At 42.5% G+C, this 144179-nt stretch overlaps 1 protein-coding gene across 1 annotated transcript; it reads right to left on the minus strand.

The window, feature by feature from the left end:
• Positions 1-8172: 8172 nt before the first annotated feature.
• Positions 8173-112477, minus strand: kcnh8 (potassium voltage-gated channel, subfamily H (eag-related), member 8). Its single transcript, XM_055656487.1, has 8 exons — positions 111827-112477; positions 99258-99507; positions 68870-69084; positions 56667-56708; positions 55510-55865; positions 33513-33619; positions 29482-29561; positions 8173-9882 (listed from the first exon to the last, which is right to left on the minus strand). Exons 1-8 carry the CDS (start codon positions 112082-112084, stop codon positions 9175-9177), a joined length of 2016 nt encoding a protein of 671 aa, XP_055512462.1. The 5' UTR covers positions 112085-112477; the 3' UTR covers positions 8173-9174.
• Positions 112478-144179: the final 31702 nt, after the last annotated feature.

The raw sequence follows: 144179 nt of genomic DNA on the forward strand, positions 1-144179 counted from the left end.
ATGAAATCTGTCCATCCAGATTGGCAGTTTATGGCTTAATGTCGAGGCTGGGTTCAAAGCCAAAGAAACTGATGATACAAAGGTGGGTGGTTTTGCAGATAGTGAAGATGGTTATGAAAGATTGCAGCAGGATCTGGATCGATTGGCCAGGTGGTGGAGGAATGGTTGATGGAATTTAATACATAGAAGTGTGAGGTGTTGCATTTTGGGACTTCGAACAAGGGCAGGACCTACACAGTGAATGGTAGGCATCTGGAGATTGTTGTAGAGCAGAGGGGTCTAGACATGCAGGCGCATGGTTCCTTGAAGGTCAAGTCAAAGGTAGATAAGGTGGTTAAAAAGGCTTTTGGCACATTGGCCTTCATTAGTCAGAGTATTGAGTATAGAAGTTGGGAGGTCATGTTGCAGTTGTATAAGATGTTGGTGAGACCGCATTTTGAGTATTGTGTTCAGTTCTGGGCACCATGTTATAGGAAAGATATTGTCAAGCTTGAAAGGATTCAGAGAAGGTTTATTTGGATGTGTCCAGAGGGTGTGAGCTGCAGGGAGAGGTTGAGTAGGCTGGGTCTCTATTCCTTGGAGGGCAGGAGGGTGAGGGATGATCTTATGGAGGTATATAAAATCACGAGAGGAATAGATTGGGTAGATGCACTGACTCTCTTGCCCAGAGTTGGGGAATCAAGGACCAGAGGACGTAGGTTCAAGGTGGAGAGGAAAAGATTTAATAGGAATCTGAGGGTAACTTTTTCACACACAGAGTGGTGGGTGTATGGAACAAGCTGCCGGAGGAGGTAATTGAGACTGGGACAATCCCAAAGTTTAAGAAACAGTTAGACAGGAACATGGATAGGACAAGTTTGGAGGGATGTGGACTAAGTGCAGGCAGGTGGGACTAGTGTAGTTGGGAAATGCTGGCCGGTGTGGGCAAGTTGGGCTGAAGGACCTGTTTCTACGTTGTATCACTCTAGAACTCTAAACTAACGTTGGATTAGAAAGTTGGCTCAACTTTCCTTTTTGGCTGGAATACCAAAGGCCGTGTGCATACAACCTCTTCAGAAGGTGGATCATCTGATGCACTGTATTTAGTACAATGAGGGTTGAAGGTTTTCTGAAAAAGCAAGATAGCCAAACTACTGCAACCGAAACGTAAGTGATAATAAATAATTTGCAGCTGTTTGCAAATCTGTTAATGGGAGAATGTTTGTACATTTTTACCAAGAGGCAATGGTGTGCAGTTGGAAGTTTGATCCAACTGTCCCCTATACGTTTATCTGCCTTATGGGACTGTTCCACTTAGGCGACTTTTCAGGAGACTATGCAGTCGCCACATGTTCGCGGGTGATTGCCAGGGAGTCGCCTTCATGGTTGTGAGGAGTTCCCGCATTCTGGGAATTCCTCATTATGGTTGCTGTGAATTTTTCAACATGTTGAAAAATTAGTGGTGACTAGAATGAAGTTGCCATGGAGAGTAGCGAGAATTCTCGTGCCGTAGATGCGTCGCCAGGAGGTCCTAATGGGTTGCCAGGAGGTCGAAGGTTCTTGGAGGTTCTCAGAGGTTGTAACGGTGACCGGTGAATTTCATTGGCTCATTGGGAAAAAAAAAGTAAGCAGTAGTTTTCAGAACCAAGGATAACTGATCGGTAATGTTAATGTCCGCCGAGCTTCACAGCCGTGTATCTGTGGTTTCTTAAAAGTTGGCTCCACTCCTTCTCCTCCCTCTCCTTCCCCTATTTAAAGGATTTATGGTACACTGTGCTTTAGCCGTCTTTTTACAGTGCCAAGCTTCCTGTTCATCGCGGGAGAAGTCTGTTTCACCTTGGCTTTGCACCGTGTGAATTTTTTAGCGCTGCCCCCGCTTGCCCTGTCCCCCACCTGCATAACGGGCTGGTGAAGGAAGCGATGTGTTTACGTGTGTGTTTTCCACTCTGACAGTCACCGTTCCAGTTGCTAGTTTTTCAGGCGACTGCAGGCAACTTGACAGTCGCCAGCAGTCCGCTGAAAAATCGCCTAAATGGGACAGGCCCATTACATTGGAACTTAGATAGGAATTTAGGGGACTAGAGGCAGGAAATACACAAAACTGCAATTGCTGGAATCTTGAGCAAAACACTAAGTTCTGGAAGAACTCAATGGGACAGGCAGCATCTGTGGAGGGAATGGTTTCTGGAGCCAGCTTTCAATAGGTTTGCAGCTGTAAAGAAACAGAAGATGCTGGAAACTCTCAGCATGCCAGACAGCATCTGTGAAAAGAGCAATAGATAAGGTGAATGCAGATACTTTTACCTCAATCAAGAACCAGAGGACATGGGTGTAACGTGAGTGGGGAAAGATTTAATAGGAACCTGAGGGGCAACCTTTTCTCACAGATGGTGGTGGATGTATGGAATGAGCTCCCAGAGGAGGTAGATGAGGCAGATAGGACAACATTTAAAAGACATATGGGCCAAATATGCACAGGTGGGACTAGTGTAGATGGGGCATCTTGGTCATCATGGGCCAGTTGGTCGAAGGGCCTGTTTCCATGCTATGGACTCAGGTACTATAACAATATTCTATCCATTCAAGCACTTGACGAGATGAGATCCAGAGCCTCAGGGACAATGAGCACCACGTATCACTCAAATGAATCCATCCACACATTGAACACACATCGTAGGTACCAAAATGTCTGCACTTTTGAATAAGTCACCAATTACTTTGGCATTGACCTTCCATGATACACATGATTCGCAATAAAGTACTTGACAGAAAAAGCACAAAGTGCTGGAGGAGTTCAACAGGTTAGGCAGCATCTCTGGAAGATATTCATTGGTAACATTTTGGGTCAGGACCTTTCTTCAAACACAAGAAGGATCCCCACCCAAAACGTCACCTCCAGAGTTACTGAGTTATTCCAGCACTTTGTGTTCTCTTTGTAAACCAGCATCTGCAGTTCCTTGTTGCTAACTGAAACCTAAACTTAAACCTGACTTTGTGTGAACACTACATTGGATGTTTCAGTCTGCTGCTATTTAGTGAACCTCTAAATCCCTGACCCCTGGGATGTATGAGCACAGCCTGGTTGTGTAAAGCTTGAAGAGGGATGTGTCCTTTGTTGCAGCTCTTTACTGACACCGCTGCCTCTGCTCCTCCTCACTTGTAAAGTTTAAGTAACCAGGTGCCTTTCCAACCACCCTGCACTTGGGTGAGTGAACTTATGCACGTTCTGGCTGATGCGATTGCAAACTCTTTGAAGGATTCAGATCTGCAAAGGAATTGTTGACAGCAACCTTTGACTGCGACTGAAAGCACAAAGGCTTGAGAGATGAAAGATGCAGAACTGTGTCCTTGGCTGCTTGCCACAAAACTAATAGTAATGTGCGGACATTGTGCAATCGTTCTTTGTGTCAGCTTCTTTGAAGTGAATGAAAACATATTTTCGAAGCAGAGTTTAACTTGGTGGCATTACTAAGTTCGCCCAATAGTGCAAGGAGGAATTTACCTCCTACGTTTAGTTTAGAGAGACAGCGTGGAAACTGGCCCTTCAATTGACCGAGTTCACCCCTTCACACCAGTTCTATATTATCCTACCTCCACATCCACTCCCTACATCTTTGTGGCAATGTAAGGGCCTGTCCCACTTGGGTGTAATTTACGTGACATCATTTATGCGTCACGACGCATGACGCGTGCATTGTGCCACACACGTGATGCGGCATGGTGCGTGGTGACGTAGGCAGTGATGCGCGGTCGCGCACGGTGCCCCAGGATTTTGGGATGTACAAAATCTCCGCGCGCCATCTGCATGACATGCAAATTACACTCAAGTGGGACAGGCCCTTTACTCCAGCATTTTGTGTCTACCTTCTACTATATGTTAGCATAGCTTCCAATTGGAAGTATCCTGTCCAACTTCACGCTGACTCTTTACCTGCAAATGATTGCAAATGGCATTTAGTCTGGATGAAATTGTCTTTGGGTTGCATAAACAGGGGAAGAAAACAAAACTACATGATCCAATTTCCACTTACTCTGATTAACATTTTCTTTCCTTTAAATTGCACATACTGGGAGATTTCTAAAAGATGTTCCATTTGTTTTATACCTTTGGGTAAAGAAAAGAACCCCAAGAGGCTGAAGATGAAAGCCAAGCACACCAGGATGATTTTGATGAACAGAAACAAACAATTCTCCAAATGATTACTGAAGTGCAAACCTGCAGCGACTTAAAGAACCTGTCGACTTACTCTTGAACGACAGTATATCTCTCTATGTTGACAGCTGTTGAGAAACTCTGTAGACCCGTACACTGTTGTTTCTATCAATGCGCGGCCCATTGGGAATAGCAGCAGGGGACATTATTGCAGCATTCAGATCTAATTTAAAAATAGCTGCCAGCATGTATGCAGTGTTGCTAGCATCTGACTTCACTTCTGGCAGAGAGTCTTCAATGGTTTTGTTCGGGGAGATGATACAACCTCACATTCTAGTAACCAGTTTTCCTGTTTTGGCTACCTGAAACTATTGCACTGTTCACAGGTTTACTGGTAGGCTGCACATTGTACACAGGCATTACCTAGTAGGGCTCATCATTCACCTTGAGTAACCAGGTCCCTCATTTGTGTCTTGTGCAGGGGAACTGATGTGTGATAATACCTTGTTGTGAGCCAAACCTCAGTGTTCAAATCTGCTGTTTCAGCTCCTGAATAAATGTGGACAATGATTAATCATTCGGAAATCCCAGCAATAATGTACCCACTAAATCAGGCACGGTGCCAATCTGTACGTCCGTCCTTGCTAGAGTCACCAATGGTGTATTTAATCTGGTTGGCTGCGTCTTCCTCCTGATGCAGCACACGACTGTGTCATACTTGTACCTGAAGGGATGGGAAAACCACACGTTAGTTAAGAATAAGGGTTAGGCCATTTAGAACTGAGATAAGGAAAATCCTTTTCACACAGAGTTGTGAAATTGTGGAATTCTCTGCCTCAGAAGGCAGTGGAGGCCGAATCACTAGATGCATTCAAAAGAGAGTTAGATAGAGATCTTAGGGCTAGCGGAATCAAGGGGTATGCGGTGAAGACAGGAACAGGATACTGATTGTGGATGATCAGCCATGATCACATTGAATGGCTCGAAGGGCTGAATGGCCTACCCCTGCACACATTGTCTGTGTATCTATGTATCTATGTTAGTTCCTAGAAAGAAGGTAGAATACTGGGGCAGTGACCGAGGAAAACAGTTGCAGATTGCAATGTTCAACATCTTGAGAGAGGTAAATATTGATCTGTGCCAGCATTCCAGAACTCGACACGTATCCCTGATGTTTGCACATTTTACTCCACTGAGGAAAGAATGTTTCAATTGGCTAGGATTCCTCCAGTCAATGTTTCCTTCATCAGATGGCCTCTGATTTCAAGAAGGGATTGTGTCAGAGATGCCTTTTAAATTATGTTGAGGTTGTGTTTACCATGGACAAATACTACACATTACGTGGAAAACATTTGAGTGAAGGGCCTGGCTGGTAAGAGTAGAGAACCAAGGCTCAGCAGACATACAGACTCTGGTCAAGGAAAAGGAGGCTATTGTCAAGTGTAGATGGCTGAGATCAAGTGAATCACTTGAGGACTTTTAGGTGCTGGAGTTCACTTATGGAGGAAATCAGGAGGGCAAAAAGGGGAAAAGAGATATCGGGCATGAGGTAGCTTTGGTTGAGAAGTATATTAAAGGTAAAAGTGTGGCTAGAGAGAGAATAGGACATCTTAAAGATCAACAAGGTCATTTATGTTTGGAGCCACAGGAGATGGGTGAGATGTTAAATTAATATATTTTGTCTGTGTTTACAGTGCAGAATGACATGTTTGCCAGGGAACTTAGAGAGGTTAATAGAGTTCACATTATAGAAGAGGAGGTGTGGGATGTCTTAAAAAACATTAAGGTAGTTATATCACTGGAGCCTGATCAAATGTATCCTTGGACTTTGTGAGAAGTTAGGGAGGAAGTGAGGTGTGATGCAATGATTGGAGGTAAGTGAATTCAGGAACATGAGAACAGCTGGAGGCAAGTCAACTCCACGAGATATTCTACCATTCAATTAGTTCACGGCTGATCTCCATTTAAATCACCTTAGTTCAAATCCCACAATAACGTCTATCCTTCTCACGCTTGACATTATAATTGACCCACTGACACTGTTTTGGGGAGAGGATTCCAGATTTACATTTCCCCTCAATTGAAGATGTTTTAGTCGGCATCACTGTCCCTTTCTGTATCTTATAGCAGCGGAATTAATTTCCATCCAGCAATGGTATCAACTCCTTCAATCGTTATAATTCACTCTATTAATCCCACCTCAATCTTATAACTAATGTCAAGCCTTGTTTATGTAATGTGTCCACACAATTAAACCCTTTTTGTCCTAGTATCCTTCGAGTAACCCTGCACCACACCACCTTCAATGCCAATTGAGATGCAATAGTTAAAGCTGAACAAATGGTGCCTAACTGGTGCTTTATATCATGGTTTCAAAACATTTATCCATTTGTAGAGTCATGGAGTGATACAACATGGTCATAGAATCATACAGCTCTTCTCCAAGGGTCACCAGCTTTGTTGTGGAGCAGAAGCATCTGTGTGCCTAAGATTCTACAATCCCCGTCATTCCATCTTCCTGCCGCTCCTGTTTGACAGAAAGTATAGAAAGCACACATCACCAGACTCAGGAACAGCATCTTCCCCTCTGTTATCAGGGTCCTTCCGTAAGCGAGACTACTGTCCAATTCACCTCCATCCCATTGCTGCAATACTGAGAACTATATTCTGCTCTCTCTATCTTCCTCTTTGCTCTCTGTTGTACTTGAGTTTGACGATTTATGTTTAGTACCTGTATATCTGAACTGTTTGGATAGCATGTAAAACACAACTTTTTGCTGTACCTCATGACACATGACAATAAGACACCTAAACCTAAAACTATGCACCTGTGAGGGTCACATATGATGGGTCGGTCAACGGGGGAGGCTCCCTCACAGACGGCTGCGGGGGGTTGAGGTCCCGACCACGGGGGGAGATGGAGGAGGACTGGCCAAATTTTGTGCCTTGCACCACAGTGATGAATGCTGTGGTGGATGTTTGTGTTAAATTTTTATTGTGTGTTCTTTATCATTGTACCGCTGCTGCCAAATTCATTTCACTTGTGACGAATATGACGAATAAAACCGTATTGCCGTAAATGACTCGCCTTAGTGAGAATCATACTCCATTTTGAGTGATCACTGATGATGACAGCACCGAAACAGGCCCTTGGATCCAATTGATGCAGTTGCTCAAAATGGCCGTTTAAACTGTGATGCCCACATGCTTCAAAACCGTTCATATCCATGTACCTATCCAAGTGTACTTCAGACTTACTGAGTTAAAAGCTGACCTTACATTGGTTTTTATAAAAGTTTTTGTCCCTGTCAGCTAGTTGTTTGTGCTTTCAGTAGCTGGTTTATTAAATGTCTCCAGCTCCTTGATTGAGAAAATATTCTGATCCATGATTTTGCAATCCAAAGCAGGTAATAATTAGAAAATAGTGGAAGGGCAGTATGGCTAATGTGGATATGTTTATTGCAGATATGAAAAGAGATTAATTAAGGTACACAATAATTAAAGAATACAGTATACACTGGTTTGTCAACTCAGGTGAGGTTGTGCAGGTAGTAAGTAACACAGGTAAAATTGACAAGCTGTCTGAATATAATAATGAGTTTCCAGCAACAATTTCACATAATTTCTTCCCAAATGCTTGCAGTGCATGCCCTGTACCTGACCATGCTTTTGCAGGTATGATCGAATTTATTGGGTCGTTTTTTAGCTGTCGAACAATTGTGGTCTCTAAATTGTCAACTTGGTACTTTTCCCAGTCAGGAGCTATCAATCTGGTTGAACATGGCGACCTTGGATGAAAGAGACAGTGAATGCAATCCGAGGCTAGTACTCCCACATGAATCTCTTCTGCTGAATGGGACTCTGGCGGGCTGCTGACAAAGCAACTGGGGCTGTGTTAATGATCCATTTAGAAATATCTTCTACTGGCACACTATCCAAAAGTACAAACCATTTGTACGAGACCTCGCAAGAAGTTATCATGTTATTTTTTATTAAATTGTAAATTCAAAAGAACATGAAATAACTTTAAAGTTGGAGAGCTTTTCTATATTATTGCACCTATTTCTGGGATTACATGGTGTGTTTCTGACATTCCCTACAACGATTTATTGAAATATAAATAATAAATAAGTATCATTCTCAATTAGTTTTAGTTATTATAATTGATCACCGCAGATACATTCATATTTGATAGCATGCAGTCCATTCTACATAATCTAATTGTATTTATTGTTTTAACTACAGTGCCTTAGATAATCTTTTTTACTCAATTATTTCTGAGCTAACATCATAAATAGGATTTCTGTAATGCATTGAATTTCGCTTCAAGCTTTGCCACAAAAAGTTTGCCATTATAAACATCTGACATAAATACAGTTTTCATACCAAATGTATAAAAATAGTCTTTTTTTTGATAAATAATTGAACAAATTGATTTACATGATACAATGTGTGGCAGCTAACCTTCTGCCACCAGCTGCAGTTGGCTGATTGTCTCGGAGACAGCATGCAGTGATAATTGTCCCAGTGCCGCAGCAGCACAGAGAAATGAACCAGCAGGATAGCCGACCTCCCAGAGTAAACCATCCAATTCATATCCATCTGGGATGTTTCAGTAGAGAATTTAAACAAAACCCTTTGCTTTGTGGAAGGATTACCTCTGCCACAAAAAGCCATTTGTATTCCTTTGCCCTTGATTTCCAGCTGTCCTTTGGCAGCAAGGGTCTCGGATCAGCCAAGGGGCTTGCAGGCCAGGCACGTAAATGAGGTTTGTGCTCGTAAAGTCAGAGATTCATAAGCATGCTCCTGAAAACAGTTCGCTCGCAGTTTCTCCAGTGAAGATTGATCTGTTATATATTTATCAGTTTATTTCACATAAAGTTTCATTCCTGGCATTGCCCTGAAGTTATATTGTGCGACTTTTACCTCTGCAACATCAGCGGAATGCAGAGGGAGAAAGCACTAACGCAACAGTACTATAATTATAAGTGGCAATTGAAGGTCATGTTTTTCAGTACCTGCTCATCAATGCAAAGTTATCTTTACACGTCAATTGCGCTGTCATCCTTGAATGTGTGCCTACCTGTCACAATTTCTGCCTGTGAAGTTGATATATTAGATAGCGAGATACCTATCATCCCCTCGAGTTCCCAGGATTCTGGTGAGTTTCCAAGGTCTGATGAACTGACTGGGCCCAGGTTGGAGGCACTGCTTTCTTGGGACGGACAAGGAAACACCAGTGGGTTTGATCTATCTGGAGATGAACTCGCCGAAGATGATAGGGTTACTGAAATGGACTGAAGGGGTGTTAGCGTGGCATCAGAAAACGGAGATACACCTCTTACTGCTGGCAGGTAATCGACCTGGGGAGAGTTGCACTGGTGAGAATGGGCTGATGTAGACAAGATGTGGTGATGGTCATCTTCCATTGTTCTGTGCAAAGGTATTCCTTGTCCTTGAATATTGTAACACTGGTTACCTGGATCCAAAGACCACCTGGCTGATGTGGTCATGCTCTGTGATGGGTTGGCCATGGTGCAGGGTGCTGTCCCTCTCTGCATATGGAAACAAGGTTGATGTGACATCCAATCCTGTCTTGTTTTCAAGTTATCCATTGTAGAAGCCAACTGAGCTCCATGAGCAGGCCACAAAGGTGTGTTGTTTTGTGCTGCCACGAGGCCTTCCAAAAGATGCATGACATTGTGTAGGCCCTTGCCTAATTGGGACACTTCTTGAGTCAGGTTACTCATCTGTTAAAAAGTAAGTGAAACACCACATTACTATATTAACCCACAGAATGTCAATCAAATTGGAAAAAAATATAAATTATTTCGTGATTTTTCTTGTTAGTGCGTGCGTTTGCAACTTCAGTTCCCAGTCTCTGCTCTTCTTGACAAACTTGACCAAGGTTTCTGTATTCTGCTGAGGAAATAAACACCCTTGGGGCTAATTAGATGTGCACATTAAGAATGTTGCAGATTTTACTTATCTGCAACCTATCTCTCCGCTGTGCTAAGTGAAATCTGTACTACCTTTGGATGAATTTTTTTTTTTTGTGAAGTTCGATACAAAATGCTGGAGTAAGTGGGTCAGATAGCATCTGTCAAGGGAATGAACAAGTGGCATTTCGGGTCAGGACCCTTATTCAGACTGGAAGCCATGTGGGACAAGATAGCAGTGGAGGCAAATGCCGAGTTAACACTTTTTCTTTGTTTATGATATGTTATCTATAAGTATTGCGTTTACAGGCCCATTGCGCTGCGGCTAGTAAGAATTTTGTTGTTCCCTTATCCCTCATCATATGACAATTAAACACCCTTGACACTTGACTGTAGTAGCTAAACTGGGTCAGAACATAGTTGAATAGCAGCAGGAACACAGAGAGGGAGCAGTGAGAGTGGGTCTCACAGAATCCCCATCGGAGAGAACTTCAAAATGGGCATACTTTGACGAGATTTCCAGTGTTATAGTAAAATGGCGACACAAGGATTTATGGCCGCTGGAATCTTGAGCAAAGGTGTTAGAGGAATTCAGTGGGTCAGGCAGCATCTGTGGAGGGAATAGACACAGATTATCAAGTGGCGACCGTGCTACAGGCCAGACAACGTCACCTGCCCATTCCCTCCCCAGATACTGCCTGGCCAGCTGCGTTCCTCCATCACTTTGTGTTTTGTTCATGATTCCAGCATCTGCAACTTCTTGCATCTCTAATTTTGATGTGATGCAGGGGTTTTCTTCGATGGATTTAACTGAACATGACTGAAAATGTTCATGTAAATAGGAAAACAGCAGGGATGAGGCCAGATCTGCTTCAAGTATACATTACTTTCACAGGTTTTAATGAGAAAAGGGTTATCAAGGGATTATAGACTAAAGGCAGATAAATGGAACCACAATCTGGATGAGCGATATGCAGCACAGTGGTGCAGTGGTAGAGCTGCTGCCTCACAGCCCCAGAGACCCGAATTCGATGAGGACTATGGGTGCTGTCTGTGCAGAGTTTGTACGTTCTCCCTGTGACCGTGTGGATTTTCCCTGGGTGATCCGGATTTCTCCCACATTCAAAGAGGTGCAGGTTTGTAGGTTCATTGGTTTCTGTAATTTGACCCTAGTGTGAGGGATGCAAAAGATGGATAACATAGAACTCGTGTGCGAGTGATCAATGGTCGGCATGGACACGGTCGGCCTGGTTTCCACGTCGTATCTCTAAACTAAACTAAGGTGGACAAATTTATTTACTAATGCAAATAAGACCAGCTAAATCAATCCACAACCAGTAGTGCTGGGAAACTAGTTGAGAAAGTCAAATAACTCAGTCTGAAGAAGGATCTTGAGCCAAAACGTCACCCATTTCTTTTCTCCAGAGATGCTGTTTGTCCCGCTGAGTTACTCCAAGTTTTTGTGCCTATCTTCGAGTTTCATTGTAGCTGGATTAGCTCTTTGAGGGAGTTATCCAAATACTTGTTCCCCATCACCCTTCAAATTTCTCCGTTTCAAGAAAGTGCAACGTTTTTTTTTTAAAGGTTTTGATGATTGATTGATTGATTGATTGATTGATTGATTGATTAAGTCTTCCAGTAGATCATAACCATTTGAACCATAACATCTGCAAGACCAACATGCAAATCAATTGAAAGCTCAGCTTCACTATCCAACTATATTGTTGATACCCCTCCATCTTCTTGATCAGGCCTGGAAGATTTATCGACCTTCATGTCTTATGGCATCCACAACCTCCTTGACTGTAATAAAGACTGTCCAGACTTCACCATTAACTTTCCAAAGTTCTCAAGTCTTCATGTCTTTCTCCACAGTAAATATTTATTAGGAAAGATATTCATAGATTACCATGACCATCTGCGACGCCACACAAAGATGAGCACATTGGTTTCTCTCTAGTTACCTTAGTTACAGTATATTTGCGACCTAGAGCACACTACATATTATTGTCTGTTCACTAGTGAAGGAAATACTATAGCTCCCTGAGCCAAACTTTGTAAGTTTCTCTCTACGAAAGAGCTGGGCTCCAGACTCAATTCTTCCTTTAAGGGTCTGTCCCACTTGGCGATTTTTTTGGTGACTGCTGGCATCACTGACTGACATATCAGGGTCGGCGAAAGATTTAGCACATTTCAAAATCCAGCGGCGACAAAAAAATGTTGCAACACTTGAGGAAACACCGCGCTTCAATACGTCGTCGCGTCATGGCGCATCACGCTCCGTCACCACCGCGTCACACCGCAACTTTTTCGGTGACCCGATATGTTAGTTAATGATGCCGACAGTCGCCCAAAAAAAAAATCGCCAGGTGGGACAGGCCCTTAAGTTACTAGCTCCCCTCATGGCCTAAAGGGCTGTCCCACTGTACGAGGTAATTCAAGAGTTCTCTCAAGTTTCCCCTGATTCGAACTCGGAGAATTATGGTAATAGCCACTCGTAGGTACTCGGGGCTCTCGTGGAAATTTTTCAACATGTTGAAAAAACTTCACGAGCTTACCGCGTTTCCCGAGTACCTGCCATTAGCGTTACGAGCCGCTAAGAGATGTCCTGAGCTCCGACGTACCCGCTACGTACATTCTACGTACTTACCATGAGTTTGATTTTTTTTTAAACTCGGGAGAGCTCTTGGGTAAACTCGTATCGTGGGACAGGCCCTTAAGTGAGCTTATCTTGTCTATAAGACCTATCTTGTACACCCTTGACCTATTCCAATTACTGATCTCCATTTGTTTTTGCTGCTCGTTGCATTAATCATTACCTGTTTAGAAATGCATGCAATGATACCTATGTGTCAGTCATACATAAAAAATGTATTGTGCATGTTTTGAATTATTCACACCCATTCCTTCTTAAAATTGGATGGGGCACTTTAATCGTGCAATTTAGTTTAGTTGATGATACAGCGTGGAAACAGGCAGTAAGGCAGCAACTCTACCATTGCGCCATTGTGCCGCCCATATGTGGCTGATATTAACTCCTCTACAAAAGACATTGGAGCAGAAGTTGCAGCCATCAACCTTCATTTTCACGTGCAGCAAGTCAACTTGGTGAAAGTCATAGGGACATTGTTTTAGTTAGCCCTCACTTCCCACATTCATATTTATTTACTGATCTTTTCAATACAGGAATGCACATTCAAACAACTGTATCAAAGTGCCCGAGGAGCAGAATGTCACACAGCATCTGAGTAGGGAATGGACAGGTGACATATTGGGAAAGGACCCTCTTCATATACCTAATGTATCTAGGTGCTGCGATCTGTGGATTCCACAACATGTAAATTGGAAGTCAGGAGTGTGCACATTTTGTGCACCGACAACTATCAGAAAAAGCTCAAATTATATTTTAAGATATAGTTCATCATTCCCTTTCTGCAAGCAATGCTACACCAGATCAGCAGATTTATGTGATGAATGATGATGACAGTTTAACTAATCAAACGAATGACATGATGTAGATAAGAAAATGAATGGATTTATTTCCACAGAAATCATAAAATCTAGTGGCATTGATAAAGCTACCTGCTAGGTTGGATTTTTCTGTGCAGAGAGCGGTACGATTAGGAGATTAGTTTAATTTAGCATCATGTTCGGCATGGATATTGTGAGCCACAGGGCTTGTTTCTGTGCGATTCGATGTTCTATGATTGTCTATTTCTGCTTTTTTTCCCATAAATTAACATAACGTTTTAGTTGTGATTGGCACTTTTTTAAACACAGGAGGAGAGTCCTCCGTTAAGTGCAGGCAGATGAGATGATTTGATCTTGGTATTATATATGGCAGAGGCAACATGGGCTGAAAGGCTTGTTCCTGTGCTGTCCTGTTCTCTTTTCTAATCACCCTGATGCCTGGGATTTTAATGGGTCAGATAATGCTGGGCCAGGATTGCCATCCATGGGTCCCCTCACACATGAGCTTACCTCAGCCAGATACAGAGGGCCAACCCTGGTGGCCTCCTGCATCCCAGTGTTGGATGCCAGTTACAAACGGTTGCCAGGACTGTTGATTTAGTACAATGCCCTACCCATTGAATGCTAAAGCTGGAGGCTTTAAAGCAGCCATCCCACTCCCTTTGAAACCAATGAACCCTGTACTCGGTTTGACCTGATACGCCACCTCATTGCTGGACATGTATGGCTTGTGTGTATAATTATGATAATCATTATAAATTTGTATAGTAATGGCAGAACAACAGCAGCTTATCAGAACCATAATCTACCAGGCACAAGCTTTGAATGGCCAGCCACCTGCAGAAGCTAGCCTGGTGTTTTTGCCTGCGTGCAGGGAGGGAGGGATGGAGGGAGGGTGGGGGATGGATGGACAATATCACACCAAGCAGCAAACTAAACCATTCTGTGTGTTCAGAAGCTGTGGCAGAGATTGTCATGGAGCAAGTGAGGACTGGTTATAAACTACCCTTTCCTTTAGATGGGTGACAGGTGCCTGGTCCAATTATCGAGCAGTTGAGAAGACTGGGCAAGTAGATTGCAGAGGAATTATTCTTCCTATCCATCTCGAGTGCAAGAAAAAACAATAACTTCCCAGTGATTGCTAACATAAGACTTCTCTGCTTTTTTTCATACTTCACCGGGCACCTGTCCTTAGCACTGCACTAACTTATCCTTTTCTTCTGCTTTTTAATAAGCCTCTCTAACAAGTACACCACTACTGCTATATTTTTTTGCTCATCCACTTAACTCCTGCCTGACAAATGAATCCTCCTGGCCCCCATTTGCTGCTTGTTTACTGCCCTAAATTGCCTCAATTCACACCACAAGTGACTGGTGTCATTGTACACCAGTCACTGAAAGTAACCATGCAGGTAAAGCAGGCAGTACAGAAAGCTCATGACATGTTGGCCTTCATAACAAGAGGATTGAATATAGGAGTAAAGAGGTCCTTCTGCAGTTGTATAGGGCTCTGGTGAGACCACATCTGGTGTGCAGTTTTGTCCTCTTAATTTGAGGAAGGACAAACTTCCTATTGAGGCAGTTCACGAGATTGATCCCTGGGATGGCGGGACTGTCATATGAGGAAAAATTGGAAACACTGGGCTTGTATTCACTGGAATTTAGAAGGATGAGAGGGATTCTTATAGAAACATAAAAATAATAAAATAACTGGACAAGCTAAATGCAGGAAAAATGTTCCTAATGATGGGGGAGTCCAGAACTAAGAGCCACAGTCTAAGAATAAAGGGAGGCCATTTAAAACTGAGATGAGAAAAAACGTTTTCACCCGGATTTGTGAATTTGTGGAATTCTTTGCCACAGAAGCCAGTATATGCCAATTCATTGGATGAATTTTAAAGAGAGTTAAATAGAGCTCTAGGGGCTAGTTGAATCAAGGGATGTGGGGAAAAGGCAAGCACAGGTTACCGATTGTGGATGATCAGCCATGATCACAATGAATGGTGGTGCAGGCTCGAAGGGCCAAATGGCCTCCTGCTGCACCTATTTTCTATGTCTCTAAGCATATTGGGGTATTGTCTGTGCACCTATACTAGCAATAAATGATGATCCATAGAGATGCACCCTCACTGCATCACACAACAAAATCAAAATTATATCTTGGGCACTGCCTGTAATTAGTTATTGCAGTTTGCACAGGATGGTTTGCAAGTGAGCTGGAACAAGTATATATTATATGTGCAGGAAGGAACTGCAGATGTTGGTTTGAACCGAAGATAGACACAACATTCTGTAGTAACTCAGCGAGACAGGCAGCATCTCTGGAGAGAAGGAATGGGTGATGTTTCGGGCCGAGACCATATATACTTGAGTCATACAGTGTGGAAAGAGGCCCTTCAGGCCAACTTGTCCATGTCGATCAACATACCCCATCTACATTAGTCCCATCTGCACACATTTGGACCATGTCTCTCTAAACCTATCGTATCCATGTACTTGCCCAAAAGATATAGAAAAGCAGCAATTCATTGAAGAAAGCAATGTAACAGGATTTAGTGATCCAAGTTTTAAAGAAAAAAATATATTCCAAATCCCATTCAGTGCTGAACACAAGTTACTGCAATATATCAAAGTTAATGGGCAATAACATGTATGGTTCAGGTACTTGATGCCAGCATTGTAAAGTCAAGCAGATCGTCAGTGGATGTTACAGATGATTCCCTTTTGCCAGAAACTGTGGTTCCTGTCACATGCATCGGTCTGCATACTAATTATTGAGCTATTATGCTGTCGACTCTGTTATCTTCTCTGAAGTTTTAAAATATGTCATCCCAGATAAACGACTCTCTGACCGAGCTGTTCCTGGGTCTGCATCCATTAATGAAAGGCTTGGGAATACTCAAATTTTTAACAGTGTTGATTTCCTCATCCTTTCATCACACCTTCACTTTTGCATTGATTTCCCTAATCATCCTGGCCTTACCTATATTATTGCATCTTGTGAGAAAGTAATCCCAGGAATATCACGGAAAATGCGTAATATATAAACATATATTTAATCTGTCACCATTCTCTGAATTTAAATCAAGCAGAATGTAGGAGATTTATAATAAAACTAGACTAAGTGGGACTTTCTGGAGCGCTAGTATGGGTGTTGTGGGCTGAAGGGACTGGTTTCCAGAGGGCTAGTATGGACATTGTGGGCTGAATGGATTCTTGGGCTGGCGGCTCAGTCACTCAAGCCTGTTGTGCTGGCAGCTCACTCACTCACGGCTGGTGGGCTGGCAGTTGACTCATATCTATTCCTTGAAATTCCATTTCAAGCAGGGTGCAAGGCCACCAAATTCAAGTGCAGTTTTTTTACCACTTCAAACAGAGCGCAAGGCCACCGAATTCAAGTTCAGTTTCATACCACTTCAAGCAGGATGCAAGGCTACTAATGACAGCAAGTCGTGATCTCTCCCTCCTCCATCTTGCAGAGACTGAGCCATGCCCAAACTTCTGGGTTTTATAGTCCCTCCACCCTCCCACCAGAAGGGGCGTGGCCTTCATGGTGTGATTGACAGGAGACAGAATCTCAACATTTTTAAAACACTAATAACTTTTATTTTTCCATCAATGGTAAAAATCCTCAGCACCTGATGAGCGGAGGGGGATTATGAGTAGGGTGGCCAAAAATCACAGCCGTACGCCATAGCATTTTTTCTAAAATCAATATAAAGCGCAAACAGGAAGTGATCAAGATTAGACTTTTATTTAGAAGGCAAGGCAATTTTAATTAGGCAAGGCAACTTTAATTAGGCAAGGGAACTTTAATTAGGCAAGTCAACTTTAATTAAGCAACACAGCTTTAGCATTTCCTAACCAAAGGCAACACAGCTTTAGCATTTCCAAACCAAAGGCACAACAGCTTTAGCATTTCCAAACCCAAGGCAACACAACTTTAGCATTTCCAAACTATATTTTCAAACCACATTAAGGGCACTGACAGGCCAATAAAACCACTCACAGTTTAGTAAACATGTGTTCAGTGTTATTCACAGCTCAGACTGACCCTCTCGCTCCCCCATCTTGCAGAGACTGACTGAGGTGCTCAACACTTCCGGGTTTTATAGTCCCTCCAGAAGGGGCGTGGCCTTCAGGAGAGAGAATCTCAACATTTTTTAAACACTAATAACTCTTTTATTTTTCATCAATGGGAAAAATCATCTTGTCCTGCGCAGCGGAGGGGGATTCTGAGTTAGATGGCCAAAAATCACAGCCGTAAGTGGCAGCGTTTCTTTATAAAATCAATATACAGAACACCAGGAAGTGGTCAAGATCAGACTTTTAGTAATATAGATGAAAGCTCATGTCCATTCAGTGTCCCAGCTTGTCCATGGTGGACTGGGTTAGTGGAGCTTAAAGTGATAAGTTCCTGTACGAGCACTCTGATACCTTGTGTACTTCAACCAATTTGTAATATTTATGTAATCAAAACAGGTTATTCATTTATGATGTAAGGTTATTCCCTTACCATACACTGTATATAGCTTGATTGTAATCATGTATTGTCTTTCTGCTGACTGGATAGCATGCAACAAAAGCCTTTCACTTTACCTCGGTACACGTGATAATAAACTAAACTGAACTGAAAACGAACTGAACCGACCTGAGTACTCAACTGGTTCTTGCAATGAAAAGTGAAATAACATAAGAAAGCATTTTATCAGAATGCATCACAGCATGGGTTGGGAACTGCTCCATCCAAGACCGTAAGATATTGCAGAGATTTGTGGATGTAACCCAGACCATCACGCAAACCAAGCTCCCTTCCATTGACTCCATCTACACTTCATGCTTCGGCACAGTCACTAGCATAATCAAGGACCAATCTCACTCATTCTTCTACCCTCTCCCATCAGGCAAGAGGTACAGAAGTTTGAAAATGCATACCTCAAATTCAGGGGCGTTTTTTTATCAGGCAACTGAACTGTCTTCTCACCCGCTTGGGTACTGTCCTGATCTCCCGTCTATCTCATTGTAGAACTTTGAACTATTTTTAATCGGACTTTATCTTGCACTAAATATTGTATCCTTTGTCTGTACACTGTGGACGGCTTGATTGCAATTATGTAAAGTATTTTCTTTGACTGGATAGCTCGCAACAAAAAGCTATTCACTGTACCTCGGTACGTGTCATTATAATATATTGAACAAAACTAAATAATAAACTAAACTAAACTTAATATTTGTACTTTTACATTTTATCCCTTAATTAACCAACTTGTTACAAAGCACAAGAGCTCAGATCTTTCATAACATACCACGAAAGCAAATACAATTCGAGAGAATTCACAAAAAGAAGTCCAAAAAATACAACTTGGAAATTTTCATGTGACTTTGTAAATCCTTTGGAAATGTGCCCTTTGGTTTCCATCTGTTCTGCATACAGCTGAGCACGGAGACCTGCAGAGCTACTGCTGCTTCAGATAATTTTCCAAATTTATTCAACAACCTAAACTACACAACAATCATCCTTCACAGTTTTGCTTTTCAGTTGGGAGAAGGACCGCTGTGTGGCAGTGTGATCTATGAAGAGGATGCTTTGAGAATGCAGGGTGACTTGGACAGGTTGGGTGAGTGGGCAGATGCATGGCAGATGCAGTATAATGTGGATAAATGTCAGGTTATCCACTTTGATGGCAAGAACAGGGAAGCAAATTATTATCTGAATGGTATCAGGTTAGGAAAAAGGAAAGTGCAACAAGATCTGGATATCCTTGTACATCAGTCACGGAAAGTAAGCATGCAGGTACGGCAGGCAGTGAAGAAAGTTAATGGCATGTTGGCCTTCATAACGAAAGGAGTTAAGCATAGAAGCAAAGAGGTCCTTCTGCAGATGCACAGGGCCATGGTGAGACCACACCTGGAGTATTGAGTGCAGTTTTGGTCTCCTAATTTGAGGAAGGATATTCTTCCTGTTGAGGGAGTGCAGGGTAGGTTCACAAGGTTAATTCCCAGGATTGTGGGACTGTCATTTGATGAAAGAATGTAACGACTGGTCTTGTTTTCACTGGGATTTAGAAGGATGAGAGGATTCTTAAAGAAACATGTAAAATTATTAAGGGATTGGACATGCTAGATGCAGGAAACATGTTCCCGATGTTGGGGGAGTCCAGAACCAGGGCCCACAGTTTAAGAATAAGTGGCAGGCCATTTAGAACTGAGATGAGGAAATGTTCTCACCCCGAGAGTTGTGAATTTGTGGAATTCTCTGCCTCAGAAGGCAGTGGAGGCCGATTCACTGGATGCATTCTAAAGAGAGTTAGATAGCGGGACTCAAGGGATATGGGAAGATGGCAGGAAGGGGGTACTGATTGTGGATAATCAGCCATGAACACATTGAGTAGTAGGAATTATCAAGGTGAAATTCCAGCCGCTTTGAAGAATGGATACAGCTGAATGCATCCGTTTATCTACAAGTCTTGGCGTGAAGAGACAGAGCTCATTTCTCATCCGCTTCTGTCGTCAGGTTTTTGGATGAATCCGAGACTAATGGTACTTTGCCTCAAACTGTTGGACTTTGGTAGAGGGCAAATTTCAGGATTGATGGCAATCAGATCAACATAACATAACTCCTAAAATTTAAGATTTTCCATTTAACTAATTAAACCTTCGAAGGATCCATATTTAAACCTGTCCTGACTCCAAAATCAAAATATGAAAAATTTCAGACTATCTTGGCACTTAAAGGATTAAGATGGAAGTCTAATATTGACCTTTTGTTGGAGTTAACCTAAAAGCAAAGTAGCAGTATTGCTCAAACTGCCACATTAATCACACAATGTTTTGTTCTCACAGTGCTTATTTATTAAATAATTAATATCGTACATTTATCGAATTACCAGTTATACAATGTCACATACAGACAGTTTTGCCCTGTAAGGACATTCTCCAACTATGATGCTTGAACATAAGGGCAAATGAACCACAAAGCTATCCTACTAATACATTTAACGTCTCCAACTTACTCAGCAATTGATAGTATAAGGAGCTCTGAGAATAGAATCCATCACATGGACAATTACATGGAAATACAAGAGACCACAGGTGCTGGAATCTGGAGCAAAAAGCTGCTGGGGGAACTCAATGGGTCAAGCTGAATCTGTGGAGGGAAATGGACAGATGATATTTCAGGTCGGAACCCTTCTTCGGATTTGAGAGCATTTCCATCCACAGATGCTGCCTGGCCTTATGAGATCCTCCGTCACTTTTTTTTAAACACACAATTGCATTGTGATCATAAAAATTGTCCACCCTGGATATTGTCATGCTCGAGCATTATGAATAAAGATCAGTGCATCTGCTTTGTAAATTATTCATGTAAAATCTAGACAGTTCGGATGTTGGGTACAAGTTATGCTGCTCTCTAGCTAATGATTTTATGGAGAACCATCAACCAGTTGCATTGTCTGGGTCACAATACTTCTGACTACCATTATTGGGCATTGTGACGCTGACTTCAGCATTACGTAAAAGTGGAAATCAGATGTGTCGGTATTACTGTTGAGTAACGGAAACTATAGGGGCATGAGGTAGCAGCTGGCTAAAGTTGATTGGAAAGGGACCGTACCAAGAATGACTGTGGAGCAGCAATGGCAATAGTATCTTGGAATAATTTGGAAGACGCAAGATCTTTTCATCCCAAAGAGGACGAAATATTCTAAGTGAAGAATGAGGTGACCGTGGTTGACAAAGGAAGTCCAGGAAGTCAAAGAAAGCATAAAAGTAAAGGAGAAGGCATATGATATTAAAAAAGGTTAGTAGGAAGCCAGAGGATTTGGAAGCTTTTAAAAACCAACAGAAGGCAAATACAAAGTAAGCTGTGGAGTAATATAAAAAAGGATACCAAACGTTTATGTAGATATATAACGAGTAAGCAAGAGTGGACATTGGACCGCTGGGGGATTATGCTGGAGAAGTGATAATGGGGAATGAGAAATCCATTTTTTGCATCCGTCTTCACAGTGGAAGACATCAGCAACATGCCAGGAATTCAAGAGAGTGAGGTATGAAGGTGGGTAAGACTCCGGGACCTGATGGATTACACGCCAAGATTTTGAAAAAGGTAGCTATAGTGATTGTGCCGGCATTAGTGGTGATCTTTTAAGAACCAATAGAATTAGGAATGGTTCCAGAGGACTGGAAAATTGCAAATATTACTCCACTGTTCAAGAAAGAAGCCAGGAAAAAGGGCATTACTATGGTGCGGTTAGACTGACATCAGTGGTTGATAAGATTTTAGAGTCCATAATTAAGGATGAGATTTCCGAGTACAGAAGCACATGAAAGCGGAAAATATGCTGAAATCAGCTTGGATTTGTGAAGGGGGGGGGGGGGATCTTGCCTGATGAATCTGTTGTAGTTTTTGAGGAGATGGATGGACAGGATGGACAAAGTAGAGTTGATGATGTTGTTTACTTGGATTTTCAGAAGATATTTGATAAGATGCCACATGCAAGGCTGCTAAACAAGATGGGAGCCCATGCTATTAGATACTAGCATGGATAGAAGATTGGCTGATTGGCAGAAGTCAAAGAGTGGGAATGAAAGGAGCTTTTTCTGGTTGGCTGCCAGTGACTAGTGATGTTCCGCAGGGGTCAGTGTTAGGTCAGCGACTTTTCATGTTATATATTAATGATTTGTATGATGGAATTGATGGCTTTGTACCAAGTTTATGGATGTTACAAAGTTACAAAGGCCAAGTAGTGTAGAGGAAACAAGGAGTCTGAAGAAGGTTGGGTGAGTGGGCTACGAAGTGGCAGGTGTAATACAGCAAAGCAAAGTTTGGGGTCATGCACTTTGGTGGTAGGAATAAAGGTATAGACTATTTTCTAAATGGGGTAGGATTTATAAATCTACAGTGCAAAGGTACTTGGAAATGCTGGTACAGGATTCCCAAAAGGTTAGTTTGCTTGTTGCATCAGTAGTGATGAAGCCAAGTACAATGTTAGCATTCATTTCGAGAGGACTAGAATATTAAAACTGGGATGCATTGCTAGGCCTTCGTAGTGCACTGGTCAGATTGCGTTTGGAGTATTGTGAGCAGTTTTGGGCCCTATACCTGAGGAAGGGTGTGCTGGCATTGGAAGGGGCCCAGAGGAGGTTTATGAGAATAATCCCAGGGATGATTGGATAAACATATAATGATCATTTGATGGCTCTGGACTGGAGTTTAGAAGAATGAGTGAGGAACTCATTGAAACTTACCGTATAATGAAAGGCCTAGGTAGAATGGATGTGCAGAGGATGTTTCCACTAGTGGGAGCATCGAGGACCAGAGGGCGCAGCCTCAGAATAAAAGGACGTAGCTTTAGAAAGGAGATGAGGAGAAATTTCTTTGGCAAGAGGGTGATGAATCTTTGGAATGGATTGCCTCAGATGGCTGTGGAGGCCATTTTTAAAGCAGAGATTGATAGATACAAGATTGGAAAGCATGTCAAACATTACTGGGAGAAAGCAGGTGAATGGGATGAGAGGGATAGATAGATCAACCATGATTGAATGACAGAGCTGAACCCATAGGCTGAATGGCCTAACTCTGCTCCTATGTCTTATGAACATGAACTGAGGAACGAGCTGGAGGTCATGGCGTTGGTGAATCCGATCTCCTGATTCTCTTGGACTCAGCACAGAGTCCAGGGGCAGAACTCGGTCATGCTAAACCGAGCATTTGGATGCAACTCACACTCACCTCCTCAACTTTATGGCAGCCATGGCTGGCATATAAGCATGACCTTAATAATACATTAAATCATGAAAAAAAACCTAAAACAACCCAATTTGCCTATCTGAAATCGCCTTAAATGCCACTATCTTATCTGTCTCCATCACTACCCCAGCACTCCTATCTTTACTAAAGATTCTGACCATCTAGCTCATCTTGTGCTCTTATTGCCACATTTTCTTAATAGTTTACGGTTATAAAAGTGCCTTTTATTATTCTTCATACTGATTATGAGTTATATCATACACTTTTATTAATCCTTCTAATCTCCTTACTATTTCTCTTCTGGGGACAGAATATTTAACTTGGGCAGTTGCCTAGAGGGGAAACATTGTACGAACTGTCATACACATTGACCAAGCATTCATATCCCTAATCCCATAGATTCTTTGAGTCAATATATTTTTTGTTATTAAAAACGCACGCAACAGTGTTGGCTGCTGTACATTAATGTCGTTTTCAACCGTTTAAAGATGCTGGTATGTGTTCATTTGCAAAGAAAAAACACTGCTTTTAGTGTTTGCCATTTAAAGTAAGGGTGGTGATATTATAACTGGGAAAACAATTATTTCCACATTTGAAAAAGCCAAGAAAAAGTACTGCAGTGCAGGCTACAGTTTAATCACAGATGTAAAATCACTCAAGAACATTTCCAAAAAAAAAACTGGGCTGCTTGCTAATTTCTAGCACTGTCATGCTTCTTTTTAAATGTGCTTGTTGTATACCACAGAGTTACACATGATTTGACTTAATTGGAGTTTTGATTCCACGGGTAGTTTCATTATCAAATGTCACCTTCACAATAAAATCTACTGAGGGATTTGAAATTACATTTTGCCATTGAAGCTTTTATTGAAGAAACGTATAGTTTCCTAGCTCTATCACTTCTATTCTGTAGTTTTATTCCCCTTGTTGACAATTACACAAATGTATTTTTAATGTAACTAAATCAAATGCAAGGTTGAGCTCTGAATGTTATCTGTTGTTCTGTGGTACCTATTTTTTGGTCTCTGCTAAACGTATCAATGATCATTGTTCTAGTCCAGCTGCCTTCTTGAACAAACATTCGTCCCTGTTCATTGTAGATAACAAAAAGAAATATGACTTTGCGTGTGAAATTTATAGTGGCGCCAGTCACTGCTAAGGTAGACTTGCACACAGTTCAGCAAATCTGTGTGACATGTTGACGCTAATGAAAAGGCAAAGTTGTGAAGTGAGCAGCCTGTTAGTTTAATAGGACACTGCTGGAGTAGCATCTGTTAGAGTTACAGAAAATAGAGCAGGGATACAATTGAAGAACTGAACATATGTTTCGTAGTTTTATTACAGAATTGTTATTGAGTTGAATTTTGATGTGTAGGAGCGCAAGGGTTTGATTATAGGTGTGAAGTTAAAAACTGACAATGCCTTTAGGCAACTGGCTCCGGTCTTTGCATTTGACTCGAGTGTGTTAGCTTGCACTGGCACAGACACTGCAGGGCAGGTGTGTTGGCAGTTGCCATGCGTTAATTCCTCAATTAGAGTGATAATGCAACACATGTTTTGACTTTAACACAATGTCAATGGGATTCCAAGCTTCCGAAACTCATCAATGAAATTAAGTGGTAATTTGGGGCTTGAGCAGGCCATTAAATACACAATGCTCAATGCTGCTTTCTTATCTGCCAGCAGGAAAGTATATAATTATGATCTTTAACCAAAGGTTTGCGCTTCAGATTTTGAAGGTACTTTAACCAGGTTGTTTGTTAACCATAGGGGCAACTGCCTCTTCAGATTCAGATTCAGATTCAGATTCAATTTTAATTGTCATTGTCAGTGTACAGTACAGAGACAACGAAATGCATTAGAGACAACAAAATGCATTTGCTTCAGGAATTTGCTTCCTACTCTTCAATGTGCACCTGGTGTCTAACCACAAAAAGATGTTCATGCAGGTGTTAGCTCGAGAAACTAGGTTAGCAGCATTTTCTCCCTGCAGCAGTCCAAGTCCCAAATCATTGGTAATCTAGCTAACAAAATTCCCACTGCAATTCTGGCCCATGACAACAAATAGAATGATCCATGGCAGCACCTATTACCACCTACCATATATATCAACAGGTCACTAGCATCCTGAAGTTGTACTTCCAGTGTTGAGACAGATTATGGAGGCATCCGTTAGTCATCGAGTCATACGGCATGGAAACAGACCCATTGGCTAACATGCCCACGCTGACCAACATGCTCCATCTACAAGAATCCCACCTGCTTACCTTTGGACCATATCCTTCTAAACCTATCCCGTCCATGCACCTGCCCAAATGTTTTGTAAATGTTATGATGGCCTGCCTCAACAATCTCTTCTGGCACCTCATTCCTTATGTCTACCGCTCTTTCTGTAAGAAAGTTGCTTGTGTTCCTATTAAATCTTTCCTCCCTCATGTTCTCTGGTTCTTGATTCCCCTACTCTAGGTAAAAGACTCTGCATTTACCCATTCTATTCCTCTCATGATCTTTTACATCTCTATAAGATTGGTTTATATCAAATTTTCCCTGGACTCATCATCTGTCATATTGATTGACTTCCACGACACATCTTTTATGAAAGGATAAAGATCTTTCCTACTTAGTTGGGGAAAGATAGTTAAAAGTGACAAAAAGCTTCATGAACAGCCACCCACTTGCCAATAACCTATTCAACAATGGTCCAGTTTGTTTTTTGTCATGTCCACTTGGTTTAAGGATAGGGACCCACAGTCCCGTTTATACCAACTGCCCTCTCCGTGGGAAGGGTCAAGAACTTCAAATTCCTGGGCGTGCATATTTCCGAAGATCTTTCCTGGTCCCAGCACACTGGCACAATTATAAAGAAAGAACATCAGCGCCTCTACTACCAGAGAAGATTACGGAGAGTAGGTATGTCAAAGAGGACTCTCTCGAACTTCTACAGGTGTACATTAGAGAGCATGCTGACTGGTTCCATCGTGGCTTGATTTGGCAACTTGAGCGTCCAGGAGCGGAAAAGAATGCAGAAAGTTGTAAACACTGCCCAGTCCATCATCGGCTCTGACCTCCCCACCATTGAAAGGATCTATCGCAGTCGCTGCCTCAAAAAGGCTGTCAACATCATCAAGTACCCACACCATCCTGGCCAAACACTCATCTCTCTGCTGCCATCAGGTAGAAGGTACAGGAGCCCGAAATCTGGTACGTCAAGGTTCAGGAACTACTTCTTCCCCACAGCCATCAGACTATTAAACTCGCCATCAAACAAACTCTGAACTATAACAGCCTATTGCACTTTATCTGTTTATTTAGAAACAAAGAAGAAACATAGAAATTAGGTGCAGGAGTAGGCCATTCGGCCCTTCGAGCCTGCACCGCCATTCAATATGATCATGGCTGATCATCTAACTCAGTATCCCGTACCTGCCTTCTCTCCATACCCCCTGATCCCCTTAGCCACAAAGGGAGACATCTAACTCCCTCTTAAATATAGCCAATGAACTGGCCTCAACTACCCTCTGTGGCAGAGAGTTCCAGAGATTCACCACTCTCTGTGTGAAAAAAAGTTCTTCTCATCTCGGGCTTTTAAAGGATTTCCCCTTTATCCTTAAGCTGTGACCCCTTGTCCTGGACTTCCCTAACATCGGGAACAATCTTCCTGCATTTATGTGTATATATATGGTCTATGCTATATAGACACACTGAACTGTTCTGTATTTATGCTTACAATATTCTGTTGAGCTGCACAAAGCAAGAATTTCATTGTCCTATCTGGGACACATGACAATAAAACTCTCCTGACTCTTGACTTACTGCAGCCTTCATCCAAATGTCATTCAAATATATGAATTCCAGAGATTAGGTGAGATAATCTGGCACTTGACATCAAGGTGCCCTGGTGAAACTGAACTCAATAGGCATCAAGGAGGAAACACTACAGTGGTTGGATTCCAACCTTGCAGAAAGGAAGCAGAGTTAATCATTGCAACTCCTGGACAATACTGCAGCAGTTCCTAAGGCTCAACGTCTTTGTAATTAAAAGATCAGAATTGGAGATGTTCACTGACCACTGTGCAATATTTAATTCCATGCAGAACTCCAGCAAATGAAAGAATCCATGCCAGCTCAGAGCAAGACTGAGACAACATTCTGGCATTAACTCTTAAGATGTGAATCATGTCTGAACTGCACAAAGGTGAGGCGATGGGCATCTCCATGAGCCAGAGTCTATCCATTTAGCCTTGAGGGTGGTCTTACCATTATTAGTTTTCCTTCATTAACACCCTCGGTTTTGGGGGAGTCACTTTTGACGGGAAGCATAACTGGACCAGCCATGAGACACCATGGCCACAAGAGCAGATTAACGGCATGGTGGCCTATAGTTAGCGTCCCATTTCTAGATATTACTTCCCACCATCCACAAATCATGTTGGATTGTGAAGGAACATTGAATGCATGTAGCTTCAACAACATTCCTGAAGCATGGTACCATCCAGGACAAGGCATCCTACTTCTGAAACGTTGCCTATTTCCTTCGCTCCATAGATGCTGCTGCACCTGCTGAGTTTCTCCAGCATTTTTGTGAACCTACTTCCTTGGCACCTTGTCTGATTTATTAGGGAAACAATTCACAAAACCACAACCTCTGTCACCAAGAAGGACAAGAACACTAGGAGCATTGGAATACAGAGGCCTGAAAGATCACATTTATATCATCATTTCTGCCTCTCATTCATTGCTGTTGAGTCCAAATCCTGGAATTACCATTCCAACAGCATAATTCAAGTTCCATTACCAGAAGAACTGTAGTGGTTTAAAAAGAAGATGGCTTCTGTCAGCCTTCTCAAAGTATGGGCCTTAACCATTAGCCTGCAGCACTGATATCTTATAAAATGAATAAAAGTGTTGTTTATAGTTTCTTGCATTTTGTTTTATTGTAATTTTGCAATATAAATACCATACCAACATGAAATTATTCATGCAGATAAACCATCACCCGCTGCAGATAAACAGCATTTATGGAACATGCTAGAAAACGGGCAACCTGGGGAATGGTAGAAATCGAGTAAAGATATTGTAGAAACAAGGATGCTAGTTTACAAAATAAGACACAAAGTGCTGGAGGCGCAGCACAGTGGCGCAGCAGTAGAGTTGCGCTCTTACAGCGCCAGAGACACGGGTTTGATCCTGACTACGGGTGTTGTCCGTACGGAGTTTGCCGTTCTCCCTGTGACTGAGTGGGTTTCCTACGAGTGCACGGTGTCCTCCCACATTCCTAAGACGTGCGTGTTTGTAAGTTATTTGGGTTCTGTAAATTGTCCCTAGTGAAGAACTAGTGTATGGGGTGATTGTTGGCCGAAGCGGACTCGGTAGGCTGAAGGGCCTGTTTCCACGCTGTATCTCTAAACGAAATTAAACAAAATTAAACTCAACAGATCAGGCAGCATCTTTGGACATGTAAGGTTTCGAGTCCGACCCATCTTCAGACTGCCCAATTCAAAACGTCACCCATCCATGTTCTCCAGAGATGCTGCTTGATCCGCTGAGTTTCTCCAGTACTTTGAGAAGACAGTAGAGGAATGGATAGATTAGGAAGCAGAGGAGCTTAGCTTCGATCGGGAAAATGTACGTCTTTTTATTAAAAAAAACAAGTCCGAATAAGAGATCTCTTGTGGGGAAGATAGTTAAAAGCACTTGTTTACCTCTGCTTTTGCATGCGTGAAAAAAGTTCATAGAGGATATCCAAGTATATGATGCATGCAGTCTGATGCTACGAAACATGTCCAGGCACCTTTATATATTAGCACTTCATGCACAGGAGGATCGGGAAGCAAAATCCTGAAATTTTGGGAAGTATCTGACTGCGTTCAACTAATGATTTTATAATCAAATACCATTAGGTGGCACCTGTTGGACAACTTCATTTTGGCATCCATGTTTCTACTGAGACAGAATCTCTGTTTCCTTTTGAGTATATAAAAAGAGGCACTGTTTAGTCATCTCAAGGATTTGGAAATACGCCTGCAATAGTTTCAACATATAACAAACACCTTGAACATACAGAATTATTTAAACTCAGAAACAATCTGTGTGCTTTAGTCAATCCATGAGGATTTTGTTTTGCTATTTTTTGTTGAAACGTGCTTTCTCTTTTCCAGGTTGAATTGAAAAATAATTATTCATACCTCATCATTTAGCTGTTTGATTTGTTGTTTTGTCTCTTCAGCTTTCGTGGCCAGCATTGCAGGAGTAACTTGATCAAAATCTGTAAACATCAAACAATAATTTAAAAAACTTTTGTAATTAATCAAATGGCATTAGATACCGAGGAGTAAATTAAAGGCAGGGATTTGAATTACTTGAAAATACCAACATATTCAAATAGGATTTTAACCCACAGTATGGAGTGAATAAGCAGCTAAGGTATCTGAGTGACTTAAGGGGCTGTCCCACTGCGGCGACCTAATCTGTGTGTTTAGAAGAGTTTGCCCTCGACTCAAACTCGCAGCATGGTCGACACGTGTCCTAGGAGGTCCTATGAGGTAACTGGAACTGTCCTTCATGCGCGAGGGAAGTTCCCGCATACTCGCGGCCTCAGTTTGGTCGAGGAACATTTTTCAACATTTTGAAATACTTTCCGCGAGTAAAAATTGGTCGGCATGGTTCTTTTGAACTCGTAGTGCAGTGGAGTTGGGGTCGCTATGTAGTTAAAGGTAGTCGAGGGCAGCCGTAGGCAATCTCCTTCGCTGACCGGGCATTTTAATTGGCTCATTGGAGTTTTCAGGACCAAGGAAAACCTACCGGTAATGTTAAATGCCCGCTAAGCTTTATTAAAAGTTGTCTGGCTTTTTAAAAGTGTCTCCAATCCTTCACCCCCCCTTTTCCCCCCTTCTCCCCCTTCTCTCCCCTTCCCTCCCCTTCTCTTCCCCTCTCTCCCATTCTTTCACCCCCCCCCTTCCCCTCCGCGCTCTCTAAAGGACTTACCGTACTGTACCCAATCATCTGAATCCTGTTCCCCTTAAGGTTTCCCTTTGTGTTGCTAAACCAAATGAGCTGATATTTCAATTTTTACTTAGAAAATAGATGTACAAACTGGAATTGTCCTCTTTGCAGCAACTCTGCTGCATGTGGGTTCAAAAGTGGAATTTCTACAACATCCCATTTCTATCATATGGTGAAGGGTGGCACAGTGGTACAGCTGGTGGAGCTGTTTCCTCACAGCAACGGATAACTGGGTTCAATACTGAACTCGGGTGTTGTCAGTGTGGAGTTTACATGTTTTTCCTGTGACTACAAATAATTCCTCTGGGAGCTCCGTTTACTCCCACATCCTAAAGATGTGTGGGTTTGTAGTTGAATTGGCCCCTATAAATTGTCACTTGTGTGTAGTGGGTAGTTGCAAAATTGGGACAACATAGAACTAGTGTGCAGTGCTGGAGAAACTCAGTGGGTCAGGCAGTATCTCTGAAAAAGAGGCCTGACCCAAAAACATCATCTATCCATATTCTCCAGAGATGTTGCCTGAAGTACTCTAGTACTTTGTGACTCTTTATGGGACTAGTGTGAACATGTGATTGATCGTTGGAATGGACTCAGTGGGACAAAGGGCCTGTTTCCATGCTGTATCTTTAAACCAATCAAACCTTCAGCTGTGTAATGTAAAACTCTTGTTTATGTAACATCCACAGAAGGGTAAAGCTGCTCCCATTGGCAGGAAATAGTGGGAATCAATTTCCTGGGTAAATGCACATACTCTTTTACCCAGAGCAGGGGGGTTAAGAACCAGAGGACATAGGTTTAAGGTGCAGGGGGAAAGATTTAATAGGAACTTGAGATTTTTTTACACAAATGGGTGGAAGGTACATGGAACGAGCTGCCGGAGGAGGCAATTCAGGCAGGTAAGATCATAATATTTAAAAAAACATTTGGAGAGGCACATGGTTAGTATAAGTTTAGAGGGATATGGCCAGTACCTTGGCTTCGGCAGCCCGGCGAGAACGGCCTGGAACATCGGGCCTCCGTAAAGGCAACTGTGGAGGCCTCAATAGGCCCGACTATGGGTGGACATGGGATGGGGACTGGACATTGTGCCTTCACTCATAATGGGAACCATTGTGGGGGGATGTTTTTATGTTTAAATTTCTTTATTACTGTTATGTCTGTATTCTTTCTTTATGTGCTGCATTGGCAAGAAGCATTTCACTACACTTAGGTGTATGTGACCAATAAAATAACCTTTGAACCTTTGAACCTTTGAAATGCTGACAGTTGGGACGTGCTGTTGGGGCACGTTGGTTGGCGTGGGCATGTTGGATTGATGGGCCTGTTTCCATTCTGTATGACTCAATTCTGAACCTGTCTGTGTTCAATGATGGATTATTCTATAAACGTACAGACACAGATAAGATCACAATCTAGTTGTTCGCCACTCAGGAAGTCTTACACTATCTGCTTCATTGGCTAGTCGAGAGTTGTACCATTCATCTCCAAACAGCAGCGGAACATGTTTAGTGTTTATGGGGTCAGACCCTACCAAACAACACAGGGAAGGGAAGAAAGCTGGTGAAAGATCAGCAACACCAAAGACTAAAATAAACAAATGCTTCTCAGCCGCCAGCTAAAACACACGAATGAGACAGAAACTAAAACACAGAAACTGCCTTTCTATTCTAAAATTTTGCCCCTTTTTGGCATGATTTTTTTACTTAGTCCATTTCCATTGTTGGCATCAAATGAAAGGGAAGGAATGGAGAGTAAATAAATAATATAAAATAAAAAATGGCACAGTGGTAGAGTTTCTGCCTTACAGCGTTTGAGACCCAGGTTTGATCCTAACTATGGGTACTTGGCTGTACGGAGTTTGTACGTTCTCCCTGTGACCTGCGTGGGTTTTCTCTGGGATCTCTAGTTTCCTCCCACACTCCAAAAATGTACAGATTTGTAGGTTAATTGGCTTCATATAATTGTAAATTGTAGCAATGTTCCAAAATTTTGAGATTTAAAAAATCAAGTCTGCAATTTATCAGATAAAGCATAAAAGAAGTTTAATTTGACACTTAATTCACTTTCATATCTTCAGTATTAAAAAAGGTGTGGCCATTTTCATACTGAAATTAGCATCTTGTTCCCTACTGCTTTTCCATTGACTTAACTCAAAAGCTGTGACCGAGGACAGTCAAAAGCCCATAACTTTCTTAAAAATTAAGAAAACTGAATGACATTTTCAGTTATTATAGATTGAAGCATTCTGAAACAAATATGAAACAATCTTACTTGGATAACCTGAAATTAAAACATATAGTTAGTTAGTTACCTAATTGTAGCTAATTGCAAAATTCAATTACTAGATCTAAACATCTATCCATTTCTTAAGAAAAGGTTTCTTTTTTAAATAGCCTAAGTGTCCAATTAACATTCGCACAAGAATTCACAATATAACATGATTTTTATATCTCATTGTCATGAATTTATAGACCAAATGGAAGGAATTTAATGTTTAATTCCCGTAAATTAATGGCCATTTAAATCATCTTGCGAGTGGGTTTTTGTGGTACATGATTGATTGGAATGTTGCGGATGCAGTGAATTTGAACCCCATATCAGCAGGAAAAACTCTGCCGGTTCGTATGAGGCCAAAATCAAATTTTCGCTAATAAAATTTGGATTAAAGTCATCCTAAGAAGCAACTTTGTATGTAAAATAAACGACTTACATTATGCTTTGTCCCCTATGTGAGATCCGTCCCATTGTAGGCGTTGAGGGCGTTTGAAGTAGCATTTTTAGTTTACTCCAGCGATTAAATTGTCCCTCGATTTAAAAAAAAAACTTTCGAGAACGGAAGTTGGAACGATTTTACTGCATCAGCTAGCATCCCGTGAAAATATATCTCGGACAGGTAGGAGAAAACAACATTTTAATCCCGCCCCCCCCTCCCCCCCCCAAGGCGCCAAAGTCGCGCACACGGCCAGTGGCAGAACTGCAGCGCCGCTGAAGGTAAGTATTGTAACATCGCTATAAATTGCACCTAATGTGTGTAGGATAGTGTTAATGTGCTATGATTGCTGGTCGGTACAGACTCAGTGGGCTGAAGAGCCTGCATCTGTGCTGTATCTCTAAACTAAACTAAATTCTTCATGCATTTTTGTTTTATAATATTTATTATAACATTGATTGAACATCGCACTTTCTCTGTTTATGTATCTATAGCATTCATTACCTCTTGCTGTCGAAAGACTGAATGATTCTTGCCCCATATTTTCAGTGCAGAATTCAAACCTTTCATTCATTTTTGAACTTTTCTCATCTTCAATGCCATCAACAATTCTATAGAAATGAAAAACTCAATTGTATTAATAAGCAATGATAAAAAAGAATGATCCATTTCATTTGTGAAAAGTGCTGTTTAAAGATGTAGTTTCAATGTATATCGGTAGCAAAATGCAGTGATTTAACAGCTCCATTTCACTAAACTAAACTGCTAAACTAAACTATGATGACATTTTCGTGTTGAATGAACCAAGAAAATCAATTCAAATTTTCATTGGTGTTCAGGTCAAAGTCAAATCATAATTAAGTGGCTAAGTTATTTCTTCCCATCAAGCTCTTGAACACTACAGAACACTAACTTATAAACTATGGACTTTCTTTGGTGGCATTAAGGACTTTGGGCTTTTTTTGCACTAGTATTGGGGTTATTAATTTATCAATTTTTTATCCACACATTTTATCTATAAATACTATATATTATCTAATGATTTCATTGTTCTGTTGACAGTACATATGACAATTAAATACTCTTGACATGGTATACACAACATGAATTCAGTCTACTCAGTATTGCTAGTCAAGGAGAAATAATTTGATCTTTGGTATCTTTCGAATGGTATGTTAGCATTCATAGCAAAATAATTTGAGTATAGGAGCAGGGAGGTTCAACTGCAGTTGTACAGGGTCTTGGTGAGACCACACCTGGAGATTTGCGTACAATTTTGGTCTCCTAATCTGAGGAAGGACATTCTTGCTAGAATTTAGAAGATTGAGGGGGGATCATAGAAACTTTCAAAATTCTTAAGGGGTTGGGCAGGCTAGATGCAGGAAGATTGTTCCCGATGCTGGGGAAGTCCAGAACAAGGTCACAGTTTAAGGATAAAGGGGAAATCTTTTAGGACTGAGACGAGAAAAACATTTTTTATACAGAGTGGTGAAAGTCTGGAATTCTCTGCAACAGAATGTAATTGAGGCCAGTTCATTGGCTATATTTAAGAGGGAGTTAGATGTTGCCCTTGTGGCTAAAGGGATCAGTGGGTATGGAGAGAAAGCAGGTACAGGATACTGAGTTGAATGATCAGCCATGATCATATTGAATGACGGTGCAGGCTCGAAGGGCCAAATGGCCTACTCCTGCACCTGTTTTCTATGTTTCTATTTTTCATTAACTTTTACAGTGTCTGGTGGAGGTTCATACTGCTTTGGGTGAAATTGTATGGTGTGTGACTTATTTCTTGAGTGCAAGAAATATTATTTAAACACAAGAGATTGCAGATGTTGGAATATTGAACAAAGCAGAAAGGGTTGGAGGAAGCCACTGGGTCAGGCAGCATCTCGGTACTATTATTAGATGAGGAAATACTTTTTCACCCAGAGAGTTGTGGATCTGTGGAATTCTCTGCCACAGAAGACAGTGGGGAGCAATTCACTGGATATTTTCACGAGAGAGTTAGATTTACAGTAGCTCTTAGGGTTAATGGAATCAAGGTATATGGGGAAAAAGCAGGAATGCGGTACCGATTTTGGATGATCAGCCATGATCATATTGAATAGTGGTGCTGGCTCAAAGGGCTGAATGGCCTACTCCTGCACCTATTTTCTATGTTTCTATGTTTCTATTATCTCGATAATATTTATACAGAACTAAACAGCATTGTCAGTCTTTACCTTAAATATTGTATGGTAGGCTACATGTCGCTGTGCCAGGCAGTGGATAATATTCAGACTATTAATAGACTGCATGTCCCTGCCTGTAACAATGCTGATTCACTGAAGTCATTTGAATGGGCAGTTGGATAATACAGGCATGGTTTCACGCTGCCAAACAGTGACATGTTTTGCACCGATTCCTGCCATTGTTCACTCCAAAATCCTTCTTCAGAATGAGCAATCTTTCTGCATTATCTGGTTTTCCAGCATTTTTATCATTGAGGAAACGTTGCTGTAAACTGTAGCTCAGTGTAATATCTGGTCAAAGCATTCATGAGTTTATAGAAAGAAAATAAATGTCTTGCATATAGTGGCGTTCTTCTCTCGCTGAATGGATCCCTTCTCTGCTTTTAACAGTTGAACCCATAATGACACAGGAGGAGGCACAGTTTCTCATTATAGAGCATAGAACAGTATAGCACATGTCCCTTTGCAAAAGCCCACAATGTCTGTATCGAACATGATGCCGTCAAACAAAGCTCCTCTGCTTGAACATGATCTTTATCCCTACAATCCCTGCATATCGTGCATCATGCAGGCGGCACAGTGGCACAGCGGTAGAGTTGCTGCCTTACAGCACTTGTAGTGCCAGTGAACCTGATTCGATCCTGACTACGGATGCTGTCTGTATGGAGTTTGTACATTCTCCCCGTGACCACGTGGGTGTTCTCCAAGATCATCGGTTTCCTCCCACACTCCAAGATGTACAGGTTTGTAGGTTAATTGGCTTGTGTTTGTATAGTTGGTATAAGTGTAAATTGTCCCTAGTGTGTGTAGGCTGTGTCAATGTCTGGGGATCGCTAGTCGGTGCAGACTCAGTTGGCCGAAGGACCTGTTTCAGCGCTGTATCTCTAAACTAAACTAAACGAAACTAAACTAAACTAAACTAAACTAAACTAAACTAATCACTTTGCCTATCTAAAAGCCTCCATCATGTTTGCCTCCACACCCACCCTTGGCAGTGTGTTCCAGGCACCCACCACCCTCTGTGTAAAAAGTTTACCCCCGTCATCTCTTTTAAACTTTGCCCCTCTTACCTTAAAGCTTTGTCTGTTAGTCTCTGATATTTCCACACTGGGAAATAAGTTCTGACTGTCAACCCTATCTATGCCTCTGATAACTTTATTTAGTTCTATCAGGTTTCTCTTCAACCCATGACGTTTGAGAGTAAACAATTGGTGTTTGTCCAACTTCTTATAGCTCATACCCTCTCTGCATTTTGGTAAACATCTTCTGCACCCACTAACATAAAACACTTTATAAGGTTATAAAAACAGAAAATCAGAAAAACAAAATATTGGGAAAATTCAAGAGATCAGGCACTATCTTTAGAGTCATTGATTCATAAAAGGCTATGACTTTGTGACTCCATCATTACTGCCTGACCTGCTAAGCTTCCCCCCACATTTTCTGTTTTGATTTCAGATTTCCAGCATCAGCATTTTATTTCTGATTTTCATTTTAATTTAATTTAATTTTATTCTGAAATAGACTTAAACTTCTAGATTTATCTCGGCATGAAAAATCTTTGTCCAGCATTAATACTAATAAACATCTGTGTTGACAAAAAGCATCAATTGTTAACAAGGAAATACACAAAATGCTGGAGTAACTTGCTGGGTCAGGCAGTATCTCTGGAGAGCATGGATAGGTAACGTTTCATGTCGGGACCCTTCCAGAAGTCCGGGTCTGAGTTCAGAGTCAGAAAAAGGGTCCCAACACGATCTATCACCTATCTTGACCTCACTATCTCCATTGCAGGTGATAGACTGAGTTCAGAGTCTCCTGAAAAAGGGTCCCAACACAATCTATCACCTATCCATGTTCTCCTGGGATATTGCCTGATCAGCTGAGTTACTCCAGCATTTTGTATATTGCAAACCAGCATCTACAGTTCCTTGTTTCTCTATCAATAGTTATCAACCCATGTGTCCAGTAGACTCCGCTCCATATTATTCATTGAAATGCTTATGACAATGTAAGCTCATTCTTCATTCAAACCTATCCTGTTAATAGAGTGCATTGCCGTAAGGATTTAATTAGCATGTCCTAGCAGGGAAGATCTCCCAGGGTTTTTTTCTCTTTAAATAAGTAGAGATCATTAAAGTAATGAAAGGAATTATAAGGTGGAGTGGAGAGAAAGTTCTCATTCACAAGGAGTTAGAAGCTAAGGGTGATAAATATAAAATGTCTTGAATTTAATTGAATGAACATTAAATTTCACCTTTAGCACAAATATTGCTTCTTCGTGTAAATAGCAATTGTGAAATTGATCTTAAGATGTGCCATGCATGTTTGTGAATCTGCAAGTTGTTCAGGGTGGATTTATTTTCCAGAAATGGGTTCTAAATAGGCTTTAAATTCACCTGCACTTGTTTAATGCTACTTCACAAGAGCTCAGATATACCCCAGCTATAGGCAATATATTTTCAGGTATTGTTAACTTGTTGTGTTTTGGCTTTTACCTGTTTGTAAAGGAATCATTGTTTCTGAAGGAACCATTTACATTTAATGTGCAAGTTCACTCAGGATTTACAGCATTCCCATAATCATTTTTCCAGGCAAAGTTGGGGATAAAATCCCAGCAGGATCCAGTGACGTTCCATTTGCCAGCTGAGTGTGAGGAAGACCACTCTGCATTGTGTTGAAGAACTACTGCACTGTCAGCAATAGTCTTTCAGGTGGGGAGCTGTTACGCCTCATGGGTATGTGGGGAATGGAGTGATATGGCATATATGCATGCCTATTAGAGTTGGTCTTGGCATCGTGTTAGGCGTTCTATCTCTTGACATTCTTTTGAAGGCGATCAGTCTTGATCTTGTCTCGTATTTTCTCCTCAGCCCCCCCCCATCTGGCCGACATATCATCAGAATTTGTGGACTCTTGTGTGCAAACTGGTTGCAGCATTTTGTGTTCTCCAGAGATGCTGCCTGATCCGCTGAGCTACTCCAGCACTTTGTATCTTTGATGGTTGGTGATAGGTGGAATAAGGTGAGGAGTTGGAGTCAGGTGAGAGAGGTAGAGAGAGATGCTGGAAGGCAATGTGAATGCGTCACCCTTTTCCGACAGGCAGTTAAGAATGTGAAACTTGCAGTGTTGACATGTGAACAGATACACGTTAGGTGAAGATTATGGATGTACTGATCACAAAAAAACATGATCAAGAAATTTAGTCTATCCTAAGTTACTGACTGTATTTTGGTATCTTGTTTCAATTTAGGGGCATTTAGAAAGCTGCTTTTTGTTTCATGCAGTCTAAATTAAAATGTGTCGTAAAGCAGAGCTTAGTTCAGTTTCTGTTCAGAGGTGGTGAATCTCTGGAATACTCTGTCCAGAGGACATGATTGTTTATTGGCATAATTTAGAACACTGATTGATAGATTTCTATCAATTAAAGATATAAAGGGATATGGGGATAGTGCAGGAAAATACCTTTGCAAGAGGATTCAGCCATGACCTTGCTGAATGGCAGGGGAAGATCACAGGGCTCGATAGGTTTTAGTTTTGTTTAGAGATACAGCGCGGAAACAGGCCCTTCGGCCCACTGGGTCCGCGCCGACCAGCGACCCCCACATATTAACACTATGCTACAGTGCACTCACAGGGAAAATGTTTACATTTACCAAGCCAATTAACCTACAAACCTGTACGCATTTGGAGTGTGGAAGGAAACCGAAGATCTCAGAGAAAACACATGCAGGTCACGGAGAGAACGTACAAACTCCATACAGACAGCACCGGTAGTCGGGATCAATTCCTGGTCTCCGACACTGCATTCGCTGTAAGGCAGCAACTCTACCGCTGCGCCACCGTTCATCCTGCTTCTGTCTTGTATGTTCTCTCTACTGCATGTCTAAGACTTAATATTTTAGGTTATCTCCTCCTGCACCCGTTCATTGATTTTGTCAAGGAAGCAAGAACATGGGGAGTGATGAAAAAAAAAAAAGAATGAACTGAGAAAACAACTCCATAAATTTCCAACATTTTAATGAGTTAGAGTTATTGTCATTGTCATACACCATGGAATCTGGTCCTTCGGCTCAACTTGAACATGTTGACGAAGAATGCCCCATCTACACTTGTCCCACCGACTTGCAATTGGCCCATATCCCTCAAAACCTATCCTATCCATGTACCTGCCCAATTACTCATTTACTTGTTTTATAATACATGCATCAGCCACCTCTTCTGGAAGCTTGTTGCATATATCTACCACCCTCTGTGTGAACATGTTGCTCCTCTGGTTCCTATTAAATCTTTCCGCTCTCACCTTGAACTTACATCCCCTGGTTTTGGATTTCCCTACTCCAGGTAAACGACTCTGTGTATTCACCCTATTAGTTCCCCTCATGATTTTATACAGCTCTAAAAGATCACCCCTCATCCTCCTATACCCCAAGGAATACAATCCTAACCTGTCCAACCCCTCCCTATAACTCCGACCTTAATGACCTGATAAACTCCTTGTAAATCATCTCTGTGCTCTTTCCACTTTTACAACATCTTCCCTACAGCAGGGTGACCAAAACTGTACACAATGCTCCAGATGCGTACATATGTTCACCAATGTCTCGTAAAACTGGAATTTAACATCTCACCTTCTATGCTCAATACCCTGACTGATGAAGGCTGATGTACTGAAGCCTGCTTGGCCACCCAACCTACCTGTGACACCATTTTCAAAGAACTATGTACCTGCATTCCTAGATCCCTCTGCTCTCCAACATTCCCCCAGGACTCTGCCATTTACTGAGAAGGTCCTGCTCAGGTTTGACTTCCCAAAATGCAACACCACACATTTATCTACATTAAATTCCATTAAAGGTAAAGATTTTGTGTCCATTTTAAGGATTGGATCTCTTTAAAAATATACATAAAGCTTCACAATTTGTGTTTGCACAAGGAGGTTGATGGTTTATTAATGTGATAATTAATGTTTTAATTATTTATTTAGTGTTTTTACAGCTGCTTGGTCTCAAAATATTCAGAGATGTCTGGTGAAAGAACAGCAACATTGGTATTCTGAGTATAATTGAAGGATCCTGACTAGAAACGTTACCTAAACAATGTTGTTCACAGATGTTGCCTGTTCCCAGTGTTTCCACTTTGAAGGAAATTACCTGAAATTCGGGAAATTCTGGTTGTCTTTGGGTAATTTTAGGGAAATTGAATAATTTCGGGAAATTTCCGCATCCGGCCCGCGAAGGGGTGTGAAGGTAATACAGCAATGCTGGTTTGGTGCTCAAAGGTTTAAACAGAGTGCTGTCAGTTTAACGCATGGGAATTTAAGCAAAGAGATGCAGCACTATGTGTTCTAAATATACCGCTACCGGCTGCAGCGCTATGGGCTTTAAACATAGCGTTATGGCCACAGCGCTATGGGTCACGGACTGTTCGGGAAAATTCTCGTATAACAATGAGTCTTTCTCAGTGGAAGTTGAGCTTTTGATTATTTTTCAGGCAATGGTAGAATTCTAGATACGCCTACTGGTGAAAAGTTACCACTGGCGGTGGGATTGCAGTTACATTGGGATTGGCTTTGATCTTACAGATGGTGGGTGAGCTCAAGGGGCAGAGTGGGAAGGAGAGAGGGAGAGGAGGGCGAGGAGGGAGAGGAGGGAGAGGGGAGGGAGAGTGGGAGAGAGGGAGTGAGAGAGGGAGAGAGGGAGGGAGAGAGAGAGGGAGGTAGGGAGGGAGGGAAGGAGAGGGAGAGGGAGAGAGAGAGGGAGAGGGAGAGAGGAGAGGGAGGGAGAGAGGGAGAGAGAGGGAGGGAGGGAGGGAGAGAGGGGGAGAGAGAGAGAGGGAGGGGGAGGGAGGGAGGGGGAGAGGGAGGGAGGGAGAGAGGGAGAGGAGAGAGAATTTGAGACAAGGAGATAGAGAGAGAGGGAGAGGGAGGGAGGGGGAGGGAGGGAAGGAAGGAGGGAGAGAGGGAGGGAGAGAGGGAACAAGGGAGGGAGGGATGAATAGAGAGAGAGGGAGGAAGCGAGCGAGAGAGGGAGAGTGGGAGGGAGAGAGAGCAGTGACTGAGACACATGAGAGCAGGTTGAAAAAACGAAGACAACGAAGGCTGTTGGTGGCAACAAAAGCTGCCTTGCATAACACTGTACAAGTGAGTAACAGAAGCAGGCAGATACGGTGTAGTTAAATAGATCTGTTTTGCCTTGTTCTTCTTTGTGTTGGTAACGTGAGCCCGCAAAAAAAATCCAACAAATAACACGGAGGAAGCATTTTTGAAAATTTCATCAAATTCCATGAAATTTGGGATTCTATTTAAGGGGATTTGTTTTGAGATGTGGAAGCACTGGTTGTCCTGCTGAGTTACTCCAGCACTTTGTGTCTTAATATGTTGTAATTTGTTGGTTTTACTCATAAACACATGCTCCTTCGTGCTGTGACCCCCATTCTTCTCATTGTTTCCAAAATAAAATTGGGGGAAACAAGAACCATGGTTCCCCATGGCCAGTTCAATTCCAATTAACGTTGTGAATTATTTGAAATTTCTAAGTCCAATTATAGAATTCCCATATTGAACAAAAATTCAAATTTTGATTTTTGTATTTGCACTTTGGGAAATTATTTGCAAACATTTGGGGCCACACATCTTCCTCAACAAGCATGCTTTTTTTCCCATAGTTTAATAATAATGTTTGCTTTTGCTGCTGATGCTCTAATCAATTCTGGGTCGTCACAGTATAATTTATGTTAGTTTAAAAAAATGTCATAACAAAGTGTTAAAGTATAATTTTATTAAAATATCTATCACAATTTACAGCTTAAAGTACTGCCTGTGTAGATAGCCCTACACGAGGGGTAATTATTTTCTACTGACAACACTTCTGTTTAAGTGTTTTTGTATTTTCAGGTAGATATCTCCATACAGTGAAAAATCCACCTCTGAGGCAAAGCCACAGTGGAATGATGTGGAACCAGACGAGGTGCTTCATGAAATTCTTATGGGAATGCATGACAAACAGCAGGTCATTACCTCACAAACTGGTAACAAATAGGCCTAGTGAATGGTGACTACTGCTCTCACCTTGTTCAGCAGAGGAAGTCTAACGGAACAAGATTGTCTGCATTCAATAGAAGATCCTGCAAATTATTTATTTAACCAGATAACATATAACCATATCACAATTACAGCACGGAAACAGGCCATCTCGGCCCTACAAGTCCGTGCCGACACAACTTTTTTTCCCTTAGTCCCACCTGCCTGCACTCATACCATAACCCTCCATTCCCTTCTCATCCATATGCCTATCCAATTTATTTTTAAATGATACCAACGAACCTGCCTCCACCACTTCCACTGGAAGCTCATTCCACACATTTATTTATTCATTTACTGAGAGATCTTGGAAAGACCAGTTTTATTGCCCACCCAAATTGTCCTTGACAACATGTCAGTGAGCTGTCTACATTATTTCGATCAAGTAAGGCTAAATAAAACAGCAAAATATTTCTAAATCGGGATGTTGTATCTACTGTACTACATGGAGGGGGGGGGGGGATCTTCAGATGATGGTGTTCTCTTGGAGATTGAACCCTTTGACTTTCTTTGTAGTAGAGGTTGCATGCTTGGGAGGTGCTGTCAGGGTAGCTTAATGAGGTAAGTGTAGTGCACTTTGTATGTGGTACACCCCACAGCCAACATTGACTGATGGTTAGGGGAATTAAAGTTGAGCAAGATATTTGCAGAAATGCCTAATGGCAGGAGGCGAAGAATGTGGGTCGAGGGGTGTTTTTGTAACTGGGCAACCAGTGGGGTTCCACAGGGCTCCATATCAGGTACCTTACTTTTTGGAAAAATAAAGACAAATTTAGGTGAATGGCTGAAATGTGTGGATGGTTACATAAAATAGCAATGTGTTTGACTGAGCAGGAAGGTTTTAGACAGCACAATATCAATGCTCTGCTCAGAACAGTGGAAAACAGAACTTAATCCATAGAATTGTGAGCTAATGCATTAAGAAGATGGTGCAAAAACAAAGAGAATACCTAATAATTGGGAATGTAGAAAGCAGTGTGGAAGAAGAAAGTACCTTAGATTGTTTAGCAACAAATCCTTAAAAGTAAGGTGATTAAAAACATGTAGATTGTCTTCTTTGTGAGAGAAAATAATATCTTGTGGATAAGAGCTGGAACACAATGCAACATCAATTGGATAACAACTTGACTACTGTACAATTCTGGTTTCCATGTTACAGTGATTACCCTGGAGAAGGTGCAGTGATTCATAAGGATATTTGCAGGAGTGGAAGTAGTTTGGCTTGGAGAAGAGATTGAGATTGTTCTCTTTAAACCAGATGAGATTGTGGGAGGATATAATTGAGGAGTAAAAATTATGACTGGCCGAGACTGAGTAAATAAAAAGGTCTATTATAATTAGCAGAGACATTAAACACCAGAGGGTGTAGATTTAGTAATTTGTAGAATGATTAGAGGCTAGTTGAGGAATGTATGTTTTCACCAAGACAATGGCAGTGGTATGCTTGGGGAATTGGTAGAGGCAGAACTGCCCTTGAGAAACTGCTTGAAACTGTGCCATGAAAAGATCAACAATGACATTGAATGCCAGAGCATGTGCAAGGGTCTAGGGAGCATTTTTTGCTTGTAATAATTCAAGTTCTGCATATAATTTTTAGTGCAATTATAGCTTGATGCTAGAGGCAAGAGGCAGGATTTTTTTTATTGTGTTGGCTTTTTATGTTTGATGGGCATGCAACAATAATGCAAGCTTCATCTCTGTAACCTCTTTCAGATTTATTAACTGGAAGTAATTTAATCTTCTGTAACTGCGAGAGAATGACAGCGGTCGGTACAACTCTAGTCACATCACGGTGAAGGAGCATGTATGTGGCCTGGACATTGAACTGATGGCTGTGGGTCTCCGCTTATGCTGTGTGCCCTAACATGCCGCTGTGGTGGCTGTTTATGTTTAATCTTTATGTAGTTTTGTATCTTGTTGCTTTTTTGGTATGACTTTATGCTAAATCAAAGTTCACTGTACCTCGGTGCACGTGACAATAAAGGACCATTGAAGCATTGAACTTCATATAAGGTTGCGAGTTTGAAGTGATTTTAAATTAAGCAATATTTTATCTCCATGTTTGAGTATCATCATTAATTCCATGTGTCTGAATCCAGAAACCTGTTGCAGTGACCTGTGATTAAATCCCTATGTATTACGCATGACTGCCTGGATAGTTATATATTGTGACATTGGGTGGCAACAGAAAGTTTAAATGGGAATTATTTTTGCAGTTATTATTAGTTTAGTCTCCAATACAAAAAAAAATGGAAGAGTTGTGAATAGTGAGGAAGGTTGTCAAAGGATAAAAGGAGGATATAGATCAATTGGAAATTTAGGTGGAAAAATAGATGGAGTTTTATCCAGACAAGTGTGAGGTGTTGTATTTTAGGTCAAATGCAAGAGGAAATTATACAGTAAATACAGAGATGGAAACCGCTGTCAAAACTTTTAGGGCAGGCCTGTACGAAGCTTTTCAAAAAGGGGGGTGGCATGACAGGATTACAAAAAACTTAATGTGAAATAATGTGTGCGCTGCACACATCACGAGCGTAAAGCGTGAAGTCCCTCGATGCCGGGGTCCAGGACCCGCTTAAGGGCCCTGAAGCTCAGGGGTTTTAGATGCTCTCTGATCCATTCTGAGCCTTGTTTTGGAGCATTTTTGCACCAAATATATGACCAATATTTCAGAAATTAACAGGAATCTGAGGTAGCTTTTTCACACAAAGGGTGCTGGGTGTATGTAACGAGCTGCCAAAGGAGGTAGTTAAGGCTGGGACTATCCTAATGTTTAAGAGACATTTGGGCATGCACATGGATAGGACAGATATAGATGGATATGGGCCAAACGCGTGTGAGTGGGACTAGTGGAGATGGGACATGTTGGTCAGTGTGGGCAAGTTGGGCTGAAGGGCCTGTTTCCACACTGCATCATTCTATGACTAAAACGTGAAGAAGAAAAATGCATGTAGATAAGTAGAGCAGATTTGCAAGAGGAGTGAAATGTAAAGGCAGAGAGAGGTCAAAGGAGTTGGAGGAATTGAGTGAAATCCAGGTTAGCCGGGAAGTGGTGTTGGGTAAATTGAATGGATTAAAGGCCGATAAATCCCCAGGGCCAGATAGGCTGCATCCCAGAGTACTTAAGGAAGTAGCTCCAGAAATAGTGGATGCATTAGTAATAATCTTTCAAAACTCTTTAGATTCTGGAGTAGTTCCTGAAGATTGGCGGGTAGCAAACATAACCCCACTTTTTAAGAAGGGAGGGAGAGAGAAAATGGGGAATTACAGACCAGTTAGTCTAACATCGGTAGTGGGGAAACTGCTAGAGTCAGTTATTAAAGATGGGATAGCAGCACATTTGGAAAGTGGTGAAATCAGTGGACAAAGTCAGCATGGATTTACGAAAGGTAAATCATGTCTGACGAATCTTATAGAATTTTTCGAGGATGTAACTAGTAGCGTGGATAGGGGAGAACCAGTGGATGTGGTGTATCTGGACTTCCAGAAGGCTTTCGACAAGGTCCCACATAAGAGATTAGTATACAAACTTAAAGCACAAGGCATTGGGGGTTCAGTATTGATGTGGATAGAGAACTGGCTGGCAAACAGGAAGCAAAGAGTAGGAGTAAACGGGTCCTTTTCACAATGGCAGGCAGTGACTAGTGGGGTACCCCAAGGCTCAGTACTGGGACCCCAGCTATTTACAATATATATTAATGATCTGGATGAGGGAATTGAAGGCAATATCTCCAAGTTTGCGGATGACACTAAGCTGGGGGGCAGTGTTAGCTGTGAGGAGGATGCTAGGAGACTGCAGGGTGACTTGGATAGGCTGGGTGAGTGGGCAAATGTTTGGCAGATGCAGTATAATGTGGATAAATGTGAGGTTATCCATTTTGGTGGCAAAAAACAGGAAAGCAGACTATTATCTAAATGGTGGCCGATTGGGAAAGGGGGAGATGCAGCGAGACCTGGGTGTCATGGTACACCAGTCATTGAAGGTAGGCATGCAGGTGCAGCAGGCAGTAAAGAAAGCGAATGGTATGTTAGCTTTCATTGCAAAAGGATTTGAGTATAGGAGCAGAGAGGTTCTACTGCAGTTGTACAGGGTCTTGGTGAGACCACACCTGGAGTATTGCGTACAGTTTTGGTCTCCAAATCTGAAGAAGGACATTATTGCCATAGAGGGAGTGCAGACACGGTTCACCAGACTGATTCCTGGGATGTCAGGACTGTCTTATGAAGAAAGACTGGATAGACTTGGTTTATACTCTCTAGAATTTAGAAGATTGAGAGGGGATCTTATAGAAGCTTACAAAATTCTTAAGGGGTTGGACAGGCTAGATGCAGGAAGATTGTTCCCGATGTTAGGGAAGTCCAGGACAAGGGGTCACAGCTTAAGGATAAAGGGGAAATCCTTTAAAACCGAGATGAGAAGAACTTTTTTCACGCAGAGAGTGGTGAATCTCTGGAACTCTCTGCCACAGAGGGTAGTTGAGGCCAGTTCATTGGCTATATTTAAGAGGGAGTTAGATGTGGCCCTGGTGGCTAAGGGGATCAGGGGGTATGGAGAGAAGGCAGGTACGGGATACTGAGTTGGATGATCAGCCATGATCATATTGAATGGCGGTGCAGGCTCGAAGGGCCGAATGGCCTACTCCTGCACCTAATTTCTATGTTTCTATGTATGTTTCTATGTTTAATGGGTGGAAAGGAACATAGGAAAGGAGGGGGGAGAGTGGGCTTGGGCAGATGGGTGAAGTGAAAATAGTCACAAAGTGCTGGAGTAACTCAGCGGGTCAGACAGCATCTGTGGAGGACATGGATAGATGACATATCACAGAGTGCTGGAGTAACTCAGTGAGTCAGGCAGCATCTGTGGAGAACATGGAAAGGTGACGTCACAGAGTGCTGGAGTAACTTAGTGAGTCAGGCAGCATCTCTGGAGAAAAGGTATAGATTATAGTTTGGGTCAAGACCGTTCTTCAGTAATATTCATGATGTGACATGCATAGACATTCCTGAACGTTACCCAAACCATCGTGAGCCACTTTGTTATGGTGCTTGCCCTCTCCTATAACATCTCTGCTGCCTTGGGTGATGCAGGACAGGACACAAGCTTTGGGGCATAGTGTGAAGCTGTTGCCGTCTGTCCCAGCCTGGTCAAAACCTGGATGGAGTGGATTTGGTGAGGATGTTTCCACTAGTGGGAGAGTCTAGGACCAGTGGCCACAGCCTCAGAATTAAAAGACATTCCTTTAGGAAGGAGATGAGCAGGAATTTCTTAAGTTAGAGGGTGGTGAACTGTGGAATTCATTGCCACAGACAGCTGTGGAGGTCAAGTCAATGGACATTTTTCAGGAGGCGATTGATAGGTTCTTGATTGATAGGGGTGTCAGAGGTAATGGGGAGAAGGCAGGTGAATGGGTTTGAGAGGGAAAGATAGAGTCATAGAGTGATACAGTGTGGAAACAGGCCCTTCGGCCCAGCATGTTCCATCTGCACTAGTCCCACCTGCCACGTTTGATCCATATCCCTCCTAACCTGTCCTATCCATGTACCTGTCTAACTGTTTCTTAAATGTTGTGATAGTCCCTCCCATAACTATCTCCTCTGGCAGCTTGTTCCATACACCTACCACCCTTTGTGTGAAAAACATATCCCTCAGATTCCTATTAAATCTTTTGCCCTTCACCTTAAACTTATGTCCTCTGCTCCTCGATTCCCCTACTCTGGGCAAAAGACTCAACCATATCTATTCAAATCATGATTTTATACACCTCTATTAGATCATCCCTCAGCCTCCTGTGCTCCATGAAATAGAGTCCCAGCCTACTCAACCTCTCCCTATAGCTCTGGCCCTCTAGTCCTGGCAACATCCTCATAAATCTTCACTGTACCCTTTCCAGTTTGATGACATCTTTCCTATAACATGGTGCCCAGAACTGAACACAATACTCTGAATGCGGCCTCACCAACTTCTTATGCAACTGCAACATGACCTCCCAACTTCTATACTCAGCCTGAACCGCTGGGTTACTCCAGCACTCTGTGAAATGTTACAGAACAGGGCAAGATTAGCAAGTTTGCTGATGATACAGAAGTGAGTGGTTTTGCAGATAGTGAAGATGGTTGTAGAAACATAGAAACATAGAAATTAGGTGCAGGAGTAGGCCATTCGGCCCTTCGAGCCTGCACCGCCATTCAATATGATCATGGCTGATCATCCAACTCAGTATCCCGTACCTGCCTTCTCTCCATACACCCTGATCCCCTTAGCCACAAGGGCCACATCTAACTCCCTCTTAAATATAGCCAATGAAGTGGCCTCAACTACCCTCTGTGGCAGAGAGTTCCAGAGATTCACCACACTCTGCGTGAAAAAAGTTCTTCTCATCTCGGTTTTAAAGGATTTCCCCGTTATCCTTAAGCTGTGACCCCTTGTCCTGGACTTCCCTAACATCGGGAACAATCTTCCTGCATCTAGCCTGTCCAACCCCTTAAGAATTTTGTAAGTTTCTATAAGATCCCCTCTCAATCTTCTAAATTCTAGAGAGTATAAACCAAGTCTATCCAGTCTTTCTTCATAAGACAGTCCTGACATCCCAGGAATCAGTCTGGTGAACCGTCTCTGCACTCCCTCTATGGCAATAATGTCCTTCCTCAGATTTGGAGACCAAAACTGTACGCAATACTCCAGGTGTGGTCTCACCAAGACCCTGTACAACTGCAGTAGAACCTCTCTGCTCCTATACTCAAATCCTTTTGCAATGAAAGCTAACATACCATTCGCTTTCTTTACTGCCTGCTGCACCTGCATGCCTACCTTCAATGACTGGTGTACCATGACACCCAGGTCTCGCTGCATCTCCCCCTTTCCAATCGGCCACCATTTAGATGATAGTCTGCTTTCCTGTTTTTGCCACCAAAATGGATAACCTCACATTTATCCACATTATACTGCATCTGCCAAACATTTGCCCACTCACCCAGCCTATCCAAGTCACCCTGCAGTCTCCTAGCATCCTCCTCACAGCTAACACTGCCCCCCAGCTTAGTGTCATCCGCAAACTTGGAGATATTGCCTTCAATTCCCTCATCCAGATCATTAATATATATTGTAAATAGCTGGGGTCCCAGTACTGAGCCTTGGGGTACCCCACTAGTCACTGCCTGCCATTGTGAAAAGGACCCGTTTACTCCTACTCTTTGCTTCCTGTTTGCCAGCCAGTTCTCTATCCACATCAATACTGAACCCCCAATGCCTTGTGCTTTAAGTTTGTATACTAATCTCTTATGTGGGACCTTGTCGAAAGCCTTCTGGAAGTCCAGATACACCACATCCACTGGTTCTCCCCTATCCACGCTACTAGTTACATCCTCGAAAAATTCTATAAGATTCGTCAGACATGATTTACCTTTCGTAAATCCATGCTGACTTTGTCCAATGATTTCACCACTTTCCAAATGTGCTGCTATCCCATCTTTAATAACTGACTCTAGCAGTTTCCCCACTACCGATGTTAGACTAACTGGTCTGTAATTCCCCATTTTCTCTCTCCCTCCCTTCTTAAAAAGTGGGGTTACGTTTGCTACCCGCCAATCTTCAGGAACTACTCCAGAATCTAAAGAGTTTTGAAAGATTATTACTAATGCATCCACTATTTCTGGAGCTACTTGAAAGTTGTGAAAAATTACAGCAGGATCTGGATCAATTAGGCAGGTGAGCAGAGGAATGGTTGGTTGCATAGTTCCTTGAAGGTCGTGTCGCAGGTATATCAGGTGGTCAAAAAGTATTTTGGCACGTTGGCCCTCATCAGTCAGAGTATTGAGTATAGAAGTTGGGAGGTCATGTTGCAGTTGTATAAGACGTTGGTGAGACCGCATTTAGAATATTGTGTTCAGTTCTGGGCACCATGTTATAGGAAAGATGTCAAACTGAAAAGAGTACAGAGATCCCCATCCTGGATCAGTCCAATCAGGGTTTTGTCATCCACAAACTTGAGAAGCTTGACAGAGGTGTCTGTGGAGGTGCAGTCATTGGGTGTGAAGTGTGAAGTGGTGATTGGAGTGGGGTGGGTGTAGAAGGGCCCAGTCTTTGCAGACTGAGGTCAGGCTGTGAGTGGGTGTGAAGTGTTGGGTGGGGTGGGAAAGGTTCCACTCTTTTCATACTGGAGTCTTGCCTTAAGTAGGTGTGAAGTGGTGAATGGGAAGGAGAGGGTGCAGGGTCCATTCTTTGCAGACTGGGGTCTGGCTGTGTTTGTTGGGGAGGGGGTACCAGGGTTACGTTTCTGATTTTCAAGCCTGCAGTAAAACTCATTCAGGTTGTTCGTCAGGTTGCCCAAAGAGCGGGGGGCTTTCCTCATAGCTGGTGATTTCTTGCATGCCCTTCCAAACTGAAGAAGAATCACTAGCTGAGAACTTGCTCCTCAACTTCTCAGAGTATCTTTCCTTGGCAGCTTTGATTCCTCTTCTCAACGCTTTATCGATTAGGCTATCTTTTAACTCTTTAACGATTAGGCTATCGGCTCGACGCATATTTGCCCCAGCACCCCCCCCCCCCCCCCTCCCCCCCCCCCCCCCCCCCCCCGTTTTCCGCACCTGAATAAATAGCAGGAACCTGAGGAGCATTGATATGTTGCTGGATCTTTGTGTGGAAGTCCATAGCTCTAGAGATGGTGCAGAAGGCATTCACATTGATATTGCCTGGATTAGAGAGAAATTACTACAAGAAGCAGTTGGATAAACAAATATTATTTCCCCTGGAATGCTGGAGGCTGACTGTTGATCAAAGAGAAGTATATAAAATTATGGGAGACATAGACATCGTAAAGGCCAGAGTCCTTTCCCAGTGTGGAAATGTCAAATGTCAAATGTCAAAGGCACCAATGACTGCACCTCCACAGACGCCTCAGTCAAGTTTCTCAAGTTTATGGATGACACAACCCTGATTGGACTGATCCAGGATGGGTCAGGAATCTGCCAACAGACAGGAAGTAACACAGCTGGCGTCCTGGTGCCTTTGTAACAACCTGGAGCACAATGCTCTTAAGACAGTGTAATTGATAGTAGACTTTAGGAGAGCTCCCCCTCCCCTCCCCTCCCCTCCCCTCCCCTCACTCAACATCAACAACACCATAGTCACATTTGTGGAGTATTTTAAGTTCCTTGGAACCATCATCTCCAAGGGCCTTATATGAGGGGTTACCATCGACTCCGCAGTAAAAAATGCTGAGGATGTACTTCCTGCGGCAGCTGAGGAAACACAATCTGCCACAGGCAGTGATGGTCCAATTCTATATGGCCATCGTAGAGTCTGGCCTCTGCTTCTCCACCATGGTCTGGTTTGGCTCAGCCACCAGGCATGACATCCGGAGGCTGCACCGAATCGTTCGATCAGCTGAGAAGGTTGTTGGCTGCAACCTCCCCCCCCCATTGACGAACTGTACACTGCAAGGGCCAGGAAGCAAGAGAGTAAGATCATCTCTGACCCCTCTCACCCTGGCCACAAACACTTTGAAGCACTTCCCTCCAGAAGGCGACTCCGGATTGTCAAAGCCGCCACTGCCAGACATAAAAACTGCTTTTTTTCCATGAGTAGTAGCTCTACTCAATAACCAAAAGTCTGTAGCCTCCTTTTGCTCTGGTATTTTATTTCATTCGCATGTTTAAACTATAATGTTTTATTATTAATGTTTAATGTTTTATGTGTTACTGTATGTCATGTTGTTACTTGCGAGCAGAGCATCAAAGCAAATTCCTTGTATGTGTACATACTTGGCCAATAAACATTCATTCAAGGTGAAAGGGGGACAGTTTGAAGGAGATGTTTTTGACAATTTTTTTTACAGAGATCGTATGTGTCTGAAAAACGCTGCTAATGGAGGTAGTGGAAACAGATATGAGAGTAGCCTTTAGGAGTCATTTGGAAAGGAAGATGACCAAGCATGGGATGGAGGGATATGGACTACATTCAGGCAGATGAGTTTTTGTTTAATATTGCACAGTTGTTGTCTCAGACATCATGGGCTGAAGGATCTGTTCCTGTGCTTGCTGTTCTATGTTGTAAACATAAGATACATTTAAAAATTATAGTTACAATCATTTTCATGATAATTAAACGGAATAATTATAAGGGATAAGCATCGAAAATCTGAATTTATTGGCAAGGCCTTGCATGAACAATTGGTTTCTTTCAAATTTTCAGCTATTTTATTGTGCAAAATGTGCTTGCAGGATTAATTTAGGTTTAGATAATCTAGAAATTATTGCTGGGAGTATTCTCTTATATTTGTAGATACATACAAACACAGTGAAATGCCATACTATTTACCTCATTCCTGAGGTCTGAGGTTCCCACCTGCTTTAAGAGGGTATCAATAATACCGCTGCCCAATAAAAGTAAGGTGACGTGCCTCAACGACTATCGACCAGTGGCACTAACGTCTGTGGTGATTAAGTGCTTTAAGAGGTTGGTTATGGTACATATCAACTCCTACCTCAACAAGAACCTCGACCTACTACAGTTCGCCTACTGACACAACAGGTCAATGAAGGATGCGATCTCACTGGCTCGCCACTCTGCACTGGACCACTTGGACAATAAAAACACTTATGTCAGGCTGTTGTTTATAGACTACAGCTTGGCGTTCAATACCATCACCCCTCTAAGCTGGTTACCATCTTTGGACACCTTGTGCATAGAGGAGAGGGATGAGGATGTCCTGAGTAGGGCTGAGGATGTCCTGGTTGGGTTGCTCCTGGGCCTGGCCAAGCTGGCCATCCACGAGTCATGGCGCCAGGCGGAAGAGGGCTTTGCCCGAGCCGGCTGCCTGTCCCTTTTCTGGGGTTACGTCCATGCCTGGGTTGTGTTAGAGAGGGACTACACGCTGTCCACGGGCGCCCTGGGGGATTTTCGGGACCGCTGGGCACAGCGCCGAGTTGAATGCATCCTTGACAATGATTGTAAGATAACTGTATAATAGTTTATTGTTTGTCGTGTATTATGGTGGTGTGTTCTGTTTTGTTTTTTACTGTACTGTATATATTATTTTATTATTTGAATAAATATTTTTGATTAAAAAAAAAGCTGGTTACCAAGCTCATGGAACTGGTTCTCTGCACATCCCTCTGCAATTGGATCCTCAACTTCCTCATCCACAGACCACAGTCTGAATTTGCATAAATACTTCTTCCTCATTAATAATCAGTACGGGTGCACCTCAAGGCCGCGTGCTCAGCCCCCTGCTCTACTCACTCTATACTCATGACAGTGTAGCCAGACACAGTGCGAACTCCATCTTCAAGTTCGCCGACGACACCACCGTTGTTGGACGAATTACAAATGGTGATGAGTCAGAGTATAGAAGTGAGATCGACCAATTGACCAAATGGTGCCAGCTCAACAACCTGGCTTTCAATATCAGTAAAACCAATTAACATGATTGTAGACTTTGGAAGAGGATGGATGAAGATCCACAATCCTGTTTATATCAATGGTGGATGGTGGAGAGAGTCAAAAACTTAAAATTCCTGGGGGTGCATATTTTCGAAGATCTTTCCTGGACCCAGCACACTGATGCAATTATAAATAAAGCACATCAATGCCTCTACTTCCTGAGAAGATTAAGGACAGTCGGTATGTCAGAGAGGATTCTCTTGAACTTCTACAGGTGTACAGCAGGTAGTATATCGACTGGTTGTATCAAGGCCTAGTTTAGCAACTTTAACGGCCAGAAGCGGAAAAGACTGCAAAAAGTTATGAACGCTGCCCAGTCCATCACCGGCTCTGACCTCCCCACCATCAAAAAGATTTATCGGAGTAGCTTCCTCAAAAAGGCTGCCAGCATCATCAGAGACCCACACCATCCTGGCCACACACTCATTTCGCCACTGCCATCGGGAAAAGGTACAGGAGCCTGAAAATTGTTACGTCCAGGTTCAGGAACAGCTTCTTCCCTACAGCCATCAGGCTTTTAAACACAGCAACCTCAAATAAGCTCTGAACTACAATAGACTATTATTATTATTATTATTATTATTATTATTATTACTGTTATTGTTTGTTTTGTGAGTATATATGTATGTCTATATATATAGTGTCATATTATATCATATATCATATACTTACTAAAAGTCTGATCTTGTATGTGTGTATATGTGTATATGTGTGTGTATATGTGGTTGACTTTATATCTTTGCAAAAACACTACGTGGTAACAATTACATTTTTACATATTCGGATTGACATTTCTCCACACGAGGCTGAGATCACCTTCACTGAACATTTTATGCTTTATTTCTCGACTTATTCTCGACTCATTACCGATTAAAATTCTAAAAAAGTCAAAAGACTGAAATTATAATGGTGAGCTTCAACTGATGATGTCACAATGGCTCAGCCAGCAGTGATCAGCTTCACTGAAGATTTCATCCTATATTTGACACGTTATTCGCAATTTGAGCTTTAAAAATGCCAGCTTTTACAAGATTTCTACATATTCTGATTCACATTTTTCCCCTCTAGAGAGAGATCACCTTCGCTGAACATTTTATGCTTTATTTCTCGACTGATTACTGATTAAAGTTCAAAAATATCAAAAGACTTTGAATTTAAAACGACCAGCTTCAACTGATGACGTCACAATGGCTCGGCTAGCAGTGATCAGGAGGACCACGCCTCCAGTGGGGGCTACGGTTAGGGATTTGGTGCGTTGGGGGAGCAGTAATTTTTTTCTCTCTCGTTTATCATTTATTTCATAGTTTACTATGTTTACATATTCTGTTGTGCTGCAGTGTAAGAATTTCATTGTTCTATCTGGGACATATGATAATAAAACACTCTTGACTACTATCATTTAATGGAGTAATTAACCAATTTAATGTAGTTTTCTAATTCAGTTAAAATAGTTCCTAAGTTCTTAAATTCATAAGTGATAGGAGCAGAAGTAGGCCATCCAGCCATCAAGTCTACTCTACCATTTAATCATGGGTGATCTATCTTTCCCTCTCAACTCTGTTCTCCTGCCTTCTAGGAGACAGTTAAAATAAATGTGTCAAATAAACATATAAGTTACTTATGAATGAATACCACTGTTACATAATAAGAACTATATTCCTATCTTTCAAGTTCAATGCAAAAAGTAAAATATAAATAATGTACAAAATATGCAGTAATGTCTGGCATTTGTAACTGAATGAGTTGTACCTTGGGCTGAGATCAGGAGAAGCAGACGCATTCAGTGTAGAAAGATGCAGCTTTAGACTTTTGGCTTTTCCATTCTTGAGATTAGTTGACTCATTATCCTGTCTGCTTCTGACCATAACATTGCCGCCCCTGATGGGAGATCGGAAGCATATTGGTCCTGAGAGCAGTGGTTGGTTAATTCCAAGAGAATTCCCAGCATTGATGGTCCTGTTGTGATTTATCGATTGATTGTGGGATGTAAAATTAGCAGACACAAGTGATAATGGGGTAGTCTCATCAACTTCTTCTACCTCCTCTTCATCTTCCACAATTGAAGCCAGTTTCTCATTTAGGCTGCCATTCCCATTGGACTCTGACTAAGTGTGAAAAAAAAAATCAGTTCAAGGTGTCATAATGCAATAGCCAGGACCTTAATAGTTCTTTTATGTCTCAGAAGTAACTAAACAAGATGCGGGAAGGTTAAAGATCATTTAACAGAATAAACTAGAGGGGGGAAATATTTATTTAGTGCCTCTTTCAGCCTCCACACCTCTCAAACACCTATAAAGTACCTTTGAAATGTCATTAAGAATGACATTTGCATCCTTATTAACAATGTTGAAAACCATATCACACAATTGGATCCCTCAAAATAGCAATGAAATAGAGAAAAAAACAGATCATCTGTTTATTTCACCCTTGTATAAATATTGGCAAGGACATAGGGATCCATTAATTTTCTATTCAGCAGATAATATCTTTGTTTTACATCATGTTTATTACTTGGCAAATATATTACATTTCATCAGTGTGTAGGAAAGAACTGCAGATGCTGGTTTAAATCTAAGGTAGACACAAAATGTTGGAGTAACTCAGCGGGCCAGGCAGCACCTCTGGAGAGAAGGAATGGGTGACGTTTCGGGTCGAGACCCTTCTTCAGACTCTGACCCAAAACGTCACCCATTCCTTCTCTCCAGAGATGCTGCCTGTCCCGCTGAGTTACTCCAGCATTTTGTGTATACCTTTACATTTCATCAGTAGTGTTGAAGGTGATCCTAGGTTGTTAGAATTAAAGTTTGGAACTAATAATTAAAATTGTAAAAAGTAATATTTTGTTTTTGAATTAAGAATTTGAAAACATTCGTAACTACAGAGTAACTAAAAATGTAGCAGCATACCTGGGATATCGGACAGGAATTCTGGGACAATCTTGAGATCCCCTGTAAAAATAAAGCAACAACATGAAAGTGATGTACTTTTATTTATTACGTTGTTATGTTGAGATTTGGAACACACGTTATGAAAGGGTGATACTGCCAGCATCAATAGAAATGTTGAAAAGGCAATGGGACCGTTTTTCTAAAGGGCCAGCACAATGATAAAGATTGCATGGCATTGTTCTGTGCTGAAAGATACCATGATTTCATGAAATATTGGGAAAGATTGCGAGTGAAAATGTCAGCAAGTCCATGACTTCTGCACATGCGTGGTCAAACAGGGAAGTCCCAAATTTATGTGACTGTGATTGTTGGATCAGCTTTCAAAGTGCACTGCCAATGGCCTTAGTGCCAAGTTCAAATCTTACAGAAAATCCCCAGAAATACTGCTGGATAATTGCCTCTTGGATCCTGTGCTAAGTTAGAAGAGCACTCGTTCACTAATGCATTGGAACATAAGCCAATACTTTATTATTCTTGTCTCAAGTTGTCTCAAATTCAGACAATGACAATAAATTTGAATACAATACAATACAATACAATATTATTCTTGATTCACAAGGAACTGCAAATTCTGGATTACAAAAAAAAAAATCCCTTCTTATGAACTCTTCAGTCTTTTGGTGCTGGCTTCTAAAAACTTTCCAATCTGCTGGCCCACCACCATTCCTTACCACTGTGTCTCCTATTTTTCAGTTTAACATTTTCCTTGACCTAAACATAAAGTACTCAATGGGCCAGACAGCATCCATGGAGGGAATGGATGGCTACGTTTGAGTCCAAAGGAGGGTCCCCACCTGAAATGTTGCATATCAATTCCCTCTACAGATGCTGTCTGACTCACTGAGTTACCCAAGAAATTTTGCATTTTATTCATTGATACACAGATACAGTAAATAGGTGCAGGAGTAGGCCATTTGGCCCATCAAGCCAGCACCGCCATTCAATGTAATCATGGCTGATCATCCACAATCACTACCCTGTTCCTGCCTTCTCCCCATATCCCTTGATTCCACTAGCCCTAAGAGCTCGAACTCATTATTTTTTGAATGCATCCAGTGAATCGGCCTCCACTGACTTCTGAGGCAGAGAATTCCACAAATTTACAATTCCTCATCTCAGTTCCAAATGGCCTACCCTTTATTCTTAAACTGTGACCCCTGGTTCTGGACTTCCCCAACATCGGGACCATGTTTCCTGCATCTAGTGTGTCCAACCCCTCAATAATTTTATATGTTTCAAAAAGATCCCCTCTCATTCTTCTAAATTCCAGTGAATACAAGCCCAGTCGCTCCATTCTTTCATCATATGACAGTTCCGTCATCCCGGGAATTAACCTTGTAAACCTACACTGCACTCCCTCAATAGCACGAATGTCCTTCCTCAAATTAAGAGACCAAAACTGCACACAATACTTCAGGTGTGGTCTCACCCGGGCCCTGTACAACTGCAGAAGGACTTCTTTGCTCCTATACTCAACTCCTCCCGTTATGAAGGCCAACATGCCATTCGCTTTCTTCACTGACTGCTGTACCTACATGCATACTTTCAGTGACTGATGTACAAGGACACCCAGGTCTCGTTGCACTTCCCCTTTTTCTAATCTGACATATAACCATATAACCATATAACAATTACAGCACGGAAACAGGCCATCTCGGCCCTACAAGTACGTGCCGAACAATTATTTTCCCCTAGTCCCATCTACCTGCATTCAGACCATAACCCTCCATTCCTTTCCCATCCTCGGGTAAAAATTTGTCACCTGCAAATTTGCTAATGTTACTTTTAATTCCTTCATCTAAATCCTTAATACATATTGTAAATAGCTGCGGTCCCAGCACTGAGCCTTGCAGCACCCCTCTAGCCACTACCTGCCATTTCCTGTCTTCAACCAATTTTCTAACCATGTCAATACCCTACCTCCAATACCATGTGCTCTAATTTTGTCCACTAATCTCCTGTGTGGGACCTTATCAAAGGCTTTCTGAAAGTCCTGTTACACTACATCCACTGACTCTCCCTTATCCATTTTACTTCTTACATCCTCAAAAAATTCCAGAAGATTAAAGCAAGATTTCCCCTTCGTAAATCCATGCTGAGTTGGATTGATCCTGTTACTGCTATCCAAATGCTGATCCAGAATCTATAGAACATTGGAAAATGATCACCAATTCAAGATTCTAGCATCTGCAGTTTTTTGTATCTCTATTTCCTTGACCTCCTTTGTTATCCACAGATCTTTCTGAATAGTGTAAATACCAGCTCAATGTTATGGATCAGCAGTTTGAATACCTGCCGCTATACTTCTAGTGACTTGTTTCTTGATTTATTTCTCACCTATTTTAGGCAACTTCACCTTTGTGCTGTTATAATTGGATTAACATTAGCTCATTAAGATAGACAAATCCCAGAACTGATTCTTTATAATAACGGCTCTTAAATCTGTTGAAAGATTTCACCCATCACATAATCTTGATTGGTTGTTGGACTGATAAACATAAAATGTTTTAAATTTACATTGCCCAGGAGCTGTTGGTGAGGGAGGAGCGACGTCCGAGCAGTGAGTGTAAAAACCTATCGCGGGGCTTGTTTCAACAGAGGCCCAGGAGCCGTTGGTGAGGGAGGAGGAGCCAAAATCTGCAACGTTCCATTCGCAGATCACACTTCAAATTAAGTGGGCTTGAGGAAGCCGCTGATTGGTCGAACGGACTAGAGAAGGCAGCTGATTGGCTTGTATCCCGGGTAAGGCTTTGTATTGTATCCAGGATAAGAGGGGGAAGAATGAGGGCCAGGGCAGTTTACTGTTCTGGATGTCAGATGTGGGAGGTCATGGAGTCTGATTGCCCTCCAGACGTCCACATCTGCGCCAGGTGCATCGAGATGGGGCTCCTAAGGGACCGTATTAGGAACCTGGAGCAGCAACTCGATGACCTCTGTCTGGTCAGGGAGAGCGAGGAGGTCATAGAGGGCAGTTACAGGGAGGTGGTCACTCCAAGACCACGGGAGACAGACAACTGGGTCACAGTTAGGAAGGGCAACGGGCAGAGGGAGGGATTGGTGAGTACCTCGGTGACTGTACACCTTGAAAATAAGTACTCATGTTTGAGTACGGTTGGGGGAGACGGCCTACCTGGGGGCAGCGACAGCGGCCGGGCCTCCGGCACAAAGACCGGTCCGGTTGCTCAGAAGGGTAAGGAAAAGAAGAGGAGGGCATTAGTAATAGGGGACTCTATAGTCAGGGGGTCAGATAGGCGATTCTGTGGACGCAGTCAGGAGACCCGGATGGTAGTTTGCCTCCCTGGTGCCAGGGTCAGGGATGTGTCTGAACGTGTCCAAGATATCCTGAACTGGGAGGGAGAGGAGCCTGAGGTCGTGGTGCATATAGGTACCAACGACATAGGTAGAAAAAGAGAAGAGGTCCTGAAAGGAGAATTTGGGGAGTTAGGAAGAGAGTTAAGGAGAAGGACCGTTAAGGTAACAATCTCAGGATTACTACCTGTGCCACGCGACGGTGAGAGTAGGAATGGAGCGAGGTGGAGGATAAATGCGTGGCTGAGGGACTGGTGCAGTGGGTATGGATTCAAGTTTCTGGATCATTGGGACCTCTTTTGGGGAAGGTGCGACCTGTACAGAAAGGACGGGTTGCACTTGAACTCGAGGGGGACCAATATCCTGGCGGGGAGATTTGCAAAGGCTACTGGGGAGTCTTTAAACTAGAATGGTTGGGGAGTGGGACTCGAATTGGGAAAGCTAGCAGTCAGTGTGTGAAGCAGGAGGCAGAGAATGGTAGCACTCTGACCCAAAATGTAGATGAGAAAGAAGAAAAAGACAATAAACAGAGAATAAGAGGGGGTGGGTTTCTTAAATGTGTATATTTTAATGCTAGGAGCATTGTAAGAAAGGTGGATGAGCTTAGAGCCTGGATTGACACCTGGAAGTATGATGTTGTGGCGATCAGTGAAACATGGTTGCAGGAGGGCTGTGATTGGAAACTAAATATTCCAGGATTTCATTGCTTCAGGTGTGATAGAATTGGAGGGGCAAGAGGTGGAGGTGTTGCATTGCTTGTCAGGGAAGATATTACAGCAGTGCTTTGGCCGGATAGATTAGAGGGCTCGTGTAGGGAGGCTATTTGGGTGGAACTGATAAATGGGAAAGGGGTAGCAACACTTATAGGGGTGTATTATAGATCGCCAAATGGGGAGCGAGAATTGGAAGAGCAAATATGTAAGGAGATCGCAGATATTAGTAGTAAGCACAAGTGATTGTGGGAGATTTCAATTTTCCACACATAGACTGGGAAACACATTCTGTAAATGGGCTTGATGGTTTGGAGCTTGTAAAATGTGTGCAGGATAGTTTTTTGCAGCAATACATAGAGGTACCTACTAGACTGGACCTCCTGTTAGGAAATGAGACGGGTCAGGTGGCAGAGGTATGTGTTGGGGAACAGTTCGGATCCAGTGATCACAATACCATTAGTTTCAATATAATTATGGAGAGGGTCAGAACTGGACCTAGGGTTGAGATTTTGATTGGAGAAAGGCTAACTTTGAGGAGATGCGAAAGGATTTAAAAGGGGTGAATTGGGACATTTTGTTTTATGGGAAAGATGTGGAAGAGAAATGGGGGACATTTAAAGGTGAAATTTTAAGAGTACAGAATCTTTATGTCCCTGTTCGGTTTAAAGGAAATAGTAAAAATTGGAAAGAGCCATGGTTTTCAAGGGAAATTGGACACTTGGTTCGGAAATACAGAGAGAAACAGAATTGTAAAAATAATCTTAAGAAAGAAATTAGAAAAGTTAAAAGAAGATATGAGGTTGCTTTGGCAAACATAGAAACATAGAAATTAGGTGCAGGAGTAGGCCATTCGGCCCTTCGAGCCTGCACCGCCATTTAATATGATCATGGCTGATCATCCAACTCAGTATCCCGTACCTGCCTTTTCTCCATACCCTCTGATCCCCTTGGCCACAAGGGCCACATCTAACTCCCTCTTAAATATAGCCAATGAACTGGCCTCAACTACCCTCTGTGGCAGAGAGTTCCAGAGATTCACCACTCTCTGTGTGAAAAAAGTTTCTCCTCATCTCGGTTTTAAAGGATTTCCCCCTTATCCTTAAGCTGTGACCCCTTGTCCTGGACTTCCCCAACATCGCAACATCGCCAAATGGGGAGCGAGAATTGGAAGAGCAAATATGTAAGGAGATCGCAGATATTAGTAGTAAGCACAAGTGATTGTGGGAGATTTCAATTTTCCACACATAGACTGGGAAACACATTCTGTAAATGGGCTTGATGGTTTGGAGCTTGTAAAATGTGTGCAGGATAGTTTTTTGCAGCAATACATAGAGGTACCTACTAGACTGGACCTCCTGTTAGGAAATGAGACGGGTCAGGTGGCAGAGGTATGTGTTGGGGAACAGTTCGGATCCAGTGATCACAATACCATTAGTTTCAATATAATTATGGAGAGGGTCAGAACTGGACCTAGGGTTGAGATTTTGATTGGAGAAAGGCCTCTCTTGGACCCACAATACCTCTACTCTGATCAAGAAGGCTCATCAGCATCTCTTCTTCCTGAGAAGACTGAAGAAGGTCCATCTGTCTCCTCAGATCCTGGTGAACTTCTACCGCTGCACCATCGAGAGCATCCTTACGAACTGCATCACAGTATGGTATGGCAACTGCTCTGTCTCCGACCGGAAGGCATTGCAGAGGGTGGTGAAAATTGCCCAACGCATCACCGGTTCCACGCTCCCCTCCATTGAGTCTGTCCAAAGCAAGCGCTGTCTGCGGAGGGCGCTCAGCATCGCCAAGGACTGCTCTCACCCCAACCATGGACTGTTTACCCTCCTACCATCCGGGAGGCGCTACAGGTCTCTCCGTTGCCGAACCAGCAGGTCGAGGAACAGCTTCTTTCCGGCCGCTGTCACTCTACTAAACAACGTACCTCGGTGACTGCCAATCACCCCCCCCACGGACACTTATTATTATTATTATTATTTTTTTTATTCAAAATCGTTTGCTATCTCGCTCTTCAAAGGAGATGCTAAATGCATTTCGTTGTCTCTGTACTGTACACTGACAATGACAATTAAAATTGAATCTGAATCTGAATCGGAAACAATCTTCCTGCATCTAGCCTGTCCAACCCCTTAAGAATTTTGTAAGTTTCTATAAGATCCCCTCTCAATCTCCTAAACTCTAGAGAGTATAAACCAAGTCTATCCAGTCTTTCTTCATAAGACAGTCCTGACATCCCAGGAATCAGTCTGGTGAACCTTCTCTGCACTCCCTCTATGGCAATAATGTCCTTCCTCAGATTTGGAGACCAAAACTGCACGCAATACTCCAGGTGTGGTCTCACCAAGACCCTATACAACTGCAGTAGAACCTCCCTGCTCCTATACTCAAATCCTCTTGCTATGAAAGCCAACATGCCATTCGCTTTCTTTACTGCCTGCTGCACCTGCATGCCTACCTTCAATGACTGGTGTACCATGACACCCAGGTCTCGCTGCATCTCCCCCTTCCCCCATCGGCCACCGTTTAGATAATAATCTGCTTTCCCGTTTTTGCCACCAAAATGGATAACCTCACATTTATCCACATTAAACTGCATCTGCCAAACATTTGCCCACTCACCCAGCCTATCCAAGTCACCTTGCAGTCTCCTAGCATCCTCCTCACACCTAACACTGCCCCCCAGCTTAGTGTCATCCGCAAACTTGGAGATATTGCCTTCAATTCCCTCATCCAGATCATTAATATATATTGTAAATAGCTGGGGTCCCAGTACTGAGCCTTGCGGTACCCCACTAGTCACTGCCTGCCATTGTGAAAAGGACCCGTTTACTCCTACTCTTTGCTTCCTGTTTGCCAGCCAGTTCTCTATCCACATCAATACTGAACCCCCAATGCCATGTGCTTTAAGTTTGTATACTAATCTCTTATGTGGGACCTTGTCGAAAGCCTTCTGGAAGTCCAGATAAACCACATCCACTGGTTCTCCCTATCCACGCTACTAGTTACATCCTCGAAAAAATTCTATAAGATTCGTCAGACATGATTTACCTTTCGTAAATCCATGCTGACTTTGTCCAATGATTTCACCACTTTCTAAATGCAAGTAGGGTGAAAGTAAATCCAAAGGGTTTCTACAGCTATATTAATAGCAAAAGGATAACGAGGGATAAAATTGGTCCATTAGAGAGTCAGAGTGGACAGCTATCTGCTGAGCCAAAAGAGATGGGGGAGATATTGAACAATTTCTTTTCTTCGGTATTCATCAAGGAGAAGGATATTGAATTATGTGAGGTAAGGGAGGATTGGCGTACTGCGCATGTTGTTCCATTGTTTAAAATGGTTCTAAGAGTAAACCTAGCAATTATAGACCTGTTAGTTTGACGTCAGTGGTGAGCAAATTAATGGAAAGGATACTTAGAGATAATATATATAAGCATCTGGATAAAGAGGGTCTGATTAGGAACAGTCAACATGGATGTGTGCCTGGAAGGTCATGTTTGATTAATCTTCTTGAATTTTTTGAAGAGGTTAGTCGGGAAATTGTTGAGGGTAAAGTAGTGAATGTTGTATATATGGACTTCAGTAAGGCCTTTGACAAGGTTCCTCATGGAAGGCTGGTTAAGAAGGTTCAATTGTTGGGTATTAATGGTGGAGTAACAAGATGGATTCAACAGTGGCTGAATGGGAGATGGTCCGAGAGTAATGGTGGATGGCTGTTTGTCAGGTTGGAGGCCAGTGACTAGTGGGGTGCCACAGGGATATGTGTTGGGTCCACTGTTGCTTGTCATATACATCAATGATGATGGTGGTGTGGTAAATTGGATTAGTAAGTATGCAGATGATGCTAAGATAGGTGGTTATGTGGATAATGAAGTAGATTTTCAAAGTCTACAGAGAGATTTAGGCCAGTTGGAAGAGTGGGCTGAAAGATGGCAGATGGAGTTTAATGCTGATAAGTGTGAGGTGCTACATCTTGGCAGGACAAATCAAAATAGGACGTTCATGGTAAATGGTAGTGAATTGAGGAATGCAGTTGAACAGAGGGATCTAGGAATAACTGTGCACAGTTCCCTGAAGGTGGAATCTCATGTAGATAGGGTGGTAAAGAAAGCTTTTGGTGTGCTGGCCTTTATAAATCAGAGCATTGAGTATAGAAGTTGGGATGTAATTGTACAAGGCATTGGTGAGGCCAATTCTGGAGTATGGTGTGCAATTTTGGTTCCCTAATTATAAAAAGGATGTCAACAAACTACAGAGAGTACAGAGGAGATTTACTAGAATGTTGCCTGGGTTTCAGCAACTAAGTTACAGAGAAAGGTTGAACAAGTTAGGTCTTTATTCTTTGGAGCGCAGAAGGTTAAGGGGGGACTTGATAGAAGTTTTAAAATGATGAGAGGGATAGATAGAGTTGACGTGGATAAGCTTTTCCCACTGAGAGTAGGGAAGATTCAAACAAGAGGACATGACTTGAGAATTAATGGACAGAAGTTTAGGGGTAACATGAGGGGGAATTTCTTTACTCAGAGTGTGGTAGCTGTGTGGAATGAGCTTCCAGTGAAGGTGGTGGAGGCAGGTTCGATTTTATCATTTAAAAATAAATTGGATAGTTATATGGACGGGAAAGGAATGGAGGGTTAGGGTCTGAGTGCAGGTAGACGGGACTAGGGGAGAATAATACGTGTTCGGCACGGACTAGAAGGGCTGAGATGGCCTTTTTCCGTGCTGTAATTGTTATACGGTTATATGGTTATAAATGACATTGTCCCTGATTGAACTCCTGCCCTATAGTTGACTAACAGGGTTGAAGTAACAGGATTAAAATAACTCCTCTCCAACAGGAGTTCTGACAGACTGAGGTCATGTATTGCTGACCTCTATTTGTCTTGGTATTATCTTGCTGCCAGTGATCCCCGCTTCCCCGCAATCAGACTGAAGGAAGGCCCGGACCCAAAACATCACCTATCCATTTTCTCCAGAGATGCTGCCTGACCTGCTGAGTTACCCCAGCATTTTGTGTCTATCTTTCTCATTAAAATAACAGCATAATAGATCCACATCGCACAACTCCATGGCCAGCCACGGTGGCGCAGCCGTAGAGTTTCTGCCTTACAGCGCTTGCAGCACCGGAGACCCAGTTTCAATCCTTGTCTGTCTGTACGGAGTTTGTACATTCTTCCCGTAACTTGCATATTTCTCTGAGATCTTCGGTTTCCTCCTACACTCCAAAAATGTACAGGTTAGTAGGATGATTGGCTTGGTGTATGTGTAAATTATTCCTAGTGTGTGCAGGATAGTGTTAACATCGAAACATAGAAACATAGAAATTAGGTGCAGGAGTAGGCCATTCAGCCCTTCGAGCCTGCACCGCCATTCAATATGATCATGGCTGATCATCCAACTCAGTATCCCGTACCTGCCTTCTCTCCATACCCTCTGATCCCCTTAGCCACAAGGGCCACATCTAACTCCCTCTTAAATATAGCCAATGAACTGGCCTCGACTACCCTCTGCGGCAGAGAGTTCCAGAGATTCACCACTCTCTCGGTGAAAAAAAGTTCTCTAATTTCGGTTTTAAAGGATTTCCCCCTTATCCTTAAGCTGTGAGCCCTTGTCCTGGACTTCCCCAACATCGGGAGCAATCTTCCTGCATCTAGCCTGTCCAACCTCTTAAGAATTTTGTAAGTTTCTATAAGATCCCCTCTCAATCTCCTAAACTCTAGAGAGTATAAACCAAGTCTATCCAGTCTTTCTTCATAAGACAGTCCTGACATTCCAGGAATCAGTCTGGTGAACCTTCTCTGCACTCCCTCTATGGCAATAATGTCCTTCCTCAGATTTGGAGACCAAAACTGTACGCAATACTCCAGGTGTGGTCTCACCAAGACCCTGTACAACTGCAGTGAAGGGCCGAATGGCCTACTCCTGCACCTAATTTCTATGTTTCTATGTCTAAATGGGCACATGGATGTGCATGGAATGGAGGGATTATGTGCAAGGAGATGAGATCAGTTTAACAGCACCAGGTATGGCATGGACATTGTGGGCCAAAGGACCTGTTCCTGTGCTGTACTATTTAAGGGCCTGTCCAACTTTCCCGAGTTATTCATGAATTCTTCCGAGTTTTCAAACACGCAGAATGTTCGTAACGAGTCTGTAGGAGTTCGTCGATATATCGTAGCGGCTCGTTATACCAGCCGTAGGTACTCGGGGCTATTTTCTTACTCGTGGATATTTTTCATCAGACTGAAAAAACGTCCCGACTTACCTGATGCTCCGAGTACCTACGGCTGGCATAACGAGCCGCTAGGATATATCCAGGGACTCCTACGGCCTCCTACAGACTCGTTACGAACATTCTGCGAGTTTGAAAACTCGGGAGAATTTGTGAATAACTCAGGGGAATTTGTGAATGACTCGGGAAAGTGGGATAGACCCTTAATAATTCTATGCTGTATCACTGAATTGTATTGGCTGGATATGGGCCAGCAGATGGACAGCGCGGGGTCCTGTGACTCTGCCCGGCTCGGCCTGCGGACTCAGGAGCTGCAGACTCCGGCAGCGGGAGGCGGCTGATCAGGAGGTCCGGGCCGCTGAGGAGGAGGATGCTCACCGTCGGGGTTCGGCGTCGGCGTTCCACCAGCCCGGCGTGAGGGCCTGAACATCGGGCCACCCGGGGCGGCGACTGCGGGTGCTTGGAAGGCCCTGACCACGGATGAACACGAAGGGGAGGTTGGCTGGACTATGGTGCCATCCTCACCTTGGTGCCATTTATGTTATGTTGTGTCGTGGACTTTCTGTGTTTGTGCTTTTTTTAAAATTCAATTTCAATTTTATTTTTAATATGTTTTATTATTTATTTATTAATTTTTAATATATTTTTTATGATACTGCCTGTAAGGGAAATTCATTTCGTTGTCTCAAATTGAGACAATGACAATAAATTTGAATACAATACAATACAATACAATACAGATATTTGACTGACTCCCACTGATTCCCTGCCCTGGCCATCTGCCTAGATTCAAATTGGTGCAATGAACAGGAAAATCAGCTTGTTAATTTGCTTTTTAATTTAGTTTACTTTAGAGATACAACATAGAAACAGGTCCTTCAGCCCAAGGAGTCCACGCCAACCAACGATCGCCCATACACCAGTTTAATCCTACACACTAAGGACAATTGACAGAAGCCAATTAACCTACCAACCTGCATTTCTTTGGAATGTGGGAAGAAACTGGAACACCAGGAGAAGACCCAAGCGGTCACAAGGAAAACGTACAAACTCTGCAAACTCTGTGCAGACAGCACCCGTGGTCTGGATCGAACCTGGGTCTCTGGCGCTGTAATACCCCTGTCCCACTTAGGAAACCTGAACGGAAACCTCTGGAGATTTTGCGCCGCACCCAAGGTTTCCATGCGGTTCCCGGAGGTTTTAGTCAGTCTCCCAACCTGTTTCCACTACCTGCTTCCACTACCTGTAACCTCTGGCAACCACCTGCAACCTCTGGGAACTGCACGGAAACCTTGGGTGAGCTGCAAAGTCTCCAGAAGTTTCCGTTCAGGTTTCCTAAGTGGGACAGGGGCATTTGGCAGCATCTCTACTGCTGCACCACTGTGCTGGCTTTGAAGACCATTAGAATTAAAACGTGCAGGCTCTGCCAGAACGAGGAGAATAGTGAACTAATTTGTCTTGGCGTGAGAATATCCAGGAAGAAGGGCCTTCTGGATAAATAATAATTACCATCTCCCATTTTACAATTCATATCAAATCTATGAATGAGCATTAATAACAAATTCAATTTTCAGTCAATTCAAATGCAACTGCTTCTAAAAGAAGGAGAATACAAACATTCGTATTTGTGATTGCACTCACACAGTGGAAAAGCCACAGCTTTTGTGCTAAAGTTAGACATTAGCTTTTGTGCTAAAGTTAGACGTGCATTTCAAACCCTTATATATATATGCAAATATAATATCTACATATTAGTATGGGGAAGCTACCCCGATAGTACACAAAACAATTATTAAATGTTTTAAAACATTAGTAATTTAAAAGTAAATGAGTAATATAAATTTGCATTATTTTGGTAGTGCTGCAATAAATAGAGTGACCATAATCACTATACTTACATTGCCTTCATGAGCATCTCTGAGGTTGTATGTGAGATTGTGATGAATGTCATCCTTGAATTTATGGGAGTATTCTGGGTACAAGTCCAACACTTCATAGAGACCTTTCAGATCAATACATTGTAGATCACAGTAGGTTAGAGCTTTCACATCAGCGCTGGTTTTGATAACTTGATCTTTGCCTGCAAGATTTGCACCTATTAGATCACCCTTCCCTGTAATACAATAATTTGGAAACATTAGCATTGCATTTCACAAGGCATTGGGAACTGGGGTTCAACATAGTGCCATAATTTGGCCAAAATAGCCTTTGATTTCCCCATGTCTCAGGGAAATTAGTTCAATGCATGGATGGCACACACAAAAATGGCACTTCATCTCTACCAGTATGTGTGTTGGATTTTATCTTAGGCTTTATTTACACTCCTGGGTAATTTGTAGGGAACCATTGACAATTCCTGTTTGGTGCAATGTTGGTGGCCCAAAGATGTACAATTCATCTTTAAGCAAGGGGCAGGATCACCTAGGAGTCTTGGTAAAGTCTCCATTGAACCATCACACTGAGTTTAGTTTATTGTTACGTCTACTGAGATACAGTGAAAAACTTTTGTTGCGTGCAAACCAGTCAGCAGAAAGACAATACATGATTACAATCGAGCCATTCACAGATACATTATAAAGGGAATAATGTGAATAACGTTTAGTGCAAGATAAAGTCAGTAATGTCCGAACAAAGATAGTCTGAGGGTCCCAATTGATGCAGATAGTGCAGTAGTTCAAGACTGCTCTCTAGTTGATGGTAGGATGGTTGAGTCACCTGATGACAGCTGGACAAAACTATCCCTGGGTATATTTAGAAGGTTGGTTAACATTTTAAAAACTCACAGAAGGTGAAGAAATATCCTGGAGTGCTTCTGTGCCAGTGGACAAGTTTGCAATTGGCAGGAAATTGGCATTAAGTAAGCATCCAAACATTCAGGATGTAAGCAAGATGTACATAAGAGGCACCCTGCATTGATAATGAGGCCACTGAGCAGCTGGTGCAGGAAATGAAGCAAAGAGGGACATGTCATGTTTTACTGGCAGGGCCATGGTACAATGGTGTGGCCAAAGATGGGTGAGATTGTCAACAGTGTCAGTATTGCGCCAAGCACTTTGTCAGGAGTAGGAAAACAAGTCTGAGATTTTACACATTTCTATTTCGCCAGAATACATATTTAATTCTACTTCAAGTGCATTCTATAGTGATATGTACTTTAAAGGTATAATTCACCCTTAGGTTGTTGTTGGCCACTCTTCCCCGAGTAAGACCATGATATCTAGTCTATAGTATTATGATATGTATAGAGATGGGTGATTAAACCTATACGTAAAATGCTGAAAGAACTCAGACTGAAGAAGGGGCCCAACCCAAAACGTCATCTGTCCATTCCTTCACTGATGTCCTCCAGCATTTTGTGCTTTTCTCATGATCCCAGCATCTGCAGTTTTGTGTCTCCACTGATTAGACCAATCTGAACTTGACTGGATCAAAGTCTTGAAAATCTACATCCGAGACATTGTTTAGCCGCTTTATAGCATAGATGATATGATTGATTTAGGTAGGTGCAATGCAAACCCCCTCCCCACCCTACATTCTCAGTGGGACCAAGGTGAAGTATACACTGGCCTGCAGACCGATGATCACAAAATGTGAATCAGTAAATGAACTGGGACATGGTAGCAGGGTAGTTGTGTGATTAGTAGGTGAAGAATTAACCATTTAGACATGATTTGGAGCCAAACATAACTGCTGGTGAAATTGAAGCTCATTGAAATAAAAAAGGCAGATAGCCAAGAACGGGTGAGGTGTAGGAGATGCAGTGATGAGAAATGTCATTAGTTCACTTTGTTCACTAATGGGATCAGCAAAGGAAATCTTCCATCCTTATTTGCTCTGGCCTGTTTGTGACTCCAGGAAATCAATCTGGTTGCTGTTTAATTGTCACCTCAGCTCAAGGACAATAAATGCTGGCAAAGCCAATTATGTCCATTTTCTGTGAATGAATAAAGTTGAAAGTGCAATTCCAAATCTCACAGATGGCAGTATGTTTGCGGCTGCAATTATACAGAAAATTAAGAGATTAGCATTTCTCATGCAGCTGGCAAAAGCCGGCAAATATAAATGTTTGGAAAAATAATAAGGTTGAAGGTTCTGGGAAAACAAATATCAAAATGAGGTAGAGATACAGAAACAGGGTTATTAAATGGATACATAAATTACTAAGTGTAGGTGAATAAGACTAAAAAGTAAAGCAAGATAAACACTTGTTCAATTCTGGAAAAATAGTCAGATAAACTGTGTTAAACTTCTGTAACACTTTGAAAAGGGCATATTTTCTAACTCTCATTCTATATGAAGAAACATTATTAAAATATATATATAATTTTTCTCAGAGGCATTGTCTAAAACAAAATGATATCAAAACTGTTAGGTTATGTCATCTCTGTGGATTGTCACCTTGTCGTGGTGGAGAAGCTTGTGTGGACCTGAGATCCTGAGAGCGAAGCCTTCTGGAGCCATGCTGTTGGTAGGGCCACCCATGGCGATAAGGTTGAGGGTGAGGTACTGGATTTAATGGTGGAACAGGCGGAGGATAATGGCTGACCTTAGTGGAGTGTCACAATGGCTGGGAAGGCGGATGAAGGCTGCAGCAGAAAAGGGTCTCCGATTATCTTGGATTCCATGCTACTGGATCCTGACCCAGATCTGTCTAGGACGGTGGGGAGGCTGTCTGTGCACCAGTCTCCCCACGTTAAACAAAGTCATGCATCCTCCATATAGGGAATAGCACCCTGGTGACACCCATGGTCAGCCATGACCAAATGGGGCCTAAGAAGAAGAAGATACTCATCGGAAGATTCATGTTCATAAGCCATAGGAGCAGAATTAAGCTATTTGGCTCATCAAGTCCTCTGTCATTCAAGCATGGCTGATCTTTCCCTAACCCCATTCTCCTGCCTGTTCCCCATAACTCTTGATACCCTTACTAATCACAAATCTGTCTTAACAGTACCCAATGACTTGGCTTTCATAGCTGCCTGTGACAATGAATTCCATAGATTCAAAAGCTTGGTATGTTAACCCAATCATTGGTATGTTAACCCAACCCAATTGGTATGTTAACCCAATCATCCCTTGGAAGGAAATGGAAGTCTGAAAAGTGATCCGATAATTCTTTTCTAGATTCTGAAAATGTATGGTTATGTAGATGTAGCTATGTTCACTTGAAGAAATTAGTAATTTGATAGTAATTTTATAGTCACTAATAAATCCAGAGACACTAGTTTTACAAAAAAAAGAACACAAAGTGCTGAAGTAATTAGCGGGTCAGGCAGCATCTCTTGAGAACATGTATTAAGTGTCATTTTTTTTTTAACATCATTTGCTCCTGATTGAAGCAGTTAAGGCAAATAGCATTGCTATATTCAAAGAAACAGATCGGCACTTTTGGGTGGCGCGGTGGCACAACGGTTGAGTTGCTGTCTTACAGAGCTTATAACATCAGAGACACAGTTTCGATCCTGGCTGCGGGTGTTTGTCTGTATAGAGTTTCTATGTTCTCCCTGTGACGTGCGTGGGTTTTCTCCGAGAACTTCGGCTTCCTCCCACACTCAAAAGATGTACTTTTGTAGGTTAATTTTCTTATTTATTTATTTATTTATTTATTTAGAATTAAAAACAAGATTTTTAAAGATATTTATTTCGGACAGAATAAAAGAATAAAAAGCAAATGTTAAACAGCATACAAAAAAACAAAACAAAAATATTTATAAAGTGTCATAAACAATATCTATAAATAAATGAAATCATATGTGTCCGAAAAGGAGCAGGAAGAAGCCAAAGCTTATTAATTCCCACCCCTTATTCAACTGCTTGTAGTTATCTTATACAAATTTAGCAGCTATATGTACACCATATGTACACCAGCCACTATATGTACACCAAATTATTTACATTTGAACACTAATCAAATATTTACAAAGCCATACACAAAAGAAAAAAAAAAAAAGAAAAGAAAAAACCCTCATATACTATACAGTATCTTTGTCATATATACAACCCATCACCCTATAATCACCCTTCCCAATACAATCAGTATAACAAATATCACAATCACCCATCCTCATCCCAATATCCTTTTAAACAAGTGTTTTTGTACATCTTTTTAAATTGAATGTGGTCTAAGCTCACACAAAGAAATTTATTTTCATCTACTCTTTCTATATTTATGTTATCTATTTTCAATTGTACTTGAGGGTTTATTTTATGTTTTCCAAATAGCATAATCTTTGTTTTGCTTAAATTTAGAAACAATTTGTTGACATCAAACTACTGTTTTAATTTATCCATTTCTGATGTGATGACTTCCAAAAGCTGCTTCACATTGTCAAATTGGTTTGGTATAATTGCAAATGATCCCTGGAGTAGTGTTAATGGGCGGGGATCGCTGGCTGGTGTGGACAAGGTAGGCCAAAGGGCATATTTTCGCACTGTATCTCTAAGCTAAACTGATTTAAACTAAACTAAACTAAACATGTTGGAGAAAGGATATAATGAAATGTTAATTGGGTTGGATGAGACTCAAATGAAACAAACACAAGCAGAGACAGGTGAAGCTGAGTTACTGCTTCTGATCTGTAAATATCTTTAGCACTTTGTTGCAAATCCCCAAGAAATCAATATGCCTAAGGTTTAAGTAAATGGAGATAAATTGGTAAAGAAAATCTGGTGCATTGTAAACCACGCTGCTTTGCGCTATGGGAGAGAAACCTATTTTAATTAATGTTTACCCATGGATTCTTCTACTACAGAAAGTAGCTCAAGCGAAATCATATGCAGGAAAGAATTGGCTAAAGTTCTCAGAGCTTAATGGATCATGGGACTTGGAGAGAAAGCAACAACAGGCTATTACATTAAAATGATCAGCCATATCAAATGGTGGAGCAGACTTGAACAATCAAATGGTCTACTATCTCTTTGCTTTCTATTTCCTGTGATGCAACATTTTAGGTGTTTTGCTTTTTTGAAGTATAAATTATTCAAAATAACCGCCCATTTCGAGATAAGAAATAATCAGCAATTGGTTGGAAGCACTGTCTAAATATTCCACAGGAAGTCTCTGAGAGGATCAGAGGTCGAAAGGACCCAACTGCTAAAGACAGAAAATTTAGTTATCTTGCTCCTGTTATTGAAAAACTGGAGGGACATAGCTCTTGCCAACCCTAGATGCTCAGACCTCAAAAGTTTGTGGGGAGGATATAACTGGTTATGTTTACAAAACAGAAGGCATGAGACTTTTGGAGTGAAGAGATGGAAAGTTGGTTGGAAAGTTACAAGAGAGTATTCTGAGGGATAAGATATACATGCATTTAGGGGTTGATTTGGAATAGTCAGCATGGTTTTGCATGGTTTTGATTATGTCTCACAAATCTGATTGAGTTTTTTTGAAGATGTGACTAAAAAGGTTGATGAGGGCAGCACTGTTGATGGTGCTATATGGATTTCAGCAAGGCATTCGACAATATTCTGCATGGTAGGCTGTTCTTGAAGGTTAGATCGCATGAGATCCAAGGAAAGCTACGGTAGCTGACTGGATAGAAAATTGGCTTCATGGATGGAAGCAGTGGGTGATGGTGGAAGGTTGCTTTGCAGACTGGGGGCCTGTGATTAGTGGCATGCCTCAGGGTTCGGTGCTGGGCCCATTGCTGTTTGTCATCTCTATCAATAACTTGGATGAGAATGTACCAGGCATGATTAGTAAATTTGAAGATTACACTAAAGTAGGTATTGTAAATAGCAAAGATAATTAGGTCCAGACATGCTCTTTTGATAAACTTGATGTAGCTGTTTTATATGTGTTGTTAAGTTATCACAACTTTTTGAAGCTTACAATAAGATGTGTGTTTCATATTGTGCTGAACTAACCAACACCTACCTGTAAGTTTGATTGAGCTATGCCCATTGATTTTCAACTATCCATTTACCCATCCATTCAAAAGTTCTGCCAGCCTATGATAATATGGGAATCATGAATTTATGATTCATATTTAATGCAACATGCCATAAGGAGGAGTACAGACAACTGTAAGGTGAAACCAACAGGCTGTTTTTTTCTTTAACCACATTGATACAGTAACCATGAGAGGAATAGATTGGGTAGATGCACAGAATCTCTTGCCCAGAGCAGGGGAATCGAGGACCAGAGGACATAGGTTTAAGGTGAAGGGGAAAAGATTTAATAGGAATCTGAGGGGTAACTTTTTCACACAAAGGGTGGTGGGTGTATGGAACAAGCTGCCTGAGGAGGTAGTTGAGGCTGGGACTATCCTAACATTTAAGAAACAGTTAGACAGGTACATGGATCGGCGAAGTTTGGAGGGATATGGAACAAACACAGGGAGGTGGGACTAGTGTAGCTGGGACATGTTGGACGGTGTAGGCAAGTTGGGCCGAAGGGCCTGTTTCCACACTGCATCACTATGACTCTATAACCATATTGATATAGGTCATTGACAACACCTCAGAATGTTATAATATTTTAACATTAATATAGAAATGTAATTACTTGTGTTTCCATCGATAAATGATAAAGTCTGCCTTCTTAGAACACCGTACTTGGACTTTGTGTTGAGAAAACACTTGATCGTGTATTTTCTTGCTTTTTCATATTTTATATTTGACTTAATGACATTATCCAGGTGAACACAATATCTGTCACCAGACATTATAGGTGCACCTTAAGGAATAATTACACCCATGTAACATCGGTGCCAACTGAATTCTATGTTTTGTAATTATCCTTTCCTTGCTAGCATTTAAACTGATCAATTTACGTGTAATCTTACTCCCTTTTTCAGTAAGTTAATAAAGAAAATGGTTCTACTATACTTCAGTTGTGCAGATTAATTTGTCATGGGAACCCTCTTCGTGCCAATTTTAGCTTCTGGCAGTAGGGAAAAGTAATGACTTAGCTTGTCACAAGTATATATAGCCTCTCTATTGAAAGTTAGGCAGTAAAAGAATAATCAAGAGCTATGTAAAACATCTAACTTCTTGATTGAGTTCAATTTGTAAATAAGGGGTGATGAAATATTCAAACTGTGAAAATCCAAGTCAAGTCAAGTCACTTTTATTTCTATAGCACATTTAATAAACAACTCTCATTGACCAAAGTGCTTTACATTGGTGGAGGTACTAACGTTATTCAACAGGCCTGTGAAATTTGTAGTAAATACTGCAGCTGACAAATTAAATAAAAAAGGTGAACCCCATACTTCAGCCATTGAAATAAAACAAAATCAAAACAGACATCCTTAATTTGAACGTATTACATGACTAAGTCATGCATGGTCTGTTGTTTGGAACTTGTGTTCTATATTTGCAGGGCTCAAGAGGTTTCTCTCTATTAATTAAGATCAGGTTTGTTTTGTTTCACACAGAATAAATTCCAATGAAATTTGTTTTTTTTTCCAAAAGGTTCTGGAGCACAATCTGCTTTTGATGTAATGTAATTATCATTAGTTGTTAATAGAGGGAAGATACTGTAACTTGTTTGGAAGAAGACAATTCATTGATATAACAGTTTGGAGTAAATCAAAACTCATGATTATTAAATTATGGATTTTCCTTCCCAGATTGCTAAACAATATAATGACATAATAATTTCAACCTTTAACAATTTGAGGACAGCTGCTCTAAATCAAATCTTCGCCTTTCTTGAATAAACTTATGTAAACCTTAAAAAGACCCCAATTTGAATATTCTGCAATGTGGGATCTTACTTTTCAGTAAGAAAATGGAGATTGTATAGAGGTTGTAAAATAAATCTATCTGAGTGGTGCATAAGATAAAAAACAATTAATGTAAGAAAGGGATATTTTCTCATTTAAGATAAATGGGAAACAAAGACATTTAAAATTATGGAAGGGTGAGGCAAGGTAAATAGAAACACAGTCAGCATCTTTTTTACCCACTGTAGGGATATCAAAAATAAGAAGCCATAGCTTTAAGGTGGGGAAGGAGTTTGAAAAATAATTTGAAGGGTACATTTTTTATAGGTGAGTTTTTTTAAGTGTCTGGAACATGCTGACAAAGATGATGATGTCAGATACTATCACCACATTTATGAGGCATTTAGACAGATACAAGTTGATAAAGCAAAGAAGGATCCTAATTCAGGCCAATGAGATGAGTTGCCAGGGACATGGTGAGCCACAGGGCTATGTATACAGTGCTGTATGACACCAATATAGTCCAAAGGTTAACTAACAAAGACATGGCGATAAAAGTTTAATGCAAGAGATTTATCAATGATAATATAGTTACTTGTGGAACTGTGAAAGTCACAGACAGTGTTCTGAATGAAGCAGAAATCATCAACTTTTGTTCCAATTATCCAGGTATGTGGAGAAAAGGAGAAAATGAGATAAGGGATGGGATTAAGATGGCAATGTACCAAGGCAGGATGTGAATATACTGCAGTCCCTATATAGAATGACACCCGTCTCAATCTTATTGGATCAAGCTGTTTGTCCAGGAATTAAAACAGAAAATCCTGAAACACTCAACAAGTCAGGCCACATCTGTAGAAAGAGAAATACAAATAATGTTTCAGATCAAAGACAATTCTAACAAATGGTTTTCAACCTGAAATATTAACTCTGGTGTGTAGAAAGGAAATGCAGATGCTGGTATTTACCAAAGATAGACACAAAGTACTGGAGTAACTCAACGGGTCAGCTAGCATCTCTGGAGAAAAAGGATGCAAAGGTTTCAGGTAGAGACCCATCTTCAGAATAAACTCTGATCCTCTTTGCACAATTAATGCCTGACCTGCTGAGTGTCTCAATCATGACCTCGGGCAGTATCTGTGTGGAGTTTGCATCTTCTCCCTGTGATCACATGGGTTTCCTCCAGGTGCTCCAGTTTCCTCCCACAGTCCAAAGACGGTTTTGTAGGTTAATTTTCCTCAGTAAATTGGTCTAAGTGTGTCGGGAATGGATGTGAAAACAGAATAACATCGAACTGTTGTGCACCAAAGTGATTATTGGTAGGTGTGGACTCAACAGGCGGAACGGCCAAAGGGCCTGTTATCATGCGTTATCTTTAAAAATAATAAAAAAAGATATTACTCTGTTTAACATCAGTGAGATAATTTGATTGCTTTGTTCATGAGCTTCTTGCCAGTCATAGCCTGGAATAGAAATAGGAGCATGAAAGGAGGCCGGGCAGAATTGCGTTGGTTACCAAAGCACAGGGGGCTTAGAGATGATTGATGAGCATGGATGGAACCCAATAGGACGTTCTAACAACCCTGTCAGAGATCATTGAACAAGCCAGGACTGTATGAGTAGCTATGATTCACCTTTGCCATCAGGAAATTTTCAGATCTCAAACCCTGCCAGGTCTGCATTGCTTGTGTCAATGGAAGTCAGAACTTGCCTTTTTTTTACATTTGTATGGGAACTTTGAGGGTGTTATAGTGATACAAGTCATGTATCACAATCTCTTTTGCATAGAAGAGTGCTGTGAATTCAGGGAACAACTGTCGATCACTTCTTGTTGCATGAGTTTAAGTTTAGTTTATTGTCACATGTACTGAGGTACAGTGAAAGGTATTTGTAGCGTGCTAAGCATTCAGTGGAAAAAACAATACATGATTACAATCGACCATCCACAGTGTACTGATACATGAAAAAGGGAATAACGTGAATAAGGTTTAGTGCAAGTTGATAACGTCAGTAAATTCCAATCAAAGATAGTCTGAGGGTCTCCAATGAGGTCAATAGTAGTTCAGAACGGCTCTCTAGTTAATGATAGGATGGTTAATTTGCCAGATAACAGCTGGGAAGAAACTGTCCCTGAAACTAGAGGTGTGCGTTTTCACACTTCTATACTTTTGCCCGATGGGCGAGGGGAGAAGAGGGAGTGGCTGAGGCAAGAAGATCTGGGATTCAACAGGATTGGCAGATTTTCCATCATCCTGTCAGCCACTGACTTTGCCTGAGCCACTTATTAAAGACAGAGATATTCAGTAACAAGAAGGAACTCAACTTGATTAGTGCGGGTGTCAGAGGTTATGGGGAGAAGGCAGGGGAATGGGGTTAAGAGGGAGACATAGATCAGCCATGATTGAATGGCAGAGTAGACTTGATGGGCTGAATGGCCTAATTCTACTCCTATCACTTTTGATCTTATGATCAACCAGCAGTGAGCAGCTTCTAGCCAACCAAGCTGGTTAAAATTACGATCTCAGGAATAGCTATGAATCCTCAGTTGTTGTACAAATCCTTGACCCCCAGAGTGGTCTGGAGGATAGAACACTTTTCCAGTGCCTCTCAATAGATGAACCCATCGTAGCTTCAGCAGCTGCCTGATCTTTCGGTGTACCATTCCGTTGTTCTGTGGAAGCAATATCCATATTCAAAGCTGCAGCTTCTCACGTTTAATGTCTAATTCCACTGGCTGTTGAATGCTCTCTTCCGTCGTGCAAAGTAATGGTTAAACAGGCTTATCAGCTAAGATGGATTCATCTGCTAACAACGCCACATGTCAAGCAAAAGCAGGTTGGCTTAGAAAAGCAATTAGATGTTTCAGAAAATGCTTTGGCACGAATAGAAGAACCAGTAAATCATGGGGCCACCTGCGAGGTCATTAGTACTACAGATAAGATAGAATATTTTGTCAAGACTAGCTCAGTGCTTGATTTAATAAATAACCCTTGAAATTTGACGAAGAACTTCTAGTTTAAAAAAGAACATAGTTAACTTTTGTTTGTAGATGGGGTAGAAGCACAGCCTTGTACTGTAAGTGCATGCTTTCAAGCAAACTCATGGTGAATTTTACCTATGGGGAGAAATAGGTGAATTTTACCTTTGGGGAGAGAGAGGTGAACTTCACCGAGAATGAGGTGGACCACCTCCAGAAAGAGAGAGAATTTCACCTTCGGGGAGAGAGAGGAGAACTTCACCTTTGGGGAGAGAGAGTTCCCTGGACCATGGTGCATGCCAGGGCCAGGACTCCTGAGTTTTCCAGACCAGCCTTCGCAGACAGAAGTCTCTGATGATTTTAATAGATACTAGACCAAGTGCAGACGTGGTCAGCTCTTGGTCCTCCAACTCAACCTGTTGCCGAAGGTAAGATTCGAGTACTCCTCAGCAAAGATCATAGCTCATGAGCCTCCCCCAGCACTGGAGTTGAAAAAAAAAATCCCAAAAGCACCTCAACAATTACAAAACCAATTGACCCTCCCCCTCCTGTCCTGCCAAGAGCTATGATGGCAATATTGTTGCAAATGTGCACTTGCTGTGAGATACCATTGAGCTGAAAAGTTCAGAGTGTTCCTGTCAGTGTTCCTGTCTTGCAACTTTGTATCGAAGTATGTTGGAAGCTGTGAGGGATGATTTTAACAGGAAAAACACATTTTAAATTCAAAGTTTTGTCAGATATTTGAACATTTTCATTAATAACTCAAGAAATAAAGCATGACATTTTCAGATAAGGCAATTTTGGACTATGGGAAAAATCTCTACTGGAATATGTAAATATTTTACTGTTACCGCATCGTTTTTTTCAAGAAGATGTGATCACACACGAACAAACAAATACACACACATCCAAGATCAGATTTTTAATAGTTACTAGACCAAGGGGGACCTGTTTGGTCCCATCCCCTCAATGCGCGGTTGCTGTGGGGGCATCTAGAGAGGGAGAGAAGGAGGGTAGAGAGAGAGGGCAGAAAGAGAGGAGGCAGAGACAGAGAGAGGGGCAGAGATGGAGAGAGAGAGGGGGGTATAGAGAGCGGGGAGTGAGGGGGGAGAGAGGGGGGAATGAGAAGGGGGAGAGAGAACGAAGGGGAAAGAGGGGGGTAGAGAGTGGGAGGGAGAGGGGGATGAAAGGGATGGGGAGAGTGGGGGGGGAGGAGGGGGGAACAAAGGGGGTGGGAGAGAGGAGGGGGAGAGGGGGGGGGAGAGAGAGGGGGGGGGAGAGAGGGGGGGGGTAGAGAGGAGGGGGGGGGAGAGAGTAGGGGAGCAGGATGGGCAGAGCTCACAGCCGGGCAGCTTGTGGCTGGGCAGTTAACGGTGGGGGGGGGGGGGGGGGGGGATATCACTTGCATGGCAGACGCTGCGCGCAGAGCCATTGTGATGTCATCAGCCAAAGCTGCTCGGTTTTATATTTAAAGTTATTTCAGATTCTTGAACATTTTCACGGCATAAATCTCTATCAGAATATGTAAAAATGTTACCGTTACCGCGTCATTTTTTTTAAGAAGATGTGATCACACACAAACAATCAAATACACAAATCCATAAATCCACATACAAGGTCAGAGTTTTATAGTTATAAGGATATGATTTGACATATTCTTTCTTCATTCATTGATCCGAAGCTTCGAAACCTGCTTAGATTTGATTGCACCTCGCTGGATAGGATGGTCTTCAGGGTTTGCATTTGACCCCGAATAAGCTTCAGGTGGACTCTTCTGTTCCAGTGGATTTCAGGACAGTGGATCATTACACCATATAATTGGTTTGTTAAATCTTCCGAAGATTGGCCATAAAAAGTTTGGATTAGTTGGCCATTTCGATGAGCTGCAAAACAGGGGCATTTCTGCAAGGTACTGAACTGTGGGCTGATGCAATTCACATCTGGCCCCTCAGCTATATGCCAGTCAGAGCAGGTGCATTTTGCATTGAACAATTTATTTGAAGGGCATCATATGTCCTTAAAAAGGTAAGTGTTTTATTTTCTCATAGGGACTTGTAGCTCTGAGCATGTTGGGGAATTCTGGACTTCTGCACCTGGAGGCATACGGAGGTCACAGTCTCCCTTCCCACTTCACAGCTGGACTCGCCTTATCCATCTCTACCTGACACCCAATAGCTGCTGTCTGCCAGCACCACCCTTTCCCCTCCTCAAGCTGGTTCCACCTGCGCAGCATTCCCCACCTCACCTGGACCCAGCTATCACCTACCATCCCCTGTATCATCCCTCTCTCTCATCTTATATTGGTGACCTCCCCACTCCACCTCAGTCCTTATGCCGGGTCTTGACCTGAAATGTCATCTCCCCCTTTTTCTCCGTTGATGCTGCTGAACTCACTGAATTCCTTCAACAGTTTGTGTGCTTTTGCTCCAGAATCCATCCATGTCTAGCAATGGAACCCACCCCATCACCCGAACAATAATATGAGGAAGGTCTTTTCCCTTTAGGAGGATTGAGGATGCCTGCATACTTTCCATCAGGGTATACATTATGCAACCATCGAGTCTTAATTTTATTCTGTGATTGATATAGCCCCTCAGTTCAGTCACATAGCATGTATAAAACATATGCCATGTAATTATTTTTTTTAGGCATTGACTCGAATATGTTGGCAGACAATAATTTGCTTTGAAAAACAAAAATTTGTTTTGGCCATTGATGTCAATGCAAAGTGGGAACTAGATTAATTTTAATAGGCTGAATTGCTTAAAGATCTGTCAAGAAATGCATGCATTCTGCACTAAAATATTTGAATGCTTGTTTTATAAACAGTTTACTGCCACAAACATATTTTCTCATTAGTTTGTATTTCACCCACATTAAAAGGGGTTATTTAGTGGAAAGATGAAAATAAGTGCTAAATATGCAATGCGCTAATACAACTATTTAAAAGATTATTTTTGAGTCATCGAGTCAAACAACACTGAAACAGGTTCTTTAGATCACTATGTTTATGTTGATTATCAAGTATTATCTATACTAATCCCATTTTCCAGCAATTGGCCCATAGTCTTGAATGCTTGTTCAGAGACTTCTTACATGTCTGAGAGCAGCTTCTTCTGCTGTCTACTTAGGTAGTATGTTCAAGTTTCAAACTATCCTTTGGAGGAAAAAAAATCTTTGCTTATATCCACTCTAGACTTCCTACTTTTTACTTTAAACCTATGCCCTCAAGTTTTAGACAACTCTGCTATGGGCAAAAGTTTCTTGCTAACTACTCTATCTAAGCCCTTCATGATTTTTTATATCTCAATCCCCCTCAGCCTCCTCTGCTGTAGGAAATACAAATTTGACCTATGCAATCTGTGCTCATCGCATATAATGTCCTGGTAAACTTCCTCTGCACCTTCTCCAGTGACTTCTTATAGTCATGTTATTAGAATTGCATTCAGCACTCTGGTTGCGGCCCAACAAATATATGTACCACAACCTCTCGGTCCTTATATTATCTAGCTTGGCAAATTGCCCCTATGCCTAGTTAACCACTTTATGCATCTGGACTTATCCATGTTATCCTTCATGAAGATAAACACCCAGAAACCTTCCAGACACATTGGTGTGCCTAGCTGTGTTCTTAAAACGTGCATGGACAAGCTGGTTGGAAATTTTTGCTGACATCTTTAATCACTCATTACTATGGTCCAAGGTTCCCACCTGCTTTAAAAGCTCATCAATAATACCAGTGACCAAAAAGAGTAAGGTGCCATGTCTCAATAATACTAACTGCTGGCACTAATGTCCGTGGTGATGAAGCACTTTGAGAGGTTAGTAATGATGTATTATCAACTCATACCTTAGTAAGGTCCTGGACCCACTTTCATTCCCCTACCGCAACATTAGAGCAACAGAGGATGCAATCTCACTGGATTTCCACTCTGCATGGGATCGCTTGGACCATAAGAACACATACGTCAGACTGCTGTTCAGCTCAGCGTTCAACACCACCGTCTCCAGCAAATTCATCAAAATCAAAGAGTTGGGTCTCTGCTCATCCCAACGTAATTAGATCCTCAACTTCCTCATAGGAAGACCACAGTCAGTAAGACTTGGCAATGACACTTCCACATTGATATCATGACCACAGGTGCATCTGAAGGCTGTGCACAGTCTCTTGCTCTACTCTCTGCACCCATGATTGTGTAGTCAGACATAGCTCTAAATATATCTTAAAAGTTGCCGACGATATCACCATCGTTGGACAAAAAGCAAGTAATAATGAGTCAGAGTGCAGGAAGCAGATTGATAATCTGATTGAATGGTGCCAGGACACCAATCTTGTTCTGAACATTAGCAAATGCTAAGGAGCTGATTGCTGACTTCAGGAATGGATTGCTGTCTTTACAAAGTTAATCATGGGCTAATCCTGTTCCTCCGTGGTTTTAGTGTCCTATTTGCACAATTTCACTGCGTTTGTTTTTTTTAGCTGAGGTTGAATTTCCAAGCCGATGGCATTATTTTTCTTTCTCTTAATCTACAGTATGAAAGGATAATTGCTGCTGATGGTTTATGACTCAACAGAATGCTACACAATGATCCTTGGAAATGCCATATGTTCCTATCTCCAAGAAATATTTTGGACTGAATGTGCATAAGGAGAGAATTGAAAGATAATCATTTATGGCAAGATAATAATTGATATACTCCAAGATGATATAAAATGAAAAACAAGGAATAGAAGTGAATAAGTTGCTATTCTGATGGGAAATGCAAACATGCAATGTGTTCCAGAAATATCATCCACATGAAATATAGAGAAAAATAAACCCGAGTAAAATAAATTCATTGAAAATGTTTACTCAAATGACAAAATAAAATTTCAATGGAATACATCAATTATACATTAGAAATTGTGAAAGGAATTCACTGAACTGTACCACCCTCACTAAAAAAATGCAGCAGGTGAAAATGGATAGATTATTTAGAAAAGTACCAGTTTGCCTCTACCTAATTATGAATGCATATTCAACACTTAAATGGAGCCATGGGTCATGGGTCAGTCAGGATGAAAACAGGACCTTCAGTCCATCTCATCTATGCTCACCAAGATGTCATCTACGCAAACCCCACTTTCCTGCATTAGGTCCATGTCCCTTAATTCCTTTCCTATCCATATACCTCTCAAAAAGTCTTTACCTGCCTCTACCACCTCATCTAGCAGCTTGTTCCTTGTAGTCAGCACTATATCGAAGGGCCGAATGGCCTCCTCCTGCACTTATTTTCTATGTTTCTATATATGTATGAAAAACATGCAGCTCAGCTTTCCTTGACGTACTTCCTCTCTCACCTTAATCCTATGCCCTCTGGTTTTAGAATTCCCTATCCTGGGAGAAAGATTGACCATCTGACCAATCTATGCTGTATAGATAATTTTATGCACCTCTATAAAGTCACTTTACAGATTCCTACACTGCTCTGAGAACAATCCCAGCTGTTCCAATTTATCCTTCCAACTAAAGCCCTCCATTTCAGATAACATCTATTGAATCTCTTCTACACTTCCTTTAGTACTACCTGTACCACATTCTTTCTACAATGTGGAGGCAATTTCTAAAGTGTGGCCCAACCAATACCTTGTGCAGCTGTAATTAAAGGCACCATGGAAGCAAGAATGTTGAACCTCTTTTTCATTACCCTATCCACCTGTATTGCCATTTTCATGGAGCTATGAACTTGCGCAACAAGGTGCCTTGATACATACGTTTCCAAAGATTTCTGATGTTTACTATATATGTCTGACCAGTATTAGATGACCCAAAACTCATTACTTCACACTTGGCTCTGCTGCTGTTCCACCCAACTTCCCAACTGATCTATGTACCCCTGTATCCATAGTCACTATTTAAACTCCACCAAACTTCATACTTTTGGACCACTGGCATTCTAATCCAAATAATTTAACACAAACATCTCAGGACCAATCCTGTAGTACACGACTGATTGAAGCAATGGTGCTTTATTTACACACATTTGTGCAGTCATTACACACCTCTCCACTGCTACCCGCTATCTCCTATCACAAAGATCCAATTTGCCAACACAAACCGCTGCCTTCATATGTCCAAGTTTGTCTTTCACTTCGGTTTCTTTAAGAAGTATTTACATATGGCAAGGTTATACCAAAAACCAAGCTTTAAAAAGGAAATGCCACAGGTCCTATTCTGGTTGAAGCAGCACAATGGAAGCTGGTTAGGTAGATGAGGGAAAGTAATTTGCAGGGTAACGGGGTAAAGGTATTTACTGCATTGGATGAGAAAGATCTGCATAGACTCAGGCAGTCAAGTGGCCTCCATCTGTGTCAAGATATCGCAAGGACCTTGAAATTCATCTCTTCCTTTAACGGTCCACCAATTACATTGTTAGAGCACCATAGACTTGTGCAGTACAGAAACAGGCCCTTCAGCCCACCATGTCCATGTTGCCCATTGGAGTTTCCTATACTAATCTTATTTACCGGCATTAGATCCATAGCCTTTCATGCTTCGCAATTCAGGTCTAAATTTTTCTAAAATGCTGTGAAAGTATTGACCTCTATCACCTCAACAGGCATCGCCTTCCAGAGTCCAATCAACGACTGTGAGAAACATTCTCCCTTAGACCTTCTCTGCAACGACACATACATCGTTGGCTGAAGGGCCTATTCCTGTGCTGTGCTGTTCAATGTTATATGTAAAACTCCATCTCTCACCTTAAACTATTGCCCTCTTGCCTTACGTACACTCTGTGTGAAAATAATTATTAGTATTTATACTATCTATCCTTGTCATCATTTTACTTTAATTAGATAAATCTATTATACTGTAACACATGCTCAGTATTTGATGCCCATTCCTCAAATTTCTTGGGAATGCACCAAAGGAGTATTACATAGGGAATTATATAGTCTAGTGCTTTACAGACAATGAAGCCATATCTCAGAAGAGTGATGCACACACAGGATCGACTTGTTGAATTAAAAAAATTGTGAAATTCAATCCTTAATGAAAATAGGTGTCTAACTCTGATGCTTCAGACCAACCTTCAGTTGAGCTGAATAGATGCTGGTCTAAATAGTTGCTGCCCAAGCACTGTGATGAACAGTTGTTGGCTTCTGATCAGTTTGGCCAAATCTATTACTATTGAGCATACTGCCTTGGCCAAATGTGGCTGGCTAAGTTGTATTATGTGATGCATACTGATATATTCCAAGATTTCCTCGATGTGATTTACAATGTTGGACCAGTAATTAAGCATAACATCTGTCACCGGTCCACAGAAGTACACAGAACCTCTTAGCTCTCTCCCATCTGGGCAGCCAGAAGGGGGGCTACGTGAGGATGCTGTTCATAGATTACAGTTCAGCTTTCAACACGATAGTCCCCACCAGACTGGCCGGGAAGCTAATGGAATTGGGGTTCAACACCTCCCTGTGTGCCTGGGTCCTGGACTTTCTCACCGCCAGGCCCCAGGTAGTCAAGATGGGAAGGAATACATTGGAGTCCCTCACCCTGAGCACAGGATCGCCCCAGGGTTGCGTCCTCAGCCCCCTATTGTACTCCGTGTACACACATGACTGTGTGGCTAGGTTCAGCTCCAATTCAATGATTAAGTTTGCTGATGACACTGTGGTGGTGGGCCTGATCTCAGGCAACGATGAGAAGGCCTACCGGGAGGAGGTGGCTGATCTAGCACTCTGGTGCCAGGATAACAGCCTCCTCTTGAACATTAAAAAAACGAAGGAGCTGATCATGGACTTTAGGACGGCACATCATCCGAGGACGTACACTCCATTGAGGATAAATAGGGATCCTGTGGATAGGGTGAACTGTTTTAAATATCTGGGAGTCCACATCTCTGAGGATATGACATGGGCATCACACGCCTCAGCACTCGTGAGTAAGGCAAGGCAGCGCCTTTACCACCTCAGGCAATTGAGGAAATTCAGAGTGTCTCCGAGGATCCTCCAGTGCTTCTACGCAGCGGCGGTGGAAAGCATCTTGTCCGGGAACATTACCATCTGGTTTGGGAATTGCTCTGCCAAGGACAAGAAGGCTCTGCAGAGAGTAGTGCGTTCGGCCGAACGCACTATGGGAACTTCACTCGCCCCCCCTGCAGGAACTATACAACAGGAGGTGCAACTCCAGAGCAAATAAAATCATGGGAGACCCCTTCCACCCCTGCAACGGACTGTTCCAGCTGCTACGGTCAGGCAAACGCCTCCGTTGCCATGCGGTGAGAACGGAGAGGTTGAGAAGGAGTTTCTTCCCAGAGGCAATTCGGACTGTAAACGCCTATCTCACCAGGGACTAACTCTACTGAACGTTTTTCCGTTCCATTATTTATTATGTAAAATAATATGTGTGTTATGATTGTATTTATAATTTGTTTGCTTGTTTTGTTGTTTGTCTTTTGCACAAAAGTCCGCGAGCATTGCCACTTTCATTTCACTGCACATCTCATATGTGTATGTGACAAATAAACTTGACTTGACTTGACTTGACTTGACAAGCTGATCTCTCTTCCAAGGTTGTTGGTACAAGCATTGACATTAGACTGATGGGAATCAGTGGGAAACCTCTATACATTGACAAATTGAAGCATTCAGCCTGTATTCTTTCTTAGAACACGAAGGAAGGATGGAATTATGAGCAAAGGGCTGTTGGACATGGCAACTAGCCACCAGTGAAAAAACATAACATCTTTCATTTTGTCCCCCAAACTTTTCCTTTGGACATTGAAGGAATAATGAACTGAAGCCGAAGACTGAGTGTCACAGGAAACCCAGAATTGCCACTTTTGCCACATGGAGGAAGGTGGCATTCATTGTGTGTCTATTCTATCAACCTAACTACTAGGAGATGAATTCCATCAACTTGCAAATATTGTTAACTATTGGGTAATGGAAGCCAATTCACATTGCTGATAAAATCACAAAATAAAATTTAAACAAGCGCAACTGATACCTGACATTTTTGCTACAAAAAGCAAAACAAAACGTCTAGGATTTAGGCAGCACAGTGGTGAAGGTACCTCGGTGACTGCCAATCACCACCACCCCCCCGGACACTTATTATTTTTTATTCAAATCGTTTGCTATGTCGCTCTTCAAGGGAGAAGCTAAATGCATTTTGTTGTCTCTGTACTGTACACTGACAATGACAATTAAAATTGAATCTGAATCTGAATCTGAATCTGAAGCTGGTAGCGGTGGCTCAGGTGCTGCCTGTGTGGACTTTGTGCGTTCTCCCTGTGACTGCATGGGTTTTCTCCAGGCGCTCTAGTTTCGTCCCACATCCCAAGGTGCGGGTTTTTATGTTAATTGGCCTCTGCATGTTGCCCCTAGTGTGGATGCAAAAGTGGGATCACGCAGAACTTTGTGTAAACGGGTTATGGATGGTCAGTGTGGATTCGGTGGACTATATGGCCTGTTTCCATGCTGTATCTCTAAACTAAAGGTATATTGTTACTGGGTTTGTCTGTAAAATAGTATTACAAATGCAATGGAAAATTCTCATATTATGTCACTTAGAAGTACCTCAACATTTCCTCAATGCATTTATGCTGAATACATTTAGTCAAAATCAACACAGTTGAGGGTGGAAAAAGTTCCTCATATGTTGCATTCCTCGTATGTTGCAAAACATACTTGGCTAATAAAGTATTTTTGTATTGTTGATCTCTAGATTTGGAGCAAAAGGCAGTGTGGCACCATGGATTGAAGGGGCCAATTCATGTGTATATCAACAGGGTCAACATGCAAGGAATTTAGAGGACATTGTATTGTCAAAGAAGAAAGAATGAAAACATTAATTTGATAAAGTGCTGATTTTTCTGTGTCTTTAGAATGCTTTTGTGACAGGGAACTGAATATTCAGGGATATACATCCTATAGAAAGGCCAGGCAGGTTGGCAGAGGGGATCGGGTTGCTCTGTTGGTGAGGGATGAAATTCAGTCCCTTGCGAGGACTGATGGTGTAGAGTCGCCGTGGATAGAATTCAGGAATTGTAAAGGTAAGAAGGCACTACTGGGAGTTATCTACAGGCCCCCAAACAGTATCCTGGATATAAGGTGCAAGTTGCAGCAGGAGTTAAAATTGGCATGTAACAAAGGTAATGCCACTATGGTTATAGGAGATTTCAATATGCAGGTAGACTGGGAAAATCAGGTTGGTTCTGGACCCCAAGAAATTAGAGCACATGGTATTGGGGGTAGGGTATTGATATGGATAGAGAATTGGTTGGCAGACAGGAAACAAAGAGTAAGAATAAATGGGTCCCTCTCAGAATGGCAGGCAGTAGTGAGTGGAGTGCCGCAAGGTTCGGTGCTGGGGCCGCTATTATATATTAATGATTTACTGTATATATAATATTTACTATATATATTAATGATTTAGATGATGGGATTAAAAGTAACACTAGCAAATTTAGGAAAAAGGGAAGAGCAACGAGACCTGGGTGTCCCTGTACACCAGTCACTGAAAGTAAACATGCAGGTACAGCAGGCAGTGAAGAAAGCTAATGGTATGTTGGACTTCATAACAAGAGGATTTGAGTATAGGAGTAAAGAGGTCCTTCTGCAGTTGTACACAGCCCTGGTGAAACCACATCTGGAGTATTGTGTGCAGTTTTGGGCTCCTAATTTTGAGGAAGGACATCCTTGCTATTGAGGCAGTGCAGCGTAGGTTCAAGAAGTTAATCTCCGTGTTGGCGGGACTGTCAAATGAGGAAAGATCGCAAAGACTGGGCTTGTATTCACTGGCATTTAGGATGGGAGAATGTATTCACTGGCATTAGGAAGTCCCTCAAGAAGCAGTACAAAGAGGCCAGTGAAGAGCAACGTTCCCCCCTTGGCTGAGCTGCGAACCATCCTGAGAATGAAGCTGCTGACCCTCAATAGAGCTGAGTGGCACCGAAGACACCAGAAGGACAGAGCCAGGAAGCGAGCATCCTTCAAAGCCAACCCCTTCAGTTTCACCAAACAACTACTTGGGCAGAAGCACAGTGGGAGATTGGCTTGCTCTAAGGGGGAGATTGACCAGCACATCAAAACGACCTACAGTGACCCCGTCAGGCAGCAGGAACTGGGCCAGTGCAACATCCTGATAAAACCACCTCCACCCATCAAGGAGTCTGATAGTAGAGAGCAACTCCTGAAAGAGGTCCAGGACGTTGTGAAGAGAGCAAGATCTGGCTCAGCCCCTGGCCCGAGCGGAGTCCCCTACAGGGTCTACAAGAACTGCCCCTTGTTACTGAAACGGCTGTGGAAGATCCTGACAGTCATCTGGAGGAGAGGGAAAGTGGCACAATTTTCTGAAGGAGTCCGGATCCCAAAGGAAGAAGGTTACAAGAAGATCGATCAGTTCAGGATCATCTCCTTGCTAAGCGTTGAAGGCAAGAACGTCTTCGGCTCTGGCTTGACCTGGCCAACGCCAACGGCTCCATCCCGCACAAGCTGATCCAGACAGTCATGGCCAAGCATCATGTGCCGGGCCAAGTGGCAGATCTCACTTGGACTATTACAACCAGTTCAGCATGAGAGTCTCAGCAGGGTCAGTAACATCAGAGTGGCACAGACTAGAGGTTGGGATCATCACAGGCTGTACCATCTCTGTGATCCTTTTTACCTTGGTGATGAACATGATGATCAAGTCTACCAAGCCAGAGTGCCGGGGCCCTCGGACCAAGTCAGTAGTGCGCCAACCATGGACTTCATGGAAGACCTGACTGTCACCACTGAGTCAGTGCCAGGAGGCAGGTGGATCCTGCAGGGTTGGAGAAACTGATTGGATGGGCAAGGATGAGGTTTAAGCCAGGAAAATCAAGGTCACTGGTGCTGAAGAAGGGCAAAGTCAATGACAGGTTCCGCTTCAGCATCGAAGGGACACCAATCCCAACTCTCTTCGAAAGGCCAGTGAAGAGTCTTGGCAAGGTGTTTAACAGCAGCCTGAAGGATACAGCATCTGTCCAACCAACTTGTCAGGAGCTGGAGAGCTGGTTGAGAGCAGTGGACCGGTCAAGGCTGCCTGGCAAGTACAAGGAGTGGATTTACCAGCATGGTATCCTGCCAAGGATACTCTGGCCACTGTTTGTCGACTAAGTCCCAATCTCCATCATAGAGAGATTGGAGAGGAAAGTCAGCAGCTTCCTCAGGAGGTAACTGGGTCTGCCCAGGAGTCTTAGCAATATCGCCCTTTACGGAAATAACACCAAGCTGCAGCTACCCCTGAAGTCCCTGGAGTAGGACAATAGACAATAGACAATCGGCGCAGGAGTAGGCCATTCGGCCCTTCGAGCCAGCACCGCCATTCAATGTGATCATGGCTGATCATTCCCAATCAGTACCCCATTCCTGCCTTCTCCTCGTATTGCCTGACTCCGCTATCTTTAAGAGCCCTCTCTAGCTCTCTCTTGAAGGCGTTTAAGATGACTCGGGCCAGAGAGGTGATGCTGTACAGGGACTCCAGCAACCTCAAGGTTGTTCAAGCAGGGGTGGAGGTGAAAACTGGGAGGAAGTGGAGAGCCGGCGAAGCCGTGCTGCAAGTAGAGTCTTGGATTTGCCACAGTCCTAGTGGGAGCAGTTGGATTGAGGCAGCAGGGGGCCTGTACAAGGTGTGAGCAGGCCATGGACCAAAAAGTCAGATGGACTGAACTCTGGCAGGTTGAACCACAGCGTATCAAGTTCCTGGTCCAGGCAGTGTATGATGTCCTGCCCAGCCCATCGAACCTCTTCATCTGGGGCAAAGCGGAATCTCCGGATTGCCTGCAATGCTCAGGCAAGGGGACATTGGAACACATCCTGAGCTGCTGCCCTAAGGCTCTTGGGCAGGGCCAGTGCACCTGGCGTCACGACCAGGTTCTTAAACCCATTGCAGAAGCCAGCAGCTGCAGACGAGCACGCCCCACCATCCAAATGATCACCTTCGTGAAGGCTGGAGTGCAGCTGCCAAGAACCACGGCAGCCAGGAATCCGTCAGGAATCCTGGTGACTGCGCAGGGCTGGCAGCTTTCTGTAGACCTGGTGAAACAGTTGAAGTTCCCACAACATATTGCCACAACCACCCTGAGGCCAGACATCCTCCTGGTCTCAGAGGCGACCAAAAACATCGTCTTGTTGGAACTGACAGTACCGTGGGAGGACTGTCTGGCGGAGGCCCACGAGAGGAAGATGGCCAAGTACGAAGAGCTGGTCATAGACTGACGTAAGCAGGGCTCAAAGGCAAGGTGAATGCCCATCGAGGTTGGCTGCAGATGGCAGTGGAGAAAGCCTCGAGATGGCTCTGGATCAGGAGAGGAGGTCCATGGGGAGGAACGAATGCCATCTGAATACAAGTCGTGTTCTGATCAACCACGGCTGGGTCGCCTGGATGAGGGTGTCTGATGTTGAAAGATCCGAAACACCCAATGACCCCAGGTTACATCACTGATGATGTATTCAGGAGCATCAATAGATGTATTTTTTCAATCACTATGTTTCTAATAGACAATAGACAATAGACAATAGGTGCAGGAGTAGGCCATTCGGGCCTTTGAGCCAGCACCGCCATTCACTGTGATCATGGCTGTTCATCACCCAATCAGTACCCCGTTCCTGTCTTCTCCCCATATCCCCTGACTCCGCTATTTATGGAAATAATTTGTGAGGCATTTTAGATGCCTTCTGAATATTATTTTTTTTTAAACTTGATGGTAGTATTGTCATGTTAGCATTTTGAAAGAATGACATGAATCCTACAATACAACTTGGGTCATAAGTTTAATATAATTTACTGTGGCTTTTTGAGGACTAATATCTGAATAAAAATGTTGCCAAACTATTTGATGGAATAGCTAATTTCAATACTATTGAGAAGAATGTAGAATATTTAGTTCTGAAAAAGGTAATAGATGCAATTAAAATATCTCGCAACAATAATCCTGAATAAAGCTTGGCACACATCTTAATGGGCTAAAATTATCCTACTAATTTTGTGGGAAATTGTAAACACAGCTTTTTACATGCTGCATTGCAGGTTCTCTGAATACCTGCATGAATTAATTAAACACAAATCTGTCAGCATAAATTCTGGAACTCAGCACTAGCAAACATCAAAATATTAACACCATTTGTTGATCAGGTCTAACACTTTGCAGATTGCTGAAGTTGTTCCAAATGAAATCCACAAATATGGGTATATAGTGTGAGCATGAGCAGCAACAATGGCAATAACTTCCATTGACATAACAACTTCAATGTAGAAAATGTTGTATACATTTTTGTACCCCAGGAGACTTTGCTGTAGCAGTATCAAACAAAAATTATGCTGTCACATGAGGAGAGTTGAAGGCAGATGGCCCATGGTTTAGTTAATGAGGTAGGTGTGATTCAGAATTTTAAACAGAGATTTCAAGGGTTTTCCATACTTAATAGTGGATAGATCAAATTTGCAGATGATAAGTGAACTGAATTAGCATGTATAGATAATGTGCGGGCGATATGTCCTCAAGGGAGGTGCTGAGAGACTCATACTCTTTTTCAGCAAATACTCTTGAATGATTCTCAAATTATTTTGAAAACTTTTGTTTTTTCACACCGACTCTGGTATGCCATTATTTTAGCTATTATGATGTAGTTCCTTTCCTTCTATTACAGAAATTCTTCTTTGCATATTTTATACTATTAACATTTTCAAGAGGCTGTTTGAATTAGTAAGGACATGGCAGATGGAAACGAGATGGGAGAAACTGTCAGAGTATTTGCTAAATGGCGAGTCTAAATGATGTGTATATTCAGAGGATTTCAGTAAAACATACAAAATTCTCCTGCAACGCAAAAGAGAAGATGCAGCGAAGATGGTTCTCTTGGCTGGGGTTTCCAGACCCATAGTTAAAGTCTCCGAACCAGGGTTTGGCCATTGAGGACAGAAATGGGAGCATAAATAAAGAAGAAAATAGGAGCAGGGGTGGATTCCCTGCCCCACTAACCTGCCCTGGCATTCAAACAGACCAAGGCTCATCAGAGGCTCCCTCCCCTCTACTTTCAGTCTGAAAAAGAGTTCTGACCCAATACATCTGCCATCCTTTTTCTCTAAAGATGTTGCCTGACGTGCTGAGTTACTCCGGCATTCTGTGTCTATCTTCTGTATAAACCAGCATCTGCAGTTCCTTCCTTCACAAGCCTCATCTGTTCCAGGCCTCTGTGCCAGATCCCATAGCCCTCACTTCCCGGATCTTTTAAAAACTTAGCTATGTCCTCTTTAAATACTCCAAATGGTCCAATCTTCACCATCCTTTGGGGTAGAGAATTCAGACCCCCGCGACGTCAATCCGGCACACGTCAATTTTAAACGATTGTCCCCTAATCTTGTAATTGTGTCACCTCATTTAAGAATGCCATACTTGTGGAAACATCTCAACATCTGCCTTGTCCTACCATCTTAGGAACTTCCAAGTTTCGAAGACATCACCACGATTCTTCAAAAAGATATATATTTAATTGCTTCAACCATTTATGAAAGGTTAACATTCTGACCCAAGGAATTAGCTTCATCAATCTCCTTTTTGATTGAACAATACAGTTTGGAAACAGGCCCTTCAGCCCATCAGGTCCACTCTGACCATCAATCACCCCTTCAACTAGTTTGATGTTACTCCATCTTTACATCCACGGCACACACACAGGGGATGTGGATGCTGAAATTAAGTCAAATATAACTATTTACAGAGGCCAATTAACCTATAAACCCACACGTCTTTGGGATGTGTCAAGAAACCGGAGCATCCAGAGGAAACCCAAATGGTCTCAGGGAGAACTTGCAAATTCCACACAGACAGCATCTGAGATCAAGATTGAACCTGGGTCACTGGTGCTGTGAAGAAGCAGCTGTACCAGCTATGCCACTATGTCACCAATGCCAGTATATCCTTTCATAAATAAAGGAAACAAATTTTGCACAGTATTTCAGGCACAGCCTCATCAGTACAATAGCATCAATATTTTCCTCTTTCTAAGATCCACCATCTTGCCATGAAGGCCAATAATCATTTGCCTTCCAAACCTCTTGCTGCACTTGCCTCAATTTTATTTGATATTTCTGCACAAGAGCTTGGAGATCTTCTGTACTACAGACAGAGCTACGTGAAGTCCGCACTTCACTCATATGCAATTATTCTCTATTTAAGTAATCTTTCTTCATTTAAATAATAGTCTGCCTTTCAATTCCTTGCACCCAAGTGCTCACGCTTCATGCTTTCCACATTTGAACTCTTTTTGCTAATTTCTGTGCTCTATATCCCCTTACAGAGTCCACATATCCTCATGGGAACATGCCCTTTCGCCATTTTTGTGTCATTTGGCAAGCTTAGATACTTTAAAATCATATACTCATTAATTATCATTCAGCATTTATTTCTCCGTTGCCTATGCATATGCATTGTCATCATTATTTTGATTTATGAAAATCTTTGGAATACAAAAGGCAAAATATTTAGGTTAGGAGTTACTTAATAGGCATATGTATTACCTTCAGAAAATCCACAAAACACTCCTCCCAGATTCAGTATTGACATTAAATTAGATAGGTATATGGATGGGATGGGAATGGAAGGTTATGGTCTGAGTACCTCGTGCAGCACTTGCCTCAATTTTCTTTGATATTTCTGCACAAGAGCTTGGAGATCTTCTGTACTTCAGACAGAGCTACGTGAAGTCCGTACTTCACTCATATGCAATTATTCTCTATTTAAGTAATCTTTCTTCATTTAAATAATAGTCTGCCTTTCAATTCCTTGCACCCAAGTGCTCACGCTTCAAGCTTTCCACATTTGAACTCTTTCTGCTAATTTCTGTGCTCTATATCCCCTTACAGAGTCCACATATCCTCATGGGAACATGCCCTTTCGCCATTTTTGTGTCATTTGGCAAGCTTAGATACTTTAAAATCATATACTCATTAATTATCATTCAGCATTTATTTCTCCGTTGCCTATGCATATGCATTGTCATCATTATTTTGATTTATGAAAATCTTTGGAATACAAAAGGCAAAATATTTAGGTTAGGAGTTACTTAATAGGCATATGTATTACCTTCAGAAAATCCACAAAACTCTCCTCCCAGATTCAGTATTGACATTAAATTAGATAGGTATATGGATGGGATGGGAATGGAAGGTTATGGTCTGAGTGCAGGTAGATGGGACTAGGGGAAAATAAGTGTTCGTCATGGACTTGTAGGGCCAAGATGGCCTGTTTCCGTGCTGTAATTGTTATATGGTTATATGGTTATATTTGTACTGGTATTGGTCAATTATTATCACATGTATTGAGATACAGTGAAAAGCGTTGTTTGTGTGCTCAAATCATACTCTAAATTAGTACAATCAACCCATACACAAGAACAATAGATAGGGCAAAGAGAAAAATACTAGAGTTCGGAAGATAGTTTTGCAGCATAACAGCATAATAGTGTTATAGTTAAAGGTAAAAAGTGCAAGGTCACCAATGAGGTAGGTTGGAAGATCGGAAACTACATCCTAGTTTACGAGAACACCGTTCAGTAATCTGATAACAGTGGGGAAGGAGGGCATACTGAGTTAAGGTCAGAGGAAATGGTACAACACATAATTCATCTTGTCATCTTCTCTCGTAAACCTTTAAAGCCATTCCGCCTCGATCTAAAATTTCATTTAAAATATCTGAAGTAGCATTTCATTACATTTCCACACTGAAATCTTATCTCTTCTATCTTCATTTTTAGAAATATAATAATGGGGAGTTTGCAAGGAGGCGGTTCAATTGCAAGGGATGTGGATTAGAAAAGAACAGTGATTACGAGAAAGACAAATTAAACTAAAGCAGCTTTGTCGAGTGTTTAGCACCTCTCATTAATTTAGTTGCTAGTTCGTAATGGGATTTGGAGATGGAACAAAAGTACAGAAATAGCAAGTCTCTTTTGTCAGATCCTCAGTAAAGATTGCAGGCAAATGAAAGATGATTGTGTAACATTTCCTTTGATTCACCCACTGCAGCTTCTCTGAAATGTAATTTTCTTTTCTGAATCAGTTGCGCACAGAGTGCACTTCCCGGCAAGTGCATTAAATATACCACAAAACTAAACTCCCTTTGCAATGATTCCTGTAGAATATCATTTTATTATTTTCCAAAAAGACAATGGAAAATGAATACTGAAGGTCCCTGCAAAGAGCTCTTTCCAAAGTTTGCTGCTATCAGGCTTCAGCTCAAATGGGTTCACTGGCATCCACAGCTGTGAAGTCATTAAGTTGGCTGAGCAGCAAATCAAATTATATAACTCTCACAGACAGTGTGCTAGGAAGCAATCTTTAATTAACTTTTTTAATATATTATGCCGAGTCCCAAATAGAGACTGGAACATACAGATGTTATTATTGTAAAAGCTTACATAACATAATAAATTAAAAAAAAAAATCATATTCTAAAATACTCAGATGAGAAACTGCAATAGACATTCATAAAATTAGTTTTTAAGGCTTCATTGGTAAGCAGTAATTATGATTTGCCATGCCATTAAAAACCCAGTTAGAAGCCATGATATTAAGTGTAAAATTGGAAAGGTATCGTTGAACCACATTCAGATCACATCACATCAGCTCAAGTTATTTGGCTTGGGTAGAGCAAGCCAAATACACGTACAGGTACCTCGTAAACCACACTAGGAGCAACTGGGGGGCTTCCATTAAAATCCACAGGTGTAAAACGCTGAAAAGTTGGACTGATTTGCAGGGTGGCAATGCATAGCCTTTCTCCTTGTGCCCCTAGTACCCAGTTAAATAGATTCAGGCATGATTGTCCTTTAGGTAGGAGACCACCTGGGAACACCAGGCTTGTTGCTTCACTGACTGAATGCATGTCCCAGCAAGAAACTCACTCAAGACGCTTAGGCAAAGGAGAATTACCACCACAAAATCTATATTCCATGTTAATAGTCATCTTGTGCAGAATAAATTGCTTTTGGTTCTCATGACACTGCGTCGGGCCTTCTGTCTGAGCTAAGCAAACTAAACATACAATACAAACACTGCTATTTCTTAAAAAATACAGAAGGTTTTCCTGGGCGATCAACAAAGGAACTATCACAATGCATAACCAACTTCACTAAAGTGAGTGAGCAGGAAAGCCTTTGCCTCAATGTTTTAACTTGACCTTCTACAATATTTAGCATTGTATTTTAGAATCTTTTTATGACAAACAACATTTCTTATTTATTCAGAATGTTTGATAATTGCACAATGTCTTGATGCACACTAAAGAATGTCCAGGTGTATAAGAACGTGGCAGTAGATCACGGGGATTTTGAGAAAAATGAAAGAAATCTCAGACAAAAAGGCACGATGAAAACATTGCAAAGCTTAAGAGCCAGATTGCTTAAAAGAGGACCAAGAGATGTTGGGGTGTGGGGATTGAGCAATACATAAGCAGCCAGACTTGGAACAACACATTCAAACAAACAACATTTTATTGATTCTGAGAAATGTAACCAACTATGGGGTTTGAGGAGTGTTCATTTAAATAGTTACCATTGCCAGTCAAATAAAATGCTAAGCTTTGTAGATGTACTTATATTAGCAATCAAAGAATTATAGAACCTACCAAGTATTGCCAGCACCATGGCACCTTTCAGCACTTCCATGGAGCCTGAACAGACTAAATAGATTGCCTGCAGTGCATCTCCCTGCCGAAGGAGGTACTCGCCCGGAGCACAGAAGGAGGTTTTGATATGCAGGGAGAGAGATCTAAGGCAGCCACGGCTGGCGGAGGCAAACAGAGAGAGCTGCAGAATTTCCTTGTTCAAATGCATAGTGATGTCTGACCTCAGCTCATCTGGAAAGTCCTTCAAAAGCTATGAAAATGACAAGATTAAGACATGTTGGAATAATAAATGATGGAGCTAGCTGGTAAAGGTCAGGGAAGAGGTTCTGAATATGCCTCATAAATTAAAAAAAATCACCTACTATTTCAAATATTTCAAACAGCAAAATCTGCAATGTTATGATATTCAGCAACATTGGCATTTTCAGATTTCATTTAATAGCTCGTTGCATGAAGAAACTGGAATTGTTTTCAAAATACTTTAACGTTAAAATGATAATTAAAGTCTGTAAAGCATAATTAATTGAATGGCAAATGAATTGGAATGCTTTTCAGAATCTCCCCACAGAGAACCTGTTTTCTTTCTATAAAACAACTAGGAGTATGACCTCAATTATAACAGCATAGCATTTTGAAATTCTTCATTGATTAATTATTTAACATAAACATAGGCATTCATAGAACATACATGGCAAACCTTTCCATGTTAATAAAGGTTATCTTCAGGTCCATTATATTTATAGACATGCATACGTTAACTAAACAGACAACCTCAGTGGATGAAAAGCAAATAGGTTGTTGCACACCATGAGCTCAGTACAAATAATATTTGTTGAGTTGTAATATCTATATATAACATATTCCATTACATTCTTTGCGTCAAACATTTAAACTGTAAAACTTTCCCGCTCAACATGAGAAAAAATTAATCACCTGTCATTGCTACTTATCCTTTTTTCCCTCTTAGAATTCTCTTTTATTTTTCAGTTTTATTGCACGGGTTTAACATGGAAACATAGAAAATAGATGAAGGAGTGGGCCATTCGGTACTTCGAGCCAGCACGGCCATTCAATATGATCATGGTTGATCATCCAAAGTCAGTACCCCGTTCCTGCTTTTCCCCCCATATCTGATTCCGTTAGCTCTAAGAGCTAAATCTAACTCTCTCTTGAAAATGTCCAGTTAATTGGCTTCCATTGCCTTCTGTGACAGAAATTCCACAACTTCACAACTCTCTGGGTGAATTCTCTGGGTTTAATTTTGAGGAATGTACTGCTACCTAATATTAGTTCTATATTTTGCCACTAAAAAATATATTGGCATTATTACTTCTATCAGTAATTCATTCTTAAGTATAGAAAACATTCTTAAGTAATTCATTCTTAAGTATAGAAAACATTCTTAAGTATAGTAACTCATTCTTAAGTATAGAAAAGAGAAAAGAAAGCAAAAGACAGAAAATATAGAAGAAAAAAAACAGCGCTTCAGTAGCTTAGAGATGCAGAGTGAGATAGAAAATCAGATACAAATTTGGCTTGATGGGAGAAGGTGGTAGTGAATGGTTGCTAAAACCAGTGGTGTGCTTTATGGGTCAGTGGACGGTCCTTTATTGTATTATGTTTTACTGTATATTCATGATTTGGAAGAGATGATAACAACATTTGTGGTATAGTGAACAGTGGGATATCACTAAATATACCACCAAGACATATATATTTTAGTTTATAGATACAGCACAGAAACAGGCCCTTCGGCCCACTGAGTCCGCACCAACCAGTGATCCCCGCATAGTAACACACTGGGGACTATTTACACATACACCAAACCAATGAACCTACACACCTGAACGTCTTTGGAGGAAACCAAAGATCTTACAGAAAAACCCAAGCGGTCATGGGGAGAAAGTACAAACTCCGTACAGACAGCACCTGTAGTCGGGATCGAACCTGGGTCTCTGACGTTGCAAACGCTGTAAGGCAGCAACTCTACCGCTTTGCCACCGCGCCGCCCTTGTTAAACAATCCATTCTTGTGGTGCAACTATACTGGATTTATATCTATCAAAACTTCTGCAGTTAATAAAAGTGACTGAAATATGATTAAAATCTATAATGTATGGAAGAGATCAATATATTCATGAGCCACAATGACAAAGTTTATATGGGTGTTTCTGTAAATACAGCACTCAGTTCAAATTTCCAAGATATTTTCCTGTTTTTGTGTAATATTCTGATTTTTATGATTTATCACCCGATGGTTTTCTGATGCCCCAAGATTTTTGCAGCACAGCATTAGTAGCAGCGTCCATTTGGTCACATGTTAAATGTATGAATTAAAAGCAGAGTAACCGTTTCTATATTTATTGTTTCTTTTTTATTGTTTATATTTTGTGTTTAATCTTTCCATTGAAATACTTCATAATGAATAGAACAAAATTATGAAATAAAATTCTAGTTTGCTCACCTATTTTATCGATGTTTCATTCTGTAGTTCCTCCCATTGTCTAACATTGTCAAGTGTTTTGCACTCATCGCGATTAAAAAAAATACAAACAACGCGATTTATAATGAACCTGGAGTGAAGTATAGGCCTCTTGGTGGGTTATGTGCCGACATTTTGTAAGGGAGTTTAGAGATCAGTTAAGAAAATGCTCGTTTTTTTTCAAATTTTGAAAGTATTACATTTTGGTCAAATTCTGGTTTGATTTTGATCACAAATGAGCTCAAAAGGATCATAAGTAGGCCTATTGTTGATGCTGTGGTACTTCATTATGATTTAATAACTTTCAAATTTGGCAACCCATTGTTGGTACCCTTATTTATGGAAACACACATATATCTTATTCTGTCATGTATATCTGCATAATCCTTGAATTTTTATGATTTTTAAAAATATTTGTTTTTTTTTTCATATATTCACCCAAGTTTGCACCATTCATGAGTGATATTGATGTTGCTGCAGCCAGAATCAGGATTTCTAGGTTTTACTGGGAGTTCTGTCATATTATGGAGGAGGGGGTGGCCAATTCCACGATTCTGACAATGGCAATGGTGATTTCAATAGAAATATAGATTTGTGGTAAGATACCTACCCAAAGCGTGTGCGGTGTCTGTTTCATTGTCTGAAAGTGTGGTGGAAGCACAAACATTCATCGTATCTAAAAGAGTACCTGAATGACAGCCTGATGTGATTTAGGCACAGACTGGGAATTAGGATTTATCTGCATCTCTGCTTTTTCTCGATATTAAACCAACTGGAATCAATGCCCTCCTTCTGTGTTGTAAGTTTCTGTCATCCAATAGAAATTATCTCCTGAAGTTTGTGAATGTATCACTTATTTTCTTAAATAGCTACAAGCACATTACCTGCATTAAATGCCATGATGACTAACAGCAGTATTTTTGTTAGATATATTTATTGTGACAAATATAAAATGTTATGGAGACAAACATGAGTCACTGACTAAAACTGAACCAACACTATAAGAGGTGATATTTACAATGTGATAGAGAATTGATAGGATACTATAGTCAGGATATTATTCGTTAAAGATGATGTGTATATATATATATCACTTGCACATGATTATTAAGCCAGTGCAATTATTTTTAAATTGCTACATTAGCATCATATAACTGCAGACCACTGTGTTGATGGTGATCCAAAGGTTAAAGTGAAATGTCTGTCATGAAACGGAATCTATCACCAAAATCATAAACTGGGATCACTGCACCAATTGAACCTTGCAGATGTAAATATCAGACTGCAGGCATATTTCCAATCTATTTCACAAAATGGAATCATGGAGTAACTCAGCATTTCTGGAGAAAAGGAATGGGTGACGTTTGGAATGCACTACCCAAAAGGAATGCTCGAATCGAAACATCACCCATTCGATACTGTCTGAACCGCCGAGTTACTCCAGCTTTTTGTGTTCCATATACATACTGCAATAAAAATTTGCCCCTCAAGTTGGTAAAACTATAGTTCTTGATTCTCTAATCCCAGGAAAAAGAATATGGTGTGTATCCTAGGGTCCAAGGAATAAAGTCCGCCTTCCCAGCCTCTCCATTAGTCAGATCTTCAAGTCTTTTCTGCTTAATAACATCTTCCCTGTAGCAGGCTGACCAAAACTCCAGGGTGTCAGGGGTTATTGGGGGAAGGCAGGAGAATGGGGTTAGGGGGGAGCGATAGATCACCCATGATTGAATGGCGGAGTAGACATGTAGGGTCGAAAGGCCTAAAGGGCATGGCCCACTATGGCGACCTTATTGGCGAGTTTAGGAGAGTCTGCGCTCGCAGCATGGTCGACACATGGTCGTAGGTGGTCACAGGTAAGTCTCCTTCATGGTTGAGAGGAGCTCCCCATAGTGGTTACTACTCGCGGCCTCAGTTTGGTCGTGGTAAATTTTTCAACATGTTGAAAATTTTTCTGGGAGCAAAAATTGGTCGGCATGGAGAACATCGATACTTTTGAACTCGTAGTGCCGTGGTAGTGGGGTCACCATGTTGTTGTAGGTAGTTGAGATAGCCGTAGGTAATCTCCTTTGCTGACCGGGCATTTTAATTGGCTCATTAGGGGAAAAAAACGTAAGCACGAGTTTTCAGAACCAAGGGAAACTGACTGGTAATGTTAAATGCCCGCTAAACTTCACAGCTGTGTATCTCTGGAATATTAAAAAATTTCTGGTTTCTTAAAAGTGTCTCCACTCATTCTCCCCCCCCCCCCCCCTTTCTCTCCCCTTCTCCCCTCCCCCCCCCCCCCCCCGCTCTTTTAAAGAACTTAATGCACACTGTGCTAGCCGTCTTTAACCTTCCTGCTCATCGCGGGTATCACCCTGGCTTTGCACCATGTGAATTTCAGACAGCACTCCCCCGCTTTCCCTGGCCCCCGCCTTTGTGATATGTTTGTGTGTGTGTGTTCCGCGCTGATGGTCGATCCAGCTTGCGGTTTTTCATGCGAGTGCCCCCGAGCTTGAAGGTCGCGGACAGTTTGCTGAAAAGTCGCGTAAGTGGGACAGGCCCTTAACTCTGCTCCTATCACTTATGAACGTATGAAAACTGAATAGAACTCTATGTGCAGCCGTACCAACATTTTGTACAACTGCAACATAATGTCCCAACTTATATACTTAATGCCCTGAATAATGAAGGCATTACCTTCATCACACTATCTGCCTGTGACACTGCTTTCAGTGAACCTCACACTCCTCAGCAAGGCCAGCTGCATAATCAAGGATGGGTTCCACCCTGGCAATTCCCTCTTCTCCCCTCTCCCATCAGGTAAAAGGTGTTAAAAAGGAACACCTCCCGATTCAGGGACAGTTTCTTCCCTGCTGTTATCAGGTAACTGAATAATCCTGCCACAATGAGAAAACAGTGCTGAACTACTATCTACTTCTTTGGTGACCCTTGGACTTGTCTTGATTGGACTTTGCTGGCTTTACCTTGCACAACCTTGCAATAAATATCAGATAAGGATATTCCCTTATCCTGTATCTATACACTATAAATGGCTCAATTGTTATCATATTGTCTTTCTGCTGACTGGATAGCACACAAAAGCTTTCTAGCATTCACCGGGACTTAATATTGACTTCAGTAATTTCAGAAAGAAAATGCTCATTTCATTTCTTAATTTACCACAATGTTCTATTAAGACTGAACCACATTTGGACCACTAATTTATGTTAGTACAGGTTGAAATAGATCTTACAGGAATAATTATTTCATTTGATGCCAGAAGCCAAGCAAAGATCAAGTGTGCTAATATGGTTTACAAACAGGGGTAATCTTTGCAATATCATGACTGGAAAATGTTCTCTGTTGCAATCTACCTCAGAAAAAAAAACTGAATGTTGCATGTTTACACCAAAAAACACAAATTACCTAATTTGTTGACCTTTGCTTGAAAGAACTTGGTGTTGGAAATCTAGAAAGCTCAATGTTCAATCAATGGATATTTATTGTAACACATGCAATTGAACATTACACAGTGAAATTAATTTTGCATTTAATAAAGCCGGCAGCCCCAGGTGTGGCGCCATTCTATCGAGTGCAAAGTCCGAACTCCCGCGTGTTCTTTCTACCAGAGTTGGGAGGAGGAGAGATAGGACTAGTTGAGGGTAGTTAGGATTGTGGGTTCAACTCATATCCCATGTGCTGAATGGCATTCTGCCATTTGGGGCCTTGGTTTTGTGGAGGAGCTGTTTGTCAATTGTCTGGGGAGCCAAAACAACTTGAGCTTCACAATTCCAGAACCATAGGTACAGACCAATATTCGTGCTGGAATTTCTTGAAAAACAATGGCAGTGAAGAACCTTTTCATTACACAGTTATTCTGATAACTATCCTAAATTCACAGAATCAGCCAGTGAACTGTGCACTGATCCATTAATGAGATGACATGTTCTGCTTTGGAGTTGGGAATCTAAAATTCAGTTTGGCTCAGCAGTAGCAGATGGAGAGTCAGATGCATGTTTCCAAATAACATAGCTTTCCCACTTTCCCTGGGGTCCAAAACTGCACCATCCACAGACATAGAGCATCACAAGCATCTGCCCTCTCGTACAACTGGAAGTGTCAGTGATCTTTGTTTTACAACTTGGTTATAAGCACAGAATGAGCATCAATCAACATCTAATGGGAACTGCAATTTATGCATAAGATATTCCATATGTGATGTCTTCTTGCATTTTATAATGATTGACCACTGCAGTGTTCAGTGGCCCCTGTGCCTGATTAACTTTGTAACTTTGTTGGTGCCAAAACGTGGTAAGGCTTGTGTACTGCTTAGGTGGAGTCTGCTGTATGATTTTATCGGGTTGTATGCAAAACAAAGCATTTCACTTTACCTAGGTACATGTGACAATAAAGTATCATTGAATTGTTAACATAATTCTTAGGGTAAAATTCTACGCCAGGAGCATCTATATTACTAAAAGTCTAATCTTGACCACTTTCTGTTGTTCCGTATATTGATTTTAGAAAACACACTGTCACTTATGGCTGTGATTTTTGGCCACCTTACTTGGAGCCCCTCTCTACTGCGCAGGACAAGAAGATTTTTCCCATCGATTAAAAATAAAAGAGTTATTAGTGTTTAAAAAATGTTGAGATTCTCTCTCCTGAAGGCTATGCCCCTTCCGGAGGGACTATAAAACCCAAAAGTGTGGAGGTGCCTCAGTTCTCTGCAAGATGGGGGAGCGAGAGATCGCAATTCTCAGTCTGAGCTGTGAATAACACTGAACACATGTCTACTAAACTGTGAGTGTTTTTACTGACTTGTCAGTGCCCTTAATGTGGTTTGAAAATGAAGTTTGAAAATGCAAAAGTGTGTTTTGGTTTTGAAAGTGCTAAAGCAAACTGTGTTGCCTTTGGTTTTGAAAGTGCTAAAGCAAACTGTGTTGCCTTTGGTTTTGAAAGTGCTAAAGCAAACTGTGTTGCCTTTGGTTTTGAAAGAGCGAAAGCAAGCTGTGTTGCCTTTGGTTTTGAAAGTGCTAAAGCAAGCTGTGTTGCCTTTGGTTTTGAAAGTGCTAAAGCAAGCTGCGTTGCCTTTTTTGAAAGTGCTAAAGCAAGCTGCGTGCCTTTGGTTTTGAAAGTGCTAAAGCAAGCTGCGCTGCCTTTGGTTTTGAAAGTGCTAAAGCAAGCTGCGTTGCCTTTGGTTTTGAAAGTGCTAAAGCAAGCTGCCTTGCCTAATTAGAGCAGCTGCCTTCTATATAATTAAAAGTCTAATCTTGACCACTTCCTGTTTGCTTTATATTGATTTTAGAAAAAACGCTACCACGTACGGCTGCGATTTTTGGCCATCTTACTAAAATGCTAAAGCAATCTGCCTTGCCTTTGGTTTTGAAAGTGCTAAAGTGAGCTGCCTTACCCAACTAGAGCTGCCTTGCCTAGTTAGAGCTGCCTTGCCTTCTATATAATTAAGTCTAATCTTGACCACTTCCTGTTTGAGCTTTATATTGATTTTAGTAAAAACGCTACCACATATGGCTGTGATTTTTGGCCATTTTACTCAGTTCCCCTCCGCTCATCAGGTGTCAAGGGTTTTTCCCATTGATGAAAAATACAAGAGCTATAAGTGTTTAAAAAATGTTGAGATTCTCTCTCGTCAATCACGCCACGAAGGTCACGCCCGTTCTGGTGGGAGGGACTATAAAACCCCGAAGTGTGGGCGTGGCTCAATCTCTGTAAGATGGGGGAGGGAGAGGTCACGACTCGCTGTCTTTAGGGGCCTAGCACATTGCTTGAAATGGTATGAAACTGCACTTGAATTTGGTGCCCTTGCACCCTGCTTGAAATGGAATTTCAAGGAATATCTATGAGTCAACTGCAAGCCCACCAGCAGTGAGTGAGTGAGCTGCCAGCACAACAGGCTTGAGTGACTGAGCTGCCAGCCCAAGAATGCATTTGGCCCACAATGTCCACACTAGCCCTCTAGAAACCAGCCCCTTCAGCACACAACACACCAATACTAGTGCTCCAGAAAGCCCCCCACTGGAATTGGTGTAGAGGCGGAATATTGCATTGGGGTCCAGCCCTCCCGTGTGATGCTGGGACCCAACGGTTCCCACTTAGTCTAGTAAATTCCAATAAGTTTTCCCTCTTGTATAATCACTTCAACAGTGCCCATTTACATCTGGATGGTATCTCTTTCAATAGTGGTGCAACGCAATTCAAAAACACATTGGACTGTCAAACACCAGGCCAATACTTGGCAGTGATTACAGTGCCCATATTATGATTTCATAAAAAAGATAAAGAGCTGAGGAAGATAAAGAAGTATCACAACCAGTAGTGGGAGAGTCTAGGACCAGAGGACACAGCCTCAGAATAAAAAGGATGTACCTTTAGAAAAGAAATGAGGAGGAATTTCTTAAGCCAGATGGTGGTGAATTTGTGGAATTCATTGCCACGGATGCTGTGGAGGCCAAGTCATTGGGTATTTTTAAAGTGGAGATTAATAGGTTCCTGATTAGAAAGGGTGTCAAAGGTTATGGGGAGAAGGCAGGAGAATGGGGCTGAGAGGAAGAAAAATAGATCAGCCATGATCAAATGGCAGAGCAGACTCAATGGGCTGAATAGCCTAAATCTGCTCCTATGTCTTATCGTCTAATCTTACTTGTTCTGAAAGGGATAGGTTAGCACTGAAATAGTAATTGTTGGAGATCCATTTCAACGGTAAACCCTACGCATGGAACTGGAAAATATCTGATATTTGTACAATCAATTCACCATATATAACAATTTATAACAATTTCTATTTATCGTTCTGTAAATCTATTAAAATATAACTTTGCAAAAGGATTTGAGTATAGGAGCAGGGAGGTTCTACTGCAGTTGTACAGGGTCTTGGGCGAGACCACACCTGGAGTATTGCGTACAGTTTTGGTCTCCAAATCTGAGGAAAGACATCCTTGCCATGGAGGGAGTACAGAGAAGGTTCACCAGACTGATTCCTGGGTTGTCAGGACTTTCATATGAAGAAAGATTGGATAGACTCGGCTTGTACTCGCTAGAATTTAGAAGATTGAAGGGGGATCTTATAGAAACGTACAGAATTCTTAAGGGGTTGCACAGGCTAGATGCAGGAAGATTGTTCCCGATGTTGGGGAAGTCCAGGACAAGGGGGTCACAGTTTAAGGATAAAGGGGTAATCCTTTAGGACCGAGATGAGAATTTTTTTTTTCACACAGAGAGTGGTAAATCTCTGGAACGCTCTGCCACAGAAGGTAGTTCATTGGCTATATTTAAGAGGGAGTTAGATGTGGCCCTTGTGGCTAAAGGGATCAGGGGGTATGGAGAGAGGGCGGGTACAGGATACTGAGTTGGATGATCAGCCATGATCATATTGAATGGCGGTGCAGGCTCGAAGGGCCGATTGTCCTACTCCTGCACCTATTTTCTATGTTTCTATGTTTAATATGTGAATTTTTCGCTAATTAGTGAATTCCCGACCCTTTACCGTAGTCTTGTCTTCTTGTCTTCTGGTACTTTCTCTTGCCTCAGGAGGAGCAATGAATGCTTGTTCATTCCTGGTTACGATCGGACCTTCCAGGTGAAACAGTGATTCCTTTGGCCTTTTTCTATTCTACTACACTACACTTGGTGTTCACAGTGTCGCCTCCTCTACAGAGGAGAAACCAAACGCTGACTGGATGCATGCTTTGCAGAACATTTGCATTCAGTCTGCAGGAGTGTCCCTGCTGCCTGCCACTTTAATTCATCATCCCACTCCCACTCTGACCTTACAGTCTCTGGCTTCCTGTACTGTTAAAACAATGCTCAACACAAGCTTGAGTAACAGTACCTCATCTTACGTCTGGGCATGCTGCAGCCTGCAGGAACCAAAATTGAATAATCCAGCTTTAAACAACTCACTCTTTCTGTTTGTTACACAATTGATTATTTCATCCTGTCACCATTTTGGTTTGTCTGTCCATCCATCCATCCATCCATCCATCCATCCGTCCATCCATCCGTCCATCCATCCATCCATCCATCCATCCATCCGTCCATCCATCCATCCGTCCATCCGTCCGTCCGTCCGTCCGTCCGTCCGTCCATCCATCCATCCATCCATCCATCCATCCATCCATCCATCCATCCATCCATCCATCCATCCATCCATCCATCCATCCATCTATCTATTCCACGTTGGGGGAACAGACCCGACGGGTCTGAACTTGGTCTAGTATTTTCTATGTTTTGTTCAGTCTGGCCTACTGTGCAGGATCCCCGGCCTTACGTAAGATGTTTCTTGGAGAAGGAGGCTTCATCTGAACTTAACTGCACTTTAATTGTAGTATCTTATTAAATGAGAGATACTCCCTTTATTACATCCCCCTCACTGCCTTCCCTGAGACCAAACTTAACTTATTCTTTTTACATTGTCTGAAGAACGGTCACAAGCCGAAATGCCATATATCCATGTTCTCCAGAGATACTGCCTCACTGACTGAGTTACCCCAGCACTTTGTGTCTTTTTTGGTAAATCAACATCTGCAGTTCCTTGTACCTACATCTCTATTCAATTATATATTTAAAAAAAAAAAAAATTATAAACTTTATTACGGACTCAAGGTCCAGACAAGGGGCAACATTACATTAAAAATACATTACATATCAAATATCATAAATATATATAAAATCATGGTATATCACATAAAAAGATCATAATTTATATTTTTTTTAAACCCACAATACTTAAGTTAGAAATCCAGATTAAAAGATATAATGAAGTATAATTGAATTATTGAATCTTGCTTTATTTCCCCAATTCAAATGAAGGGATCCAGGCTTGAAACGTTTAAGAAAGAACTGCAGATGCTGGAATAATTGAAGCTAGATAAAAATGCTGGAGAAACTCAGCGGGCGAGGCAGCATCTATGGAGCGAAGGAATAGGTGACGTTTCGGGTCGAGACCCTTCTTCAGACTGATGTGGAGGTGGGGTGCGGGAAAAAGAAAGGAAGAGGTGGAGACAGTAGGCTGTGGGAGAGCTGGGAAGGGGAGGGGTTGGAGGGAGAAAGCACGGACTAGCTGAAATTGGAGGTCAATGTTCATACCGCTGGGGTGTAAACTGCTCAAGTGAAATATGAGGTGCAGCTTCTTCAATTTGCAACGGAACTCACTCTGGCCATGGAGGAGGCCCAGGACAGAAAGGTCGGATTCGGAATGGGAGGGGGAGTTGAAGTGCTGGGCCACCAGGAGATCAGGTTGATTAGTGCGAACCAAGTGGAGGTGTTGGCCAAGCCTATGCCAATACCTCCAACGGGATCCCAGCACTGGCCACAGCTTCCCATCTCTTCCCCATTTGGCTTTCTGCAGAGACCACTCCCTCTGTAACTCCATGGTCAATTCGTCCCTTGCCACCCAAACCACCACCTCCCCTGGTACTTTCCCTTGCAACTGCAGGAAATGCTACACTTGTCGCTTTATTTCCCCCCTTGACTCCATCTAAAGACCCAAGCAGTCTTTCCAGGTGAGGCAAAGGTTCACCTGCACCTCCTCCAACCTCATCTATTGCATCCCCTGCTCTAGGTGACAGTTGCTCTACATCGGTGAGACCAAGCGTAGGCTTGGCAATCGCTTCGCCCAACACCTTCGCTCGGTTTGCCCTAACCACATGATCTCATGGGATACACTGTAACAAGATGACAGGCAATGGACGATGGGCTGGAGGAACCCTGCGGTTATTCACCCTCATAGCCTTTGAAGATTCTTGTTTTATTCACACACAATGCTCAGTAAGTGAAGGAGGAGTGGAACATATTTTGTTTTCCAACTCTTTGAGAGCCCAGAAACTTGCAATCCAGTGGAATGAAATAATGGAAAAAATCAAGAATCAATCAGAAAAGATAGACACAAAATGCTAGAGTAACTCAGCAGGACAGGCAGCAACTGCCCCGCTGAGTTACTCCAGAATTTTGTGTCTATCTTCATTGAAAAGAGGAATACGCATTTGCTTTTGGAAATATTCCTCTGCAAATTTCGATCTGCAAATCTACTGACACTAATATGCTTAAATAATTTTTCCACCTTAGCAAATATAAAATAAGGAAAGTACCTCCTTAGCGTCAATCCCATTATTGACTGACCACGTTGTCTGGAAGTACTCCAGCATTCGCTGTTTCAGCTGCTTTGGGAGGTGGTGGACGCGGATAAAATCCTTTAAATCTTTAATTCTGTGATGATACAGGGACCACCTGGAGTACATTCGCTGAATGATAGCAGTTACATTTCCAAAGACCAATGCGTGCATCAATGCTGAAGAAGAAAACAGAAGTGTATTAGATTTCACAGCAATGAACAGTGCTGGCCACATAGTTGTTTGTTTGATTATGAATTAAACATTTACATGGTTGAGCAACTCTGTAGTGGAAAGAAAATCAATTCCTTAAATTCCTGTGGGTTTCAATTGAGATTGAGAATTGAACCTAACAGTCAATTGAATAAACACATCAGAGTTGCCATCCAGCCAATTCCTGGGAAACCCTGTAGCAGCTCAACCCAAATGATATTCCATCTATGGAGCAAAGCAGTTGCGGAATCTACAGTAATTTAATGCTAGAATTTTACACAAACATCCAAAGCCTCCAATCTGTTGAAATGCTCACAGATTAATTAATATCTGGCAAATCAAACTATACATTTAGAACAAATAGAGTCAGAGACGTGCAGAGTAGAAACAGGACCTTCGGCCCAAAATATGCCCACACCAACCAGCATGTCCCATCTACGCTAGTCCCAGCTAACTGCATTTGGCCCATATCCTACTAAACCAGTCCTATCCATGTACCTATCCAAATGTTTTTCAAACGTAGTGATATAATTCATAAATCCTTAATGTCACATGTAATGTCACAATGAAATTCTTTGCTTGCATATCCAAGGTATGCAAATAGTCATCCATAAAGGGTGCTTACAAAGTTACAAAAAACCCCCGCCAGCTCCTCCTTTGTTCTCCCCCTCCTCCACCCCCCCCCCCCCCCCCCCGCCCCTCCTCACGGCAGAACCCCCACGCCGGGGTCTTCCTTTGTTCCTTCCCCCGGCAACGGCGTCCTCACTTTCACATGGTCCGTGCTTGTTTGTCGGTCAGCGCCATCATCAGCCGCTGCACCGACCTCTCTACTATCTCCGGACGCCTCCATGACACTGACCCAGGCCCCAGGTGTGGGCTTCGCAGGCCCAGGGACCGCGGGCTTCGTTGGCCCGCGAGGCTCCACCTCCGGCCCGCGATGCTCCGGCCAGCGAGGCCCGGGCTCTGACCCGCGAGGCTCTGGCCCACGAGGCTTTGGCCTCGGCTTTTCAGCGGCCATCCAGAAGGCGTTTTAAAACCGCAGTTTTATAACCTGATACTACCTGCCTCAACTGCTTCCACCAACTGCTTATTCCATATACCTACCACCCTTCGTGTAAAAAGGTTGCCCCTCGGGTTCCTAGCAAATCTTTCCCCGTTCATCATAAACCCATGTTCCTGTAGAGACTCTGTCCCCTACTATCAATTCCTCTGTCTACGCCGCATCCGCGCCCAAGATGCGGTGTTCCATACCAGGACATCTGAGAGGTCCTCATTCTTCAGGGAACATCTTCTCATCTTCACTTTCCGTTTTCTGCAGAGACTGTTCCCTCTGCAACTCCCTGGTTAACTCATCCCTTCCCACCCAAACCACATCCTCCCCGGGTACTTTCCCCTGCAACCACTGGAGATGCAATACCTGTCCCTATACTTCCACCCTCGACTCCGTTCAAGGACCCCAACAGTTTCTTCAGGTGAAGCAGAGGTTCACTTGCACCTCCTCTAACTGCATCTACTGCATCCAGGTGTGAACTCCTGCATATCAGCGAGACCAAGCGCAGGCTTGCCTACTGCATCGCTGAACACCTAAGCGAAAGTCTGCCTGAGTTTGCCTACACGTACCTGATCTCCCGGTTGCTAACTCCCCCTCTCATTCCCACACTGACCTTTCTATCCTAGGCCTCCTCCATTGTCAGGGTGAGGCTCAGTGCAAATTGGAGGAACAACACCTCATATTTTGCTAGGGCAGCTTACACCCCAGCAGGTATGAACATTGACTTCTCTGACCAACTAACCTTTGGCTTCCTTCTCCCCCCATCCATCCCCCCTTCTCAGTTCTCCAACTGGTCTAACTGTCCTTGTTTACATTTTATCTCTGTTTGCATTGTTGTTACCTTTTAGTTAACAATGATCTATTCTACATTTTCCTGGATCATCCCTTGTCTCATTTTCACGCCTTACATTTTCTGATCTCTAACTCCCTCACAGAAACATAGAAAATAGGTGCAGGAGGAGGCCATACGGCCCTTCGAGCCAGCACCACCATTCATTGCGATCATGGCTGATCGTCCCCAATCAATAACCCGTGCCTGCTTTCTCCCCATATCCCCTGATTCCACTAGCCCCTAGAGCTCTATCTAATTCTCTCTTAAATCCATCCTGTGATATGGCCTCCACTACCCTCTGTGGCAATAGACAATAGGTGCGGGAGTAGGCCATTCGGCCCTTCGAGCCAGCACCACCATTCAATGTGATCATGGCTGATCATCCCCAATCAGTACCCTGTTCCTGCCTTCTCCCCATATTCATATAACCATATCACAATTACAGCACGGAAACAGGCCATCTCGGCCCTACAAGTCCGTGCCGAACAACTTTTTTCCCTTAGTCCCACCTGCCTGCACTCATACCATAAGCCTCCATTCTCTTCTCATCCATATGCCTATCCAATTTATTTTTAAATGATACCAACGAACCTGCCGCCACCACTTCCACTGGAAGCTCATTCCACACCGCTACCACTCTCTGAGTAAAGAAGTTCCCCCTCATGTTACCCCAAACTTCTGTCCCTTAATTCTGAAGTCATGTCCTCTTGTTTGAATCTTCCCTATTCTCAAAGGGAAAAGCTTGTCCACATCAACTCTGTCTATCCCTCTCATCATTTTAAAGACCTCTATCAAGTCCCCCCTTAACCTTCTGCGCTCCAGAGAATAAAGACCTAACTTATTCAACCTATCTCTGTAACTTAGTTGTTGAAACCCAGGCAACATTCTAGTAAATCCCCTGACTCCGCTATTTTTAAGAGCCCTGTCTAGCTCTGTCTTGAAAGCATCCAGAGAACCTGCCTCACTGCCCTCTGAGGCAGGGAATTCCACAAATTCACAACTCTCTGGGTGAAAATTTTTTTTTTCTCACCTCAGTCTTTATTTCATTGTGACATCACATCTGACATTATGGCCTCCCCTTTATTCTAAGACTGTGGCCACTGGTTCTGGACTCACCCAACATTGGGAACATTTTTCCTGCATCTAGCTTGTCCAGTCCTTTTATAATTTTACTTCGGAGTCACGTGAGTGACTACGTGATGAAGGCCCGTTCAGCCGCATGTGCATCATTACGTCAGACACATTGGTGCAGGACGACCGGTTGGGGAGCAGCTCCTCCAATGCGGTAAGTTTTAAGACAAGGTAAGCTGTTTTTTCTTACCTGTTTTATTCCCTGCAGGAACCTCTAGTTCCATGACATGACTGTATGCATTATGAATGTTTTCCCTCATTTTGTCAATGAGGCAGTTGTGGTTGTGTAGACTTGTTTTCTCACGGCATGAAATCACAGAGCCTTGAAATCTTCACGTAGTCACTCACGTGACTCCGAAGTAAAATAGTAAGATTAAAGGAGAACTTACCAGTTTGAAGTTTGATCTTTATTTTGTGAGGAGTTACGATGAGGGAATACGTGCCCTCCGCTCCCAGCCCTCATTAAGATCATCTGGTAGTTCTAGTCTTCTTTCATCTTACTATCATACTTCAGTCACTATTATTATTATCTGTGATTTCACACCGATGCTTTGAAGATTGACGCACGTGCGGCTGAACGGGCCTTCTTCACATTTTCCCTCATCGTAACTCCTCATAAAATAAAGATCAAACTTCAAACTGGTAAGTTCTCGTTTAATCTTACTATTTTATATGTTTCTATAAGATACCCCCTCATCCTTCTAAACTCCAGTGAATACAAGCCTGGTCTTTTCAATCCCAGGGATCAATCTTGTGAACCTACGCTGCACTGCCTCAATCACAAGGATGTCCTTCCTCTCCCCGAGTTCAGTCTGAAGAAGGGTCTCAACCCGAAACGCCACCCATTCCTTCTATCCAGAGATGCTGCCTGTCCTGCCGAGTTACTCCAGCATTTTGTGTCTATCCTCTGGTTCTTGATTCCCCAACTCTGGGTAAAAGACTGTGCATCTACCTTATCTATTTCTCTCATTATATAGTTTTTTTTCTGCTATTGCACTGCAGGTAGTATTGCTCACATTTCCTGTGGTCCTGTCTTTATTCTGACCCCCAGAACTGCCCTGGAGATGCTTGCAGATTCTCCATTCGAATGCAGAGATTTCCCTTGCCTGCTCTGGTGTCCCCCCACACCCTGGGGGTATACTGGGAGTTGTTAGACTGGCTACTGTAAGTTATGCCCCGCATAGGCATATGATGGGAGAATCTAGGCGGTTCTGATGCAAGTGTCTGAAAGGGACGGGCTACAAAAATAGAAAAAATGCTTCTGAAAGGACCCAGTGGGTAAAGTAGCATCAGTGGAGGACGAAGGGATAGTCAATGGGATGATCCATCCGACATTTCGTTTCCGACATTTCCCTACCATTTCTTGACCTCACTATCTCCATCGCAGGTGATAGCCTACTGATCGACATGCACTATAAACCCACTGACTCCCATGGCTATCTGGACTACACTTCTCCCCACCCTGCTTCCTGTAAGGACTCCATCCCCTAATCCCAATTCCTCCGTCTATGCCACATCTGCACCCAGGATGAGGCATTCCACACCTCATTCTTCAGGGAACAGGGGTTTCCCTCTTTGACTATAGATGAGGCTCTCACCAGGGTCTCTTCTATACCCCGTGACTCTCCTCTCACTCCCCATCTCCCCATTTGTAACAAGGGCAGAGTGCCCCTTGTCCTCACCTTCCACCCAACCAGCAGTCACTTACAACGAATAGTCCTCCGACATTTTCGCCACCTCCAACGTGATCCCACCACTTGCCACATCTTCCCATCTCCTCCATGTATGCTTTCCACAGAGACCGCTCTCTCTGTAACTCCTTGGTCAATTTGTCCCTTCCCACCCATACAACCCCCTTGCAACTGCAGGAAATGCTACACTTGTCGCTTTACCTCCCCCCTTGACTCCATTCAAGGAGTCAAGTAATCGTTCCAGGTGCGGCAGAGGTTCACCTGCACCTCCTCCAACCTCATCTATTGCATCCGCTGCTCTACATGTCAGCTGCTCTACATCGGTGAGACCAAGCGTAGGCTTGGCGATCGCTTCGCCGAACACCTCCGCAATAACCAACCTGATCTCCCGGTGGCTCAGTACTTCAACTCCCCCTCCCATTCCGAATCCGATCTTTCTGTCCTGGGCCTCCTCCATGGCCAGAGTGAGGCCCACCGTAAATTGGAGGAGCAGCACCTCATATTTCACTTGGGCAGTTTGCACCCCAGCATTATGAACATTGACCTCTAATTTCAGGTAGTCCTTACTTTCTCCTCCCCTTCTCAGCTCTCCCTCAGCCCACTGAGTTCCACCTTCTTCCTTTCTTCTTCCCCCCCCCCCCCCCCCTACCTCACATCTGAAGAAGGGTTTTTAACCCGAAACGTTGCCTATTTCCTTCGCTCCATAGATGCTGCCTCACCTGCTGAGTTTCTCCAGCATTTTTGTCTACCTTCGATTTTGGACCATCTGCATTTCCTCCCTTCTTAAAATCTTCAAACTTAATGCTTTTAGAACATTACCAGGGCTTAACAAACTCATCAGGAAAGCTGGCTCTGTCCTGGGGGTGGAGTTGGATTCATGGGAAGTGATATTGGAGGGGAGGATGCTCTACAAACTGCAGGGCATCTTGGACAATACAGCACACCCCCTCCATGACACACTGGTCAACCTGAGGAGTAAAAGGCCTGTTCCACTTGGACGTCATTTGCGTGTCATGCTGATGGCGTGCAAAGATTTTGTACATCCCAAAATCCTGGGGCGCCGCGCGACTGTGCCCCACTGCCTACGTCACCACGCACCATGCGCGCGTAATGCGCACCATGACGCGTAAATGATGTCACGTAAATTACGCGCAAATGACGCCCAAGTGGGACAAGCCCTTACCTTCAGTAACAGACTGCTTCCACCAAGATGCAGGAAAGAACGCCACAGGAGATCCTTCTTCCCTGTGGCTGTCAAACTGTACAACTCTTCCCCCTTTTATCATGGGTTAGACTGAGACTGACTCCCCTTCCCTGTCCCCCACCCCCTCCTCCCACCTCCCCAGACTGCATATCCTCAATCTTTTCCACTTTTCACTTTATTTCATGTATATTGTGTTTTTATTCTCCCTCTTGGAATAAATAAATTTCTATCGTATTGTATCATACCGTAACATTACAAAATAAACATTGAATCCCTCATTCCCCTGCCCCACCCCCATTTGCCATGGTGTGCACATACTTATCCCATCATCTCCCACCACTTCAGTCATCCCTCTCCATACATTTATCTCCCATTCCGAGACCCACATTTCCACATTTATCATTTCTCCTTCTTCTTCCCCTAATCCCTTCCACCAATATATTTCACTCTCCTCGTCTTTCCTTATCTGACACCCTTTTGTCTCCACTTCACCTCCAGCCTTTGTCTTTACTCCACCCATCTGCCAATCATCAACATCCCCCCATTCACCCGTGTCTGTCTATAATTTGCCAATGCTTGTCCCATCCCCCCCTCTCTTTTACAGAATTCTCTCCTGTACTCCAATCGGAAAAACGTCATCTGCCCATTCCCTCCACAGATGGTTCCAGACATGCTGAGTTCCTCCGGCACTCTGATTTTGCTCAAGTTTCCAGTATCTACAGTTCCTTGTGTCTCTGACATTAGATTTCTCTTTATAGCTCTCACTCCGATTTCATTTCTTCCTTCGAGCCAGCACCAAAGCTCATTGTGAACTCACGGAATAATCGCCCCAATCAATAACCCGTGCCTGCCTTAGCCACTTTCCCTTGCTTTCACTACTCCCTAAGCTCATATCTTGTTATGAAGGCCAACATTACCATTAGTAGCTCTTCACTGCCTGCTTTTTTTGCTTCCAACTTTCAGTGACCCCCCTTTTCAAGTGACGCCCCAGTCTCGCTGCACCTCCCCCTTACCTAACCTAACCCCATTGAGATAATAATCTTCCCCCTTGTTTTTGCTGCCAAAGTGGATAACCTCACATTTATCTATATTATACTGCATCTGCCACGCATCTGCCCACTCGCCATTGCCTGCCATTCTGAAAAGGACCCGTTCACTCCTACTCTTTGCTTCCTGTCTGCCAACCAATTTTCTATCCATGTCAACACCCTACCCCTAATACCATGTGCTCTAATTTTAGTCACCAGTCTCCCGTGCGGGACCTTATCAAAGGCTTTCTGAAAGTCTAGATACACTACATCCACTGGCACCCCTTCATCCATTTTACTTGTCACATCCTCAAAAAAATTCCAGAAGATTAGTCAAACATGATTTCTCTTTCATAAATCCATGTTTACTTGGACTAATCCTTTTACTGCTATCCAAATGCCCCATAATTAACATAATTGACTCCAGCATCTTTCCCACCACCGAAGTCAGGCTTACTGGTCTGTAATTCCCCATTCTCTCTCGCTCCTTTCTTGAAAAGTGGGATAACATTAGCTATCCTCCAATCCACAGGAACTGATCCTGAATCTATTGAACATTGGAAAATGATCACCAATGCGTCCACTATTTCTAGAGCCTCCTCCCTAAGGACCCTGGGATGCAGACCATCGGGCCCAGGGGATTTATCATCCTTCAATCCCATTAGCTTACCCAATACTATTTCTCGCCTAAAGAAAATACCTTTCAATTCCTCTACCCCCTTAAATCCTCCGTCCTCCAGTACATCTGGGAGATTGTTTGTGTTTTCCTTAGTGAAGACAGATCCGAAGTACCTGTTCACTTAGCAGATTGGCAGATTGGTTGATTGGCAGATGGTGGAAAAAGGCCAAAAATGGAAAAGGGACTGTTGACTGTGAAATAAGGAGAGAAGAGGCATGAAATGTGAGGCCAGAGGAAGGGATGTAGGGGGAAGGGAATGGGGGAAGGGGAAATGTAGGTGGGAATGTGGCTTGGTGGATGATTTGAAAGAGTGCACTGCGAGGAGTGATGGTTTCAAGCCTTGATCCATACTATCAACAACCCACCATTAAAACCAAACCATTAAAAATCTAATTGCTGCTATATTTTACAGTCGGCTAACTGTTAATTGTTTTTCCAGAGTATAGTTAACTAAAATGTCCATGAAATTGCTGAAACTATGTTTATCCATTAACTGAAAATAACCAGATTTCTCACTTTATCTTTGTAAAACACTGACATTGTCAGCTTATGGATAGTTGCAGGTTTGGTTCCAATATTTAGTTGTTTTCCAGATTTGTACAATTTTTCAAAGAAAGCTTTATCTTTCCTTGCCAATTTCCAAAGTAAAATTTTAAATGGTTCTCTAGTTTCTGATTGAAATCTTGTTACAGTGCCCTCCAAAATGTTTGGGACAAAGACCCATCATTTATTTATTTGCCTCTGTACTCCACAATTTGAGATTTGTAATAGAAAAAAATCACATGTGGTTAAAGTGCACATTGTCAGATTTTAATAAAGGCCATTTTATGCATTTTGGTTTCACCATGTAGAGATTACAGCAGTGTTTATACATATCCCCCCATTTCAGGGCACCATAATGTTTGGGACACAGCAATATCATGAAAATTAAAGTAATCATGGCTATCTGGACTACCCTGGTTCATTTAAGGACTCCATCCCCTACTCCCAATTCCTCCGTCTATGCCGCATCTGCACCCAGAATGAGGTGTTCTAAACCAGGGCATCAGAGAAGTCCTCATTCTTCAGGGAACGGGGGTTCCCCTCTTCGACTATAGACGAGGCTCTCACCAGAGTCTCTTCTATACCCCGTAACTCTGCTCTCACTCCCCATCCCTTCACTCGTAACAAGGGCAGAGTCCCCCTTGTCCACACCTTCCACCCTACCAGCCGTCACATACAAAAAATGTCCTCCGACATTTTCGGCACCTCCAACGGGATCCCACCACTGGCCACATCTTCCCATCTCCTCCCCATCTCCTCCCCTGTCTCTATTTCCGCAGAGGCCACTCCTTCTGTAACTCCCTGGTCAATTTGTCTTTTCCCACCCAAATCACCCCCTCGCCTGGCACTTTCCCTTGGAATTCAGGAAATGCTACACTTATCGCTTTACCTCCTGCCTTGACTCCATCGAGGGAAGCGGGGGGAAGGGGGGGGGGGGGAGATTCAGAATAGGCTGAAAGCCCAAGCCTTTCGTCCCCCTCTGCCCAGCATTCTTCTGGCGAATGTCCAGTCCTTGGAAAACAAGCTGGACGACCTCAGGGCGAGGGTCAGATTCCAGCGGGACATAAGGAACTGCAACATCCTCTGCCTGACCGAAATATGGCTGACCTTGCTGACTCCGGATCGGGTAATCTGCCCAACCGAGTCCTTCACTGTCCACCGTGCTGACAGAACAGAAGCATCTGGGAAATCCAAAGGTGGAGGAGTCTGCTTCATGACCAATAACAACTGGTGCAACCCTGGAAATATCAAGATGCTTTTCCATTCCTGCTCGCCAGTCCCGGAGCACCTGACGATCTCATGCCGATCATTCTACCTTCCCCGGGAGTTTGGCTCAATGATCGCCACAGCCGTCTACATTCCACCGCAGGCGGACACCGACGTGGCACTTTCGGCCCTACACAATGTGCTATGTCGACATCGAAGCAAGTACCCGGAAGCGGCTATGGTGGTGGCTGGAGATTTTAATAAATCAAATCTCAAGAAGGTTATGCCGAACTTCTACCAACACATCACGTGTGCCACTAGTGGGGAGAGAACTTTGGACCACTGCTACACACCATTCAGGAAAGGCTACAAGGCTGTTTCACTCCCTCCCCTAGGAGAATCTGACCACGCTGCCATTTTGCTGTTGCCGGAGTATAAACAGAGGATAGTTCGGGAAGCGGTAGAGACGAGGGACGTAAAGCGGTGGTCCGACCAGTCAGCGGCCATGAGTGATGTCGACTGGAATATGTTCCAAGCAAGTTCCAGTGACGTCAGTGAGTTCGCGGAAGCAGTCATGGACTTCATCGCAACAGTAACCGAGAACATCGTCCCCACGGTAAGGGTAAGCACCTTTCTGAACCAATAACCCTGGGTAGACAGGTCTGATCGTGTGGGCCGGACTGCTTGCACCGCTGCCTACAACTCGGGCCTGGCATCAGGAAATATGGACGTCTACAAGGCAGAGTCCTACCGACTGCGAAGGGCAGTGAAGGACGCAAAGAAGAGGTACAGAGACATAATGGAGTTACAGATGGAGCAGCAGGACACCAGAAGCCTGTGGCAGGGGCTACGGATTGTAACCAACTACCGGAGCACCCCTCCCTCATCCGCAAGTGCCGGCACCTCGCTAGCTGATGACCTGAACTCCTTTTACGCTCATTTCGAGAGGGGCAACACCACCCCAGTGCTGCCGACTATCGACAATACCGCCAGCGGGCTGGCTACCGAAGCTGAAGGGAGGAATGTGCACACATTCTTGCCGTCCGAGCACGACGTGAGGAGGGCTCTGACACGGGTGAACACGAAAAAAGCTGCAGGCCCCGATGGCATCTCGGGGCGAGTACTCAAGTCCTGTGCTACGCAGCTAGCTCCAGTGCTCACTACATTATTCAACCTCTCCCTGGACAAGTCCGTGGTCCCTGCCTGCTTCAAAAAATCCATCATTGTACCGGTACCAAAAAATGCCTCCCCAGCCTGTCTGAATAACTACCGTCCGGTGGCCATTACCTCGGTAGTCATGAAATGCTTTGAGAGGCTGGTGAAGAAACACATCTGCCCCTTCCTCCCTCGGAACATGGACCCATTGCAGTTCGCATACCGTCCGAACAGATCCACGGACGATGCAATCTCCCAGGTCTTGCACACCGCTCTCTCCCATCTGGACAGCCAGAAGGGGGCTACATGAGGATGCTGTTCATAGACTACAGTTCAGCCTTCAACACGATAGTCCCCACCAGATTGGCCGGGAAGCTAATGGAATTGGGGTTCAATACCTCCCTGTGTGCCTGGGTCCTGGACTTGCTCACCACCAGGCCCCAGGTAGTCAAGATGGGAGGGAATACATCGAAGTCCCTCACCCTGAGCACAGGATTGCCCCAGGGTTGCGTCCTCAGCCCCCTATTGTACTCCCTGTACACACATGACTGTGTGGCTAGGTTCAGCTCCAACTCAATAATTAAGTTTGCTGATGACACTGTGGTGGTGGGCCTGATCTCAGACAACGACGAGAAGGCCTACTGGGAGGAGGTGGCTGATCTAGCACTCTGGTGCCAGGATAACAGCCTCCTCTTGAACATCAAAAAAACAAAGGAGCTGATCATGGACTTTAGGAGGGCACATCATCCGAGGACGTACACTCCATTGAGGATAAATGGGGATCCTGTGGATAGGGTGAACTGTTTTAAATATCTGGGAGTCCACATCTCCGCGGATATGACATGGGCATCACACGCCTCAGCACTCGTGAGTAAGGCAAGGCAGCGCCTTTACCACCTCAGGCAATTGAGGAAATTCAGAGTGTCTCTGAGGATCCTCCAGTGCTTCTACGCAGCGGCGGTGGAAAGCATCTTGTCCGGGAACATTACCATCTGGTTTGGGAATTGCTCTGCCAAGGACAAGAAGGCTCTGCAGAGAGTAGTGCGTTCGGCCGAACGCACTATGGGAACTTCACTCGCCCCCCTGCAGGATCTATACAACAGGAGGTGCAACTCCAGAGCCAACAATATCATGAGAGACCCCTTCCACCCCTGCAACGGACTGTTCCAGCTGCTACGGTCAGGCAAACGCCTCCGTTGCCATGCGGTGAGAACAGAGAGGTTGAGAAGACGTTTCTTCCCAGAGGCCATTCGAACTGCAAACGCCTATCTCACCAGGGACTAACTCTACTGTACGTTTTTCCTTCCATTATTTATTATGTAAAGGTATATGTGTGTTATGATTGTGTTTATAGTTTGTTTGGTTGTTTGTCTTTTTGCACAAAAGTCCGCGAGCATTGCCACTTTCATTTCACTGCACATCTCGTATGTGTATGTGACAAATAAACTTGACTTGACTTGACTCATTCCAGAGGTCATTTTTGTAAACCTCCTCTGTACCCTCTCCAGAGCCAGTACATCCTTCCTCAGATATGATGCCCATTGGGTCCCATCCTCACACGGGAGGCTTGGTCCCCCAACGCAATATTCCACCACTCACCCATAGCCTCCAACTGCACAGGCACAGCTGATGGGTTCCCGCTGTGACGCTCCCCACCACCCCCCCCCCCCTCACCCCCCCCCCCCCCCCCCCCCTCACCCCCCCCCCCCCCCCCCCCACTCTGTCCCTTGCCATTTCCCCCATGCACTCATCTGGGCTCACTACTCACTGACTCACTGCTCCTGGGCTCTCGGCTTCCGGGCTTACTACTCGCTGACCCATGGCTTCTGGGCTCTATTCGCTGACCCACGGCTTCTGGACTCACTACTCGCTGACTCATGGCTTTTGGACTCACTACTCACTGACACGAAACTTCTGGACTCACTACTCACTGACTCTGCATTCAACACCATTGTGCCAGAGCTACTACACTCCTAACCTTCGGAGTTGAATGGGCCTGAACCCCTCTGTCGGTGGATCACCAGCTTCCTCACAGACAGGAAGCAGCATGTGAGGCTGGGAATGCACATCTCAGACCCACAAATGCTCAGCATAGGAGCACTGCAAGACTGCGTACTTGGCCGTCTCCTCTACTCTCTCTACACCAACGGCTACACCTCCACAGACATCTCTGTCAAGTTTCTCAAGTTGCGGACGACACAACCCTGATTGGACTGATCCAGGATGGGGAGGAACCTGCCTACAGACAGGAAGTGTCACAGCTAGCGTCCTGGTGCCATCGCAACAACCTAGAGCTCAATGCTCTTAAAACAGGGGAAATGATTGTGGACTTTAGGAGAGCTCCCCCTCCCCTCACCCCACTCACCATCAACACCACCACAGTCACATCTGTGGAGTCTTTTAAGTTCCTGGGAACCATTATCTCTAAGGACCTTAGGTGGGGGGCTACCATCAACTCCACAATCAAAAAGGCACAACATAGGATGTACTTCCAACGGCAGCTGAGGAGCACAATCTGCCACAGGCAATGATGGTCCAATTCTACACGGCCATCGTAGAGTCTGTTCTCACCTTCTCCATCATGGTCTGGTTTGGCTCAGCCACCAAGCACGGCACCTGGAGGCTGCAGCGAATCGTACGATCAGCTGAGAAGGTTATTGGCTGCAACCTTCCCTCCATTGATGAACTGCACACTGCAAGGGCCAGGAAGCGAGTGGGCAAGTTCATCTCTGACCCCTCTCACTCTGGCCACAAACTCTTTGAATCACTTCCCTCTGGAAGGCGACTCCGGACTGTCAAAGTTGTAAGGCCAGACATAAAAACAGTTTTTATCCACGAGTAGTTGCTCTACTCAACAGCCAAAAATCTGTAGCATCCCTTTGATCTGGTATTTTGTTGGTTCACATGTTTGATCAATGGTGTTTTATCATTAATGTTTTATTAATGTTTAGTGTGTTCTGAGTAATTCGTAACTGTCACTGGATGTCATGTTGTTACTTGTGTGCGGAGCACCATGGCAAATTCCTTGTACGTGAAATACTTGGCCTATAAACTTACTTACTCACGGCTTCTGGACTCACTACTCACTGACGCACGGCTTCTAGGCTCACTACTCACTGACTCACGGCTTCTAGGCTCACTACTCACCGACTCACAGCTCCTGGGCCCACTACTCACTCACTAACGGCTTCTGGACTCACTACTCACTGACTCACGGCTTCTGCACTCACCACTCACGGCTTGCGGACTCACTTACGGCTTATGGACTCATTCGCGGCTTCTGAACTCACTCATGGCTTCTGGACTCACTAACGGCTTCTGGACTCGCTCACGGCTTCTGGACTCACTCAAACTTAATGCTCTTGGAGCACAGGAGAACGTGAGTAAGGTGGCGAAAAATTGTAGCGCTATCAGGTACCATTTTTGCGCAAATTTAAAAACAACGCAAACTGGAAGAGGACAAGTTGATAGTTTTAGTTAATGAGAGACATAGAAACATAGATACATAGACAATAGGTGCAGGAGTAGGCCATTTGACCCTTCGAGCCAGCACCGCCATTCACTGTGATCATGGCTAATCATCCACAATCAGTACCCCGTTCCTGCCTTCTCCCCATATCCCCTGACTCCGTTATTTTTAAGAGCTCTATCTAGCTCTCTCTTGAAAGCATCCAGAGAACCTGCCTCCACCGTCCTCTGAGGCAGAGAATTCCACAGACTCACCACTCTCTGTGAGAAAAAGTGTTTCCTCATCTAAGTTCTAAATGGCCTACCCCTTATTCTTAAACTGTGGCCCCTGGTTCTGGTCTCCCCCAACATCGGGAACATGTTTCCTGCATCTAGCGTGTCCAATCCCTTAATCATTTTATATGTTTCGATAAGATACCCTCTCATCCTTCTAAATTCCAGTGAATACAAGCCAAGTCGTTCCATTCTTTCATCATGTGACAGTCCCACCATCCCGGGAATTAACCTTGTGAACCTACGCTGCAGTCCCCCAATAGCAAGAATGTCTTTGCTCAAATTAGGAGACCAAACTCCGGGTGTGGTCTCACTATGGCCCTGTACAACTGCAGAAGGACCTCTTTGCTCCTTTACTCAAATCCTCTCACTATGAAGACCAACATGCCATTAGCTTTCTTCACTGCCTTTTGAACCTGTATGTTTACTTTCAGTGACTGATGTAGTACGACACCCAGGTCTCGTTGCAATTCCCCTTTTCCTAACCTGACATAATTTAGATAATAATCTGACTACCCGTTCTTGCCTCCAAACTGGATAATCTCACATTTATCCACATTATACTGCATGTGCCATGTTTCTGCCCACTCACGCAACCTGTCCAAGTCACTCTGCATCTTCATAGCATCCTCTTCCCAGTTCACACTGCCACCTAGCTTTGTGTCATCTGCAAATTTGCTAATGTTACTTTAATTCCTTCATCTAAATCATTAACGTATATTTAAGTAGCTGCAGTCCCAGCATCAAGCCTTGCAGTACCCCACCAGTCACTGCCTGCCATTTTGAAAGGGACCTGTTAATCCCTACTCTTTTTTTTTCCTGTCTGCCAACCAATTTTCTATCCGTGTCAATACCCTACCCCATGTGCTCTAATTTTGGCCCACTAATATCAAAGGCTTTCAGAAAGTCCCGGTACACAACATCCACTGACTTTCCTTTGTCCATTTTACTTGTTACAGTCTCAAAAAATTCCAGAAGATTTGTCAAGCATGATTTCCTCTTCGTAAATCCATGCTGACTTGGGCCGATCCTGTTACTGCTATCCAAAGGCGCCGCTATTACATCTTTGATAATCGACTCCAGCACCTTTTCATTCCTTACCAACAGAGCCACCCCCACCCCACACCACCTCCTCTGCCCACCAGTCTGTCTGACGTATAACCCTGAATATTTAGTTCCCAGCTCCGATTCTCTTGCAGCCATGTCTCTGTAATTCCCACAACATCATATTTACCAATCTCTAACTGAGCCTCAAGTTCATCCACTTTATTTCTTATACTTCACACATTCATATATAACACTTTTAATTCGGTATTCCACCTCCCCTTTCACACCGGTTCCTATTTCACCTGACCTTACTCTCTTTTCCCTTCTTGAACTTTCCGGCTCATTAATTCAGATGTTCTTCATAACTTTTCCTCTCTTCTACTTTAACTCCATCCTTATACTTCCAATTTGTCAACTCTCCCCCCCCCCCCCCCCCCCCCCCCCCCCCCCCCGCTATTCAAACTCACACGTGTAGCACTAGCAAACCTGCCTGCCAGAATGATGGTCCCCTTCCAGTTAAGGTCCCCCACTATTAGTCTGCCCCTTCGAAGGAAGAAGGATAATACTGGAAATTATATTGGGAAATGTACTCAAACCAAATAACCAAATGTTTTCAACGTATAACCAGTCAAACTCTCTTTTTATTGTTTGAAATATGATGAGGAATCACTCTTACATGCTAGTATGAAAACTGAAGACTGTTTCTCCTAATTCTCCACAGGTTCTGCAATGTGACTTTTCCCATCTTTTCCTCGCTAAATTACTTTCCTTCTGACTTTTGTAGGAAACAATAGTCAATTGCAGCAGAAGCCTGTCACAGAACCTTAGTATACTGTCAACCAAAAGTTAAAAAACTGATTTATCAAATGACCGCAAGCAACAATGACAGCTCCAGGTGGATATTCTAGATCTTTTCAAAGTATTAGTGCTCAGAATGGCTTTCCCGAGTTTTTCCACTGTATTACTAGCAGCATGGTAGTGAATTAGTACTGCTGCCTCATAGCTCCAGGGGTCCAGGGAAAATCCTAACCTCTGTTTTTTTTCTGTAGAGTGTTTGTGTTCTCCTGTGACAGCATGGGTTTATGCGAGGTCTCTGGCTTCATACCACCTCCAACCCACATTTGGCTACAGTACCGAAAATTAAGAGTGGTACGAGGCCATTCAACTTGAGCCAAAATGCCAACTCAATTCCCTCCACATATGCTGCCTGATCTGTTGAGTTCCTCCAGCACTTTGTAGTTTTGCTTAAGATTCCAGCATCTGCTGTTTCTTGTGTCTCTGCTAATCCTAGAATTTTCTGGTATATAACCTCCTTAGATATAATACTGCACAGGATTTTCCACTGGTTAATCTTGTGATAATTCAAAATGTTCCTTTATATTGGAAGAGTGGCAGATTACATTTAATTGAATTTGAAATGTAAATGACTGCCTAAGAATAAATAAGTTGCATTTATATTCAAAACCTGACAAGGAGACAGCTATTGATGGTTAATTGTGATGTAAGGGATTCAGGTCTTAACCACGTCAAAGCTTACAAAGTAGATTAGCTGATGGAGCAGAATGTAAATCAATGGAAATCTTGTTCAAAATGTTTACGCACTGATCAGATTACATCTTAAACATCTGTATCCACATCTCAGGGGAAGCAGAGATCAAGGCAATGTGCATGGAGCGTGAATGAAAGATATCCTCAAACTACAGGGAAGTCTGAAGGCATTGGTTTAGATCTAGCTACCTTGAAAGAAAATGCAGGCCATTTCTGATAAGAGAAGATCTAAGGTACATCAATAGAGACATGGTACAGGATCATAGGAAAGGGTACAGCGAAGATTTACGAGAGTGTTGCCAGGACTAGAGGGACTGCGCTACAGGCAGGAGCTAGTAGCTGGGACTATTCCTTGGAGCGCAGGAGGATGAGGATGTGGGTGATCTTAGAGGTGTATAAGATCATGAGAGGATTAGATCGGGTAGATGCACAGAGTCTCTTGCCCATAGTAGGTGAATCGAGGACCAGAGGACAAAGGTTTAAGGTGAAGGGGAAAAGGTTTAATAGGAATCTGCAGGGTAACTTTTTCACACAAAGGGTGGTGGATGTATGAAGCAAGCTGCCAGAGGAGATAGTTGAGGCAGGGACTATCCCAACATTTAAGAAACAGTTAGACAGATACATGGATAGGACAGGTTATGGACCAAATGTTGGCAGGTGGGACAAGTGTAGCAGGGCCATGTTTGCTGGTATGGGAAACTTGGGCTGAAGGGCCTGTTTCCACACTGTATACTGTAATTCTATGACTCTATTATTCTAATAGCTCGATCACCTTCCAATTTTTGGTTTCCTTCTCTAATATTTGTTTTCCATTTCTCTCTATTTCCAACAATGGGCCCCAAAATACAAACGATTAACAGATTGAGGTTATGAGAATATACGTGATGTGGTGTTGGTAGTGTGACCTGTGTGCTATCACTCTGTGTATCTCCAAGGGGAAATTGAACTGGTCCTTGGCTAGATTGCAGACTAGTCAATATGGTGCCATAATCAGTCTAAAGAACGGTCCTGACCCGAAACGTCACTTAACCATGTCCTCCTGAAATGCTGACTGACCCGCTGAGTTAATCCAGCACTTTGTGGGGGTTTTTCATGGTGCTATATGGGTTACCTTACTGGACTAACAACTAGGGTACACACCATTGAGGATAAATGGGGATACTGTGGAAAGGGTGAGCTGTTTTAAATATCTTGGAGTCCACATCTCCGAGGATATGACATGGACATCACACGCCACAGCACTCGTGAGTAAGGCAAGGCAGCGCCTTTACCACCTCAGGCAATTGAGGAAATTCAGAGTGTCTCCGAGGATCCTCCAGTGCTTCTACTCAGCGGCTGTGGAAAGCATCTTGTCCGGAAATATTACCATCTGGTTTGGGAATTGCTCTGCCCAGGACAAGAAGGCTCTGCAGAGAGTAGTGCGTTCGGCCGAACGCACTATGGGAACTTCACTCGCCCCCCTGCAGAAACTATACATCAGGAGGTGCAACTCCAGAGCCAATAAAATCATGGGAGACCCCTTCCACCCCTGCAATGGACTGTTCCAGCTGCTACGGTCAGGCAAACGCCTCCGTTGCCATGCTGTGAGAACGGAGAGGTTGAGAAGGAGTTTTTTCCCAGAGGCCATTCGGACTGTAAACTCCTATCTCACCAGGGACTAACTTTACTGAACATTTTTCCTTCCGCCCACAATATTTAATATGTAAAAGAATATGTGATTCTGTATGTAGTTTGTTTGGCTGTTTGTTTGTTTGTCTTTTTGCACAAAGTCCGCGAGCATTGCCACTTTTCATTGCACTGCACATCTTGTATGTGTATGTGACGAATAAACTTGACTTGACTTGACTTGACTTGACTAGAGGCCTGGACTATTGACCAGGAGACAAGTTTTACCCCAACCAAAGTAACTAGGACATTTTAATTTGAGCAATAATCTAAATCTGGAATGGAATTCTGTACCTCAGAGGTCTGTGGATGCTCACTCATGGAGATTATCCAAGGCTGAGATTGATGGATTTTTGGACGACAATGGAATTAGAAATATGGGATTAGGCAGGATATCGAATGTTGGATTGGGTCAAGGGGTTTAAATGGCCAATTCCTGTTTATGCCTTTTATGTTCTTATAGTTATTATGTTCTTATGTTATTCTATTCCAAATTTCTAGGTGTGATATTAAACACAAAATATGTTGGAAACCTCATATAAAACACGTGCGAGCAAAGCTGGCAAGGAGCATTGCAGTCCTGGGAAGAACAAGGCACATTCTGAATCACAAAGAGCTGCACATTGTTTATTGTTCACTTGTACTGCCGTATCTAAATTACTGTGTGGAGGTATGGGGTAACACTTACAAAAGCACTGTACATCCATTATGCATGTGCAAAAAAGGGCCATAAGGATAGTTAATAAAGTAGGATTTTGTGAACCCACCAAATCTTTGTTTTTAAAGTCAAATGCCTTGAAATTTATGGATCTAGTAGAATACAGCACAAATAATGTATAAAGCAAGAAATAATTCACTACCAGGTAATATACAAAAAATGTTCTTTAACAGGGAGGGTGGTTCATTTCACTGCAGGGAAGAGACTGCAGACCTAAGACTTTTGCCTCCATCACAGTGAGGAGGTGCTAGGTGGACTCACTGTGGTGGATGTTAATATGTGTTTATTGTTGTTTTTTTTATTGTATTGTATGTATGTATGACTGCAGGCACGAAATTTCGTTCAGACTTCGGTCTGAATGACAATAAAGGAAACCTGTAAACCTGTTATAATTTGAGAGGAAAGTTTAATTTAAAGAAACTTTAACTCATACAACTATGAACTATAAACTATGTATTTCAATCTGTGGGGTGAAATTGTGAAATAATTTGGATGTGGAACTCAAGCAAAGCACAAACATTACTCCGATTAAGAAGTGCAAAAAAAATATTTTCCAGAGGTATAAGAATGAGAAAGGGCTGTGATGACAGTTAAGTTTTAGTTTATTAACACAGTGTAATAATCGCGTTGTACATAGAATTGGGATAATTGTTTATAAACTGTATATATGTATGTTTGCGTGCGTGCATATGCATGTATATATGTACATGTGTATGTGGCTTATGTATGGATATACGCATGTATATGTTTGTGTATGTGTATATATGTAGATGAGATAAAGTTTGTGAATTAATTGATGAGTAGTGGAGAAGGGGTAGGAATAAATAAGTGTATACTTCCTCCTTTTCAAACATGTAAGCTTTAATTTGTGATGTTTATGAGAAGTTATTCAATGAGTTGTGTATTGGTTTATTGTTCATTTCATTTTATTGATATTTTACTTTGTTTTTAACTTTTTTTGTTTTTAATTGTATTGTTTTACATGTTCGAAATAAAATATATACTAGTACTAAATAGTGCTAAATGTATGAACAACTAACACAAGCACTATCAACATGCTCTCCTAGTCTGGTTTTGATCATCTGAGGCAGCATGATATGGATTTATCCTCTGATTCAGTTGCAGACTGTTTCAAGTTCTCCCAATGGTGATCCCTATTCTACCAACTAGAACTGGCAATGCCACTATGCAAGATATCAAAGAACACAGTAAGACAATTAATGAAATTTCCTTTTGAAACTTCACTTACATTGAAAGAAAAGAAAATTCACCTTTGGTTCTTTAGTAAATATTTTAAGCACCTTTGGAAGATATCATATATTTAAGGTTCTCTTGTTCAGAGAATAAATGGAAACTACAGCAAACGTCGGATTCCTTCCACTTCAACAATGCTTAGTAAGCTTTGACAGGAGCAATTTCCATTTGCCACAATCTTTCAAATGTCTTACTCAACAAAGGTTGACAACTTCATAATTTTAGAAAAAAACACGTCATCCACCGAGCAGAGCAGACAGCAGTACTAAATCTTTCTTGCTGCCATCTGTGAACATTTTGTTATCCTTTCCAAGATTTAAAACAGCTTGATCATTTCTAAAAGCTCCCTACCCCACGTGGTGCATGTGGTGACTTTAGAGTGACTTTAAAACATTGGAGTTTGTGTATTTAGGCTCTGCATTGCTGAAGGACATAGTATCCCGTAGTTATCCTGCAGGTTTTTCGATATAATGCAAGAATGCAAACGAAAGACTTGGTTTAGAAATGTGCCTGATTATTTTTACTGTAAATTCAGTGCTTTTGCTCCAGCTTTGCTTTTACTGAAGTTGACAGGAGAAGGTTCTGCAACGAGAGCTGACTCACAGCCAACCGAGAACACTATCAAAGTTACACAAATTGCATATGACAGCTTTGACTATCTAAGAGAAACAGCAGCCTGCCGTGTGGCCTCCTGCTAATCTTCACGTTATAAAGGCAGACTCGGTCCAAATTCACAGGACACAATGTCCTTGTCGAATTAACGTTAACATTAACTCTGTGCAGCCCATCAGATTCCGGCATTGCAATGCATATCAGTGTTAATAATTTAGAAAAATAAAGAAAACGTGAAATACAGGATTCCAGAAATAGTATGTCACTGAGTAATGTTAATAATGAGAAATAATTATGATATGTAATAAAAGTTAAAAACAATATTGGTTAATGAATATTCTATTTTAATTTTGGAAGGTGCCATATTACTCTAGATAGCATCAGGAAGGGGAATTAATAATGTCATCAATTAGGCATGTTTAAACCCTGCGGTAGACACAAAATGCTGGAGTAACTCAGTTCCTGTGGCCTGGCAGGACAGTGCTGAGGATCTAGTTTCATTCACTTTGATCTTTTGGGTGGGCTGCATTGCTCGGAAGCTCATTACCTTCAACAATATCGCAGTGAGAGATTACCAGGTCGACAGAGGAAAAAAAGGATGTTCTCCGACACATCCGTAACACCCTCACCAAATTCAGGGAATCCCTATCTCAGAACCCGGCAAAACGGAAAAAGAGCATCTCAGAGGTCTGCCTGTCTTCATTTGGGAAACACAGAAGCTGAGTGAAAACGGTGAAAAGAGTGCGTTACCTCCCAAACAACCACCCAGTCTTCATCACACCCCGGAACCCACAAAACCAAAGTGGAAGCAACCTTGATCCTAAGGGCCTTTCGAAGAAGAAGACTATCCTGTCTAAACAGCTTTTATTTTCTTCAATAACACCAGTACTACATTTGAAGCTCTTAATAAGAGAGAAAGCTACACTACCCCAAAGGTGAAGCAAATCAAACTTGGAGTCTGCAATCGAAGGACCAGTGGGGTACCGCAAGGCTCAGTGCTGGGACCGCAACTATTTACAATATATATTAATGATTTAGATGAAGGGATTCAAAGTAACATTAGCAAATTTGCAGATGATACAAAGCTGGGTGGCAGTGTGAACGGGTGGCAGTGTGAACTGTGAGGAGGATGCTATGAGAATGCAGGGTGACTTGGACAGGTTAGGTGAGTGGGCAGATGCATGGCAGATGCAGTGTAATGTGGATAAATGTGAGGCGATCCACTTTGGTAGCAAAAACAGGAGGGCAGATTATTATCTAAATGATGTCAAGTTGGGAAAAGGGGAAGTACAACAGGGTCTGAGAGTCCTTGTTCATCAATCACAGAAAGTAAGCATGCAGATACCGCAGGCTGTGAAGAAAGCATGTTGGCCTTCATAACAAGAGGAGGTGAGTATAGGAGCAAAGAGGTCGTTCTGCAGTTGTACAGGGCCCTATTGAGACCACACCTGGAGTATTGTGTGCAGTTTTATTCTCCAAAGTTGAGGAAGGACATTCTTGCTATTGAGGGAGTGCAGCATGTGTTCAAAAGGTTAATTCCTGGGATGGAGGGATTGTCATATGTTGATAGAATGGAACAGCTGGGCTTGTATACTCTGGAATTTAGAAGGATGAGAGGGAAACTTATTGAAACATATAAGATTGTTAAGGTTTGGCCAGGCTAGAGGCAGGAAACATGTTTCCGATGTTGGGGTAATCCAGAACCAGGGGCCACAGTTTAAGAATAAGGGGCAAGCCATTTAGAAAGGAGATGAGGTCATACTTTTTCACACAGAGAATTGTGAGTCTGTGGAATTCTCTACCTCAGAGGGCGGTGGAGGCTGGTTCTCTGGATGGTTTCAAGAGAGAGTTAGATAGCGCTCTTGAAGATAGCGGAGTCAAGGGATATGGGGAGAAGGCAGGAATGGGGTACTGATTGTGGTTGACCAGCCATGATAACATTGAATGGCAGTGCTGGTTCGAAGGGCCGAATGGCCTACTCCTGCACCTATTGTCTATTGTCTTTATAAATATTTGATAGGGCTACTTGGAGTTATGTGGCCATACACAGACTTTAATTGGAATATTATTTGTGGCAACTTCATTTTTGAAGAAAGCCCATGGATATGGATTGAGCGTGTAAGCTAAAGTGTTCTGTCTGCATTATTTAAATAAGACCAATCAATACAGTTGCACAAATTGATGAAGGCAGCTCCTCAGGGTGCATGTCTGAAACAGACATCAGCCAACCTGCTTTGGTAAATGTGGGGCCTAATGCCATATCTGCTCAGCTGAGCATAATCTGGCCACCATATGACTGAATCAGCAGTTCTTAAAGGGATACGGAAGCCTGCCACCAAAGTCCTTGTTTAGTTTAGTCTAGTTTAGTTTCTTATTGTCACCTCTACAGAGGTACACTGAAAAGCTTTTCTTGGTGTGCTATCCAGTCAAAGAAAAGACTATGCATGAATACAATCAAGCCATCCACAGATGAAGGATAAAGGGCACAACATTTACCACAGGATAAAGTCTTATAAAGTCCGATTAAAGATAGCCAATGAGGTAGATAGGAGGTCAGGACCACACTCTAGCTGATGAAAGGATGGTCCAGTTGCCTGATAACAGCTGAGAAGGAACCGTCTGTATCGCTTGCTTGATGGGAGTTGGGAGAAGGAGTGACCGGGGTGAGACTCGTTCTTGAAAATTCTGGCAGCCTTGTCGAGGCAGAGTGAAATGTAGATGGAGTCAATGCTTTCTCATGTATTCAGATGGCTCAGAAACACACAATAGTTACTGCACATGCATTTGGCCATTTGGTCCATTGCATCTGTACTAATTCAGAGCAAGAAGAAATCAACTGGTTTAACCCCCCACACCATCCTCATCCTTTGGTCCTGCAAGTGATTTTGGACTGAAAGAGCATATTTGTTGTCGTGTTTAATAACCTGATGGCTGTAGGGAAGAAGCTGTTCCTGTACCTGGACATGACAGTTTTCAGGCTCCTGTACCTTCTTTCTGATGGCAATAGTGAAATGAGTGTGTGGCCAGGAATGGAGTGGGTCCAACTCCCATTTGAACACTGCACTCAAATCTGCCACCACTATACTCTAGGTGTGCATTTCAGACCCTAGCTAATCAATGCATAGAAGAGTACCTCCTCATGTCACTTTGTTCCTGGTGCCATTCGCTTTCATCCTATGTACCTTTGACTATTTCTCTGATGGGAACAATATTTCTCTGTCTACCCTGCAGGATTTTAATTAATTCCATCAGATCTTCTCACAACCTTATCTGTTCACAGGAGCACAACCTCAGCCCCTCCTGATTATACAGGTAACAAAGCCTCTCATCCTTGGAATCATCATGCTACATGTCTCTTGCACAGTTAATTTAGAGATACAGCACAGAAACAGGACCTCACGGAGTCCACACTGACCATCAATTGCCTGTTCACACTAGTTCTACATTATCCCACTTTCCCATCCATTTGTTGCTCAATTGGGACAATACGCCAAGGCCATTAACCTACAAACCCATACATCTTAGGGATGTGGAAGGAAACCTGAGCACCCAAAGGAAACCCATGCAGTCGCAGAGAGAACGTGCAAACGCCGCACTGACCGCACCCAAGGTCAGGATCAATCCTGGGTCTCTGGTGCTGTGAGGCAGCAGCTCTACCAGCTGCCTCTGAGTTTGCTCTGTCATTTTCAATTAACTCAGAAGATATACCTCCAGATTCCACTGTTCTTGTAACTCTTTTAGGATTGTGTTCTCTCATTTATATTATCTCATGTCATTCTCTGTACCAAAATGTCACACTTTCCATTTGCAAACATTAAATTTCACCTGCCACCTATCTAACCATTCAACCAGCATGTTTATATCTCCTTGCTGTATCTCTAAATTAAACTAAACTAAACAAATCCAGTAGCTAGTTAACCTACCTGGTTGATAAGATAGTAGACCCTAGTGTGTAGCTGAGTGGTACAATCCTTGGGTAGTAGGTGGAGTTTATAGGAATGTAAGAGGAAGAATGGGATTAGTGCATGGTTAGTGTAAGTACAGACCTAGTGGGCTAAAGGGCATATTCCCCTGCTGTATGACTATATAACTAGAATTGTTGCATCAACCCTCAGAGGCAGCATGGATTTGATGGACAAATTCTGTCTTCTGGGTTATTATAAGCATGAAATATTATATAAGATAAAAGGAAAAAAGTTTGAAAATTCCTGAGTAAAGGTGAAGTGCTGAATATGCTGGCATAGGGTCTACTGCAGCCAGCAATGTGGTGAATATTGCTTCTCCATTGGGATGGAGAGTAAAATTCGATGCTTGGCTCCTCTATATATGGTTCAGAGACAAATGAGCTTTACCTCCTCTCCCCGACATGAGATATAACACACAACCACAGTCATTCAACTGGCAGAAACATTCAACAGACCTCATTCTCAGGAAAGTTTGCATTCAGAAAGAAATGTAGATAATCTTGTGAGAGAGCAGCATGGTGACACAGCGGTAGAGTTGCTGCCTTACAGCACTTGCAGTGCCAGAGACCTGGGTTCGATCCCGACCACGGGTGCTGTCTGTACGGAGTTTGTACGTTCTCCCCGTGACCCGCATGTGTTTTCTCCGAGAGTCGGGGGATATGGGGAGAAGGCAGGAACGGGGTACTAATTGGGGATGATCAGCCATGATCACATTGAATGGCGGTGCTGGCTCGAAGGGCCAAATGGCCTACTCCTGCACCTATTGTCTATTGTCTATCTTCAATTTTCTCCCACACTCCAAAAACGTACAGGTTTGTAGGATAATTGGCTTGGGTTTGTATACTTGGTATAACAAGGAACATGTGTAAATTGTGTAAGGGACATGCGTAAATGGTCCCTAGTGTGTAGGCTTGTGTTAATGTGCAGGGATCGCTCGTGGGTGCGGATTGGGTGGGCCAAAATGCCTATTTCCGCGCAGTATCTTCAAACTAAACTGAACTAAACTAAGCATCCAATACAATGTGCTCTCTTGTCAATGAAGAGTGGACCCATTGCCTGCTGTGTAAGCTGGTAGCATATACATTGGTTTATTTACTGTGGCATTTGTACCCACTCAGTGCTTGCAGCTTTCACTTCAATATGATTTGATTGTGAAGCGTTCTGTCTCCCTAAAAATAGAACTTATTAGGGAGACAGAATATCAGCATGTTTTTCAACCATGCAAAGTTTCCTTGCTTCTGGCAGCAAACCAGATACAGTAGCTAACACCATTTATATTAAAGTATGAATTGTGATTTGCTCACTAAACCCACTGTGAAGAGATCAGCACCACAAAATATTGTACATTATATTCATTGTAAACAGCGTAAAAAGTCTTTCCTTCAGTCTTTTTTTTCACATTAAGCCAAAATCCAATAAAATGAATAAATACAATGAATGCCATCAATTATTATTTTTAATACTAAACATGTAGAGCGCTTTAATTTCAATGAACAACATTAAATCAGATTCCATTAGCATTGCTTGGCAGATGCAATGTTGTGCAAGTTACCCTCTGACAATTCCACCGTTCTCAAAAGGAGTTTAAATTAGAGAATTAAGAATATAATACACTGAACATCAAAAAGTGTAGTGAGGTAACATGCCCTGTGGTTCACAATGTCTGGGCCGAACATAATGCCAAGGTAAACTAATTTTATCCACCTGCACATGATCTAAATCCCTCCTTTCCCTAAATCCAAGTGCCTATCTATAAGCTTCTTAAACGCTACGATTGTATCTGCCTTCACGAACATCCCAGGCAACATGCCCCAGGCACCCACCACCCTTTGTGTAAAAGACTTGGTCCACATATCTACTTTAAATTTTACCCTCAAGTCTTTAATGTTAATTTAGAGATACAGCATGGAAACAGGCTCTTCAGCTCACCGAGTCCATGCTGACAATCAATCATCTGTACACTGGGGGCAAATTGCGGAAGTCAATTAATTTACAAATCTACATGTTTTTAGAATGAGGGAGAACCATAGCAGCCGGAGAAAACACAGGGAGAAAGTACAAATTCCCAGAACCCAAGGTCAGGATCAAACCTGGGTCTCTGGCACTGTGAGGCAGCAGCTCTACCACTGCACCACTATGCCGTCCGTAGTCTTTGACATTTCCAACCTGGGAAAAAGGATCTGACTGTCTACCCAATCTATGTCTCATAATTTTACATATCTCTATCAGATCTCCCCTCAACCTCTGGCATCCCAGAGAAAACAATCCAATCTATCCAACTTCTCCTTCTAGCTAACACCCTCTAATCTTGGCAGCATTCTGGTAAAACCTCGTGCCAAAGCCTCCACATCTTTCCTGTAATTGGGCGACCAGAACTGCACACAATACTACAAATCATACCTGTTCCTGATCCATATTCTTTTCAAATACGACTCAGAATGCAAAAACTTTCCATTTGCTTTCTTAACAAAACGTATGGACAGACATGCCTGTTTTTAAAATGGAAATAGATAGATGGTTTGAAGTAAATGACTGCTAAAGATATGACAGTAAAAATCATGCAAGCGTGAGAGGACTTACCGATGTCCCATGTATGTGGGTTGTTGCCTTCTATTTCAAATTTGCCAATAACATACCAGATGCATGCCATCCAGTGAGCCAGCAATGCAAACATGGACATTAGCAGGGTGAGAACTATCGTGCTGTGCTGAGAGTATCGATCCAGCTTTTGCAATAATCTCAACAGACGTAACAGGCGTACCGTTTTTAGAAGGTGAACAATTGAGACCTGCCAACAAAAGGGAGAAACACTAACGGTCAGCACCATTTTGTCTAATAATTTAGTTTAGAGACACAGCATGGACACAGGCCCTTCAGCCCACCAGGTCCACGCCAATGAATGATCACCCGTACACTAGATCTATCCTACACACTCGTGACAATTTACAGAAGCGAATTAACCTACAAACCTGCAAGTCTTTGGAAAGTGGGAGGAAACCGGGGCACCCAGATAAAACCCACGTGGTCACAGTGAGAATATGCAAACTCCATACAGACAGCAACCGTAGTCAGGATCAAATGCAGGTCTCTGGCGCTGTAAGGCTGCAACTCTACCGCTGCACCACAGGACAATTCAAGTTATAAATTAATTTATTGGATTCTCTCATGGAGGACATTATTAGTAGCCAGATATTCCTTTTCTTGCTGAAATATGATTACTTCACTTCCCTTAAAGGCCTGTCCCACTTAGGCGACTTTTTAGGCGAGTGCAGGAGACTCTGCGCTCGCCTCATGATCGCCACATGGTCGCCTCGTGTTCGCTGGTGGTCCCTGGTGAGTCTCCTTCATGGTCGCGATGAGTTCCCGCATCTGGGAACTAGTCGCGGACTCAGTATGGTTGCCACAAATTTTACAACATGTTGAAATATTTTCTGCGACCAAAAACTGGTCCCCATGGAGAAAACCGATAATCCTGTAGTCACAGGTGCAGTTGTAATGAGGTCGCTATGTAGTTATAGGTAGTTGAGCTAGTCGTAGGTAGTTTTAGTTAATCGCCTTTGCTGACCAGGCATTTTCATTGGCTCATTGGGGGAAAAAAAACGTAAACACGAGTTTTCAGAACCAAGGATAACCGACCAGTAATGTTAAATGCCCGCCGAACTTCACAGCTGTGTATCTCTGGCTTATTAAAAGTTGTCTGGCTTCTTAAAAGTGTCTCCCTCCCCCCCCTTCTCCCTCCCCTTTACCCCTCCTTTAAAGGACATACCGTACACTGTGCTAGCCGCCTTAACTTTCCTTTTTACCGTGTGTATCTGTATCACCTTGGCTTTGCACTATGTAAGTTTCAGACAGAGCTCCCCCGCTTTCCCTAGCTCCCGCCTTTGGGATGTGATTGTGTGTGTGTTCCACTCTGACACTCGCCGTTCCAGTTCCCGGTTTTTCAGCGAATGCCGCGAACTTGACAGTCAACGGCAGTCCGCCGAAAAATCGCCCAAGTGGGACAGGCCCTTAACTTACACATCTGTAATTCAAATATTTGGGAATTGAAATTACTAGAAACTATCACGCTATGTTTAATGCCAATTACAGTCCCTTACTTAAGAAACTAAATAATCTAATCAAACTCTGGAAAACGCTCCCGAAGTCTTTAATAGGTCGAATAAATGCTATAAAAATTATCTTTTTACCACAAATCCTATATTTATTTCAATCAATACCTATATATCTTCCAAAAAAGTTTTTCAAAAAACTAGACTCAGACATTACAAATTTTATATGGGATTATAAATCCCACAGAATACAAAGAGCACACCTTAGTAAACCAAAAGAGATGGGTGGTCTAGCGCTCCCTAACTTTATGTACTATAATTGGGCAGTAAATATTAAAAATATGATTCACCTGCTGGACAACTCTGCCCAGCAGGTGGACTGGATTGTAATGGAGAGAGAGGACTGCTCTCCGTGTTAATACAGGAGCGACTCTCCTCTCACCAATGAATCTGAATAACAAAAATTACAATAAAAATCCAATGATACATAGCACAATTAGAACTTGGAAACAAATAAAACAGAATCTAAAATTAAGAAATCTATCTCTTTTAATGCCAATAGTCAATAATCCGTCGTTTAAACCTTCAATTATAGATAAATCATTTACACAATGGGAAATAATGGGAATCAAAACGCTCGGAGACGTATGAATTAGGAAAATTATTATAATTTCAATAATTACAACTGAAATATAATTTGAAAAATAATCAATATTTTAAATCTTCAAATGCGTGACTATCTGAAAAAATACACAAAAGACTATCAACATATCCCCAGACTTATTGGATGAAGCCATGAAGACAAAGGCTGAATCAGCAAATCTAATATCATACTTATACAACATTATTTTAAATATAGAAATACCTACAACCGATGGTATTAGAAGAGACTGGGAACAAGAACTAGCTATAAAAAATTTCAAAAGAGAGCTGGGATAAACACTTATTATATGTGCATAAATGCTCGATCAACGTACGACATACTTTAATTCAATTCAAAACATTACATAGACTATATTATTCAAAAACTAAAATAAATAAACTTTTCCCCAATTTCAATAAATGTCAGTCACAAGAAGCTACCATAGCGCACTCTTTTGTTTTTTGTATAAAAATCCCAAAAATTCTGGAACGAAATATTTGAAATCTTCACAAAATTAATTAAAATAAAACTTGTACCAAAAGCAGAATGGATCATTTTTGGAATATCGGAAGGAAACGCCGAACTAAACGTGTTTCAAACAAACTTACTTAATTACGGGCTAATAATGGGAAAAAAGCTTATACTCAAATTCTGGAAAAACGCTCCAATACCAACAATAAAAATGTGGATTTCAAACATGTTCAAAACATTACACCTGGAAGAGATGAGACTCCTCCTACCAGGCAAAGCAGACCACTTCCAAAAGACGTGGTCTGCATTCATGGAACTATTACAAGCATAAGGTGCAATAGTAATTTAAAAAATAAATGGTACCAGGATCTGGTAACGGGGGGGGTAAAAAAAAAACACGGTTGGTATATCCTTTTTTGCGGAGTTTTGTGTTATAATAGAGCGATTGTTTCTCCTTTTTTTCCTTTTCTTTCTAGGGTCTATTTCCTTTCTTTACTTTCTTCTCTAACTTCTTCTCTAAGAGGCTTTCTTTTCCCAACACTTTCCTGCACCTTCACGACTCTTGCTCACTTTCCTTACTTCTTTTATTTCTACCTTTTTTAAAGCTCGAAAAACAAAGTGGTACAACAAATGTAATAAGATATATGTGATGTGTATTACTGTAATTTACTGTACTAATAAAAATAAATTAAAAAAAAAAACTAAAAAAACTTACACATCTGTTATGTCTTAAGAATGACATTACCACAGCCAACTGACTTAGAAACATAGAAAAATAAGTGCAGGACTAGGCCATTATGCCCTTCGAACCAGCACCGCCATTCAATATGATCATGGCTGATCATCTAAAATCAGTACCAAGTTCCTGCTTTTTTCCCCATATCCTTTCATTCCTTTAGTCCTAAGAGCTAAATCTAACTCTCTATTGAAAACATCCAGGAAATTGGCCTCCACTATCTTCTGTGGCAGAGAATTCCACAGATTCACAACTTTTTGGGTGAACATTTTTTCCTCATCTCAGTCCTAAATGGCCTACCCCTTTTTCTAACACAAAAAACGGTGACCCCTGATTCTAGACTTACCCAAGAAATGACGAAAAAAACAAGTGCATTTCTGCTATTTTAATTCCTATATGACAATGATATAATTGCCAGATATTTTTACAAAGTCTATAAATCATACAATTTATTGCTGACAATGAATATTCTGCAATAGTACAAAAATACAAATTCGATCATCTCTGACCCAGCTCACTGCAATCCCCAACCTCCTTGGATTCTGCAAATGGCCTCTGGGCCTCAGGCACCATATCTTAAATCCTGTCCCTGGAACACACTGATGACTCTCAATGGCTTTCTAACTGCTTTTAAATGTCCCTCATCGTCAGACACATTTAAAAAACCATACAATTATGTTTAAATAATTAATGTAGACATACTTATAATTAAAACACAGAAAATAATGAATAACATATAATTGAAATAGAACATTGAACAGTACAGCACAAGAACAGGCCCTTCGGCCCACAATGTCTATGCTGAACATGATGCCATGATAAACTAATCTCATTGCTTGCACATGACCGATATCCCTCCATTCTCTACATATCCAAGTGCCTATCTGAAAGTCTCTTAAACACCATTCACATATCTGCCACCACCATCACCCCTGGTAACATGTTCCAGGCACCAACCAACCTTGTGTGAAATACTTGCCACAGAGGGGTGAGGGAAGGGGAGAGAGAGGGAGGAGGAGGGGGGGAGAGGGGGGGAGGGGAGAGAGGGAGAAGAGAGTGTGGAGGGAGGGGGAGAGTGGTAGGGGGAAGGGGGAGAGTGGGGAGGGAGGGGGAGAGAGGTAAGGGGGGAGAGAGGGTTAAGACTGGTGAG

Source organism: Leucoraja erinacea, chromosome 2 (assembly GCF_028641065.1).
Source record: "Leucoraja erinacea ecotype New England chromosome 2, Leri_hhj_1, whole genome shotgun sequence".
Classification (NCBI taxonomy): domain Eukaryota; kingdom Metazoa; phylum Chordata; class Chondrichthyes; order Rajiformes; family Rajidae; genus Leucoraja; species Leucoraja erinaceus.

What these genes read in the sequence shown, in the direction of transcription:
- kcnh8 (XM_055656487.1), bottom strand. Translation starts at nt 112,084, where the DNA reads ATGTGGCCAGCACTGTTCATTGCTGTGAAATCTAATACACTTCTGTTT. An exon ending in CATGGTGCTGGCAATACTTG is followed by an intron (nt 69,085 to 99,257) that starts GTAGGTTCTATA and finishes ATTGTATTACAG; the next exon opens with GGAAGGGTGATCTAATAGGT. An exon ending in TCAAACAGCTAAATGATGAG is followed by an intron (nt 9,883 to 29,481) that starts GTATGAATAATT and finishes ACTTTTTAACAG; the next exon opens with ATGAGTAACCTGACTCAAGA.